A 106391-nucleotide genomic window follows, 5' to 3' on the forward strand; every position below is an offset into this window, starting at 1 on the left:
TAGGGCATCTAAAGATTCCACTAGTTACAACCCGATGAAAAAAGATTTTATACAATTGTATAAAATTATATACAAAAAATGGCCCGATCCAATTGTATATAACTGTATAGAAATTGTATACGATTCTACACAAATTGTATACAAGTCTATATAATTATATACAATTTTATACAAATTATATACAAGTCTATATAATTATATACTTTTCTATATAATTGCAATATATAGAATTGTATAGAATTGTATATAATTATATAGAATTGTATACAATTTTCTATACAAATTGTATACAATTGGATCGGGCCATTTTTTTCTATCCAATTATATATAGTCTACATATAATTATATATAGTCCATATATAATTGATATATAATTCTATACAATTGTATAAAATCTTTTTTCATCGGGAACTGGATAATCCGGAAAAAAAAATTAGTATGCATGATCAGATATAAAAATTGGATAGACCTACCCAGTAAACACATTTACGTAAATTTGACGTCAGTGTGACTTTACGCTAAGTCATCATTTACGTAAGATATAAGTCACGAATGAGTCAGGTGTGACTCATTATTTCCCACTTTTTTACGTAAGATTATGATGTAAAACTAATGACGTATACATGACGTCAATGTGATGTCTGTGTGACATTCTATGACGTCAATATGACATATGGGTGATGTCAAAATTATCAATTCAGAAAAAATATTTTTGAAAAAAAAAAAAAAAAAATGAAATACCGAAATTTTGATCTGATTATTACCGCCCTAATGTATTGTGAATTCAGAAACAAGATTAGATAACGTTAAATAATATAAAAATCCTGGGCGTCTGCTGGGTTCGAACACGGTTCCTCTTGGCTGGTAGTCTTGAACGTTGCTCACCGGTCCACATCACGAGAGTTCAAAGCTTGTGCTTAATTGATGTATTTAGAGTGAAATGCCGGAAAAGACAATGTTCATAAGTTTTCGTGAAAGATTTTTACAAAATTTAAAAAAACTTTATGAACTTATATGAATATTTATAGAAGCAATATTTGTCGACCTCGATGATAATTGTTTAAAATTTCATTAAGTTTCATCCAATTTTTTAATTTTTTGTTGTGATGTGAAATTTGAAAAATCTTATATAAAATTTTGCGAAATATTAAACAATTGCACAAAATCGAATGAAATTTAATCGATTGAAAAATTGCGATACTAAACTTTATAATCTTAATATCAAAAGAGTTTAAACTGTCGTTACATTTTCTTTGTCATCCTAAATGATGATTTCGATATATCATTTAAAAAAATAAAATTAATTTTTTTATGATGCTAATGTTTCAATCTAAAACGTCTGAATAATCTATTATCGAGTTTATCGATTACTTTGGACCCAAAAATCTACGACGTTTAGTTGTTATTTTTACACATTTACAAATTTTTGAAAATTTATTCTATGATTGTTTTATTTTAATAAATAGATGACAAAAACTAAGACTCGGAAATTACATCAGCATTGCGTAAAATAATGACTTGTCACTGATGTAAAGATATGATTTAAGAGTGACATCCATATTAGGTATAACCGTGACTTTGCTACTGACATAAATGTATGATTTTAAAATTACATCATTATGATATACGATAATGACTTTATTACTACGTAATAATGTGATGTAGATTTTATGTCAAACGTACGTAATACATAAGTCATAACTCTGACGTCATACAAGAGTCATGTGTACATCAATATGATGTCACAAGCTTTACATCATATTAAAGTCATGCAGAACGTCAGATTGACATCAAATTTACATCAGATGCCGTGACATTTCTATGACCTACGTATGACGTCAAAATAAGGTCATGTGTTCACTGGGTAATCATGTCTAATTATATATATGGGTTATTCCACTGAATGATATTGTTTTTACAGAGTGACCACCGCTGATTTGGTTCAAATTTGGTGGGAGTGTTCTACATATTTAAATATGTTAATTAACAAAAAAATTCTCTAAAAATGTAGGCCTTTAAAATGCCGTTGGTTCGAATTTATAATTTTAAAAATTTTATTTTTCAACTTTTTCATTAATTATTTTTTTAAATTAAACAATTTTTATTAAAATTAGCGCATTGCAGCTTTTTGTACAAATAAAATCTCTGATTTTTAATAAAAATATTCATTTTCTACAGAAGACCCTTTAACATTCAATTAATATGGAAAAAAATCAAACTGTAATTTACTTGAATAATAATTTTTACTTCCTTAAAATATACTTTTAAAAAATTAATGAAAAAGTTAAAACAAAAAATTTTAAGAAATTTAAAGAATCATAACTTCGAAACGGCTGCATGTTAAGGATCTAAAATTTTAGATTTTTTTTTTTTTAATTTATAAAATACCATCAAAAAGTTTGAACAAAATTGTCGGAAGTCACCTCCCGTCAAAATAATTCCATTTAGTGAAATGACAGATATATACTTCTACATCATCATATATACTTTGTCAAAAAGAATTTGGACCACTCGAAAAAATTATTTTTTTTTTTATTTTCCGTCAAGTTATGACCTCTATAATGTTTTTATTATATTTTAAGTCAATTTGTGATATGTGGGGCAAAATGGACCACTCGAAAAAAAAATTGTAACGAAAAAATATACTTTTTTTTTTAATTTTTCCGTTACAATTGTTTTTTTTTTGAGTGGTCCATTTTACTCCACGTATCACATATTGGCCTAACATATGGTAAAAACATTATCGAGCTTATAACTTGACGGGAAATCAAAAAAAATTTTTTTTTTATAATTTTTTGGGGAGGGGGTCTTCGTGCCCCAGAAAAATTTCTTTTTTCGATTTTTCGCAAAATTTCGATTGATTCTTCCGAAATAGACGGAAAATAACCGAATTTGATGGTTAAAAGCCAAGAAAATAAAAAACCGGCTTAAGGGGGCCTTCGTGCCCCAGGCTCCCCTACATGTAATCATGTGTAGTCATATATAAATTATATCATAGTCAAATATCTATGAAACATATTTTTGAAAAAAATAATAATCTAATTTAATCCTGCACGGTAAAAAATTTAGGTGTAACAATGGACCCGAAGAACTTTACACGCCCGTGTAGTGTGCAATAACGGTGTAAATTTTCCATCCGCGTAATTTTAACACGGTGTAATCTAATTTTTCTACACCATTCCATATTATAATTTTAATTAATGAGCAGCAACTGATGTTGAATTTTCTTACTACTTAATCAATAACTATATTCATTTTATTTAGATAATAATCCTGATTAAAAACTCCGATTGAAAACAATGAATTCCGATTGCAAGTCTACCCTGTGGAAAAGCTCTCATAAATTCTGATAAGATATTGATTATTTTTTAGAAGAATCTATGAGCTTCGAAAATATCTATGAGATTCAAAAAAATTCTCATATGAATTTTTATGAGGATCTATGAATCAAAGCTTTTAATGTTTTCCTATCATGATTTCCGTACTAGATTTTTAAAAGAATGAGTAAGATTTTTTAATTTATGAGATTTTGTGACTGGAATTCCGCCAATGATTATAAGATTGAATAAGTACTCTCACTTCTATAAGATTTTTACAGTTTATTCTAATATATTTCCAATACGAATTGATCGGGCGAATTCCGATGTTATAATACTTACAAAATCTCAATAAGATTATTTTTTTATACGAAATTTTTAGAATTTATAAGTTTTAATAGGAGTTATCCTAGGAGATAATATCTTATTGAATATCATAAAATATTTGTCATATTTTATAAGAAAATATTTAACAAGTATTTTTTCGAAATTTTATGAGACTGAATCAGGAATCACATGGACAAATGCAGACCTTTTTCTCATAAAAATTTTATGAGAATTAGTAAGAAAATCTACAATCGAATTAACTTGTAAAAACTTAAAAGTTTTAATTTTAATTTAAAAGCTATGTGATTTATGAGTTTTTGTAAGTTTTAGTTAGAAGGCTATTACCCAGTAAACACATTGACGTAAATTTGACGTCAGAGTGACGTTACGCTATGTCATCATTTACGTAAGATATAAGTCACGAATAAGTCAGGTGTGACTCATTATTTCACACTTTTTTACGTAAGATTATGATGTAAAACTAATGACGTATACATGATGTAAATGTGATGTCTGTGTGACCTTCTATGACGTCAATATGACATATGGGTGATGTCAAAATTATCAATTCGGAAAAAAAATTTTGAAAAATAAAAAAATAAAATGAAATACCGAATTTTTGATTTGATTATTACCGCGCGAACGCATTGTGAATTCTAAAACAAGATTAGATAACCTTAAATAATGAAAAAATCCTGGGCATCTGCTGGGTTCGAACACGGCTCCTCTTGGCTGGTAGTCTTGAACATTGCTCACTGGTCCACATCACGAGAGTTCAAATCTCGTGCTTAATTGATGTATTTAGAGTGAAATGCCGGAAAAGACAGAGTTAATAAGTTTTCGTGATGGATTTTTACAAAATTTAAAAAACTCCATGAACTTTTATGAAATTTTATAGAAGCAATATTTGTCGGCCTCGATGATAATTGTATGAAATTTCATTAGGTTTCATCAAATTTTTTAATTTTTTTTTGTGATGTGAAATTTAAAAAATCTTATATAAAATTTTGCTAAACATTAAATAATTTCACAAAATCGTATGAAATTTAATCGGTTGAAAAATTGTGATACTAAATTTTAAAATCATAAAAGCAAAAGAGTTCAAACTGTCGTTACATTTCCTTTGTCATCCTAAATGATACTGCACGACTCATGATGCGAAGCATCAGAGAGTGCTTTACGATCGAAAATTTTTTTTCGCCTCACTTTTTTCGATATATCATTTAAAAAAATAAAGTTAATTTTTTATGCTCACGCTAATGTTCTAATCTAAAACGTCTGAATGATCTATTATCGAGCTTATCGATTACTTTGACCCCAAAAATGTTCGACGTTTAGTTGTTATTTTTACACATTTACACATATTTGAAAATTCATTCTATGATTGTTTTATTTCAATAAATAGATGATAAAAAACTACACGGACAAAAATGAACTATATAAATTGAGAATGACAAGTAATATAATGATAAAGTGATCAGTAAATACCATCATTCTAAATAGTAATTTTTTCGTTTATGATTCAAACGTGAATAATTACAGGATAAGTATGAAAATTTAGTGTCTACGTAAGAAAAATTACTATTTGAACTTTAAAAATCGTAACTGATACTTAGAAAATAGACGATACGTATTATAAACTTTACTATTTGAATGTTAAAATTCCCCATATTGACAACCGGGTTCCGGGTTATAATTTCAAATAGTAATTTTTAAAGTTTTTTTTTTCCGTGTATGACTCGGAAATTACATCAGCATTGCGTAAAATACTGACTTGTCACTGATGTAAAGATATGATTTAAGAGTGACATCCACATTACGTATAACCGTGACTTTGCTACTGACATAAATGTATGATTTAAAAATTACGTCATTATGATATACGGATAATGACTTTATTACTACATAACAATGTAATGTAGATTCTATGTCAAACGTACGTAATACATAAGTCATAACTGTGACGTCGTACAAGAGTCATGCTTACATCAATATGATGTCACAAGCTTTACATCATATTAAAGTCATGTAGAACGTCAGATTGACGTCAAATTTACATCAGATGTTGTGACATTGCTATGACCTACGTATGACGTCAAAATAAGGTCATGTGTTCACTGGGATACTTATAAAATATTATGGAGTACTTATGAGATTTTATAAATAATTTCCATTCACATAAAATATTAATATTATCAGATTCATTCAAACATAATTGCTTAACTTTATTTTTTTTTATAAGAATTTACACCAAAAATACTAATATAATCACTTTTTCTTGTACTTTGAATATTCTAAGTGTTCGGAGATGAGTGAAAATATATCCCTGATTAAAAAAGTGAATTGAAAAGTATTGAAAAAGATGAGAAATGAATCCTTTCGAATACTTTCTATACCCCAAGGTTTTCATTTTGACATAAAATGAATACTTTTCAATCCCAAAAAAATAAAAGAATTTCTGAACTTCCGAGGAATTGAAAAAGATTCAAATGAATTGATATTTTTAATCTTTCTGAATCCTTCTCAATACCTAAATAATCCGACATTTCGGATCAAGTGTGGGATTGAAAAAGATTGAAATGAATTGAAATTTTTGGATCTTTCTGAATCCTTCTCAATACCAAAATAATTCCATATTGGAAGGTATTGAAATGATGAAAGATTGAATTCTTTTCAATACTTTCGAATTCCACTTTGGAATTGGAAAGTATTCAAACGATCGAAATTTCAATTCCATTCAATACTTCCCGAAACCGCCGAGGGATTGAAAAGAATTGAAATAATTTTCAATACTTTTCAATTCACTTTTTTAATCAGGGTAAGTTTTTATGTGATTTTTTACAAACCCAGTATTAATTATAATATCTATGTTGACCAATGCGTAATTTCCTAAGTTTAAATGAGAATTTCCTGAATAGAATTGATCTATTTTTTCTTTTGTGGTTTCAAGCTTATAAAAAAATATCCTAAGGTAAATTTTTTTGCTTAAAAACTTTCAATTTTGTGACAAGCTTTAATCTGCCATTTCTTTGACTTGATTATTTTTTGCACTTTTGTTTATTACCTGGACATTTTTTATACACCCCTGGTTAAAAAAAAGAATTAAAAAGGATTGAGCCATGTAACGTGGCCATTTAAGAGAGGATTGGCAGTATTAAAAAGGATTAAAAATATTGAAAAATTAATTCTTTTTAATCCTTTTTAATTCTCTTTTTCAACCAGGGACCATAGCACATTAATGCACATCTAACAAATAGTCCAATTTTTAAATTGTCTTCCCAAAACTTGCATTTGAAACGAAATTCCGCGAATATCTCTCAGTTTTATGAAATTTATCACAATAGATAGTTAGAAATCAGTCTGCGAGTGATTGATAAACCGTAAAAAAAAAAAAAAAAAAATTCGTCTTCACTGAGATCCGAACTCACGTTACTTCCACCATGAGAAAAGATCGATATGGAGAAGGGGGAAGTCACCGATGCTAGGCAACAGCAGCGGGAGTAGTTCGGTGCTCGCCACGAGATCGCGCCTACGATTTTTAGTGTCCCTGGTAAGACATTTATTTCAGAAGTGTTATATTCCAAATTTCAATACGATTTTGTTCGAGTACTCCTCTGTCATTTGACAGAGCGACAAGTACCTTTTTGGATTGTACTATAGTATATCCTGTAATACATCATGACTTTAATATTTAATATTAATGTTTACTTGAGTAATTTTTGATGTATAAATAAACTGACTCAATTTCATAGATTTTTCTGGAATAGATTGCTGAGAATTTTCCGCGTAAATACTTATACAAATATCCCAGGTAGAAAGTCATCAATGGAATTAGCTTGTATTAAGGTAATTTTATCAATTTTAGCCTAAAATTAGCTAACAAACTATGGTTAACAAAAGGTTAGTTGGTAACGCTTTGTATCGCTAACATAAAGCTTGCAGTTTTAGCTTGCATAAACAGTGACAATTTAGCTTACTATAAGGTTAAAAGTATATCTTATTCTTAGCTAGAATAGATTTGGTAATTTAAGCTTGAAAACATGTTTACAGAGAAAAATTTTTTATTATTTTTTTTTTGTAAACGAACATCAGATAGTGGGCATTAAATGTTTAGTGTTATAAATATTTTCCCTAGTGGATTTGACGTCACCGTATTAACATTTATCTGAAAATAATAATAATATTTATTTCAAAACATAAAATAATTAATAATGGTAAACTCATAGGGAGGTGGACAATAATACAAAATCAGAATTTAATTTTGACCATATATTGGACGTTTCGTCCCTTTATTGGGACTTCTTCAGCAACTAAAACAAGTCATTATAAAGATTTACAAAAACTATAAATGCATAAACAATTAATTATACAATCACATGGTACAACATAACCAAATCACAAACATGATCGCATCATACCTTGATCATATAAATTCTATTGTCGACTAGATGTTATTGAGACATACGTCATTATTAACAATTTAAAAATAATTAGCATTATTTAATATTTTATTTACAATAAATAAATAACAAAACAAAACAATGAGATAAAGACAAACTCCAATTCATGTGACACTTAATACATATACTCTCAACTAGTGTATAATAATCTAGGTATAATATATTAATGTTGATAATTATAAATTGTAGTTTTCTTGATTATCTGTTCAAGTTAAATTTGAGAACCTCATTATAGATACAATTTAAATTTTGTGTATCTGATCTCAAATTTATTGTGTTGTTATTTTTTATATGAAGCATTTCACTAATATTTCTTTTGTACCAGTTATCTTCGAAATCTAAAATAGTTGCGTCTTCAAATTTAAAATTATGGCCAGTCTCGAAATGGTGTTCTGCCAAAGCTGTTTTATTATCTTTCAATATACTAGCTGGTTTACAATCGTTTTTATGTTGATTAATTCTTTTTATAAATTTTTGCTTTGTTTGTCCTACGTAGTTTTTTCCACATTCACACTGTATTTTATACACTAAATTTGACTGATCTGTTTTATTGACTTTATCTTTTAATTTTGTATAAATAGAACTAATTTTTAATATATTATAGAACACTAATTTGATATTTGTTTTTTTAAAACATTTGTCTATTTTAAATGATAATGGATTAATGAACGGAAAACGTATAAATTTTTTGATTTGTTTGTTATTTGTGGCATCGATACCTGAATTGTTCTTTAGTTTGAATTTATTAAATACTGTGTGAATGAGACTTGTAGGATTTTTAAAAATTAATATACTCAAGATGCCGAGGGGTTTTTTTGACTACTTAGTAACAAGTTATGATATAATAACCATGAGATATACCAAAGAATGGCTTAATGACTTAATTAAATTAGCACCCCTAAAAAATCGATTGATATTTTTATTACAATGTAGACGTAATAATGTCTACCCTAAACATATTATAAATAACTTAAAATGTGTGTATTCTTTACAATCAGAATCACACCCTTTCATCAAAACACAGATAAATTAATAAAAACACTTAAAAATAAGATCTTAAATTTAGAAATAAAAATAACTGTTTGGAAGGTAAAAACATTGGAGATAAAAATAAACAAAACTTGTGATTACTTGAGGAATATATTGTCACCAAGAGACTTTGATAATTGTAATATATATTATAATAGAAAATTTGAATTCAATTTTAAAAAGATTAAGAATGACAATATTAAAAAGTTTAGTAAATTATTAGATAATTCAAATAGTTTTATTAAAGACAACACACAACATAATAGTGTTTTTAACTTCACGGAAGTGGAACTGCCACAAGCTGTAAAACGTGTACTAAATCTAGAACCGGGTTATGGAATACCACTAAGAGCTAAGAAAGTCCCGGTATGTACATTAGTTAAAGATCTAGAAGATGGAATTAGATATATAGATATTGCAGGTGCTGATGTGAAAACTGTCAAAGAAGAACAGAATAACATCAGATCAAAAGCGGTTAATTTGATAATAAATTATTACAACCCTCGCATTTTTGAATCACGGTGGAAACACGGTGGGTTTGTTCCATTTTACCACTGTGATTACGCGGTGAATCCACCGTGATTCCACGGTGGGTTGCCCACTGTGTATACACGGTGTTCCCACTGTGATTACGCGGTGGATACATCGTGGAACCACGGTGGTGAAATAGCAAAAAACCACCGTGGAATCACGGTGAATGCACCGCGTAATCACAGTGGGAACACCGTGTATACACAGTGGTCAACCCACCGTGGAATCACGGTGGATACACCGCGTTATCACAGCGGATACACTGTGTATACCTGGTGGTGAAATGGAACAAACCCACCGTGTAACCACGGTGGATCCACGGTGTTTACACTTCCACGGTGTTTCCACCGTGATTCAAATCTGCGAGGGAAAAAAAATCAAAAAATAAGTAATAATGATATCACTAATGATTTTTCAACAACGAAACATTTTTTGAAATTAAACCCAGATCTTATAGTAACAAGGTCGGATAAAGGTAACAATACTGTTATTATGAAAAAAGACGAATATCTTAATGAAATGTTAAAATTATTAGATGATAAGAATACTTATTCATTGTTAAAAAAAGACCCAACTAACAAGTTTGAAAGATTAGCTAATGATTTAATATCTAAATTAAAAAAACAACAAATTATTTCTGAAGATTTGGAAAAGAGTTTTAAGTCTTATAGCACCAGATCACTTAAGCTATATGGACTACGGAAAACTCACAAAGCTGGTTGTACCATGAGACCAGTTGTTAGTTCGCTTTGTTCTCCTTGTTACAAACTAGCTAAGTTTTTACATCACATACTATCGACTTCAATTTCGAGCAGGTTTACATTCTCAATTAAAAATTCTTTCGAATTTGTGAAATTCTTAAAAAAAGTGAAAATACCTGAAAATTACATTCTAGTTTCTTTGGATGTAGTTTCACTTTTTACTAACATCCCAAAACAACTAGTGATCGATATAATCAATGAAGACTGGCCAGAACTTTCTACTTTAATTAAAATACCTAAAAATGTCCTATTAGAGTTGATACAGTTTTGTTTTGACTCTAGCTACTTTCAATTTAACGGATCCTTTTACCAACAACTTGATGGATCAAGTATGGGTAATCCAGCAAGCCCAATACTAGCCAACATTGTGATGAATCATGTGTTAATGAAAGTCAAAGATAACTTAACATTCTCCGTTCCATTCCTGAAGGTTTATGTGGATGATACAATCATAGCTATACCAGAAGATAAAGTGAACATAACATTAGAAACTTTCAATAGCATTAATAGTAAGATTCAATTTACAATTGAAGTGGAAAAGAACAAATCAATACCTTTCTTAGACACTCTGGTCATTAGGAAAAATGATGGTTCTATTATAACTGATTGGTATGTTAAGCCCACAAGCTCTGGCAGATGTCTTAACTACTTATCAAATCATCCTATTAATCAAAAGATTGGTATGATCAAAGGTTTTTTGTTTAGAGTATTAACTTTGAGTAGTGAAGAATTTCATCAAAAAAATTTACAAAATATTGAATTGTTGCTAAAAAATAACAACTATCCTACAAGTCTCATTCACACAGTATTTAATAAATTCAAACTAAAGAACAATTCAGGTATCGATGCCACAAATAACAAACAAATCAAAAAATTTATACGTTTTCCGTTCATTAATCCATTATCATTTAAAATAGACAAATGTTTTAAAAAAACAAATATCAAATTAGTGTTCTATAATATATTAAAAATTAGTTCTATTTATACAAAATTAAAAGATAAAGTCAATAAAACAGATCAGTCAAATTTAGTGTATAAAATACAGTGTGAATGTGGAAAAAACTACGTAGGACAAACAAAGCAAAAATTTATAAAAAGAATTAATCAACATAAAAACGATTGTAAACCAGCTAGTATATTGAAAGATAATAAAACAGCTTTGGCAGAACACCATTTCGAGACTGGCCATAATTTTAAATTTGAAGACGCAACTATTTTAGATTTCGAAGATAACTGGTACAAAAGAAATATTAGTGAAATGCTTCATATAAAAAATAACAACACAATAAATTTGAGATCAGATACACAAAATTTAAATTGTATCTATAATGAGGTTCTCAAATTTAACTTGAACAGATAATCAAGAAAACTACAATTTATAATTATCAACATTAATATATTATACCTAGATTATTATACACTAGTTGAGAGTATATGTATTAAGTGTCACATGAATTGGAGTTTGTCTTTATCTCATTGTTTTGTTTTGTTATTTATTTATTGTAAATAAAATATTAAATAATGCTAATTATTTTTAAATTGTTAATAATGACGTATGTCTCAATAACATCTAGTCGACAATAGAATTTATATGATCAAGGTATGATGCGATCATGTTTGTGATTTGGTTATGTTGTACCATGTGATTGTATAATTAATTGTTTATGCATTTATAGTTTTTGTAAATCTTTATAATGACTTGTTTTAGTTGCTGAAGAAGTCCCAATAAAGGGACGAAACGTCCAATATATGGTCAAAATTAAATTCTGATTTTGTATTATTGTCCACCTCCCTATGAGTTTACCATTATTGTATCAAATTGATCTGGACACGATTTTTAAAAATTAATAAAATAATTAATAAGACGATTTGAGGTTACGCATTACCTTAGATGTAAATCAACTACAAATACATTTTGTTTGAATTATTTTAGTCACATTCGATAGAGAAAAATATATAAGTTTTATTAGTATATAAATTATAAATCAACTTTTGTTTGTTAAAATATTTTAAACTTACCTTAATATTAGTGCAATATAAATAATAAACTTTGATTATAACTTGCAATCAACCTCTCTCTAACAAACAAGCTTCCAAGTAGATGGCACTCTTTACTGCCGTGAAGCTAAAGTCCTCCCAGAGAGTAAATCGCCGTCGGGAATTGTCGGAAATTTTCGGTTTGTAATGTTAATGTATAGTAACGGCGTGAGATTAGACTTGTTTTTTCATAGTGGGGGTAAAAACCGACGGCGACTTACTCTCTGGGAGGACTTTAAATTCATTATTAGTCAGTCAATTACTTATTAGTCAGTAAATTTATTCAAAGCTATTGATCTTTCAGTAAATTTTGTAACCACTGAAAAAATCAGTAACATTTTTACTGATTTAACTTAAGAGAGTAAGGACGTTCTAAAAAATTCAAATTTTTTTATTATGAGCATTAAAAACTTGTGATTCAATAAATTAAAAAAAATCAAAACTTACTTGCTTAGTAAATATTTTTTTTTTTTTTATATATGTTGCAAATAAAATTGAACTTATTTATTACTTGTAAACAATAACACAAACTCCTAATTAACCTCAAACTTCAGTTTTCAATGTACGCTTGGAGTAATGTTAGCAGATAAGGTAGTTTTAAGTTTAGAATTCAAGCTTAGAACAAATCTTATCATACGCGTGGAAAAAGAGCTAACAGCAAGGTATATTTGAAGGTTAGTTACACTCTAAAGACTTGTCATAGAATTCATCCTAATAACATCCTAGAATAAAGCTTACAAAACAAGATTTAGAAGTTAAGCTAAAATAAAGCTATTTTGAAGTTTCAAACTTGTCCGACTAAGACAATTTTCTACCTGGGATTCTTGAGTATACATAACAAAAACTTTTTGAATTCATGCTAAAAAATTCAATAATTTAGCATATAAACTATATGGAAAATAACTGTACTCACATTGATTAATCAGTATCAAATCTTGTATGATTACTTCAGAAATCGTCTCATACAATCTTATTCATTTCCAAAATCTACTCAATTGTAAACTTTACATTTTTCGAAAACTTATAAATACTTATAATCACAATATTACAGCTTCTGTTTCTTATAGATTCTGATAATTTATATGAGAATTTTAAGAAAAAAATTTTTTTGATGCACCATCTATGAGAAAATAATTGTATCAGAATTTTTGAGATTTTTCGTGGACAAATACTGATCGTTTTCTCATAGCCAATTTTTTTTATGAGATATTATAAGACCTTTTCCACAGGGTATCGGATTTCAATTGGAACCAATCGGATTCAATCGGAGTTTTCAATCAGGAAAATATACACTGAAAAAAAAATTTCTTGACTGAAGGTAAATATTCTTGATTCAAGAAATCTTTTTTGGAGACCTAAATTTTCTCAGATAAAGTAGAAACCTTCTCCGACCAAGAAGAATTGTTTTTAACCAAGACAAATTCTCTTGGCTCAAGAAAATCTTGATTTGGTTCCCGAAAACGTTTGTCTTCAAAAATATTTTCTTGATTCAAGATAACTTTTTTTTCTGTGTAGTATTTTAAACATTTCAATATTTGTATGATTATTATTCTTAACGCATAATTATCGTAAATTACTCACTACACCTGGTCCAAAATAATATACTATAGCCCACAGAAATTAGTCAGTTTTACCCAGTTTGGCGGTGCCAACTGGAAATTGATTGAAAAATTCTAATTTTTTGAAATTTCGATACCAAGTAGGATAATAAGAAATTCTAACAAGTATCTAATGGCGGTCTCAATTTGTTTATAAATAATAGGCAAACAAAAAAAACGTAAATTAAAAATTAAATATCTCTGAAACTATCAATCTGGCGGGTTAAGTTTTCACATAAAATTTGTAGAGCTTAATAAAATCTACAATTTTCCTTTGGGTAAATCCCCGTCAGACTGATAGTTTATTAGTTATTAACAATCGAAGTTTTATAAACAAATTGAGCTAGCAAGCTGAAAAATCGACCGATTTCATTTTTTCTTTTTTCCACATATTTCTGGTAATAAAAGGAGCATTTTTAACATTTTTTAAAATTTTTATCTCAAAAATTTGATTTTTAAAAATCAAAAAACCGCTATTTCTTTGGAAGCCAATATCTCCGAAACTAAATTTACTACAGCACTCGCACCTATTCTAAAAAATCTAGAATTTAATTGCAAAAAACTTGGCTATTTTGAAAAAAATTAATTTTTGATTGGGGTCAAATAATAGCGAGTTGAACGCGAGCGGATTTTCGATAAAGCGAGCGCGTTCGCTACCCGGACTGATGGTAGACGGGGAACTCAACAGTAGTGCTCAACTGATATTTATTTACAAATAAACCAATAATAAGGTTAGAACAGTTGTACCGTGCTTGGGGAGCCGATATCAGTTGAGCACTTCTGTTGAGTTCCCCCTCTACCATCAGTCCAGGTAGCGAACGCGCTCGCTTTATCGAAAATCCGCTCGCGTTCAACTCGCTATTATTTGACCCCAATCAAAAATTAATTTTTTTCAAAATAGCCAAGTTTTTTGCAATTAAATTCTAGATTTTTTAGAATAGGTGCGAGTGCTGTAGTAAATTTAGTTTCGGAGATATTGGCTTCCAAAGAAATAGCGGTTTTTTGATTTTTAAAAATCAAATTTTTGAGATAAAAATTTTAAAAAATGTTAAAAATGCTCCTTTTATTACCAGAAATATGTGAAAAATAGAAAAAATGAAATCGCTCGATTTTTCAGCTTGCTAGCTCAATTTGTTTATAAAACTTCGATTGTTAATAACTAATAAACTATCCCTGATTAAACAAAAGTATTTGACAGGATTAAAAAAATTTATATCCTTATGAATGCTATCGAATCCTGAAAATATGATTCAGAAGGATTTAACATGATTCAAATTTTTTAATTCTGTTAAATACTATTTAATCCTGAAGACATGATTTAACAGGATTTGAAATGATTTAAACTGTTAAATACTTTTAAATGCTATTTAATCCTAAAAATATGATTTAATAGGATTTGAAATGATTTAAACGGTTAAATACTGTCAAATGCTTGTAAATCCTTAAAATATGATTAATTAGGATTTGAGATAATTGAAAATTTCAAAAACTACCAAATACTTCTAAATCCTAAAAATATGATTTATAATAATATAAGGCGACTCAAAATTTTGAATACTATTCAGTAATTTTTCATTCTAGAAATAAGATGTAAAAAGATTTAAGATAATTGGAAATTCGAAACACTCTATATAGTATATATACCCGGGAAAAAAAATTTAATATATAATTATATAAAATTTTATATAAATGCTTAAATAAAAAGAGATATGAGTTTTGGTTTGATCTAATTTTATATAGTTATATATAATTTTGTATAATTATATATAACTTTATAAAGTAATATATACAATAATTGTCATGACTAAAAAAAAAAATAATTCCACCGACTCATGGTCTTGAACCCGGGACCTGCTAGTCTGAAATCTGAGGTGTTATCCACAGTGCTGTATTACACACTTGACAAGAGGTGTTAATTGTATTAATTTGAATTCAAATGAACTTGAGAAAATTAAAGACATCAATAAATGATTGATTCTGTTATTAGCATTGTAGTAAATTATATTATTGTTGATAGAGTCAACCCTGATTAAAAAAAATGATTAAAAAGTATTTAGAATGATTTGTTTTTTAATCATTTTAAATACTTTTTAATCCTTCAAATCATTTCTAATCCTGTCTCTTATGGACATTTAACGTGTGAAATCATTTTTAATCATTTTTTTTAATCAGGGAAGAGACCATTAGCGGTATACCCACTAATATCAAGGCGATAATGACTTCTTTTGGTAAATTAAAAAAAATCAGAAGTTAAAATTTTTTAAACTTAACTTAAATTTGTTTAATTTTTATATCTCAGTTTTTTATAACTTAATTCTTTGTTGAAACTTCAAAATTTTTTTGCTGTCATCCTGTTTTTGGTCTTGTTAATGTATTTCTAAGAAATTTGAAAAAAGTTTGTATACTTTCTAACATTTCTGAATGCGGTAAATCCAAAAAATTTTTAGACTTTATGAAATTTTATAAATCATCGTAAAATCAGTTATTCCAAATAATATCTTACATTATTCGATCATATATAAATTATTTGAAAAAATGTTATGATTCCACCCGCACAGCTTATTATTCACTCAGAAATTCCCATTAGATAGAATTTCTTAAAACTCAATTACATAAAATTTTATATAATTATATAAAATTATATAAAAAATTTTAGACAGAATGTATAAATATGCATTATTATATATAAAATTATAGAATTATATATATTTATATAAAATTACATATTTAAATATATGATTATAGATACTTTTATATTTATTAAATTAGAAAGATTTATATAAATATATATAGTGTTATCTAAGACTATATATGAATTTATATAATTATATATATTTATATATAATTATTAGGGTGGTCTTTAAAAATTAAATTTTCTCTGGCACTCCATAGAAAGCTTTTTTTTAGTGAAAAAATACGTGAGGAATTTAGTTTTTTCGTTTTAAATGAAAAGGACACCTGATGCCGAAGGACGATCAAAGTCCATTTTTCGATACAATCGCGGTTTTCTTCAAATATCTCATGAAATATGCAGATCAGGGGGAAAAACCACAGAAACAATTTTGTAGGAAATTAAATTCTTGACAAAAAAGTCGTGTTCATTTCTTTAATAAAATGTGTATTTATGAAGATATTTTCAAATAACTTTTTTAGATCTTATAAATTGAGCGTTTTAAGGATTACAAATTTTGAAAATAACATTTTTCCAAGTATATAGAAACTGTAACAAGCATAAATAATTGATATGTTACGAGTTATGAACTTGTCTATATTTAAGAAAAAACGTTCTTATCATCATTCGTTATTCTTAAAATGCCCAATTGATAGGATATAAAAAAGTTGTTTTTAAATATCTTCATAAATACACGTTTTATAAAAAAAATAAATATGACCTTTTTTGTCAAAAATTTAATTTCCTAAAAAATTGTTACTCTGATTTTTGTCTCTAATCTGCATATTTCATGAGATATTTAAAAAAAACCGTGATTGTATCAAAAAATGAACTTTGATCGTCCTAAGGCACGTGTTATTTTTACTTAAAACGAAAAAACCAAATTTCTCAGGTATTTTTTCACTAGAAAGAAGCTTTTATAGGGCACCAGAGAATAAAATTTAATTTTTAACGACCACCCTAATAATTATATATTTCTATATACAATTAAACATAAAATTTTTTAAAAAATTAGATATAATCATATATAATTATACAAATTTATATAAAATTATATAGAGTTTCATATAATTATATATAATTATATCTAATAACATAGAATTTTTTTTCCTGTGCTCAAATACTTTTTTATTTTATAAAATCACGATTTAAAATACTTATTAGAGATGAAAACTTTTTAACTTCCCGCTGAGAAAATTAAAAATTTTCAAAAATCGAGGTTATTGTTTTTACTTCGTTTTTGGAAAATAGAGTTTTCATCAGATCTCGATGTTTTGAGGTCCTAGGAAGCTTCCCTGACTATTCCCACGATGGTGTCTGTCTGTCTGTCTGTGTGTGTGTGTGTGTGTGTGTTTGTTTGTAAGTTATCGTTATCGAAAGAAAGCCGAAAAGTTTTTTTTGGAATTACTCCGAAATTCCTAGCTCGATCAATTCAAACTTGAAAATTCTTTGTGCGGCTTAAAAAACTGCGGTGAATCCCGCCAATCGCGTGAAAATCAGCTCATTCCTTCAAAACTTATGGCGGCTTGAATATTCAAAAAATAGTCTTCTATTAAACTCCTATCAGACCTTCGAGCTCGAAGAGCTCAAAAACGTAATAACTGCAATTTTGAGAGCTTCAGTATGAAATTAGTGGGAAGTTGCAGGTGTGGACTTGAGGATCAATCGTTTTCCTAATTTTCCTTGAACTAAATTCAAAGTTGAATAAATTAAACTTTATAAGTCAAGTGGATAATGTGATAACTAGAGCGAAAAGTGTATTAGGTTGTATAATAAGGCTGCGAAAAGATTTCAAGCAGTTGTAAACCTTACGACAACTGTATATGATGTTAGTTAGACCCATACTGGGATATGGCACGGTGATCTGGTTACCGTATTATGCGGTACACGTTAAAAGACAGGAGGCTGTTTTAATAGCATTAAAAATTTCAAATACTGGTTAAATCCGTTTATATCCTAAAAAGGTTATGAAATAAAAAAATTATTTCAGGATTAAAAAATATTCGGTAGCATTAGAAATTTCAAATGCTAGTTGAATCCTTTTATATCCTAAAAAGATAATGAAATAAAAACACTATTTTAGGATTAAAAAGTATTCGGTAGCATTAAAAATTTTAAATACTGGTTGTATCCTTCTATATCCTAAAAAGGTTATGAAATAAAAATATTATTTCAGGATTAGAAAATATTCGGTAGCATTAGAAATTTCAAACACTGGTTCACTCCTTCTATATCCTAAAAAGATAACGAAATAAAAAAATGATTTCAGGATTAAAAAGTATACGGTAGCATAAGAAATTTTAAACACTGGTTCACTCCTTCTATATCCTAAAAAGATAACGAAATGAAATAATGATTTCAGGATTGAAAAGTATTCGGTAGCATAAGAAATTTTAAATACTGGTTCAATCCTTCTATATCCTAAAAAGGTTATGAAATAAAAATATTATTTCAGGATTAAAAAGTATTCGGTAGCATTAAAAATTTCAAATACTGATTAAATCCGTTTATATCCTTGAAAGGTTATGAAATAAAAAAATGATTTCAGGATTAAAAAGTATTCGGTAGCATAAGAAATTTTAAATACTGGTTCAATCTTTCTATATCCTAAAAAGGTTATGAAATAAAAACATTATTTCAGGATTGAAAAGTATTTGGTAGCATTAGAAATTTCAAACACTGGTTAAATCCTTCTATATCCTAAAAACATAATTAAATAAAAAAATTATTTCAGGATTAAAAAGTATTCGGTAGCATTAAAAATTTCAAATACTGGTTAAATCCGTTTATATCCTAAAAAGGTTATGAAATAAAAAAATTATTTCAGGATTAAAAAGTATTCGGTAGCATAAGAAATTTTAAATACTGGTTCAATCCTTCTATATCCTAAAAAGGTTATGAAATAAAAACATTATTTCAGGATTAAAAAGTATTTGGTAGCATTAGAAATTTCAAACACTGGTTAAATCCTTCTATATCCTAAAAAGATAATTAAATAAAAAAATTATTTCAGGATTAATAAGTATTCGGTAGCATTAGAAATTTCAAATACTGGTTCAATCCTTCTATATCCTAAAAAGGTTATGAAATAAAAAAATTATTTCAGGTTTAAAAAGTATTCAATAGCATTAAAAATTTCAAATACTGGTTAAATCCGATTATATCCTAAAAAGATAACGAAATAAAAACATTATTTCAGGATTAAAAAGTATTCGGTAGCATAAGAAATTTTAAATACTGGTGAAATCCTTCTATATCCTAAAAAGGTTATGAAATAAAAAAATTATTTCAGGATTAAAAAGTATTCGGTAGCATTAGAAATTTCAAATGCTAGTTGAATCCTTTTATATCCCAAAAAGATATTGAAATAAAAACTTTATTTCAGGATTAAAAAGTATTCGATAGCATTGAAAATTTTAAATACTGGTTGAATCCTTTCATATCCTAAAAAGATAACGAAATAAAAACATCATTTCAGGATTGAAAAGTATTCGATAGCATTAAAAATTTTAAATGCTAGTTAAATCCTTTCAAATCCTTCTACTTCTTTCGATTATTTTAGTATTAAAAAGTATTTAATATGATTAATCGTGAATTTTGAAAAAGGATTTACAGTATTTAGCAGGATTTGAAAGTATTAAATTTTTAATCTTTTTTAATCCTGTCAAATACATTTTTTTAATCAGGGATCAGTCTGACGGGGATTTACCCAAAAGCAAAATTGTAAATTTTATTAAGCTCTACAAATTTTATGTGAAAACTTAACCCGCCAGATTGATAGTTTCAGAGATATTTAATTTTTAATTTACGTTTTTTTTGTTTGCCTATTATTTATAAACAAATTGAGACCGCCATTAGATACTTGTTAGAATTTCTTATTATCCTACTTGGTATCGAAATTTCAAAAAATTATAATTTTTCGATCAATTTCCAGTTGGCACCGCCGATTTGGCTAATTTCTGTGGGCTAACTACACACCTAGGGCAGTAAAGTAAGAAATGTGTGATCTGAGACATTTCTTACTTTACTGGCCTGGGTGTGTAATATACTATACTTTTTTCGTACGGAATCGACGGCGAAAAGTTTGAAAAATACCATATTATGTTATTTTTCCCGGATAAATCATAATATAATGAACTAAAATGTGTTCAAAATCGTTCCAACTCTTCGATTTTATAGTCATTCTGGATCACCACATAATGTAGTACAACTAGTTTTTTTTTTTAAATAATATTATCACCAAAAAAATTGGAAACCACTGTTTTTAGCATTTTTCTCGGATATTTTATATTAACAATCTGATGTCTGAGTCAAAACTCGTGTAAAACCTTATTTTGGTCACTTGTTTTTTTTTTCTCCGTATGTATTAATTTCGGCCTGAATACATTTATTTTATTAAACATAATCTGGGTTAAAAATATTGAAAAAAAAAATTGTTCAATTGATTATTAGTAATTCCTTAATTTTCAAACTTAAACACATACTCCAGTCGATGTGCACGAAAAAACGGTGCAAGATCATAGTCGGCGTCGGAACAAACCGATTTTGAAAAATTGTTTTTTCAAAATGCTTGAAAAAATTCAAAACAAAAAGTGGACATAAATTCGGTGTGTGCAAATTTTTTTTTTATAAAAAAGTTGTATGTAAACTTTAATATCTCAGAAACTATTGAGAAGTTATCAAGCCAAATTAGTATCATTATCTTTGAGATTTAATAACGAACGAAATGAATTTTGACCGAAGTCTCTACGACGAATGGTCGCTAAGATAAAAATTATTGGAGCGCGAAAAATGAAAAAGCGCGTCATTTTGTCCGCACGCGTATAAACAAAAAGCTGTAACTCGGCAGCATATCGATATTTAAAATTTTTTTTTTAATCTCTTAGTAAATCATATATTAACCATAAAAAAATTGGTAACTTCCAAAAAAATTTTTTCGAATTTTAAATTTAAAAAAAGTAAAAATCCCTTTTTGTTAAATAAAAAGTAGAAAAAAATGAAAAATAAATTAAGTGACATAATGAATTACTGGATGTACACTGAAAACCAGCTATGAGTATACCACTGGTTGAATTAGTGATACTTAAAGGCAGAGAAATGTTGACTATCCACTAAATTGCAATGAATTTCACTCTATAATTTATTTTTAAAGAGTGTCTTATTTAATATTCCAGATATATAAGATGCTATCAGCGTTCTTCCCTTGCTTGTCCCGCTCAAGGTCAAATAAAGAATGGTCAAGCACAACTAAAGAAAGGTCATAATCATGAAAGTGATCCAAAATTTGAGTTGTATCTTGCCTTTCAAGAGGAATTATATAACGCTACCGTAACACGCCCTTACCGACCTCTACGTGCTATTTATGACTGCTATTGTCCGAAGTAAATATTTTACATAATTTAATCATTTATTAATATATAGCTTATTTTTAATTTGATCGCGTGAATATACACGGAGAAAAAATTTAGTGAAAATTACAATATTATAGTAAAATTTACTAACAGATATGAATAAATACCAAGTAAACACATTGACGTAAATTTGACGTCAGAGTGACGTTACGCTATGTCATCATTTACGTAAGGTATAAGTCACGAATGAGTCAGGTGTGACTCATTATTTCCCACTTTTTTACGTAAGATTATGATGTAAAACTAATGACGTATGCATGATGTAAATGTGATGTCTGTGTGACCTTCTATGACGTCAATATGACATATGGGTGATGTCAAAATTATCAATTCGGAAAAAATATTTTGAAAAAGAAAAAAATAAAATGAAATACCGAATTTTTGATTTGATTATTACCGCGCGAACGCATTGTGAATTCTGAAACAAGATTAGATAACGTTAAATGATGAAAAAATCCTGGGCGTCTGCTGGGTTCGAACACGGCTCCTCTTGGCTGGTAGTCCTGAACGTTGCTCACTGGTCCACATCACGAGAGTTCAAATCTCGTGCTTAATTGATGTATTTAGAGTGAAATGCCGGAAAAGACATAGTTAATAAGTTTTCGTGATGGATTTTTACAAAATTTAAAAAACTCCATGAACTTATATGAAATTTTATAGAAGCAATATTTGTCGACCTCGATGATAATTGTATAAAATTTCATTAAGTTTCATCAAATTTTTAAATTTTTTGTTGTGATGTGAAATTTAAAAAATCTTAAATAAAATTTTGCGAAACATTAAATAATTTCACAAAATCGTATGAAATTCAATCGATTGAAAAATTGTGATACTAAACTTTAAAATCATAATAGCAAAAGAGTTCAAACTGTCGTTACATTTTCTTTGTCATCCTAAATGATATTTTCGATATATCATTTAAAAAAATAAAGTTAATTTTTTTATGCTCACACTAATGTTTTAATCTAAAACGTCTGAATGATCTATTATCGAGTTTATCGATTACTTTGACCCCAAAAATGTTCGACGTTTAGTTGTTATTTTTACACATTTACACAGAAAAAAAGAATTTCTTGGCGCAAGAAATATTTTGTATTATGAATTGAAGACAAAAATTTTTCTTGGCTCAAGAATTTTTTTCTCGCCTAAAGAATTTTTTTCTTGTTCCAAGAAAATTTTTTTTACCCCAAGAAAAGTTTTGTTTACACTTCCCTCGCGGAATTGCCATAACGGTATTTCTACGGTATTTTCCGAGTATTTTTTGGGTATAAGTATTATTACGGTATACCCTAGGTATAAATGCGGTATGTTTGTGAAATTTTATTACCGTATTAATACCGTAAATATATTGTGTTGATACCAAATTTATATAGGGACTGTACCGTATTTATACTGCGTTTATACCGTATTTACGATCTCGCTATACCGTATTTGTACAATGATTATACTCCATTTATATGGTTTTTATGCTGTACTTAAACGTTGGTTATACCGTATTTATACGGTTGCTATACCTCATTTAAACAGTGGTTACACGGTATTCATATAATGTTCGCACCGTATTTAAACGGTATTTATGCGGTATAAATATGGTGGTTATGCCGCATTTATACAGTGATTATGCCGTCTCACTCTTACAGGCTGAAAAATACTTTTCATATCTTTCAGTTTTATTAACAAACAATCTTCAGATTCTATAACAGATACAATATGTTTTACTACTACTTGCATTCTTAAATGGCTCATCTCTTCACTATGTTCTGCTTTCAATTTTTCAATAAAAAAGTACAGCTGTAAAAATGAATTAGTTCATTTTTACTTTCACAAAAAAATTTTTTTCAAAAAAATTTCTCTCATTAACAAATAAAAACTCTTGAAACTAGTAAAAATTTTTCAATTTAAACATAAAAATATGTTTACTTGAGGAAAAAAAATTTTGATTCAAGATTAAAATTTCAAGATAATTATTTACTTGGTGCAAGAAAATTTTACTTTTCCGAATCGTTAAAACAAAATTTCTTGAATCAGGAATTGTTTTCTTGATTCGAGTTAACTGTTTTTTCTATGTAGTAATGATTCGCAAGAACATCAGATAATTTTGAAATACATTTAGGATCAATATTATTAACTAGGATTATTTTATGATTAAAAATTACATTCTTCAATTGAAACATGTCTAAACACTGCAGTGTTTATGTCGTATGGGTATTTTGACATAAAAGTCTTTTTTTAGCTCATAAAGTTCTATATTTGTACATTATAAAAACCTTCACGCGTCTTTTAAATTTTAGTTTCTCTACACAGAAAATACAGTTAACTTGAACTAAGAAAAATATTCTTGATACAAGAAAATTTTTTTTAACAATTCGGAAAATAAAAATTTTTTTACATCAAATAAATAATTATTTTGAAATCTTTACTTTGAATCAAAATTTTTTTTCCTCAAGTTAACATATTTTTATGCTTTAGTCGAAAAATTTTTAATTGTTTTAAAAGTTTTTATTTCTTAAAATAAGAGATATTTTATTGAAGAAAGCCGTGCCAGGTTATTGTAGCAATATTGCATTTTTTTGTTTGAAAAAAATAAAATTTCTTGGAATAATTACTATTTGTTTAACAAAAGAATTTTCGTATGCTCCAACCAAAAAAAAAAAAGTTACTCAAACCGAGAGAAAAATTTCTTGGGAGAAAAGATATATATGGAAGAGAGGAAGGGAAGGAAGGGAAGTCACTGGTGCTAGGCAGCAGCAGCGAGAATAGTTCGGTGCGCGCCACTAGGTAGCGCCTACGATTTGTAGTGTCCCTGGTAAGAAACTTATTTCAGAAGTCTTATATTCCGAAATTGTGACCATTCTGGCGCGGGTACTCCTCCGTTATTTGATAGAGTGATAAGTACCTTTTTTGATGGTAATATAGTACAACCTATATTACATAATGACAAAAATATTTATTATCAATGTTTCCATAAATAATTTATCTCTGAATTTGAACTTGAGCTTTAACAAAAATATTTTAATCAAAAGTCTATAGAATCTCTACTATATGATTAAAAATATACGAGTGACATAATACATTGTAAAGCAATATAAATAATTATATAGAGCCATTTATCATTAATAATTATATATAGTTTTTTTTACCATGTACTGGATAAATTCCGTATAAACACCTCATTAAATCAGTAGAATTGTTGTGTGAACTTGGTAGAAATGCCGTATAAATTCAGTAGAAATGCCGTATTATTACGCTAACAATGTCATATTATTACGGTAGAAATTTCGTATTAATATCATATACATGAAGTATTAATCTTATAGAAATGCCGTATCAATACAGTAGAAGTACCGTATTATTACGGTAGAAATAACGTATTAATACGGTAGAAATGCCGTATAAGCTTCGTATAAACGCAGTATAAGCTCTGTAGGAATACCGTAATTAAATTTCACAAACATACCGTATAAATACGGTAAAACTACTTGTTATCGACTACGTGTATGCTCTTTTAATACAGTGTTCAAACCGTATCATGAAAACCGCGAGGGTTTATAATACAGAAAAATTTCTTGGGTCAAGTAAAAATTTTTTGCGCCAAGAAATCCTTTTTTTCTGTGTACACATGTTTGAAAATTCATTCTATGATTGTTTTATTTCAATAAATAGATGATAAAAAACTATGACTCGGACATTACATCAGCATTGCGTAAAATACTGACTTGTCACTGATGTAAAGATATGATTTAAGAGTGACATCCACATTACGTATAACCGTGACTTTGCTACTGACATAAATGTATGATTTAAAAATTACGTCATTATGATATACGGATAATGACTTTATTACTACATAACAATGTAATGTAGATTCTATGTCAAACGTACGTAATACATAAGTCATAACTGTGACATAGTACAAGAGTCATGCTTACATCAATATGATGTCACAAGCTTTACATCATATTAAAGTCATGTAGAACGTCAGACTGACATCAAATTTACATCAGATGTCGTGACATTGCTATGACCTACGTATGACGTCAAAATAAGGTCATGTGTTCACTGGGTCATCTAATTATAAGACGAAAATCCCTTTCAATCGCATAAATTAATAAAATTGAAAGGAAATTTAGTCTTATAATTAAATCAGAACGTATAATTAAGTAACTACAATCTTCCTATGAGGTTTTATGTGGAAATAGTTGATATCGATATATCATTTCAAGCGATTTTGAATGAATTTATAAGATTACACAGTATTTTCGTCTCATAATTTAATGAGATGGTATGATAAATTAACTGCAATGTTTCTATAAGATTTTAATGGATATACATAATCGATGATTCATCCGTTTTCAGCCAATTATAAGACGAGAATCCTTTTTAATCTTATAAATTCATTCAAAATCTCTGGAAATACTATGTGATAAATACTTCCATATAAACCTCAAACAAAAAACCTCATAGGAACATTGCAGTTAATTTATTATACATTCTCATATAATTATCAAACGAAAATCTCTTTCATTCGCATAAATTCATTCAAAATCACTCGAAATGACATAAAGATTAAGTATTTCCTCATAAGACCTCATAGGAAAATTGCAGTCGATAATCCATACGTCTCATCTAATTATACGACAAAAATCTCTTTCAATCTCATAAATTCATTCAAAACTGCTGGAAAAAATACGATCTACTATTTCCACATAAAAGCTCATAGGAACATTGCAATTCATTTTTTATACGTTCTCATATAATTATAAAACGAAAATCCCTTTCATTCCCATAAATTCATTCAAAATCTAAAATCAAAAACTAAAATTTATTTGGGACAACTAAATTTTATTACGTCAATATAATCTATTTTATCATTTTTAACAAATGATTTAATAGACCCTTTTTGGTTGACATTAATATTTCTCTCTCTAAGATAATAAAATCATTTGGTAAAGTTAAGAAAATATTTATTTAAGGGACAAGTAAAATATTTTATAGTCCCAATAAATCCAAATATTGAAGCAAAGTATTGTTATATTAACTCTAATAAACATTACTTAGATACAAAAAAATATATTCATTTAGAATAAATATATATATTTGTTCGAGGTTAATAAATATCTATTTGAACCTAATGATTATTGATTTAAAAAGTTATAATGTTAGGCAGTAGCAGCGGGAGTAGTTCGGTGCTCGCCACTAGATCGCGCCCACCATTTGTGGTGTCCCTGGTAAGATACTTATTTCAGAATTTTTATATTCGCCAGCTTGAAGCATTCATGGGACGGATTATCCGCTGAAAATTTTTGATTATAGTGGTATCCTGTATTAGACTATGACATTAATGTTTAATATTAATGTTTTTTCTGAACAAATTTGTCATAGTACGAAAAAAATTAAGTGGCAAGGAAATAAATTATTCTTTTGAATATGCATTTATTTAACTGTTAAATAAATATTCTGTCATTCTAAAATAATATTCAATTATTATTAATAACACATTCTCTAAAGATCACTCATATATTTCATTATGACTACTTTATAAACTCTACAGGTAATTAATTTGATTTTATGCTTTCTACTAAACACGTAATTATCTTTACTAAATATTTTATAGTTTCCAATAACTAGTTTTGTTGGTTGATTATAAAATATTTAGTTAAAATAACCAAATATATGATTGGCAATGCGGGCAATCAAATCATTTTCTTGTCATAACTAAAATTTAGTTGTCAGGAGAAAATTATTTTCTCAGTGTACTATTTCCACATAAAACCTTATAGGAAAATCGCAGTCGATTATTAATATTTTCTCATTTAATTATAAGACGAAAATACCTTTCAATCGCATAAGATTATTCAAAATCGCTTGAAATGATAGACTGCTCTGCTAATGATTTCATGTCTCATAAAATATCATAAACATACAAAACATTCTAAATTTCTTATAAAAATTTTATCAGATTTTATGAGAACTGAATAAAAAATAAGAGTTTTGCGTTTTTTCTCATACAATCGTTCTATGAGAAACTATGAGGAATTTCAGTGCCAAATACACTGCCATTTCTCATTAAATTTCTAGGGTAAATATTTTTTTATGGGAATCTATGAGATTGTTTCAACAGGGCTGTTCTACAAAAATGATCATGTTATTATTGCTTAAACAATAATCAACGCTTAGGTTATTTTTAACTTCCCGCTAAGAAAATTGTAAATTTTCAAAAATTCGGGAAGTTATTGGTTCCGGTCCGATTTACGAAAATCGAATTTTCATCAGATGTCGACGTTTTGAGGTCCTAGGAAGCTATTCTGACTAATTTCACGATGATGTCCGAGTGTATGTATGTATATATGTATGTACGTACGTATGTAAATACCTGTATCTTTTGAACGGATAAACCGATTTTGAACTTTAAGGTGTCATTCGACGCGGCTTGTCAACATCTTGAAGCTGTGAGTCAATTGAGCTTGATCGGTAGGGCTGGTTGAGAGATATTCCAAAACTAAAATTTTTTTTAAAATGTTTTTTTTGGATAACTTTTAATGTGCTCGATGGATTGATTCCAAAATGGACTGGGCTCTAGAACTTTATAAGCCGCGTCGAATGCCACCTCAACCATCAAAATCGTTTCATTCGTTAAAGAGAAACCGTTGTCGAAAGAATTAAAAAAAAATTTATTTTTTATTTTTTTTGAAATATCTCAAAAACGACTCGATAAATCGAATTCAAAATTCGATCAGCTTTAGAACTTGATAAAACGCGTCGATTGCCACCTCAACCGTCTCAATCGATTTATTCGTTTGAGAGATATCGTTGGAGAAAAAATGGTAAAAAACTATTTTTTTCGAAAAGAACGGCATACAAAAGAATTTTCGAGCTCGAAGAGCTCGAGAATGTATTCACGACAAAGTTTTCGAGCTCATTGAGCTCGAAAACAGCGGGAAGTTTTAGGGCTGGCCCGCAGGGTCGACCGATAGACAGATTTTTTTTTATGTTATTGAATCTTTTATTAGTTATTTAGTTTTCAGAGTAGCAACCATTGTCATACATTTCATTTTAAACAAGAAATCTTTGTAATTTAAGAATATTTTTGGAATTTAAAATAAAATAGTACGAATATTTAAGAACAGAACAAAAATGGAACAGCACACATTGAAAACAGTAGAGATTAACCACAGAGGTAAATCACTAGATGAGAAATTGTTACGTAACAATACGAAATTAACCATCAATGATCTAGCTAATTTTATATAAATCATATTTAAGTAAATCGCCGTCACGTAAAAAAATAAATTTGTCGGGATATTTTTTTATACTTGTAGGTTGTTGCCAATACTGAAAAATAAAAAGCGCCTAATTTGCGACTTATCGCCCAAACTAAAATTTTGGCGCGTATGCATGAAAAAAATCGCCCAATTTGCGATAAATCGCCCAATCTGGCGACCCTGTGTTCAGGACTATCAGCCAAGAGGAGCCGTGTTCGAACCCAGCAGACACCCAGGATTTTTTCATTATTAAACGTTATCTAATCTTGTTTCTGAATTCACAATGCGTTCGCACGGTAATAATCAAATCAAAAGTTCGGTATTTCATTTTTTTTTTTCTTTTTTTGCAAAAATATTTTTTCCAAATTGATAATTTTGACGTCATCCATATGTCATATTGACGTCATAGAATGTTACACAAACATCACATTTACGTCATGTATACGTCATTAGTTTTACATCATAATCTTACGTAAAAAAGTGTGAAATAATGCATCACACCTGACTCATTCGTGACTTATATCTTACGTAAATGATGACATAGCGTAACGTCACTCTTACGTCAAATTAACGTCAATGTGTTTACTGGGTATTAATCCGATTTATTTAATAATAAAAGAACAGTTTTGAGTGATTTGAAAATATACAGTTGAATTAATTTATAAAATTGTTAATCTACTCTTAACAATAACTTCCAAAGGGCGAGAACGAAGTTGAGTTTTTAATATTGAGCCCGACTGCTCTCGATGATTCTATATTTCAGACTGTCTTCTCTTGATCGAGAAAACCTAGAGTAAGTTTCTTATCAATACGAGGCGCTTGGGCATCAGGCCCGCGCATTGTTCGATATCGAGGGGTGGATCGAGATAATGAATATTCTCGAATGATCCATGCTCTGTTCTCACGCTTTCTCCGTTTTTGTTACTAACAAATGAGTCACTTATCTATGAACAAAAGTTATCTTAGAACAAAATAGGTATTCGTGCAGCTGTACGTCTCGAGAATTTACTCGAGGCGTCAGCGTTTATTTGTACATAACAAATATTAAGAGAAAAATAACTTCATCAATATATTTTAAATATTCTATATAATATTATATTATTTTATATTATTATATTATGTTATATTATTATATTATATTATTATTCTGTATTATTACATTATGTTATTATTCTATATTATAGAGTAACTTATTAATTATGCAACTTTTAATAATTAGTAATTGAAAATAGTCAGAAACATCTGACGAGCAGGCTGGAACGTAACAATTATATATAACTATATATGATCATATATAATCATATATAATGCAATATTTAAACGGAGAAAGTCATATGTAGATCCATATGGAGCATTCCACGCCAAATCGACCACTTTTGAACTCGACCTCTTTAGATTAGGCTGAAAATTTTTTCTCTTTTTCTATCCCATCAAAAATGTTTCTCATAATTTTTTCAAATTTTTTCACCCAACCAAAAAAAAGTTATAAATTTAAAAAAAAAATGGCTTTTTTTATTTTTAATAGCTATAACTTTTTCATAATTTGACTGATTGGGACGTTTTTTTTTTTTCAAAATTTTTTTTTTTTAAATGTGCTTTTCGGAAAAAAAAAAACAAAAAAATTATTGCAACCTATCTTCATTGTTTTTTTTTGTAGATTTTTGGAAAAAATCAAAAATTTTTCGATGTTTACCATTTTTGGTTTTGATTTTTTTTTTCATAAAAAACTTTGACATTTTCTGCAAATCCTCAAATTTTTTCAGAGTGATGTTTTTTCGATTTATATTTTTTATTTTCAATTGAAAAACAAAATTTTTTTTAACTAGCCTTATTTCTCATAACACCATGCTTAAAATTTTTGAGAGTGCTCAGAGAACTTTGAAATTTGGAAAAAAAAAAAAATAAAAACAACAATTTAAATGGTAATTATCGAAATAATTTGAATTTTGTTAGAAAAATCAAGTTAACAAATAGAAGGGCCTTCTGAATAATTTATTTGTATTTTTTTCTGAAAACTACATTCAAAAAGAAAAAAAGGGAGAAAGAAAGTTTTCGTTTGGTCCATTTTTGGACAAATGCCGGGAATTAAAAAAAAAATTCTTTTAACCATCAAAAAATGAGTGTAGCAGAAATTGCAAGCATAGTGTTATGAGAAATAAGGCGAGTTAAAAAAAATTTTGTTTTTCAATTGGGAATAAAAAATATAAATCGAAAAAACAAAACTGAAAAAATTAGAGGATTTGCAGAAAATGTCAAAGTTTTTTATGAAAAAAAAAAAAAAAAATCAAAACCAAAAATGGTAAACATCGAAAAATTTTTGATTTTTTCCAAAAATCTACAAAAAAAACAATGAAGATAGGTTGCAATAATTTTTTTGTATTTTTTTTAAAAAAGTACATTTAAAAAAAAAAAATTTGAAAAAAAAAACGTCCCAATCAGTCGAATTTTGAAAAAGTAATAGCTATTTAAAATAAAAAAAAGCTATTTTTTTCAAAAATTTATAAATTTTTTCTGGTTGAGTGAAAAAATTTGAAAAAATTATGAGAAACGTTTTTAATGGGGTAGAAAAAGAGAAAAAATTTTCAGCCAAAACTAAAGGGGTCGTATTCGAAAGTGGTCGATTTGGCGTGGAATGCCCCATATATATTAGTCACTCGGAAATGACTGAGAGCAAGGTCTATAATTGCTGTCTTAGATCTGAGTGACAATAAGTGGAAATGACCTCGTTTGGGGATGAGGAGAAGTTGCATCTCACCACTAGAATACTGCAACCTGTCGACCAATGCAGATAATTGGTACCATGGGGGACCCATTCTAAGCCCCACTTCGATCAGAGTCTTTTTATTTCCTGAGATGGGAGGAGTGATTGGCCCAAAAATGAGGTTGGACTTGTGGTGGCTGGTGGTGAGGCACCCACATGCACTGTATGCCTCAAGGGTGAGGTTATGCTCACATTTCGCTTTTATAATGGTGAAGGACGGGGTTTAACGCAGCATGTGTATGCCCAAAAGGGTGAAGAAACGCTCGCCGGTCGGCAGAGGTGAACTTAGGTTCCGTTATACATATATATATATATATATATTTACTGAATTGCTTAATAAGGTTTTAAAAAAAAATCTACCGATACACGAAAAAAAACAATATAGTAGTGGCAACTCTCTGGGATAGTACTGAGTACTTTCTGTAAGAAAAAAAAATTTCAGACAGTACTATATACTATTTAGACTGTATCCACTACTGTCCGGGATAGTACTCAGTGCTATCCAGAGAGTATTCAGTACTATCCAGAGAGTAGTGGATACAGTCTAGATAGCATACAGTACTACCTGAAATTTTTTTTGTACAGAAAGTACTCAGTACTATCCTAGAGAGTTGCCACTACTATATTGTTTTTTTCGTGTAGAAAACATTCGAATATTAAAATTTCTCATTTTAAATAATCTTATGAAATTCAATTTTTTATGATCTAACTCTTTTTCTAAGTATGCTCTAATTAATTTAGACTGCATCAGTGTATAGCTAACCCAAATAAAAAAAAGAAAGAACAATTCAATTCCTTAATTCTTATAATAATATTTATATAGCAGGTTAAGCCTTTTGCGGTTGATCATAAAAATTGGTGTCTAATTCGACACTAACATTACTTAATTTCATCGGGTCCTATTCAGTTATTCAACTTGAAAAATTTTATTCATTTGAACAATTAGTTTTTATTGTCATTTAGACAATTCATTACCATAAAAAACCCGATATATACATAAAAATTTTGATAAAATATATAATAATTTTTTGATTATGTTTTTGCGGCGAATAGTAGTTCCCGCTCAATACTAGCGTCGCAGATCATGATGGTGGGGATAAAACGGAAGTTTCTACCGTTGATCAGATATTTGGTCGTCTAAAGAGTCATCAAACTCTCTACTGCGGTAAAATTTTTTTCCTAGGTTAAGAAATTTTTTTTAGCTATTCAATAAAATTCATTAAAGAATTATCTCAGATCTGAAAAATCAACATTATTAAGATCGTTTATTTTCGCTATTTACACAGAATATGTTTTAATCTATGTAAGCGTAATATCTTATAAAATCTTTGGTATTTTTCTACATTCAATAACATAATATGTAAATCGTACTTCAATATTATTGATATCTTTATACTAATGAAAAGTAATATTTATTCTGAAAGCATAGGACATGAAAACGTATGTGTCATCGGACACGTAGATTTTATTTGAAACTTATCGAACGGTCATTGACTTCTCAGATGAGTATCGATTACATAAAATATAATTTAAATATTATTAATACTTAATAATAAATATATAAAACAAAAGAGACAAGAATAATTAAAAACTGGACATCCTGATAGATTTCCACCAATAAAATATCGTCTTTTTGAGAGTGGGGGTTCCGAAAATAACGTCACTGCGTCGTTTTGCTCGATAGAGAGGGAATTCCCTGTGTAGAACTAGCGCAAGGGCTTTAAGAGCTTTACAGTCAGAGAGCCGGTAGCCCTCAATCCTGAATGTGAGCTATTGCCAAGGCTTTCTCTTAAAAAGACGTATTATAAAAGATAAAATATTGACGCGATTTACTTCAATTTTAATTGATTCTTTAAAAAAATTTTCTTGTAATATTAGTCAATATTATTTTTAAATTTTGTATTCATAAATGTGAAAATTATCTTACGGTAAAAGTGATTGTATTCTTAAAAAAAAAAAAAAAAAAAAATAGGATCCATTAATAAATTAAAGAATTTATAATTTGTGGCTAAAAAGCTTCTTTTTGATTTTTTTTCATGAAAAATTGTTGTGTATTTTTTTCTTTAATTTTTGTTGTCCAGAAAAATAAATTCTAGAGGGTAAGTTGAAACAGAATAATGAATTATCATAGTCAATTTTTTTTTATTTTTTCGGTTTCTTTCGAGAAAATTATTGAAAATTTTTTCTCGAAATAAAAAATGCCGTACTTTATTTAGTTATAGATTGTGTACATATAATTATTCACAAAGATACTTTTTAAAATAATTTTAAGTATTGCGTGTGAAGTTTTACTGGGAAGATCAGTTTGTTTGACGTAGGAGGGGTTGTTACTAAGGGCGATATTTCTGTAGGAGTCTATAGTTAAAAAATTGAGTGAGTCATAAAACAAAATGAGTATTATATTACTAAAAGATAGGGTATTCATAAATCATTATCCTTAAAAAAACTATTTTTAATCGCAATTTGTAAAATGAAATATTTATTACGGTAAAAGTCGATATCTCTAAGCCTTAAAAAATCTCAAACTTGACATGATAATTATTTGATCACTTTTGGAATTATTTAAGGGATCCAGTTATTTTTGTTGTTTCAAATAGTTTTTACATACCTATTCAAATCAACTTGGAAATTTTTTCCTTTTATGAAACTCCTAATTACTATTTTTTCGGATAAAAGATGTCATTCCGTAATAGATCATCCATTAAGATGTCGATGAATGTGTTTGACTTTATATATAAGATTATTATATATTTTTACATGTTAGGATGTTAAATAAATGAATATAGAATTTTTGTACTCTTATTTTCTTAATCAATAGTTGTTTGCGTGGGGGAAAATTGTATTTTTTGTTCGAACTTGAAATACTTGTAAAACTTATAATAAATTTTCAAAGATGATCTTGTGAATTTTTCAAAAAATTTTTCAACACTCGGAATATTTTAATTAGACCATCAGTTACCGCTTATTAGAAATAACCCATTTTTTAGTCTGAAAGAAAAATTTATAATAACCAAATTTTTTTTTTACTTTATTTGTATTAATCTGTATAACTTTAACACTCATGAAGAGAATTGTTCATCATGCAACAAATGAAAAATTCAAGACCTACGTAAAACTTCCAGCTTTATTGTTATTATATTTAAATAATAAATATGACATTAGGTTGATTGTGAGATAATAATTTATGATATTAACAGTAATTTACATCATGGATTCCTTCCGGAAAACGTCAGAATGTGAAGAAGAACTATCAATGATAAATCAAACTAGAAACGACATTGCGGCTACGACTGTCGATACGGCAAATATAGTTTCAATGACTCCAGGACCCCATCAACATCCACCACCTTCACCTCTTAGTGGATGTTATCTTCTTGTCGTGCTTCCAGAACCACATGCCGCCCAACATAAACACTTTATTCTCAATAGACTTACCGAAGGTAAAATATTTATTCATTGATTTTGAAACCAAGTTTAAACAATTACTATTTTACAAACATAAAAGCGTTAATTTTAGTCATATTATTTTATGTCATATTTTAATTGTAATTTTTGGATCGGGAAAAAAGTTTAACTAGCTTCACAATAATCGCCAAAACAAGCTACTTTTCTGCCACAGTTATAAGTAGTCAGATAAAGCTAAATTTATCGCGGTATTCGGTCGTTCCCCTTAAGCATCATCATGTGTGCAGTATTTTTCTTTTTATTTTCGTTTACTTAGCTCTTTCGGAATTTTCAGACATTGTTATTTTGAATTAAACTTGGCCGTGAAATATCTTTGATTAATTTTTAGTACAGAACCAAATTTCTTGTCATCAATCTATCATTATTTTATTTTTATTTTTTATCTTAGATTACATATATATTTTTTCTGTACATTTTACACACAGAAATTATATATATTACCAATATTTAATCATAACTAATGTAATATAAGTATAAAAAAATAAATAAATGTGGAAACTAAACTATTTTACTCAGGGCGGTTCCTGTGACGTCATAGTTACCGCACCCCCGTCACGTGGTTCCTTGTGGCTTGAATCGATCGGTGCCGAGACTTTCAATTCAAAGCAAATAAATAAGACTACAAAATGTCTGTGCGAGTATATTTTAAACTTTCATCTAAGAAAATCGAAAATTTTTAAAAAATTGGAAAGTTATCATTTCAAGCCGGATTATTGATAATAGAATTTTCGAAAATGTGTGGGTGTGGTGCGTGTGTATGTAAAGATTACATGTCTCTTCAACGAATTAACCGATTTGTATGGCTCTTGCAGCAATTGAATTTTTCGGAACTTAGATTTTGTACAAATTTGAAATTAATCGGTTGAATCGATCTTGAAATATTTAAAAAACACGAATAGAAATTTTTTTTTTGTTGTTTTCGAATATTCTGAAAAGCACAAAATCAATCCATTCCAAATATAATTAGCTCCAGAGCTCATTACCAGTTTACTATTGCTGTAAAATTTGTCTCAATCAGATATAATCCGTTAGCGAGATTTATTGAATTATTTTTAAATTTCGGAAAAACGTGCGTAAGAAACATATTATATTATCATAGTAATCCTTCTTAATATGTGTAAGAATTATCATAATCTATTATTTAGTTTGCAGATATGGTCATTCTAAAGTTAATAAATTAACCATAATTACTTACTTTTTTTGTTAGCTTTAAAATAATAGCTTTGTATCGAGATCTCTAGAGCTTGGCGTGTGAAAAAAACAGTAACATGAACATGATTTCTATCTTAAAAGTTTATAAACAACAAAAATTCATAATTCAATTAACTGGGTGAACTTATTTTCCAACTTTATCGATTGAAATAAAAAATTATTCGAGCTTGAATAACTTGAAAATCATTTTTTTTTTCGAGCTCATCAACATATAGTAATATCGATATTTCCGATCTCACAGAGCTCGAAAACAGCAGAAAGTTTTGGAGTTTGGCCCACAGAGTCAGCTGTTATCCAGATTATTTAAAATTATTAATACGTTATTTTAGGATTTTTGTCTTGGGATAAAGAGAACTGCCACGTTGATTTAGAAAAAGAATTAGAGGCTTTAGTTACACAATCACCTGAAGGTGAAGAAGCCAAAAATGGTAATAAAATAATGATAAAATAATCAATCATGTTATTAAACGATTAATTATTATTCATAAATAAAACAAAATTATTTTTAAGGTGAACGATTAATTCAGTATGCGACAGAGAATCTTGTTACAGAAATTTTAATTCATCCACAAACTAATACATTACTTCAATGTATTAGAAATCTTTTAGCAAGTTTTACAAAACACCGCCATATAATTCATGCCGGTTATACATTTGGCGAAAATGGTTCCTGGATACTGCAGGTATGTCATAATTCTCTGTATTGTAGAGTCTAAAAAACTAACAATTTATTATTGTCTTAATACCTGATTATGATCATAGCTTACTTTGATTATATAATGGATTATATATTAAATTCACTAGGATGGAACTTTTAGTCTTGCTGATTTTTTGGATGCATTTAATGAGCATGATGTACAGCGAGTACTTCGAGCTTATGAAAATAATGTGACAATAGATATAAACTGTGCTGGAATCGGTGAATGGTCAACGGAACGTTTATCTCAAGAGCCTTGTACCAGGTAAAATTTTAGCAATGAAAAATTATTATTGTGGAACAACTTTTTAATTTTTGACTATACATTCTAAATTAGTATACCGATGACATTGAACAACTTTTCCAATTTTTGTAATTATATTTTCAGGTTGTGTAGAATCCGCTTAAATCCTGATAACATATTAACAACTGGAATACCAGCAATTGTCAACTTTATTAACTACATTGAACAATATTTGGTAGCACAAACATTAGATCAGTTAATGCAACCGTCTGATGTAGTAGGTAATATTCGATTTAGTCATCCGACTCTTTATGTCTTCCCTGGCGGTCAAGGTGATGCAGCTCTTTTTGGTATAAATGGCTTCAATATGTTAGTCGACGGTGGTTTTGCTAGAAAGTCATGCTTTTGGGACTTCACTCGACATTTGGATCGACTAGACGCTGTTCTCTTTACAAGATTAAATAATAGTAATATTGGTGGCATGTCTAGCGTTCTTCGTAAAAAGAAGGAAACTCAAGTTTATCCTCAAATAGGACATTTTTTTGGTAATTTAATAGAACGTAAGCACTCAAATTTCCCTGACGATAACAAAGACCGTGATCCCCTTATTATCAGTCTCATTGATCTTGGGCAAGAAATGGTGAATAATTTAAAACACATTAATCTACGTCCACACCTTTGCTATAGAAATCAAGAGCCTATCAATCTTTATCATAAAGTAGGACATGGTACTTTGGATATGTATATTTTAAGTCCATTAAAGGATAGCACTGAAGTGAAAGAATTTTTATCTAAATGGAATGCTGTTGATCAAAAGCTTTTTGCAGATTCTCATAAAAAAGATTCAAATAATTTTACTTTCCCGATTCAAAATATGGTATCAATATGTGCTCTGTTAATTTGGCAACCTGCAAACCCTGATGACTCTATTACAAGGATTCTTTTTCCTGGAAGCACACCACAGCATAAAATTTTTGAAGGTATTGACCGTTTGAAACATCTTGAATTTTTGAAGTATCCAACGTGTTCCGCCAAAAATTTATCACCTGCTGTGTCATTAGCTACATTAAAAGAAAAATCTACGAAACTTAAAATTAATCAAATAGATAAAGAAACAAAGCGAACAAATGAAATCAAAAACCCTAAACGTGAGTTGTCTGAAGTTAAAGCTTTAAAACTAGACAATCAAGCCCAAAAATACGAGACAAAGGCTAAGAAAACAAGTGATTTGGAAAATAAGAAGATTGATGATACAAAAGAATATTCTAAAACAGTAATTGACATAAAGGAGTCGAAAAAAAATGAAAAAAATATCAAAGACTTAAAGAAAGATTCAAAAAAAGATGTTAATAAAGAAGCTGAAATTATTAAAACAAATGTTGAAGATAAAAATACAATGAATAAGGAGTTGAAAGGAAAGATTGAACGAAAAAAACATGATTCTAAAGATTCCAAAGAATCGAAAATAACACCACAAGTATTAAAAGCTGAAAATAAATCCGATTCTACTAATAAGAAATTAAAAATATCAACTTTAAAGAAGCCATTAAGTGGATTAACAACTAAATCTGAAATTTCAAAATCTCCAGCTCCTAAAACGTCGAACAAACTTACTACAAAGCAAGTATTTCCTCCTGCAAAAAGTGCTAAAGATGCTAATAATCGAAAAGTCTTAGAGCAGAAAAATATAGAAAAGATTAGCTCGAAACAAAAAGCGTCACCAACAGTTGCTCCAGTTGAAAAGAAATCCGTTGTTCGACGCACAAAACTTATTGCTAGCCCAAGTAAATCTCGATTGTCGGGAAGCCCAGTAAAACAATCCAAAATTAGTTCAACGGTCTCAACTAAATCAGATAAAGATGGAGTAGTAAAAAAAATTAAAAATGAAAAGGAAACAACTGACTCATCAACAGTATCAACATCATCAGTTGTTGAAATCGATCCAACGAAATTTATTGATAAATGCTTAACTGAAAAATCTGAAGATATGTCACTCGACTCAATTGAGAACAAAGTTCTTGCTGATCTTAAAGAAGAACGTCAAGTTATAGAAGAAATTGAAGCAGTGCTTCAAAAAGCCGAAAGAATAGAGAATACTCGGGAAAATTTAGTGAAAGAAGGGCATGAAAATTTGGAGATCAAAGAAAAAAAAGAAGATATAACTGAAGATGATGTGACTGCAGAAATAGATGAAATAGCCAGAAAATCAGTTTCTAGAAAAGCCAGCCCGGAACTTACTGAAGAAGACGAATATTTAATTATTGAAAAAGAAGAAATATATACTGAAGATTCTGCTCATAGTGGAGAAACTGAACATAAGCACTTTTTGGATGTTGTTCAATCAGAAAAAAATTTTGTACATGAATCACTTATTAAAGAAGAAGAGGCTGAAAACATAATTTTAAATAAAGAAAATGACAAAGAAGAAAAAGAAGAAGATGATGATGATGATGGTGATGGTGATGGTGATGATGATGATGTCGATGTCGATGACGATGATGGTGATGATGATGATGATGTCGATAATCAGGACTATGGTGATGATGATGAAAATGAACAGGAAAAAGAAGAAGAGGATGGAGAATGTGAAGAGAAACATGGAGTGAAAGAAATTGCAGAAGATTATGAAAGCGTAGAAAAAGAAGTTGCCGTTGAAAAAGGAATTGTTGAAGAGCAAGAAAAAAGTGATATTCCTGAAAAAAAATTGCATGATGATTTTCAAGATAGAGAAAAAGAACACCAAGAAAGCAAAAGTATTTCTATTTCTAAGCATAAAGAAGAATCAGAAGAAAAAAATAAAGAGATTATCACATCATCTACAAAAATGATTCCGAAAAAAGACAGTAAAGATGCCTTAGATAAAAAAGACAGTGAAAACATAACCGAAGCTATCAGGGCAAGTCCAGAAAAAGTAGATTCTTCTGAAAGAAAAGTAATTAACGATACTGATGTCAAACAAGAAATAGGAAAAGATTCTCAAATCAGAGAAAAATTCGAAGAATCTCAAGAAAGAGTATCAACTATGGAATCTGGAGCCACAACAACAGCTCCCACCTTACCTGAGGATGAACGAATTTCTGTTGAAGGTGTAAAACAAGTGCCTACAGATATCATTAAACAAGGAATCGCAGAAGTAAAAAAAATTGAAATTCCTGCCAAATCAAGGATTATTTCTTTAGCTACGATGGAAGTTTCTGAATTAAAGCCTGGTACTAAAGTATTCACCTCTCAGCAAACTATTCCAGCTCTGCCGAGAGATATTGTGAAGACTCCAGATGAAGTTGCTGATCTACCTGTGCATGAGGAAGTAGATCCAAAACTTTACGAAATAGACAATTATGATACCAGTAAAGAAGGAAAAGCTCAATATATTAAAGAATCTGTTATATCATCGAAAGAACCGAAAAACGTTTTAGGTTTCTTTAGTAAAGTCGCAGATAAATTTGAAAAAGGTATTGATAAATTAACTGGAAAGTCTCGAAGAGATTCTGAAAAAGATATTGATGAAAACTCGTTATCGAAATCAGGATCTCCAAGAGAAAGTAATATAGACGAAATTTCCGCAGGAATGAAGATTGAAGAACTTCAACCGAAGCAAGATGGAAAAGATGTTGCAGTAAAGGAAACAATTGAGACTAGCATAGAAAGCAAAGAAATCCATAAAACTGAAGGAATCCCATCAGAAACAGATGAAAAATCAGATACCCCTGATCATCAACAAGCAAATAAACTCGATGAAAATGTAGAAGGCGTCGAAGATGTTGAAGCGTTATTAGAAGAAGCATCAAAAAAATTCAAAACTGTAAAAGATAGTCTGCGAGATTCTTTAGAGTCATTAGAGGAACAGATAGTTCAAGAAGAATTAATAAAGACCGAGCTAGAATGTGATAGTAATGATGAAATTGAAGGAAAATTAAATAAAGTAGTTGAAAAATTGGAAGAAATAAAACCGAATGAAGAAAATATTACAACTGACAAAGAGGTAGAAAAAGTAAAGTTTGGATTATCGAAAAGTGATTATTTTGAAGATAATGAACGAAGCGATGACATGAGTTCTGTTAAAAACATTAAAGAAGCAGTAAAAGATGTTGGTGAAGTACTTGCTGGAACTGCTGGAATAATTATTGAAGATAAACCTAAAGATGTTATCGAAATAGTCAAAAAAGTCGCTGAAGTACTCAAAGAAAATGATTTCCTTCCAGATCAAACTTTGTCTGCAGAAAAATTGACAGCAGAAATAAAGAAAGATTCAAAAACTAAAGAATTATGGCAAGATCATCATGATCAAACACCTGTTGCTTCATCATCAGTAAAAAGTAAAAACGATGATAAATTAGAAGCAAAATTAATGTGTGCCGATTTGTTAAGAGATGATATAGCATTGAACTTGCAAACAAACATAAGTGCTCTTAGTGATACTCAAGATACGGAATTAGATGTTTTAAAAGTTGGAATTGAAAGTGTATGTAAAAAAGTGGATGTAACGCACCAAAAAGATGGTAAGGAATTAGTCAGTGATATAGTGACGTCAGAAATCGCATTTGAACATAAAATAATACCTACAACTGCTGAAGTTGTCTTAGTTACACCAGATTCATTACCAACGTCACCTCAATTTTCTGCTAAACTTCCAGATCAATATGTCGATAAAAGTCAGATTGAAATGAGTTCAATTGAATCTTTTATAACTGAGGACGTTAAAAATATTGTTAATAAGAAAATTGATATTTATAAAATAATTGAAGAATTATTGTTAATCCATAAAATAAAAATTACTATTCAAATATTAGAATTTATTTCCATAGAAAAACAAATTGTCAAACAAAAACTAATTCAAATCATTAACCAAATTGTTTCTCAGCATAATCTTTTACCAAGCAGTGCTATTGAAAATATTACAATTTTTGATACCGAAAAAGAAATATTAAAAGACGTTAAAGAGCAAGAAGTCGAAGATTACATTACTGAACAATATCTTAAAAATAATATTCCAATTACTGTAATGATTTTGAAAGAAATTTCTATAAAACATTCTTATCCAATTTACTCAGTAATTGAAGTAATCAAAAATATAATTATTATTAATAAAGTTCCACCATCTGACATCATGGACATCTCTGAACAAGTTTTAGAAGACTTAGTTCGAGAAAATACTCATATTAAAGGCGTGGAAGTGGATGAAAAGAATCAAATCGACGACAAAGAAAAACATGATATTGAATTTACTGAACCTACTTTGATAACCGACGAAGTTAAATCTCTAATCCAGGATCATTTCACAAACGAATACATTGCAAAGAACAAAAATATTGACATTAATGCTATCAAAAGAATTCATCATCAACACCTCATTTCCAAACGAGCCATCATGGAAATTCTAGATGAATTAATTATAAGTAAAAAGTTACAAAAACAGTCAGTAGTCGATATTGCAGAAGTGGCGTGGAATACCTTTGAGTCAAGCGATGAAATCGAAGACATCTCAAAAAATATTAAAAAAGATAAGATGATTACAAAAATTGAAAGTGATCCTTTGATAGGCTCATCAGATAAAAGTAAATATGCTATATCTTTTGGAGATCTAGACAAATCTGAATCCGATGATTTCGAGGCTGTAGAACAAGAATATAAACTAAATATTAGTATTGATAAGAATAAAATTCAACATGACGAAAAAGAATGTACGAAAAGCAGTATTGATGATGTCATGGAAGCAGACGAAAAAATTAATATGAGTGGTCAAAAACCCGAAAACATAACAGATAAAAAAAGTGATTTAACTTCAGCTACATCATCCATGATAAGTTCAGCATATGGTCAAAAAATCATGGTGGAAAGTGAAAACGATAACGAACAGGAACTCAAATCATCAGCATGTTTAGAGTCAATAGTAATGAGTGATAAGATAACTTTACCTGATGTCGGAAAAGATTTAATGGAAGATGGAAAATCAGTTTTTCCATTAGGTCATACATCCATTGAAAAACAAGATGAAGTACAAACTGATAAAGGCGAAGTACAAGATAGTCGTGACTCAGTACTTTCACTATCTGTTAAATCAAGTCGAAAAACTAGTTTAACAGAACCTGAAGAAAAAGAAAGAAATGATACTGAATCACTCATTACTTCAACAAATATTTCACCGAGACAAGCGGAAAAATCCATAGACCTTGAAAAAGGCCAAATTCAACAACCTTTATCTCCAGCACATTCTGTATCAAGTGATTCAAAAGATTTATTGGAAGATATAAAAGATGAAAGTAAAAATTTTGCATTGACATCTTCTTCAACTGCTATTTCACCAACTCAAAAAAAGAATTTAGAATTTAGTGAAATCTCTGAAGTACAGAATATTGAGTTTCCCATAGCTCCAATAGTATCAACTATAGATAAAAAAATGAATGATCAAATAGATAACCAGGAAGATGATAAAAAACCGGAATCATCAGAAATGTTTGAATTTTCAAAAAGATTCGAAAAAAAAGAAAATTCAAGTCAATCTTCAAATGAGTTCAAATTATCTACGTCTTTAATATCAAGTGAACAACAAAGACCAAGCGATCAAGCAGATGATCACGACAACAATCTAAAATCAGAAACTCTCTTAACATCAAAGTCACTGAGTTCTGCAACTGATATGATTGATGATATTAAAGATAAATTAAAAGATCCGAAAACATCATCAACAGAACAACTGTCAGTAGTAATAGGAAGAATAGAAAGCGTGGATCAGAATATAGAAGATAAAAAAAATATTCATGAAACTATAGCAACATCACAAGATAGTACCCTAATTCGAAGAGAAAGTTTAACGGATGACCAGGTTGAGAAGAAACAATCTGATAGAGAACTTGCACCTCCAAAATCTTCAGTAAATACCAAGGAAGACATTTTGAGTGACGAAACTAAAGATCAAACCATAAAAGAGGAATCAAGAAAACGTTCAATATCTACGTTGCTAATCGATAATATAGATACAGTCGATAATGACCAAAATGGATTAAAGGACAAAAATATATCATCAACGTTTCAATTTACAGAATTGTCTGATAAAAAATTAAGCCTATGTCAGCAAATAATAACTGAAAAAGAAGATATTGAAACTTCAGAACTACTACCATCTTCAACTATAAGTCAGGTAGGAATCTCTTCAGATAAAAAAGTCACAGAACAAAGCGACAACGAATTTACGATACCTGAAAAAGAAGAAAAGATAATTAACGCAGCAGAAGATAGGATCAATAAAGTTGAATTAGGAACTCTTTCATCATCAACGTTACCAAGTAGTAGTGTAGATAAAGCTGATGATTCGCACGATGAATTAAAAGATGTTAAACTACTTCCAAAAATACAATCTCCAATATTGTCGCAAGAAACTACGAGTGTAAGTAAACATACAGAAGATGGTAAAAATTCTACTGAAACTGCAGTGATATCACCAGATACCGTAATTCAGACAGAGAGCTTATCAACTAATGAAGACGAGAAGCAACGATCTGATAATGAGCTTATATCTCCAACATTTTCAGTATGTGGTGAAAAAGACAGTTCACCAGACGATGTGGGTGCAAGTGAAACATCCAAAAAACCTTCATTATCACCGTCACAACAGTCTGATACTGATATAGCTGACAGTAATAAAGATGGGTCAAAAATAATAGAACCATCCCCGGAATCAAAATCTACGGGTCCGTCAGATCAGACAGTAAAAGCAAGTATGCATGCTGAAGAACACACAGATGATACTGAAAGTACAGTGTCACCGAAAGACACCACAAGTCAACACGAAACTTTGAAAGATATGGAAAGTCGACACAGTATGGAGCGTCAATCGTTATTATCATTAGTATCTGATGAAAACGATAGATTAATCAATCAACCTGACAAAATTGATGACACAGAGAAATCAAAAACGATTTCATTATCTCCTTCATCGCGGTCCCCTACAAATATAGCTGACAGTCATGAAGATAAATCAAAAGATGTAAAATTATCCCCGACATTACCATCCTCAGTAGTGTCAGATGGGACAGTAAAAGCAAGTATGGATGCAGAAGACCACAGAGATACCATTGAAAGTACGGTGTCAATACCAGATGCTACAACTCAAGACAAAACTTCAACAGACGACAAAAAAGAGAACGAACAGTACGACGAAAGACGTTCATCTTTATCAACATCAGTACCTAGTCGAAAAGGCAGCTCGACTTACCAAACGGATGATCTTGGGGATATAGAAAAATCAGAAACGCCTTTATTGTCTCCGTCATCACGGTCCCATACAAGTATAGCTGACAGTCATGAAGATAAATCGGAAGATATAAAACTATCCCCGACATTACCATCCTCAGCAGTGTCAGATGGGACAGTAACAGCAAGTATGGATGCAGAAGACCACAGAACCACCATTGAAAGTACGGTATCAATACCAGATACCACAACTCAAGACGAAACTTTAACAGACGACAAAAAAGAGAAAGAACAGAACGACGAAAGGCGTTCATCTTTATCAACATCAGTACCTAGACGAAAAGGCAGCTCGACTTACCAAACGGATGATCTTGGGGATATAGAAAAATCAGAAACGCCTTTATTGTCTCCGTCATCACGGTCCCATACAAGTATAGCTGACAGTCATGAAGATAAATCAGAAGATATAAAATTATCCCCGACATTACCATCCTCAGCAGTGTCAGATGGGACAGTAACAGCAAGTATGGATGCAGAAGACCACAAAACCACCATTGAAAGTACGGTATCAATACCAGATGCCACAACTCAAGACGAAACTTTAACAGACGACAAAAAAGAGAAAGAACAGAACGACGAAAGGCGTTCATCTTTATCAATATCAGTACCTAGACGAAAAGGCAGCTCGACTTACCAAACGGATGATCTTGGGGATATAGAAAAATCAGAAACGCCTTTATTGTCTCCGTCATCCCGGTCCCATATGAGTATAGCTGACAGTCATGAAGATAAATCAGAAGATATAAAATTATCCCCGACATTACCATCTTCAGCAGTGTCAGATGGGACAGTAAAAGCAAGTATGGATTCAGAAGACCTCAGAGATACCATTGAAAGTACGATGTCAATACCAGATGCTACAACTCAAGACAAAACTTCAACAGACGACAAAAAAGAGAAAGAACAGTACGACGAAAGGCGTTCATCTTTATCAACATCAGTACCTAGTCGAAAAGGCAGCTCTACTTACCAAACGGATGATCTTGGGGATATAGAAAAATCAGAAACGCCTTTATTGTCTTCGTCATCACGGTCCCATACAAGTATAGCTGACAGTCATGAAGATAAATCAGAAGATATAAAATTATCCCCGACATTACCATCCTCAGCAATGTCAGATAGGACAGTAAAAGCAAGTATGGATTCAGAAGACCACAGAGATACCATTGAAAGTACGATGTCAATACCAGATGCTACAACTCAAGACAAAACTTCAACAGACGACAAAAAAGAGAAAGAACAGTACGACGAAAGGCGTTCATCTTTATCAACATCAGTACCTAGTCGAAAAGGCAGCTCGACTTACCAAACGGATGATCTTGGGGATATAGAAAAATCAGAAACGCCTTTATTGTCTCCGTCATCCCGGTCCCATATGAGTATAGCTGACAGTCATGAAGATAAATCAGAAGATATAAAATTATCCCCGACATTACCATCTTCAGCAGTGTCAGATGGGACAGTAAAAGCAAGTATGGATTCAGAAGACCACAGAGATACCATTGAAAGTACGATGTCAATACCAGATGCTACAACTCAAGACAAAACTTCAACAGACGACAAAAAAGAGAACGAACAGAACGACGAAAGGCGTTCATCTTTATCAACATCAGTACCTAGTCGAAAAGGCAGCTTGACTTACCAAACGGATGTTCTTGGGGACATAGAAAAATCAGAAACGCCTTTATTGTCTCCGTCATCACGGTCCCATACAAGTATAACTGACAGTCATGAAGATAAATCAACAGATATAAAATTATCCCCAACATTACTATCTTCAACAGTGTCAGGTGAGACTGTAAAAGCAAGTATGCATACAGAAGATCGCAAAGATACCATTGAAAGTACAGTGTCAATATCAGATACAACAATTCAAGACGAACCTTCGACAGACGGCAAAAAACAGAAAGAACAAAACGACGAAAGACGTTCATCTCTTTCAACATTAGTACCTAGTCGAAAAGGCAGCTCAATTTACCAAACGGATGATTGTGGAGGTATAGAAAAATCAGAAATTCCTTTATTATCTCCGTCCTCACGGTCCCATACTAGTATAACCGACAGTCATGAAGATGAATCAAATGACATTAAATTATCCCCAACATTACTATCTTCAGTGGTGTCAGATGAAGTTGTAACGTTAAGTAAGCGTATAGAAGATCATCAAAGTGCTTCGGAAACTTTAGCGTCACTCCAAGATCTAACAACGCAGCACGAAACACGAAAAGATAATACACAAGAGGCAGAACAATTCGATAAGAGGCGTTCATCATTATCAACGTTAGTAGCTAGTCGAAAGAACAGTTTAACAGACCAAACTGACGATCTCGGGGAAGTAGAAAAATCAGAAACACTCCCATCATCTCCGTCAACACGGTATCATACGAGTATAGCTGATAGTAATGACGAAAAATCAAAAAGTGTTGAATTAATCGAGATATTACAAAGTACAGTACCATCAGATGAGATTGTCATGCCGAGTAAGCATGCCGAAGATCGCAATGAGGCAATTAAAATGGTACCGGCCCAAAATACTATGACCCAGCACGAAACTTCAGAAAATGAAAGAAAAGAGGGAGAACAATACAAGGAGCGTAAATCGTCGGAATCTTCGATATCTAGTGACAAAGAAAGTCTCATTAACCAAATAAAAAAAAACGGTGTCAATGACGCTGAGCCAGCGATTCTTTCAAAATCCATTTTATCAATTTCTGATACAGAATCACCTGACAAAAGTAAAGATGGACAGAAAAATATAAAATTATACTCAGCGCTAGAATCACCGGTAGTGTCATCTGAGATAGAAATCCCAATTCAAAAAATAGAAGATTCAAATGATGATAGCAAAACTGTAATAGCTCAACAAGATACTGCATTAGTACAGAAAGAAAGTTCATCAATTAATGAAGACGAAAAAGATCAATGCAATAAAAGAGTTACATCTCCAGCACTTTCAGTATCAAGTGAAACCAAATCTCCAATATTGTCGCAAGAAACTACGAGTGTAAGTAAACATACAGAAGATGGTAAAAATTCTACTGAAACTGCAGTGATATCACCACATACCGTAATTCAGACAGAGAGCTTATCAACTAATGAAGATGAGAAGCAACGATCTGATAATGAGCTTATATCTCCAACATTTTCAGTATGTGGTGAAAAAGACAGTTCACCAGACGATGTGGGTGCAAGTGAAACATCCAAAAAACCTTCATTATCACCGTCACAACAGTCTGATACTGATATAGCTGACAGTAATAAAGATGGGTCAAAAATAATAGAACCATTCCCGGAATCAAAATCTACGGGTCCGTCAGATCAGACAGTAAAAGCAAGTATGCATGCTGAAGAACACACAGATGATACTGAAAGTACAGTGTCACCGAAAGACACCACAAGTCAACACGAAACTTTGAAAGATATGGAAAGTCGACACAGTATGGAGCGTCAATCGTTATTATCATTAGTATCTGATGAAAACGATAGATTAATCAATCAACCTGACAAAATTGATGACACAGAGAAATCAAAAACGATTTCATTATCTCCTTCATCGCGGTCCCCTACAAATATAGCTGACAGTCATGAAGATAAATCAAAAGATGTAAAATTATCCCCGACATTACCATCCTCAGTAGTGTCAGATGGGACAGTAAAAGCAAGTATGGATGCAGAAGACCACAGAGATACCATTGAAAGTACGGTGTCAATACCAGATGCTACAACTCAAGACAAAACTTCAACAGACGACAAAAAAGAGAACGAACAGTACGACGAAAGACGTTCATCTTTATCAACATCAGTACCTAGTCGAAAAGGCAGCTCGACTTACCAAACGGATGATCTTGGGGATATAGAAAAGTCAGAAACTTTTTCAGTATTGACGTTGCACTCTGGAGAGTTGTTAGATGGGACAAAAAGCATCGGTCAAGATATAGAAAGTAAAAAAGATGCTACTGACACTGTCGAGTCTCAAAAAAGTCTTACAATTGAAAAAAAAAGCTTAGCAGATGATAAAAACGAGATTGAAAAATACGAGACGGGACTGACATCTCGATTACCTATATTATCCAGTGATAAAAAAAGTTTAATTGATCAAATAAATGATTCCGGATCAGAAGCTCTTCTAACATCTACGTTACTAAGTAGTAGTACTACTGAAGCTGGTGATCATAGTGATGAATCGAAAGATGTAAAATTATTTTCAAGCTTAGCATCTTCAGTAATTCCGGATAGAACTCAAAACTTAAGTCAGCAAATTGAAGATAAAAAAGATAATTTAACAAATATATCGTCGTCACAAACTACTACTTTAACTGAAAAAGAATTTGCAAAAAGTAATATAGATACTGAGGAACATGATTATAAGAATTTGACAACTCCAACATCTAGTAAAAAAGATATTTCCGACCATAGTGAATCTGGAATTCCTCAAGTCGATATTATGCCAATAAAAAAGCTAAGTTTGATTGATGATGAAGTAAATATACTGCAAAAAAATAAGCCGTTGTCATCTCCAATGTCTTCGGATTTAACTTTAGAAAATAAAATGAAAAATCAAACAAGTGATTTCGCTCAAGATATTCATTTCACTTCCTTGCATAGTGTCAAAACAGGCATTAAAGATGGTGCCGATAACTTATCAGAGCAAAATATGCCTAGACCCTTAGAATTAACTCTATCAAACATAAAAGATACTGTAGTTGATCGAGCGGATAAGAAAGACGACATTATAAAATTAAGTTCTTCTTCAATAGGGACTCCACCAAGTATGAAAATAGAGATCAGTGGTAGTGATAGTGATAAAATTCATGAAACTGAATCGTCGATGACTCAAGAATCTATAAAACTTGATAAAAAAGAAAGTTTAGTCGATGATTTAGAAAATGTCCAGGACAATGTCGAAAGTTTGACTTCAACTACACCGTCATTAGTTCGAAAAGAAAGTTTAATAAATGACGGTATAAATATAATTTCATCTTTTTCAATAGAAGTAGATAGTAAGATTTCTAGTCCTCAAGAAATCGAAACTCTTTCGAAGGTAGGTTTATCAAAAACGACAATTGCAGATGATAATCAGTCTTCAGAACAGCAAAAAAAAAGAGATGAAAAGTCTCTATTAAATCAAGATAAACTTAGAAGTTCACATGATGATGAATATGGAATTACTATGCCTAGTGAAACAAATAATTTGAAAGATATTCATGACAAATCGACAAGTCAAAGTCATCAAAATATCGAGCTTGACAGATCTAATGATGAATCAGAGGCCATGTTGGTAAAGAAAAAAGATATTGAAAAGTATATAATGAATGAGTATGTAGAAAGACGTAAAATAATAGTGAGTGAGGTCCTTGAAGAAATAATGAATCTTTATGATGTGTCAAAGGACATTATCATTGAAATAATTGAAGCAATTTGTTATGAAAAAAATATCGACAAGAAATCTATTTTTGATAATGGTGAGAACATAAAATTTGACATTAGTTATCGAGTAACAAAGAGAGACATCCAATCAAGTACGTTACCTATGGATAAAAAATTGGATATAGAAAATTATATCATAAGAGAATATGTTAAACCACAGAAAAAGATAACCTTGAAAATAATTCAAGAAATATCTACAACAAAAGGAGTATCAAATAATGATATTCTTGCAATAGTTGAGAATCTTATTGCAGAACAAAAATTAGAAAGAGAATTTTTAATTGAGAATGTAGAGAAAGACGAAAGCAGTTATGAGGAAAAACTTTCAGAGCACTTATCTGGTAAGTCAACACCTGAATGTAAGTCTTTTGAATGCTTAACGTCACAAGCCTTAGTCGATGATGATAAATATGAAAGTCAATTCCAAAAATCTTTTCCTCGTGACTTAACAGAAATGCGCACAACTCATATAACTACTTTTATACATAAATCATCTTCTGGTCCAAGCACTCAAATAGATCTTCCTGATTCTTTTTCAAGATCACTAGTAACAGACTTGGACATAAAAAATACTGAAAACTGCTTTATTAGTGGAGGTAAAATAATAGTAGAAACAACGACTATCGAACATAAATCTGAGCCGGTAGAAATGATCTATGACAATAGTTTGAAAGAACAAAATGTAATAGTTAAAGATGAAATTTCTATTATTAAACCGATACCAGAAAATCAAACTACTATTGATACAACAGACGTAAAAAGTGATTCTATTGAACAAGAAAAAAAAGATGGAGAAGAAAAAAAAACTTTTGATTCCAATAAAGAATCTGAGTTAAAAAAAGAAGAAATACATGAAGTTGATGAAATAAAACAAAAAGAATCCAAAGATATAGCGCAAAGTTATAAGCACCATTTAGGTATGCTGATATCTGGAGAGAAATCGGGAAGATCAACTCCTGAAAAAAAAGATGGACTGGAAAATCGTTCTAGAACGTCAACACCGGAAGGTTTTCGTTCTGAGGAAGTTATAAAAACTACTATCACAACTACTCGGACAATTTCTGATGAAGGAGAAATTATAACAACTACCAAAGAAGTAACAGAAACAACAAATGAACACGGTGAGGTTATTGTTTTAGCAGAAAAAGTAGATGTTACTGTAGCAGATCAAGGACCGTCAGTGAATGAATCAGCTTCAGTTGAATCCGCACATTCACTAGATCTTCAAAAATCTAGTACTTCTTGCTCAGATGTAACAAGTCATGATCAAACTGTAACTGATATTTCGCATAAAACTGGAGAAAGACAACTTGACTCTGAAAATAAAACACCTGGTTCTCCAGCGTCAATGACGTCTCAAGTTTATCACTTTGAAATACAGAGTGAACCTGTTGAATTTTCTACTGCTGACATGAGTAGTAGTTTTTATGGGCATTTACCATCCATACCACCATCTAGTCAAGGAGATTCATCGATTAAACTGGTTAGTTCTACTGAAACAGGTGATTTTACATTCAAAAAACTAACTGAATCTGACACTCAAAATGGAAAACCGAATTTAAAGCAAGATACAGATGTTGAAAAATCTGATGATGAGTTCGTTAGAACAGGCGAAATTGATGAAGAGAAAAAGGATCCTTTGAAGGATTGGGGCACACCGATGAAATTGCCACCACCTGAAAGACCAGATAGATTCAATTTCCGAAATAGCGCACTACTACGTGCTGCTAATATTTCATTGAATTCTCCCGAGTTTGACTTATTCCACGATTGGGGTAAACCCATGGAATTACCTTCACCTGCGCCAGTTTGTAACGAATCATCTGATAAAACTTTATCATCGACACCTAAAAAAGATGTTAAACAGCCCAAAAAAATAATTTCAGAAAGCTTGAAAAATAAAAAACGTTCAGAAAGTCCCAGTAAAAGTAACAAAAAATCTAAAGAAGTAAAGAATAAAATTCAACCGGTTTATTTAGATTTGACTTTTGTTCCTCATCATGGAAATTCTTACTACACATCATTGGAATTTTTCAAACGCATAAGGGCCAGATACTACGTTTTCAGTGGAACGGAACCTAGCCGTGAGGTATACGATGCTTTGCTAAACGCTAAGAAAACTTGGGAAAACAAGGATCTCGGTAAATATATTTTTTCATTTACACTGAGAGAAAAAAAATAAAATTCAAGAAATTATTTTTCTTATTTCCATAAATACTCAAAATGAGTAAATTTTTTATAAAATTAAATTGATTGTTCTTGCATCGCTTATGTATTCAATTTCTAGAAGCATGAATTACTTGGCAAGCAAATATTTCGACAATTTAGTTGATCCGTTCTCAAATTTATTACAATTAAAAATTTCAATAACGCAATTATTTGGTTTAATAAAAAATTTAAAAAAAAAATCAAAGAAAGATATCATTAAAAATTAGAAATAAATTCTTGCATTGAGAAAAATTTGTTTTTATAACAAAATAAAATTTCTCATTGGTATTGATAAAAATATAAAATATATATTAATTTTTTCTAGAGCTACTCCTATGATCTATTAAATATTTAAATTTTATTATTTAGTTTTGTAAATTAATATTCAAGATGACAAACATCGATGAATAACTTGAGAGATAAAAAAACAGACTTCCAATAAGCCACCGTGCCCTTATTAAAAGAATCGATTTAAAATGATTAGAAAAAAAAAATTTTGAATACTTTTTAATGCTTTTAAATACTTTTGAATCATCCTTCTTTTGGGCATTTAACATTGCAAATCGTTTTGAATCGTTTCTTTTAATCAAATTTCTTTCTCTCAGTGTACAATAAAATTTAAATTATTAATTACTTTCTTTTCTCATACAGAAGTGACGATAATTCCAACTTACGACACTGATACACTAGGATATTGGGTAGCTGATAATGAAGAAGCACTAGCAGAAAATCATATTGATCTTTCTCCATCTGCTTCACGTTGTACAATAAATCTTCAGGATCACGAAACGAGCTGTAGCGCTTATCGGCTTGAATTTTAGAATTCGACAATATAAAAGGTCATACTAGTCAAGAGTTAAGTTATCATAACTGATATTTTATAAATTTATTCGATATTTTCTATCATAATCGTCATTTATAATTATTTAAAGATTCTTAAATAACTTTTTTTAATAAAAATTATTTTAGCCACTTAAATAACTATTCAACATTATGTTAGGTTTATGTAATGTAAATATCAATATATGTTGTAATAGCATTGAGTGCATAGATCTGTGATCTAGATTTGTGATAAATTCCGAGCAAAATGAAAAAGATGAAATTTAAGAAAAATTATATGAATCGGCATTTATAATCGCAGCTTTACGTGTTATCCAATTTCAATAACAATTATTAACTTATTTATGACTTACCGAAATATTTTGATTTTTAAAAAATTATTCGCTTCTTTTAAGAATAAAAATTATATTAGATTTTCAAATAAAAATCGAGCTTTAATTATTTTACAATATTCACAACTACTCTTATGATAATAAGGTAACCAAAAGAAATAAGACCGACAAGAGAAAGCGATGAGACAAAGCTAAATTTTATAATTTACAGTGTTAGTATTCAAGTATATGGAGCATTCCATACTTAATAAACCAATGTTTTTAATTTATCATTTTGGAATTACACTCAGTTTTTTGTCATATTTTTGTATGTGATGAAAATAGCTTTTAAGTATTTTATTAGAATTTTATTTTCAGTTGTACGTAAATCATAAATTTGAAAATGAATTTTTCAATGCCTAAAAATAAAAATGTGTTACTGGAGAACTCCTCTAGTCTCGACTTAATTAATTTTTAGAAGTACTGCTAACTACATCCCTTAGTTAATTAATTTTTTTCACATCTGCGCTCCTGTGATTTAAATTATTATTCGTAACTTGTTATAACTCCCGATCTCACTCAGTCCAATGGCACCAGACGAGACTAGATGAGCTCTACTACAAGTCAGCAAAAAAATAATAATTTTAAATCTACACTGAAAAAAAAAAAAAAAAATTGCGCCTTCAAGTAAATATATCTACTCGATGGTCATTTTTTTTGATCAAGAAATCATTTTTTCAAAGCAAGTGTATATTTACTTCATTGAAGTAAATATCATCATTGATGCGGTCCAAAGATCTAACAACATCAATTAACTTGAAGCAAGTTCTCCTCACTTAGTTTAGATACACAATTATGTATTTCGACACAGAAAAAAAAAGATTTCTTGCCTGAAACTTAAAATCAAAAATTTTCTTAGGACTAAAAAAAATTTCTTGGCGCGAGAAATTATTTATTGCTAAAAGAAAATTCTTTCTTGTTGCAAGTGAAAATTTTTTGCACCAAGAAATTCTTCTTTTCTGTGCAGTAACTGATTTTCTTGATGTTAAGACTTTAGTTACTTGATACAAAAATATCGTGATACTGCATATATATTTACCAGATTCAATAACTTCAAACACCTGGAAAAATGTATAAATGTACTGAATCCAAACATTTTTTTGCTACGAATATATTTACTTGAACAAAGTAAATATTTATGCACTGATAAAAAAGTTGACTTGATTCAATAGAAAAAAAAGGCCATTTGGCGGCCGAAATGGAAGGTAGATTTGTCACTCAATGGATAGAATAAGTTAATTTCGTACATGAATATCGTGTGATACATGTTAGTGTGTAGTCATGGTATAAAATTAGGCTCGTTTTCTAAGAGTGAGGGTGAAAAAGGACGACTTACTTTCTCGGAGAACTTCAGACAGTTAATTCGATAAAACATCGTATAGATAATATACCAATTTAACCTTTACGCAAATAAAGTACTGCTATATTCATAGTCTACAATGCTTATTTAATTTTTCGATGATGACTATAACCTAACAGTATTACTATTAAGAAAATATTATCTTTCAGTGCAAACAAATTAAAAGATTATTTTATTATCGACAAGAAAAAATTAACGGAAAGAGATTTTAATGTTTAATGCATAAGTTATTAAGACTTAAAACCATTAAGGATGCGCATTTCTATATTAAAATAAATTTTCAATGCTTTAAAAGTATCATAAAACAGTAAAATGACAAGTTTAAGGTACAAAGTTGAAACCTGTTAAGTCATCTTTAAGATGCATTAGGTAAAAATTATCTAAAATATTTAGTTTCAGAGTTATACGAACGTTAATAATTGAAAGATCACAATAAAATATAACTGATAGAATTGGATTATACTGAGAAATGCATAAGTTATCAGGAATAAAAACCACATTTTAAAATTTTTTTTATTCTGTCCAAACATTCAAGGCTATCAAATTATTGGAAAAAAGAGTCAAAACATAACGTTTAAGGTAAAAAATGTCAACTTATTAAACAAACCTTAAGATACTTTCAACAGAAATCGTCTAAGAGTTTTGAATTCGAAGTTATACAACTTTAACAGAGAATAAAAACTGACTTTTTCAAAAAATCGTTAAAATTTCAAACAGCTATAACTTCTGAATTAATCGACCGATTTAGCCAATCTTCGAACTTAATCAAAAAAATTACCCATGGAATATGTGTAGAAAATTTCATAAGGATCTCATAAGATTTCTAACGGCTATTATGATGACAAGACAGTTATAATTATAAGGCGTACAGGTAAGTTTGAAACATCAAAAGTAATGAAAGAAATACTTTTAAAATATAAAATAGCTGTGAAATTTACAGGCTATTTTGTTCATTATAAAAAGCAACTGACGAAATTGGATTATAACGGGAAATTCATAAGTTATGTGGAATGAAAACCATATTTTCAACATTTTTTGATTCTAGTAAAATTTTCAAGGCTATAAAATTATTGGAAGAAATAGTCAAAACATAAAGTTTAAGGTCATAAATTAAAGATTATTAGGGAATCTTTCAGATACTTTTTACGGAAATTGTCTATAGTTATTAGTTTTAAAATTATATATGCTTTAGCAGTGATTAAAAACTGATTTTTATGAAAAATCATGAAAATTTCAAACCGCCATAACTTCAAAACTATTCGAACGATCCAGCCCATTTTCGAACTCGATCAAGGCAATCGCCCATAGAATAAGTGTAGAAAATTTTTATTAAGATCTGATAAGAATTGTAGACGCAATCGTGTCCTCAAATCTGCGTTATATCCCATATATATGAATATATTGAGACAAATTGCTTTTTGTCTTCGCGATTTTTACCAGCAGCCACCAGAATTCGTGGGTTGAACCCTGGCTTAGGCTGGCCTCTAACAAATTTTATTTTATGCTGGACAGAGCAGTGGGCTGAGGTTCTTGCAAAGCAAAGAGCCGCACTTATTCAAACTCGGCAACGTATAAAAAAAGCTTATCAACTTACCTCACGGCTGATAATTTGTATGTTGCTTTCTTACAGCTGACTTACTTATTATTTCTAACTTAATTAATAACTATTTTATCATATTAAATAATCCCACCAGTATATTAAAATATGGATAGAATGAGGTGATGAATAGAATAAGGAATTTATTAGGACAATGTGCAAATTTATTGCCAATTATAATAAGTTCAATTACTTACAATAACGTTTCACGCAGAATACAATATTAATAGTCCTGGCTGGAACGCAGGATACGCTGTGGTAGCCACGTGGAATAAATCCTTATTATACACTGAATTTATTCTTTAACTTAATTTTATCGCCGCGAATATGTCGCCAATAACATATAATAGTTTCAACACAATTAATTTTAAGTATAATTAGTAACCAATAAACAAGAAAAAATACTATTTTGCAAGTTAATTGCCAGGAAGAAATATGCGATTTACAAAATATAAAATACGTGAATATCGCAAGTATAACAATCGATACTAAATGATAAGGACGTCTGAACGTTAACGGATCCAGGATCGAAGTGGTGACCGATAATTTTTTGGGCATAGGGCTAGCCTCCTGACTCTGTCCCCACTTCCTCCGGACAGACATGCGTTGACGTGACGAGCTGTCATGTGACCACGGCACTATGACATCAACGTCAGACGGCAACAAGACGGATCAAAGCGGGAACCGCAAGGCTGAGAGTGACGAAGACAATTCACATTGTCTCAATATATATAGATATATATGAATATGTGAACGTGGCGGCGCGAGTCAACTGTGTCTCTATTGGCAGAGAGCCTAGTATATGGTGCGGACAACTGAAACGATCGCAGCGCTCGCTGTGGATACAATTTCGTTAAATCATGCTCTCTTTGAATATAAATACGTGAAAATTAAGTTTAAAAATAGTTCATAATAGTTATTGTGTCGTTAATGTTTGCCTTTGCTCATCGTTTGAGGTTAAAACAATATTTTATAATTTATTGATTCAAATCCGGTTTGGATAATTATTTTTATCATTGCCTAAAAATTATTTTTTAACCCTTCGTTACTCGCGCTATACGGTGATTCCCTGTACAACACTACTTAAGCTAATAGAGTTGGCGTGAATATGAGTGAGACACTAGAGAAAGCGCGTGGAACGGAAGGTTAAAAAAACATTATGTTTTTTTAGTTACGATTTACAAGCAAATTATCATGAATTAAAATAAAATTATTTTCTTCAATTTTGTTAAAAAACTCAATTGACTATTCTACTATTTTTTAAACCATTATCATTGTAGTTGTCATATATTATTTGTTTTGATTTTATCGGTTAACCTTATTCTATTCTAAAATAATAGTGTTTATTATTTATTAAAATTTTTTATACTTAATTTTTTTATCGAAATATATTCAATTTAATTTTCTCTATCAAAAATACAATTACACTTTTTTATTTATATCATTATAAATTTTGATATTTTGATTTTATAACGAATTTTTATTTTTTACACTGATTTTATATATCTTTTATAATTCTCGAGCATGATTTTTTGTGGCCATCAGATGTCGTTTTCGTCGCGCTCCCTGCCAATACCGATGTCATCCCTGTTTAGAAAATCTCATAGAATCCAATAGATTCTCATAAATTCCTATAAAAATTTTATAAGAATGAATGAGTTCTATGAGAAGTGCTATAGTTAAGTATAGGGCCTTATATATACAGCTATAAGAATCTATCGGATTTTTTAAGCAGGGATATACCTGTTTAACCTCTCTCGTATTCAAATTTATTATAATGATAAATAAATATAAATTATAACCGTGTTATTTACCTATTTGTTTATTAATTAATCATTATTCTCTACCAATTCCATGAGAAATCTTCAAGCTTAATATTTAAGTTTTCATATTGAAGTTTCTAAATATTTGCTTGCGCCGTTTCTGGCAATTTTAATGAATTTATAAATCCCGAATTTTTTATGAATTGTGTTAGTTTCCATCAATGCAAATTTTATTACGTGTGTATATTTTCGTTTCTAAACGTGTTTACTCAAAGTCAGTTTATTGATCCGAGATTTTAGTAGTACGTGATTAACAGTATTGCTCGTACATTTATGTATAAATATATAAGTATGAGGGTGTCCCAAAAAAAAAATGTTTTTTTTTTTTAACGTCTTATGGGCTCAAAAGTTACTTTATATTATTCAAAAAATCCTCACCAAATTTCAACCAGATATCTTTAAAATTGAGCTATCACAGAGGGAGGTCCCCTTTCCCATTTAAAATACCCGCGAAAATTTTTTATGTTAGTTTTTCGTTATTTAGACTATGAAAAAATTTTTTTTTTAATTCCGCCTAGCATAATTTTTTAGAAAATTAAATTCTCTACAAAAAAGTGCTGATGCATTATGTACGTCAAACCAACTGGGAAAAAGTTACGGGGCTTCAAAGATCAACAAAAATTTAGTTTCCTCAGTGTTAAATTTTTTTTTATTATTTTTCATTTTTGTTCTATCAAAAAATATTTTTTTTACTTTTGACGAGCACACTCTGGTAGGAAATTTAATTTCCTACAAAAAGTATCTGATATCATATATACGTCAAATGAATGAGAAAAAAGTTACAGGGCTTTAAATGTCAACGAAAAGTTTAACTTTTTCCCAGTTGGTTTGACGTACATAATGCATCAGCACTTTTTTGTACTCTCTAAACATGAATTAGTGGAAATTTCATTAATTACGTTAGTGAAGTAGTATTCACTTCATAATCAGTGTATTTAAATAACAAATTAGCGAATTCTCACTAATAAATTTAGTACTATAAATTATAGTCTATAATTTTCACTAGCAAATTAGTGATTTTCACTACTGAACTAGCGATATTTTCATAATTTCTACAAGTGAAACTGTTATTCACTTCTTAATTGATGAATTTCACAATTTGACTAGTAACTTTAACTAGCAAATAATTAAATATTTTACTAGATATAAATATAATTAATAATTGTGGTGCTATTTTTAAAAATTTTAATAAAAAACTTTCAAAATAAAAAAAAATAGAAGTACAGAACAATAATATATTTATATGAAGAGTACGTCAATCATAACATCACGGATTTTTTATTTCTTCATCAGTTATTATTTGGTATCATAACGAATATACTATTTACACTTACGCGATCACATGCATAGGTCAGCGCAGTGGATAGCATGAAAGACTTTGAATCGGAAGGATGCAGGTTCGAGCCTAGCAGTCACCGGGATTTTTTCATCAATCAAAATCATGTATACTTCCTCTAAGTAATGATTCTAATTCATTAATCACATTTCGGATCTAATTACCAGTGTCTTATATTTTTTTTCGCAATACAATTTTTTTTTTCACCAATGAAATCAGTGGATTCCCATATTCACTTTTCAATTTAATGGATTCTCATACACGGAGAAAAAAATATCGCCAGATTAAGTATACGTATCGCTATTCTGGCTATACGTTGTATAGTGATCTTACTTAACGATACGCCCTATAGCCAATTCAGCTATACAGAGTATCCTCACAGTGGATCGTCAAAATGACGATCCGTATCCTTATTTTAGGCATTTTATGAATCGCTGACATGACTATTGCGCAGACTCTGTATTTAGGCATCCGGCAACCGAGAACGATGATACGTATAGCCAATTTAGCTATACGGATCCTTACGCTGGCGATACAGATACCTATATCAACGAAACTACATATCGTTACAAAGGCTATTCGTCGTATTTTTAAATTAAATAAACGAAAACTTATCCTAACCCAAATACGTATTTTTATTTTAACGATACTATAGATTATTAAATTAATATGAGAGTATTTCTAAATGAGGTATATGAATCGTTATTCTGACGATACGTCATTTGAGGATACATTGGATAGTCATTCTGGCGATATTTTTCTCTCCGTGTATTCATTCATCAAATCAGAGAATTCTAATATTTACATATTCATTTAGTGAATATTCACTAATTCTGCGTGGTACGATTGTAGCATTGACAATTAGTAAATGTTCACTTGAAATTAGTGAAAAATCACTAATTCATATTTAGAGAGTAAGAGAGTCGCCGTGGCTCGCGGGTAGCCAAAACAGATGACGATGCATGAGACTCGGGCCACGACGATTCTCTCACAGGGAACCTGAGATGCAGCGTCAACATTTTGTCAACTCTGTTGGCTTTATTATATTTTTATAATGACAAAATAGTCAGTCCTTCGAGAGAGCTCATGGAGCTCGAACCTCTGCTCTTCATGAGTAATTAATACATCACAATCAATTCTCAATTAATTAAACCTTATTGTGGGGTGCCGATTGGCACCCCCAATATTTTCACCTGCGCCATGGCCTGTCCATAACACGATTACCACCCGGGGGCGAGCGCTTATCAGCAATTCCACCCTGTTCTATAACCCTGAGCGCTCAATAGCAGTTCAGGTTTCCTACCGATTTTCCTACTATTTACCTGCTATATTAAAAATATAGAGTTGGAACCAGCAACGAAAATAAATTAAATCGCGAAAATTAAATGAATTAATAATTAATCGAATAATTGACGACCAGGGCCCATCGGGAGTCTATAGACACTCTAACGAGGCCAAACCTGGAGCTTGAATAATTAAAATTAATATAAGGAATTTTCCAGTATGCAACAGTACAATCTTTCTATACTCGGTTGTCTTTTTATAAAATTCGAATTTTTTATTATCACAGAATGAAAGATAGTTTTATTGTAAAATGATTTTATTTTAAATTCATAAAAAGGTACTATTACATAATTTTATTTTGATAAATGAAGCTAATGATGGAATTCCTGGTACATGTTATCTATCAATGTGACAGTATTCACAAAAATATTGATGTAATTTACGCAAATGTAAATAGATATTGAAAAAAAAATGCTTACAATAAGATTGGACCTTATTACAATTAATCTATTAGTAATTATAACGTATTAAAAACAAAATAAACGATTAATATAATCAGAACTGAGTCTCTGTAATAAATAGACTGTATTTACATCGCTAAATATCAGTTGAAGCATTTAAATTATTAAATATTTTTTTTATAAAAAAAAGTTTCCATCGGTGCTTTGATTAATTTAAATTCATTGAAAACCTGCATTATTAATACTTTTTTTACAACACATATTTATTTAATTATCATACAAAATAGATATTTTATTTCATTTAGAGTGAAACAGTAATTTACTAAATTTTTCCGTAAAATAAATAAAATGATAAAAATGAAATTTTTTACAATTACTTTAATAGAAAAAAAATATATATTTATTATAAACAGCGAAAATAACTATAAATTTAAATGTCCTACAATTGTGTGAATATCAAAAACAATTTTTTATCAAAATGTTGTTTTTTTTTTTTCATTTTTTAAAATTACCATCGTAAGTTGTATAATTTGGCATGTTTCTAATTTTCGTATTTAAAATTTTTCGAATAGCTTTAGGTGTTGATTCAGACTTTTTTTTTAAATAATGCAATACTTTATAAAAATTAATAGATAATTGATCATACAAACTGCCGAACGCAATTTCTTAAATAACTAAAAAGTTTTAAAATTATTATTAATAGTTTAACGATTCACTATAAGTCCAAGGTATCTTTTAATGGTATTTTAGCAACTTCGAAGAATATCCTGCAAAAAAATTTTCCATTTATTAGAATAATACAGTTAAGGTAGTTGTCGGGTGATGGGCATAGTGTCAGAAAATTCTAAAATTTTTTATACTTATTAAGGGTATTAAGATACAATAACCATTAAAATTTCAAGTCGATTGACCATCTCTAATTCGAAATATTTATAATCAAAGTTCGTATCATTAACATTACGAGCAATGAGAAATATGTGTTTCAAGTCGCGTTCGTGATTCTAATAAAAAAAACTAACAGTCAGAAACTTGTAAAAAACTAACAGAAAATTAGTGAATTTGTCCTGAATTTATTTATAAAAAAAAAATAAATAAGAACGTTTCAAAGAATATTAAAAAAATATTAAGGAAGTACACAAATAATAAATATAGTGAAACTTATTAGTTCAATTCTTATGTATACTTTTAATGTTTTTGGTTTTTTAACTTTTTAATATGCATGTTAATCGCTTGAAGATCTTGACGATTGGTTTCGACTAAGATTTTTTTTTCTAACAGCCTTTTTAATTCTAACTGCTTAATTTTTTCACTATTGGAATCACTATATACTAATTTTTCTTCAAAATAGTATTAAAATCGGATTCGCGCCGTGCCACTTTTTGAACAGTTTTGACAAAAAAAAAATTTATCGGATTTTTCAGTCAAAAAAAAAGGAAAGTCAAAATTTTTCCAGCTTTGTCACGAAGTTCACTGACTTTTCCAGATTTTTCAGAAATGTGGCCACCATGTTATTTTCCAAATTAATTTTTCTTCATACCCGGACGAAAGTACGTACTTTCGGCCTCGAGTTTACGGCAGAAAGTCTAACATTTCTGCTGTGCTGGGATTACTCGCGCGCCATCTATAACAGCGGGCGGAAAGAAAGTAACAGCGGGACGAAAGAGTTTTTCGTGCACACTGGCACCCGGTTATACGTATACTACCGTCACTTCGAGGAGATTTGCTGACACTCTCGCTCATATTTATAATATCAAAACTTGTCTAAAATTAATTTGAAATTTTAAATGTCTGTGTTTTTGGAAAAGTAAAATTTACTAAAGATTAATAAAAACACAAAAAATTATTTTTAATAAATTTAGTAATTAGAAAAAAATTAGAAATTATTTATGATACTGAAGTCAGCCGATGTCTACTAATTTTTTGATTTTTTTTTAAACGATCAATTATAAATTAAAAAATTATTTAAAAAATTATGCCTACAGTTTTTTTAAATTTTCTACTAAGTGCATATTTTTAGTTTTTATTTTTTTGTAATGGATTTAAAAAAAAAAACTAAAATCCGAAAATTGTTAATTGTCTGTTACCGAAAGGATCATAATTATAATTATTTCTTTTAACAATGTGTAATGATCATTTTTTTTGTAGATATATTTGATGCCTGCCCCCCGACCAGCAGCACTCGCTTCGCTCGTGCCGCAAATGTCGGGGCAGGCATCAATACTTGCTAAAACTTTGTTATATAATTTATACATCTTTGATTTGTCAACGTACTTTCGTCCGGGTATAAAGAAAAACAGTATACACTACACGGACAGAAAGTTGGAGAGCCCTGAACTGTGCGTCTGAACTCGGCTTCGCCTCGGGCATCATGACGCACAGTGCAGGAATCTCCAACTTTCTGCCCTTGTAGAGTAATATACTATTTCTCAAAAACTATCAGAGATGAAAACATGGCCTCAACGCCAATCTTTCCAGAATTTTTCGAAGAATATTATAGAATTTTTTTACTTTTTTGCATGATTTCGGACGGTGTAAAAAAAACGAAAATAACTTTGATCTTTTTTTTTTTTTTTTTCAATTTCTAAAATATTTACACCAACCCAAAAAATTATGGATATTCTTCAGAGTATGTACTTTTACCAAAAACAAAGCGGATTAAAATCAAAAAGGCGCTTTTTGAGTAATAAAAAACATACAAATAACGGTTGACCCTGTCGGTTATCCCTGGAACTGTCCGCTATTTTCAAGCTCAAAGTGGCCAAAAATATACCCATTGGTAAGCTCCCCGAGCTAAAAAATATGAGATTTCTTCATTTCTAAGCACTTCAGACTAAAAAAATAATTTTCTAAACTTTTGAAAATTTTCTCAGTGAGAAGTCGATAAAAATCTCTTTTATACTTGTAGCTTAATCTTATTTCTATAAAAATAACTTTTAAAAAAATCAAAAATAAAATAGTGATGATGACGATTGAATAATAAAATGTTATTCTAAATGTCTTGTTTACTATCTAAAATAATTAGTTTTATTATTTCGCGTTACTGATGCCATAAGGGCGTATCCCGAAAAAAATACCCATAAAAAGGCATAAGGGCGTATAAAAAAATTTTTCCGGGAATCGACGTGGTTATGCCTGAAACGGGCAGAAATGCAAAAAAAAATTTTGGTACGCCCTTATGGCACCCAGGGTACCTACCGGGAGCCATAAGGGCGTACAAAAAGAATTTCAAATTTAAAGAAAATTTTTTTTCGTCATTTCTACGCGTTTCAAGTAAAAATACGTTGTTTCCCGAAAAAAATTTTTTTTGTACGCCCTTATGGCTCCCGGTAGGTACCCTGGGTGCCATAAGGGCGTACCAAAATTATTTTTTGCATTTCTGCCCGTTTTAGGCATTACTACGTCGATTCCCGAAAAAATTTGTTGGTACGCCCTTATGGCACCCGGGTGCCATAAAGGTGTATAATAGGCTGATGCTTCCTTATGGCATTTGTAACGCGATTTAGGTAACTAGTAAAAAGAGATTTTTATCAACTTCTCACTGAGAAAATTAAAAATTTTCAAAAGCTCAGGAGGTTATAGTTTTAGTCTGAAGAACTTAAAAATGAAGAAAACTCATATTTTTGAGCTCGGGGAGCTTACTAATGGGTATTTTTTCGACAACTCTGAGCTTGAAATTAGTGGACAGTTCCAGGGATGGCCGACAGGGTCAACCGTTATTCGTATTTTCTTATATTACTCAAAAAGCGCCTTTTTGACTTTAATCCGCTTTGTTTTCGATAATAGTACAAGCGGTAAGGAATATTCATCATTTTTTTGTTGTTGTAAATATATAAGAAATTGAAAAAAAAAAAAAAAAAAAAAAAAAAGAAATCATCAAAATTATTTTCGATTTTTTTAGACCGTCAATAATCATGCAAAAAAGGGAAAAAATTCTATAATATTCTACAAAAAATTCTGGAAAGATTGGTGTTGAGGCTGTTTTTATCCACACGGAAACAATTTGTTGATGAAAATTACTCTGCAATTTCGAGTAATCCTGGGCCATTCCAAAAAATTAGTATTTTTTATTTCAAAACTTTTAATATTTTTCGTTGAAATATTAATATTCCTAGACTATATTTTACTCTACTAGTGAGTAATTTCCTAACAGCAGATAAAGTGGTATAATCCTGTGATTTTATACTCTGTTGGGATCTCATACTTGATCAGTTAATGTGAATATATTATCTGAATCTACTAATTTGTATTTTACGTGTATTAATTTTTACTCCCCAATACAGCATTTCTTTAAACTTATTGATGTTATGATGAAAAATTACTTGTACTTCGAATAAAATTTCGAATCTATTCAAGTATTTTTTACTCTAAACTACAGAGTAATAATTCAGTAGTCTTCGTTAATCTTCGGTTAATATCGGCTTCGATTAAATGTCTTTTATTTTGCTCGCGGGAACTTACGTGTTACGCACACAAACGTATGCTTAGAAAAAAAGACGATCTCTTTATCTCTCTATAACTTAATATTTATTTCAAATTTAAAAAAAACAAATTGTATCTTTTCTTCTTCAACACAATACGAGTAATTTTTTTTTTTCGTTTTCAAAATATTTATTTCAAGTCATATTCTAATGAAATTAGATGGTTTTAGATTGTTTAAAGAAACTTCAACCTATTAATTGTAATGTTTATTTTAATTCAATATAAATTTTATAAAATGAATCATCAACTTTTTATCATAACCTACGAGTAAAAATTGAATTAGAAAGAATTTATTTAGACAGCCGCTAGGGGTAATTTTTACTCGTAATTGTGAGTAAAAATTAATCCGATTGACTTTTACTCACTGAAAGAGTAAAATTTCTTAATTCAAAAGTAAAAAGTTGTAATGGCCCAAGATTACTAGATTTAGAGTAATTTTTAGAATAAACGACATGGCAATATTCATACCAAAATTCTTTCCGTGTATAATAGTTTTTGAGAAAAATTAATTTGAAAAATAATTAGCTTTGCACGCTGTCTCTAAAGTCGTTTGAGAATCCATACAAAAAACGGTATCTGTTATTTTCTGTTATTATTATTACATACTTTTAAAAAGTGGTGGGGCACTGCCGGAGCATGCCCTTGACAAATAAGTTTATGAGTTATTTTTCCTGATAGCCATTTTGATGGCGTTGACAAAATCTACCACCGCAATGAGATGTCAAGTTGACTGGAAAAACTTGATGGTGCAAACAGTGGACGATAACTCGTAGTCAATTTGGAAGTAAAATTTTGCTCATTAAAGTTTTTTCTCACAACTTTTTGTCAGATTGATATGAACTTTCGCTTTTCAAGTTTTTTTTCTCAACTTGAAGGCAACTTTTTGATTCAACTCGCATTCATATTACAGCTATAGATTTATGTCAACTTGTAATTTATTTTGTACTCATGTTACAGTAAAAACTTGAAACAGCAGAACTTGACGTTAACCTGACCGAAAATACTGAACAGCAAGTTTTCGAAAAGAAAGTGTGACTATCAGGGAAAGTGTTTTTGTTAAATGTCAGTGAAAAGAAAAATTGTTTTAAATAAGAATTTCAATTGAACATGCATACACTTACTTATGACTGTATTTATTGCGAACAGTAGCTAAAGCATCCTTGTATTTTCGATGAAGGCCTTGATTTAGTACATTGACTATATTTTTAATATCATCAACTTTATACCCAGTATAATATTCTAAAGTTGGAGTCCATCCACCAAGATCTTTCATTTGAAGAGCAAGGAAAAGAGCAGCAGCGGCTATTTTACTATCACTAAAAGTTATCGTTGCATAATCCATCAATGAATACTCCAAAATGTAACGAGCGAGTGTTAAAGTTGGCATTGATACCTTTATGCACTAAAACAAGACAATTAATTAAATAGTAATAAATATTTATATTTTAGATACGTTAAAAATCTAAGGTTTCAAAACTCCCTTTAAAAAACAGTTATAGCTGTCCACGAGTTTTTAAATTTTACTTTCAATTAATTTATTCTTAACAAGGGTAATAAGAAACATTCGTTTCAAAAGAAAAAAATAAATCAAGCGGACTGATTTTTTAAAGCTTTCAATTAAAAATAATAATAAATACCCTTGCATAACGTCGGAGAAATCGGTAAGACAAGGGGATCCCCAAGTCAAAATCAACGATCTTTAGGACATTCATTTCCATTCTAATGAGCTCACGTTGGCTGTAAGCACCGTCACATATGTATAGAAAATCCTCAACCATCGGAGGAATTCTTTCCTACAAATTGAGTTATAAAAATATATTCAATCATTAAATTAATAATATTAATGGAGGAATTTGTAATGTTGAAGAAAATATATGTAGGGTAGAAGTACTATTTGTGGCCACTGCTCTATTTTTGGACATTTGGTACTTTATTTTAATTAATAAAAAAGTATAAAATAAAATTTTCATTTTATTATTGGAATAAAAGAATCTTTGAAGCCATTTAAAAAATTAATTGTGTCATTGCATCTTTTAGAAATTATTTTATTTAAATTTTTCAGGTGTCTAAAACTGGCCCTAGAGTGGCCAAAAACGGTACCTCTATCCTAATGATGGCATAGGTTTATGATATCAATAAAATGCTTTACTCACGTCAAATTTACTAGCTATAAATAAACTAGCAGCTCCTAAGAGCTGTAGAGTCTCTTTTCCCACAGTGACTTTAGTTAAGTATAAATCGACTAATTTAACAGCTAAATACAAAGTTTCATGATTTAATTCAAATGATTCTTGAACTTCAACCATCCAATCAACTAATAAAGATCTCATCCACCGTGAAAGACATACTTGTTTTTCCATGTAATCATCAATAGAGAACTTATTTTCTCGGCTTTTGAGATACTCAAATATTTCCATTGCATAATGGGATACTTGGTAAGGATCGCGCCAATTTTCAGCATCAAAATCCCATAAAACACCAGCAGGTAATTTTCGAATTGGTGTCTTATCTAAATGTTCAGCAAGTGGTAAAGTTTGAGCATTAATTGAATTTTTTTTAGACTTGACAACTTTTTGAGCTGCTGTGGCTTCTTCTTCTTCGATCTGTAATTACTTTGACTTTAAAAAAATTTTATATTTTACATCTTTGTAGTTAAAATTACCACTTACTTTTTCGTTAATTATTCTGATTTTTTTTCCACTTTCGTGGGATAAGTCCTCAAGTGCGCTAACATAAAGAGAACTTTCATCAGATTTATCTACGTCACTTGGTTTTTGACTGGAACTTTTTTGCGATACGTTTTTCTTTTCTTCAACTTTTTTTGTTATTTTTGTGGCTTTGCCGGCAGGTTTTAATTTTGAACTCGTTACATTATTGGATTTTACTGTCGTTTTTTCGTTATTTCTAAGTGTGTACACAGAAGAGATAGGTTTTACTTGTGATTTCTTTACTACTCTTTTAGTTTCCGGTAATTGAACACCCAATGATTTCCCAATAGCCTAAACATAATACTTTAATTAAAAAAAGTAACTCGATTTAAAATAAATAGTATATTTACATTAGTAATATTGCCTAGAGCTGATCTTTTAGTTATTTTGTCTTTGAGAGGTGATGCATCTGCTTTTCGTTTAACCCTTAAATCTTTAACAGGCATGTGTGGTTTGATGTTGAGCTGATCTGTTGCTTTTTGGTTTCTTGTAGTAATACCTTTTTTTACTTTGATACCCACAGTAACAGGTTTATTTTGATTATTTATCACTTTCGATGGTGCCATTTTTTATCTTCTCTACAATAGAATCAGCACTGAAAATTATTTATTTTAATTTAATAAATAAAAGTTAAAATAAATTCTTACATTAGTGATAAGAAAGAAATTTATTCGTAAAATGATAGCAGGTGACAACTGAATAAATTTCATTATAAAAGTAAAGAAATAAAAAAATAAACACTACCCTGTTTGAGAAAAGTTAAAGTGATTAAAAATTTTTTTTAGTCATTGAAAACTATTTGGAAGTATTCAAAAAAATTGAGTATTTTTGAAATTTTTCGAAATCTCTCCATGAATCGAAACTTCAGTATTTTTAGCGATTGAAAGAAGTTTGAAAGTACCCTAATAGCCACATTAGCTTGAAATTGACAGTAATTTGACATTGAAATTGCCTGAAATTTGCTGCCTGAATTTGCAGACAATTTAACAGACAGTAAAAAAAATACTTTACAATTTTTCAAGTCAAATTAATAATAAATTGATGGAAAAATTTGCCTGGAAATTGACGAAAAATTTTTCCTAGTTAACTTTTGAAGTGAATTTGCATTATAATTCAGGTAGTAAATTTACATAAAATTGTATAGCAAGTTGTATGTAAATTGTCGTCAAAAACGGAAAGGTCCGAAGTTGAAAAATTCAAGAAAACTTTTGTAAGTAAACTTTTGCTAGGGCAAACTGTGCTATTAGGGTATTTGAAAATTGTAATATTTTTTTTTAATTCTTCTGAATCTCCGTATAAAATGGAGTTCAATTATTAAGTGATTAAAAAGTATTTTAAAAAAGTGTATACTGTCGAATCGTCCTAAGTCTTTCAACAATCAGAAAATTCGAGTGTTTAAAACATATAGTGAAGTATATAGAAAATTGAATAGATTAAAATTTTTCCTAATTATTGAATAACAGTGATTTGAAACTTTTCAAAATGATTTAATGTTAAAAAAAATTGGAAGGATTTAATATTTATGGAACAATTCAAAAATATTGAATTTTCTCTTTTTAATTTTTTCAAATCGCTTTTTTCAACCAGGGTATTCAAGTTGACGTAAAAATTTTTTATAAATACAAAGTATGTTTGTGTGAAATACTCAATCAAGAAATTAAAAACAACTGATAAATAATGTAATAAAATATCAAAAGCAATGAATTTATCCTTACTATCAAAATTATATTATAATATACTCAGTGTTAAAATAACCAGAATTTTTTATCCAATTTATGACGGTACACAGCAGCGGCTATGTAGGCATAACTGCAAAGATTGAATTTATGATTATTCGTGAGAACAAGTCGATTATGACTTTTTCCGTACACAGAATAAAAATATTTCGTGGCAGAAGAAATATTTTGTATTAGGAAATGAAGAAAAAATCTTTCTTAGGACTAGAAAAAATATCTTGGCTTAACAAAATTTTTCTTGCCCCGAAAATTTTTTTTTCGCCTCAAGGAAATTTTTTCTTTCAATTCATAATGCAAAAAAATTTTTTGATGCAAGTAAAAAATTTCTCGGGGATAGTAAAACTTTTTTACGTCTGGAAATCCTTTTATTCTGTGTAATCAATTGAGTATTAATATCCACAGCCAGCAAAAATAATTGGAAAAACAAAAATTTCAAGTTAATCGACTGAAAAAAAGAGGTTAGATGCGAGTTACAAAACTGTACTATCAATAAACTGACAAAATTATTTATCATTTAGGTATGTCAATTTTAAAACTTGAATAACGAAGTATTATTCAAAATCGTAGCATTACTTTAAATATTATTGTAAAAAATGCATGAATTAACTTCAATATTATGGAAAAAAATGATTAGAAAAAAAACGCGGGAAAAATAACGTTAAGTTTTTACGTTTCTACTTGATCATGACATCTATTTTAATTATTTAACAAATTTGTTAACAACAATATAAAGAGAAGTGATTCGTTTTTTGACTAAGATAATTATTTAGAGCACAACACTGGAAAAAAATTTCGTATATTGTCGGATTTTCAAGTTATTAGTAATAATTGTTGTACAACTTTAGGAAAGTTTTCGTAACATAACAACATGAAGTATGATTGTCCTTACCTTTATATTTTGAGTATAAAATAAGTGGATATCACAATTTAATGATTAAAAGTTGTTAAGTATTGAATAATTTATGTTATTTAATTGAAAAATTCATTGGTTAATGATGTTGTTGTGGTGTTCTTAAAATTTTTTCGTTTTCTAAATGTAAATGAGCACAAACCCAACCGTCGCCGACTTGGGCACCGCAAGAATGCCCTGACGGCGATTTTAGTAAACGTATGACTGGTAGCGACCCACTCTGACACACCACTGCAAATGTACTTTAAGGTGTACTCACATTTTGTCGTCAAGAGTCAAGTTCGTCACATGACAAGTAATTTTACTCACTTTTGACCGTCACAAAACGGTTTCATGGCCCATGGTTATTACAATAACCCTGATAGCCACTTTAGCTTGAAATTAACAGTAATTTGATGTTGAAATTACCTGAAATCTGCTACTCGAATTAGCCAACGATTTGACAGCAGAAGTTGAAAAGAAAAATATACGGTTAATTTTTCTTCAATTTCCCTGACAGCCACCTTAACCGTAAGTTAACTACAAGCTACTGCCGTATTTGAAAGGTAACTAAAGGAAAGTGTTGGAGAACAAGCAGTTACCTTTAAGTTGACAGTAAATTGTCTGTTAACTTGAATTCAATTTGACTACAAATGTTACTGTTAGACAATGACGTTAAGTTGATTGGAAGTTTCACTTCAAATTGACGGTAAGATGTTCTGTCAAATTACATTCAGATGACGGCAGTTGATTTGCATCAGTTTTCACGCAAGTATTATCCAGCCGAGGCTTGCCAGAAACTTGTCGTTAATTTAGCCGTAAATGTTATACTGCAGAACTTTCTGAGTAATTATATTGAGAGTGGCTATCAGGAGAGTTTCTGATCAGAAAGTTGGTGTACATGAGTTGCGACCAACTTGACGGCAAGTTGTCGACAACTTTCAGCTTGCTTAACTGTTGACTACAAGTTGCTCAGTAACTTGGCGACAATCTACTGCCGCAACCTGTCACCAAGTTTCTGAGCAACTTGTAGACAAGTTGTCGGCAACAGTTACACGAGCTGAAAGTTGTCGACAAATTTCTCGGAAAGTTGCCGTCAACTTATGAAAATGCCAACTTTTGCAGCCAACTTGGCTATCAGGGTAACTTTTTACGATAAAAAAAAGTCGACAATGTTCTTTCTATCATTTCAGAAGGTAAGCAAATTTATACATAAAAATGTCTACAATTTGACGGGAAAAATCCCTAATAGCCACACCTTACTCAGCAAGTTCTGCAGTGAAACATTTTCGGCTAACTTAAAGAGAAAGTTTCTGACAAGTTTGGGTGGATAATACTGTTACGTTCTGGCTTTAATTAAATTTAAATAAAAATTTTTAGAAATTTTTTTTTTGAAGTCTCGAATTATTTATTCGCCACAGTGGGCGAATAAACGGTTTGACACTTCTTATAATCATAATTAATAAATCGTTACTTTTTTGGCGATATTATTTTTATTCACCGCCAACAATGTAACGGAAATCTTTTGCGATAAGAGTCGCCGTGGCTCGCGGATAGTCTAAACAGATGACGATGCATGAGATCCGGGCCACGACGATTCTCTCATAGAAAACCTGAGATGCAACGTTAATATTTTTGAAAATGTATAATACCAAGGAGCGACAGAATCAAGTCAGTCGTTTACAAGGCAGTCGATCACAAGATCTAGTAGAGCTAAGAACTCTATACAAATCCGCTGGCTTGATCCTGTCACTCGGACTTTAAGGCAAAATATATATATCTATCCGTATTTCTTCAAAATACATTTTCCTTTTTAACTTTGGGCGCCGTCACTGGCAGCCCAATATTAATACACACCTCATACTGGGCGCCGTCCCCGGCAGCCCAATATTCTCACCTGCTTTGGGCGCCGACACTGGCAGCCCAAGCACTTCCTTCCTAACTTCCGAAATTCATGCTTCGAGGCCGATGACGCAGGAGGTCAGGATGTGCGGTACAGCTCGGTTGCGAGATTCGAGGTGTCATCGCGGACTTTACTGAAGGTCGTCCGAAAATTAAGTCGCTGGAAGTTATTGTTGAGCTTTCAGGCTCTTGTGTTGTTGAGCTTTCGAGCTCGTGTGTTGTTACGCCGTCGAGCTCGTGTGTTGTTGGGCTTTCAAGCTCTTGTGTTGTTGAGCCTTCGAGCTCTGGTGGTTTGATCGACCAATTAAAATTGCTTTTCCCTACGAAGGAACCGAGTTTCGGGGCTCGTCTTGTTCGCGTTCAACGGAGGCATCAAAGGGATTACTTGAGGCAAATGATGGGGCCCATAATCGTCATCATGGTAAGTCAATAAACTTTTTTTTGCATAAAATAAAAGAAGGTCAACAGCTGACGCACCTGGGGTCTATCGACACCCTAACGACGTCAACCTGGTAAATTTAAAAATATTCTGTCTCATATGTTGAGAAGCCAGAATGTAACAATACTTCCCTTTAAGTTGGCTTCAGAAATACGGCAGTCACTTGAAGTTAACTTGCAGTTCAGGTGGCTATCAGGGTTGAAGTGAAACTTTCAACCAACTTAAGGCTGAGCTGCACCTAACGAAGTCCTGAATTTAAGAATTCTAATTATTTATTAAATAATTATCATAACAGCAATTTTATTAGCTCCCGACTAAAAACCGAAGACGAACTTCCTCGGAAGATTATCATCATCAGAGTCCCATAAATATTCAAAGAGTAATTAGAATTCTTAAATTCAGGACTTCGTTAGGTGCGGCCCAGCCTTAAGGCTGGGCCGTACAAAACGAATTTTTGAATTTTACTTTTCTTTTAATTTATTAATCAATTGTTATTACAGAAATTTTGATAACTTCCGAAAAAATGTGAAAGACAAACTTTTTCGGAAGATTTTCATCATTCGAGTGACGTAATTATTCAAAACATAATTAGAAAAGTAAAATTCGAAAATTCGTTTAGTACTGCCGACCCTTAAGTTGGCTTCAGAATAAGGCAGTAGCTTGAATGTAACTTGACAGAAAGACTTGCCGTCAATTTGGAGTGAAACTTTCAATCAACTTAACATCATTGTCTGACAGTAACACTTGTAGTCAAATTGAATTCAAGTTGACAAATAATTTACTGGCAACTTAAAGGTAACTGCTTGCTCTCCAACACTTTCCTTTAAGTTACCTTAAGAATATAGCAGTAGATTGTAGATATCTTACGGTTAGGGTGGCTATCAGGGATACTTCACAATTTTTCAAGTCAAATTAACAATAAATTGACATAAAATTTGCCTGAAAATTGACGACAACTTTTGTCTAGTCAACTTTTCATGTGAATTTGCATTCTAATTTGGGTAGTAAATTCACGTCAAATTGTAGAGGAAGTTGCATACAAATTGTCGTAAAAAACGGAAAAGTCCGAAGTTGACGGAATTTCGACGAAAAATTCAAGAACACTTTTGTAAAGTAAACTTTTGCTAAAGCAAACTGTGCTATTAGGAAAGAGTCCGTCACAAACTACTGCTATCTTACAATCAGCGGCGGGTATTCATACCGTACCCGGTTACAAGCGTGCCTTTTACTTCTCTACTTTTAGTACTCTACCAACATACAACTCGCTTAAATAGATTTCTATGCGAAAATATCAATACTAAATATATTTATGTTGCAAAATAATTCTATGTAAAATTATCTCTATGTAAACTTATTCTATTAAGTATAAATATATGTGAAAATAATTCATGTCCAAAATATCTCTATATTATATGTCTCTATGAAAATTAAGTCTCTCCAAAATTTACATTTAAAAAACTAAGTTTTACGAATGATTTTGTGTCTTACCACCAGCAATCGCGTGGCGCTACCATAAAATTCCAATAACAATACAATAATAATGATAATGATTTAAGTAATTATAATTTTTTCTTTTTAAATGTCATTAAATTTGAATCCTGACTATGTCAGTATTTTATTATAATTTCAAATTTAATGACATTTAAAAAGAAAAAATTATAATTACTTAAATCTTTATCATTATTATTGTATTGTTGTTGGAATTTTATGGTAGCGCCAGGCGATTGCTGGTGGTAAGACACAAAATCATTCGTAAAACTTAGTTTTTTTTTTTATGAGAGAAATGTTGAAACTGACTTTGGTCAACATAGAAAAATTTTTTCATAGAATTGCTGTGTCATAGAGATATGCAGAATAGAGAAATATTAAGGAGAGTTGTATAGTTATGGAGAAATTCCATAATATAAATATGTTAACACCTAATTCTGTCATATTATAGTAAATTTTGTAGAGACTTAATTTTCATAGAGATATATAATATAGAGATATTTTGGACATGAATTATTTTCACATATATTTATACTTAATAGAATAAGTTTACATAGAGATAATTTTACATAGAATTATTTTGCAACATAAATATATTTAGTATTGATATTTTCGCATAGAAATCTATTTAAGAGAGTTGTATGTTGGTAGAGTACTAAAAGTAGAGAAGTAAAAGGCACGCTTGTAACCGGGTACGGTATGAATACCCGCCGCTGATTGTACAGAGAAAATTTGAATTTAAGGTAAAACGCCATCGAACCTCTTTCTCACACTCAGGAAACAAACGGGACTATCTTTGTTGCACTCGTAGAGTAAATGAGAATTTTAAAACAGTTTTTCTTGGAGACGAACTAATTCATTCAATTCTACCATAGATGACGTGATTACTTTTCAGATACCATTTTATAACGTATTTAAATTGAGGAATAAGACTATGAATAACCTTATAATTCACCCTTCTCAAAATTTAAATATCTCAGACTTGTAATAATTAGATCTATCTAAATTTACATCAATATGCATAGATAATAAATTAAAAATTTTCTACTATTATCGACACTTGCATATTTTTGATATCTATACATTAGTTAAGTTGAAACAATAACATATACTTTGATGTTTATCATACTCCAAATTAACGATCTATTGATATAGATACAATACTAAAAAAAAAAGAATAAAACTTCACTACACAGAAAAACTTTCTCCACAGCCACAAGTTCCTTTAATATTTGGATTATTAAATATAAACTCAGAACTTAATTTTCCTTCTATGTAATCCATTTCTGTTCCTAATAAAGAAAGTTGGGCTTTCCTATCAATAATAACTCTGACTCCATCTTGAACAACTTCTTCATCTAATTTACTCTTTTCAGTTGCATAATCTAGGACATAGCTTAGCCCGTTACAGCCTCTTTGACGAACGCTTATTTTCAAACCAATCTGAAAAGTCAAAATATTAACTTAAATATTTAAACAAAATAATATAATTTTCAATAAAAAAATAAAATACTGCTCTGATTAAAAACAGCGATTTGGAAAGATTAAACAAAAATATTTTTACTACTTTTTGATTTTTCCATAAACTTTGAATTCTAATAACTTTTAAATCCTTTTGAAAAGTTCCAAATTACCCGTTATTCAATAATTTGGGGAGATTTCAAGTTGTTCAATTTTCTGAATACTTCACAATAATTTCTATTCACTAAAAATAGTCGAATTTTCTAGTTATTAAAAGACTTGGGACGATTCGAAAATATAATTTTTTTTAAATAGATTTCAATCACTTAACAATAATTGAATTCGAAAAATTTTTGAATACTTTTGAATAACTTTTAATCACTACCTGATGAAAAATGATTTTATTTGATTATATATGAGTATAAATGATTATATATAATTATCTATGAGTCTATATATAATTAGATCTGATCAGACCTTTATATATAAATAATTGTGGAATTTCGGTCTGTGGAACGATTTAGAATGATTCGAAAGTAAGAAGGGCTCAGTTATTGACACTGTCCCAGTTTCTGGATCTTTCAACTTTATTTTAAATTAAAAAAAAAAAATTGACTCGAATAGATAAAAAAAATTGATTTTGATTTTAAAAAACTCATCTTGTACCTAATTAATAGCAATAACAAAAATAAAATATCTTCACAAAAAAAAATTTTGAAGCCGTAAAATTGAATATGTTATCTTATCACCATGTAACTATAAAACCATAATAAAAATACATGGATAGGTTAACAATTAACTGTAATTTAGTTTAAAATATTAGTGTATCATACTAAATAATATTTTATTATTAATATGTAAGTCCCCACTTGGATGAAGATAGTGTGGTGCAGAGCAAGATATGGGAACATAGGCAGGGCAGGAAAGAAAGGCTATGATGATTGGTCATGCAGGCTATATAAAAATGAAGATGAAACTCTGGAGCACATATTTGAATGCAGAGAACTAGCACAAGTAGTCAAAGATAAGCCAAGAAACTATGTGGAGGCATGGAAAGGACAAGCGGTGGAAGCAGACCTGTACATGCTCTTAACACAAACACTCAGAAATGAACCGGATAAAAAAATATGCTCATATCTGAGAACTTTTGAGAAGCAAGTTAACAAATAGGGCAACTACGTGGAATAACCGAAGTTCTGGTGCCAAGAAAGCAGGAGGGTTGTATTTGTGATTATTAGAGGTGATGAAAATGACATGTAATATTTGATAAACCAAAGTATAAAAGCAGAACATTCAAAATAAAAGTCGTTTAGATTATATAATATAATATAATACAAAGAATTTAATTACCCTAGATTTTAAGCGAAGAAAAAAATGTAATCTATACATTAGAAATAAACGAATAATAATAATATTAAAATGTAAGTGTCAATAACTAGACTCAATTTTATAGGTATGTCGCAGTTATTGACTCTCAAATTCAATCATGATTTTCAATATTGCTGATAATTCATCTGTTTACGTGAATATTTATACAAATATTTTAAAATATAATTTAAATTGTTTATGTCTAAAAAAAAGTTGTGTTGTATTTATATTAAATATCAAATTCCTTTTTTAATTAGTAATTTTAGTTTATTCCAACTCAATATCACATAATTCGAGTTCATCGAGCCAAGACCAGGACTCCGTACGAGTAGACTGTTAAACACAATTAAAACAACCAAAAATTACATTTACCACGGGCCAAGGAACAGGATATCCAACTTGGTCAACGAATTCACACCAAACATCGACTTTTTCGCAAGATCGTTGTCAAGTTTCAATTCTGATGTCACGAGATTTATATTAAATAGCTAGCATTCATGGACGCTCCGTGTTCAATATGTTCAATATGTTTAATAATCTCATTACACATATTATAATCCTTTTTCCGTTATTTTTCTTTTCAAATTTGGTCAACTAAATACTATATCACCAGCAAGTTATATATAGTGCAATATACCATATATATAAGTAATATAATTCTAATGTTGCAATCAAACAAAATTTTTTATAATATAATTTTTATGTACACTGCCGATTGGCGTTCTTTTCTAATAAATAAATAAATAAATAACCTAACAAAAAATATATCTCCAAATAATTATTTTGTGCTTGTGACCTTATCTAAAAATATTCAACTTGTTTATTATGTAAAGTACTATTTATTTAAATTGAATTTTATATTAGTTAAGACCTTTTATGTTACTCGATTCTTTGGAATACTTCCAAATACTTGTCAATATCACTAATACTTTTTAATTTTAAAGAGAATTCAGAAACATTAAAAAACATTCAAACTTTTTTTTTAATCTTTTCTAATCACGTTTTTTAATCGGGGCTGGTACAGGCGCAGAAATTATTTAAAAATTAATATTTATAAAACTATTGATGATCATAGCCATCATAAGACATGGAAGTATGTTAGGTTATTAATAAAAATACTTACACAATCTGTTTTGTTATATAAAATTTTTCTAATTTTTTCAACAGCTTTTTGAGTCTAAAGAAAAACAAAAATTTCAAATTGATTTTGATAAAATTATTTGAACAATTACGTTGTTATCTTAAAAAACTGAAAATTTTGACATAACTATCATTATTGTAAATCTACAAACAAAAACAAGAAAGTCTTACAAGCACGAGAGCTGCACGAGCTGGCAAACTTTTATTTTCTTTAACAGCTCGAACTGTAGCAGAAGCTGTGATGCGTGCCGCCATTGTTACAAATTTTGATTAAACACAACGTTATAACAAAATCATTATTATCTTCATATAAAAATGAAGCGAATTTTAAAAAAATACTTTTCGGAATTAATACTATAGTCCTCCTAGATAATAAGTTGCCGTCGGGATCCGTCGGTAATTTTCGGTTTGTATTGATAATGCGTAGGAACGGCGTATTTCTACTAATAAAAAATAAGAGATATAAGCTCACGAATCTACATTCCTTATATATCCATTCTACGACTTTACTTATTACTCATATTATGTATATTCTATTTTCCTGTATACTTGGGTACAATATCTTTATAGTTATTCTATATTTAATCATTAAATACGATTGACTTTTGTGTTTATTATGAAACACCAGTATAATTATTCTAATGCTGTATTTCTATTGTTGTAGATTTTGTTATTCGCTATCATTATTTTATTTATATATACGAGTCTGCTTTATTTGCAGTTGAACATATTACATTAAAAAAAAATTTGTACTTCATTAAGCTCACAAAGTTTTTTTTTACCAATATCTTATGAACAGTGCGCTTTGACAATATAAGTGCAATGAACAATTTTGCAGCACTTATATTTAGAGTGTGGCTATCAGGGTAATTGCTTAGCAAGTTCTGCAGTGAAACATTTTCGGCTAACTTAATGACAAGTTTCTGGTGAGCCTCGGCTGGATAATACTTGCGTGCAAGTTGATGCAAACCTACGGCCGTCATCTGAGTGTAATTTGACAGAAAAACTAGCCATCAATTTCAAGTGAAACTTTTAATCAACTTAACGTCATTTTCTGACAGTAACACTTGTAGTCAAATTGAATTCAAGTTATAGACAATTTACTGTCAACTTAAAAGTAACTGGTAACTAGTTGCTCTCCAACACTTTACTTCAGTTGTCTTCAGAATACGGCTGTAGCTTGTAGTTAATTTACGGTTAAGGTGGCTATCAGGGCAGTTTCTCGCCAACTTGGCTATTAGGATTATTACTAGAAAAAAAAGTCGGTAATGTTCATTCTTACCATTTCAGAAGGTAAGCAAATTTATACATGAATATGTCTACAATTTGAGGGTAAAAAAATGCTTTACAATTTTTCAAGTCAAATTAACAATAAATTGACATCAAATTTGTCTGAAAATTGACGAAAAATTTTTTCTAGTCAATTTTTGAAGTAATTTGCATTCTAATTCGGGTAGTAAATTTACGTCAAATTGAGTAGCAAGTTATTGTACACAAATTTTCGTTAAAAACGGAAAAGTCCGAAGTTGACGGAAATTTGACGAAAAGTTCAAGGAAACTTTTGTAAGTAAATTTTTGCTAAAGCAAACTGCTATTAGGGTATTTTTAAAGTGTGGCTATCAGGGCAGTGGCAGTCAAAGTGGCTATTGATGTAAGTACTGACATCTGGAGATTGCACTCCGTCTATAAACTACACAATTTAATCTCTTTACAAAAAAATACACTGGTTAACCTAATAGTCGCAGATCGTGGGACTAAATTGTTTACGACCAAATTTACCTTTGACAGAACAAATCGAATTGTTTATATAAATTGTAAAAATGGGCCGGCGATCTATAAATACAACAAAAAGTGGAAAATATATGAATCCTACTGATCAAGCTCGTAAGTTTTTAGTTGATATAATCCATAAAAAATTTTTTCCAATTACTTTGTCTAATCATTTTTAAAATAAAAAATAAATTTTGTTAAATAGGTAAAGAAGCACGAAAAAAAGAGTTGAAGAAGAATAAAAAACAAAGGCAATTAGTCAGAGCTGCTGTGTTGAAAGGAAAAGATCCGACACAAATTATTGAAGAAATGGAAAAAATAGACCAAATGGGTAATGAAAAAATTTGTTAGTATAGAAAGTAGCCGACATCCAATAATTTTATTTTTTACTTTTGATTAAACAAATTCACTATTAATGAAAAAAAAAAAAATGAAGTTGACAACATTACCATATTTGAACTGTTCCATACTTTTTTTTATTTCAACAAAAGTTAATTATTTTGAGAGTTATAATGTCTAAATTATGCTCGAAGTGCTCGAAAAAACCAATGTGTGAACGACTTATTTCGAGCTCGAAAATCTATTCATGATTTTGTTTTCGAGCTCCGTGTGTGTCTGTGTACATGTGGGTGTGCTTTGATTGCCTGCTTTGTAACAGATATAGCACAAGAGCTTTAGAGGAACAGGAGCTCAAAAAAATTGAAACGCTTCGAAATTCTGTGGTTGTTCGAACCAATACAAATTGCTACCGGAAAAAACCCTGTGTGCCTATTTTTATTAACAAAAAACGCGTTTCACTACTGATTTTGAAATGTTTAAAAAAACAAACCTTTTTTATAAAATTTTGGGGGTACCCCATTTTGCCCCCCCCCCTGCCCGTTCCGTCCCTTCCTCCCCTCTATATATTATTCTATAACCAATTATTCTACTTTATTTGTTATTTCATATATTGATTATAGAATACAACGTTCTACAGCCACCTCCATTAAATGAGAAAGTTTTAAAAGATAAACGTAAAAAATTGAAAGAAACTCTAGATCGCGTACTTAAAATGTATGTAAGTATTATATTTGTAATATTCTACGTAATGATAACTTTAGTTTAAAATAAAATATCGACGGTTATTAGAATTACACAATAAATATCTTTCATTACAGGCTAAAGATGACCAAGAAAAGTGGATAGAACTCAAAGAACAATTAATTCAATATGAAAGGCGTCGTGTAGATTTAGTTACTTACTTTGAAGCAGTAAAACATGCACAGCAAGTACAAATTGATGAAATTCCGCTACCTTCAACAAACAGTGACATTCCTCGAAATTTTCCAGGTAGTTAAATTTAATAAATTAATACAGCTCATAAAGTCTTTGTTTTAATATATAAATATTTCAGGATCATTGACGTCGCAAATTCCATTGCCAGATATGCCTCAACCTCCTACTCACATTTATTCTATGCATCCTCATTATTTGCCTCAACACCATCCGTTAATTAACATACCCATACCTCCAAGTATTCTGAAGAAAAGCAGCATTTATTCGAACATTTCAAATGTTCCATCACTAATTGCTAACAAAGATCCACCAGGGGTTCCGCCTTTTCCATCACCAGATCTTTCAATTGAAGACGAAGATTTGTGCGACAAGGTAATATAAAATTATACAATACTATACTTCTACAAAGTAGCAAAGCACACAAATTTATTTACTGATATTTTTTTTAGTCCAAAGATGGTGGACAAAAATCCCGCACGATACGATTTGCAGATGATAAGGAGATTGAGAAACAGGAAAAAGATCATAAGGATAAAAATTATGATAAAGAAAAATATAAAGAAATGCAAAAAGTAAAACCTACGAGTCTTCAACAGAAAATGTTAGCTATGGCAGGACAAGATATCGATCAGTTTATGCGGGAAATGGAGGTCGTACATAAAAAAAGAGAAACAGAGCGAGCCCAAGATTTGAACGCCAGATTAAGTTTACTTGAATCACAATCTGATGTTCAGTTGAAAAATAAAATCATGCAATCTGATGCTAAAAATGTTGAATTTTCCGAATCTACGGATATGCCAGCTACTGCGAATCAACAACATCCTCCCGTTCATTTACAACAACAGCACAGTATACCATCAATGGGAATGCCACCTCCACCTCTTCTCTACAGACCACCGCCACCACCAATGCATCTACGAATGCCACCACCTCCTCCCCCTCGAATTGGTCTTCGATTACCTCCAGGTATGCCAGTATTCGCTTGCTTTGATGGATATTTTGTAATTAATCCTTAAATAAAAAAGGCATGAGATGTATGAAGCCTTTTTTCCGATTACTTGATTGGTCGAAAGCAAAAAAATATATACAAACAACACGAAAATATACATTAAAACAAATATATGAAAAACGACACGCGCGCGCTTGCGCGCAAAATATTACGCTAGTAATTATATAATTTATTTTCGTTGTCGACTCCGATGAGTCTTAGCATTAACCTTTCTAACGTATTCATAAATATTCTTATTCTGCCGCTCCTTCTTATGGGAAAAAAATTTTTTTATTAGTAATAACGCAGTGTAAAAATTCATTTTTATCATTCTTGTTAGTCCCATAAGAGTCGATTTTATTAAAAAAAAAAAAAAAAAAAAAAAAAAAAATCGCCATAATCTCTCGTGGTTTTGACACAACGGTATTATTACGAGATAACATCAGTATATCTACAAGCTATAAACAGTATATTTGTGAATTATTTTAGACGCGTTTATGCTGTGATTATAAACTGCGTTTTTATTATGTTAGTATTATATTTATACCGTCTTTGTACAATATAACTATGGTGACGATTTTCTAGAACTAATATATCTCGTGAAAAAATAATTTCATAAAATTATATTATACTTTATGTAATCTTTTGTAGAACTGTAAATTACTATTTTATTTCAACACAAATCATATAGTTAAATCTTAAGAAATCTATAATGTAATTTTCGAATAAGGTTAAATAATATATTTGACCAAGAATACTTATAATATTCAATCATGACATCGCGGGTTTATAATTTCTTCAGTTTTCCTTTGGTATCTTAATAAACATACTATCTATTTTTACGCGATAATGTACGTGGGTCAGCGCAGTGAATAGTAGCTGAGACTTAGAATTGGTAGGACCCGGGATCGAGTCCAGCAGTCATCAGATTTTTTTCATCAATAAAAAACATTAATCGATCCGCCTAATTGTAAGTGATGCTCCTAATCCATTAGATCACATACAGGATGTAATTGAAGTTTTCTATTTTTGTTTCGCAATCTAATAGTTTGTCAATCATCTAAAATTCGTAGAAACACTGTATACATTTAGTAGGATAACTGTACAAACGTCGTAGGAACACCGCATAAACAATAAAATCACAGTGCAAATACCGTTAATAGAATTCACAAATACGCTGTACAAATACGGTAAATCTACTTACCTTCTACTATATTTATACTTTATTATTACGTAATTCAAACAGTATTGTGAAAACCGCAAGGGATCCAGTTCGCATCTGGACATATTTAGATTAGTTCCGAAATTATGAACATTTGAATTTCCGAAAAAAAAAAAAAAAATTCACTTTTACAGCGCCTTCCTTTCATGTTTTTCTAATGAAATGAGTTAATTAAACTCTGTGAAAAAAAAAAAAAAACATACTTTGAATACATTTTTTTAATTTATAGTTTATTTTAACTTTCATCGTGATTGTGAAGGTTTTGAGTTTTAAAAGTAATTCAAAGCTCTACTCTGATGACTCCATTTATTTATTTGCTAAATCTTTTAGGGCCACCTCCGGGCATGCCTCGAATGTTAAGGTCAGGACTACAAAACTTACCGCGTATGCCACCTCCACCACAAATGCAGCTATCAAATTTATCATGTTTACCGAACTCATCTAATTCTCAAGTACAAGGATCTAATAACATTAATGTACCACAAAAAACACCAAATGTTTTATCAGCAGCACCACAATTAATTAATCGTCAAGATAAAGATGGCAAAAATACAACGACCATTGAAGCAAAACCACAAATAAGAAATTTGGCAGCAGATGTGACAAGATTTCTTCCTACATCATTACGAGTTAAACGCGATGATCGGAGAAAACCAAATAGCATTACAAGATTGCCAGAAAAGAACTTTGAAACTCAGTTCATTAAACCACCTCAACCTAAAACGAAAGATGATGCATACATGCAATTTATGCAAGAAATGGAAGACTTATTATAAACTACGAACAAATAATGTTTATAAATGAAAGAAAAAAATTTTATTTTAAAGACCTTGTCTCGTTGCATATTATTATAGTAATATATTACTGATGATTTACGAACTCGTTCATCCTAATTCTTTATTTAATGGCATACATTTTTACATTAAAAATTCCTTTACAATCCAAAAGCAAAGGATAGCGTATTTAGTTATGAAGTGATAAATAATAAAAATATATGTAAGGTAAGGGGCCCAGATTCTGACCTTTATAAAGTGCCGGTTGGGGTTATACTATAATAATTAATGTAAGATTTAATTTAATGAGAAAAAAAATAATTCTATCGACTAGTTTATAATTTGTCAAATAAAGTCATGCGCTTAAAATAATTATTTGAATTGAATTAATAATTTGAATTGACGTTTCAAAAATTGACATTCAGAGACTTAGTTTTTGACCCTCAGAATTTTTCAGGTCGCAGTTTCTGACCCTCACAGTGGCCTAGTTTCTGATCCTCAAATTACACAAACCGTGATTAGGTTATGAAGTACTCACCAAGTTTCAATAAACTAAAACTAATATTTAGATAAATAAATTAAATATTTATTATAACAAAAACATAATTTTTCAATATATAAAATGGACGGATTTTTGCAATAACGTCTTAACTTATAAGGTTAGTTAAGACGTTATTGCAAAAATCCGTCCAAATATAAATAATGAAAGTCACTTTAGCTAGCGCCTGTTCTCATTATTTTTCATCGTAGCTCGTTGTCTTTTTTTTAAATCTTGAATAAAAAAACAATAAAAAATTAATCTTGTCATAATAAAAATATTATTCAACTAAAAGAGTCATAACAATTTAAATGCTATCGAAATTAGTATTATTTTTGCAATAATTTTATCATTTCAAGAATATGTACTTTCAAAATCTAATTATGACTGTATTATGAATAATAGTAGAAAACTATAAATATTGATTTTTTTACATTTTATAGACATGTAATTAAACAGATAACCTCGCTCGCAGTAAGTTATAATTTTAGGACCAACAACTCCACTATACTTTTAAAATTGAGCCTAGTTATTGACCCTGAAATTTCAACACCAAAACTCATTTTAATATGTCTTATAAATGTATTAAATTAAATTTTCATTGAATATTGATCTATCCATCTACTTTTAGTTGAATTTTTTTACTTACATTATAATTAGTGCATAAATTCAATTGTCGCACCTTCTAACATCAACTGTTTAGACTACACTTAAAAATGGCTTCCTCAGCCACTTATGGCTAAAATATTTGTTTTTATTCGGTTAATATTTTCTATGTTTTTCAAATTGCCGTTAATTAGGCTCAGAATAAATTACAATAAATTAAGTAAATAATGATTTTCTTTTTAAAGTTATAGTTTTTTAAGTAAGTAAGAAAAAAGTTGAAAAGGTCAGAAACTGCGCCAGGGTCAATAACTGTGTTTTTTACTTTATCATTTTTAATCATACTCTGAGAGAAAAAAGTGTATATTTTCCAGAAAAGCTTGATTCAAGTATTTTAGTTACTTGAATAGTGCCGAGCAGTTATTTTCTTCACTCAAGTGAAATTATTGCTTTATTCAAGTATTTCATTTACTTGCTTAATACTTAGAGAAAAATTTGATTTCGTCGAAAAAATATTATTAGACATGCTTTTTTTTTATTTAATGTTGTTTAAAATAGTTTTTTACCATAACAAACATTTTTTTATAAATAAAGAATTTGACCCTACCTAAGATTCAAACCTAGACTGATCACGCGAGACTTATGGCCTACGCTTTAGCACATGCAGCCATGGTAGCTGCTTAAAAATCATGTTATTAATAAACTCTTAAGTTATTCATCAATTTTTGTCATCTTTAATATTAATTTACACAACTAATTAGTAATATTTCAATATTTAACAGTTTATAGAAGTAGCTCTCGAAAAAATTAATATATTTTATATTTTTATCAATATCAATGAGAAATTTCATTTTGTTATAAAAACAAATTTTTTTCTTAGTGCAAGAATTTTTTTCTAATTCTTAATTATGTCTTTCTTCGATGCTTTTTTTTCATGTAACCAAATAATTGGTTTATTGAAATTTTTAATTCTAATAACTTTGAGAACGTATCAACTAAATTGAAGAAATATTTGCTTGCTTTACGTAATTGATGCCTCTAGAAATTTATTACTAAAGTGAAGCAAAAGTTTTCTTAAAATAATATCTATCAATTTAATTTTATAAAAAAATTACTTCTTGGAGTATTTATGGATACAAGAAAAATAATTACTTGAATATAATTTTTTTTTTATCTCAGTGTAATATGAATAGTAAAACTATTGTTGAATTCACATAATTTTAAATTTATGATAATTTATAAATCCAAACTCGATCTATTCCATATCCAATAGTTCTAACAGGTACTAAGTTTGGTAAAGGAAATCGGCAAACGATGATTGTACAATCATTTTTCAATTCCTTAATAAATTTATTTTCGATTTGTTCCATCTGTACGAAATTTAGTAATTAACTTTGAGTACTTTCCCTCGCGGTTTTGGAAATACCGAAATAATACTGGAATTATACGGTATAAATACTGCATAAATATGGTATTATTCAAGTTATTTTGGCCAGTTTTTTTGCCGCATTACTACCAAAAATTTACGAAAAAAATTCAGAATATTTACGGTAATAAAACAGAAAAAATACGGTATTTTAACAGCATTAAAACCGTAATTATACAGCACATTTTCGGCATTTTTGCAGCATTAAACCGTTCTACCCGGAACAAAAATTATATATAATTATATAAAATTTTATTTAATTATATATAATTATATATAACATTATAAAGTTATATGTACAATAACTGTCATGAAAAAAAAAAAAAAAAAAACCCGCCGACTCGTGGGCTCGATCCCGAGTCCTAATGATTTAAAGCCTGATCTATTAACCATTATGCCAAATCGCTTATTCGAAAATTGATACTAATTGTATTCATATCTATACAAACAAACTTGAGAAAATTGAAGACCTCAATTTTCCCGGATTCTTATTTTCACTTACATTCTTTTGTTTCAATAAGAAATGTGTGAACTAATAGAATAAAATATAAAATTTTACACTTTGCACATTTTCGATGATTTTAACCGCAGAAGCAAATATAAAATAAAACCAAATTTTTTACGATTTTTCATTATATCAGGATAAATCTGGCAAAATCGCAGGATATCTACGGTATAATTACCAAAAAAATACGATTTTATTATTAAAAAATTATCGCATTATTGCGGTATTTATATAGCATTTTTTCGGTAAAAGTTCGGCATTTTTATAGTTTTTTTACGGCATTTTTTCGGTAAAAGTTCGGCATTTTTATAGTAATTTTACTATAGTAATCTGGTAACTCTACAGTATAAGTACAGGAAAAAAACTGGCCAATATAACCATATTATTACCAAATTATTACGGTAAATTTACGGCATGTGTATAAATGCCGAAAATTTACGGCATTTTTACGGCATTCGCAAAACCGCGAGGGTTAATATTATTTTAATTGTAAAAAATATAGAAATGAAAGGTATATACCATAGATTCTACTCCAAATAATACAACATTGTCGTATTTACTTAAATCGAATTTCCAAAGATCTTGTCTATAAAATACAGCTTTTGCAGACATTCCTTGAAGACGAGCTACAAGTTTAGAATATGCTACTAACCAGAAATTCAGCTCTACACCATAAGCTCTAAAATTGTTCTTCGCGGCTGCTAAAACCTTTTAAATTGATTAGTTATGATTAAAAACAGTGTATACTTATATAATTTAAGGTTGATTTTATCCAAGTTATACCAAACGACCATCGCCGCTTCCCAAATCAACGACGGATCCTGATTTTCCTCGCAAAGCTTGCAAAACATTTTGCAACTGTTGATTTGTTGCAGGAACGTAAGGCAAACATATTTTTCTTATCGCAGGACTAATAAATGGGACGCATATTACAGTAAGTCCTACGCCGATGCCACCTAAAATAATAGCAATAGTTAAAAAAATGCTTCAGTCAGTTGAACCTACGAGCTAGCTTGAAAATTTCCTGATGTGTTTGGGCTTAACAAGCTCGAAGATTTAGCTTACATACATGCTGATTTTTCAAGCTCGTTATCTCAATTTTTGCACTCAATGTGATACGACTGAATTAAAATTTTTTGCATTAACGCACATTGAGTACGTTCAACTAATTTTTTTAAATTTTTATTTTAATTGTTTTCTAGTGTATAGCCGTAGTAACGGCCTTTTACACTTTTTGCCTTTATATCGCAACTGCTTTACTTTTTTTTTTGCCTTCATTGTGCGGCTGTGGCCCGACTTGTGCTTATACTGTACTGCATCATTACGGTGATGCCTTACAACCTCCCTTGTGCAATGGAGGTGTAGTGACATAGGAAAACCACAGAGAAAACCTAGCCAGTACAGTTTTCGGTTTGGGTGAAGCTCCAGTGATCGATAAAATTCCCATTTTACCGATCACTGGATCTTCATCCCGCGCCTAACGGTCAGAGACCTTCGTTCGAACCCGACGCGTGGCTAAACGGTCATCCAGCCAAGTAGTGGCCATGCTCGATGCTACTTAACTTCGGTGATCGCCCGAGCCGCGCGCGTGCCGAACGGCTGCCTCAACCGCCTCTGAGTACATTCAACTAATTTTTTCTAAATTATTAGAAACCTCAGTTACTTAGAGCTCTATATAGTTTCAGCCTTTTTGTGAAAATATTATTCTTTATGCAATACCCATGAAACAATTTCCATCACAAGTTGCTGGTCAAGGCACTGATTTTAAGAATCTTTTGATACCCATATAGTAGTTTTTTTGCACAAGCCTGCTCTCAAGTTCGATAGTTGCTCGCGTCATCATTCACCTATGGGTCTTGCTCCAGATTTGAATTGCAAGTCTTACGCTAGCCTTACACTTACACAAGAATTATGGTGAAGTTATTATTCAATTCTAGGAGAAAATCGGTGCCAAAACCATGTTGAATCGACCTTGCGCATGGCTTGCCTAAAATTATGGAGGGTAGAGGTACCTCTACCCTCCATACTCAAGATCTACTCAAGTTAAAACTGGTGGGAGAAGGAATAGCATGGGGAGGATCGCGTGTCTTGAGCAGATCTTGAGCAAGCCATGCGTAAGTTTCTTGAGCAAGAAATTCGTCAGAAGCTTTTGGATGTACCATGTTAGAAATATCTTCAATATTCTTGCACAAGGCACATACGCAGAAGGAGAGTACTGTAGTATATTAAGAGGTGTATCATCGCAATTTTTGATTTTCTTTTAATGAGCGGGGTTTTGTCTCATAACTCTCAAACAATCGAGATAAACGAAATTGACGGATACGTTTCTTGAAGGAAATTGAATGTTCTACAAAAAAGATCTGATTGAAATTTTTCGTCAGATAAACCGTTTTCTTATAATCATACCTTGAACATCAGTATGATTTTACAAATTGATTGTTCAACTTTGAAATTTTGTAATTAATGCAAAAATCAGTTCCCGAAAAAAAGCAGATGAATATTCCTAAAGGGAATTAAATGCTCTACAAAAAAAGTCTCTTCACAATTCACTCCTTTAAAAGTTATTCAAGGTTATTGAAGTCGTTTGGACAACTTCAACCTTGAATAACTTTTAAAGGAGTGGATTTAGCCAAAATTGTTAAGAGACTTTTTTTGTAGATCGTTTAATTCCCTTAAAGAATATTCATCTGCTTTTTTTCGGGAACTGATTTTTGCATTAATTACAAAATTTCAAAGTTGAACAATCAATTTGTAAAATCATACTGATGTTCAAGGCATGATTATAAGAAAACGGTTCATCTGACAAAAAATTTCAATCAGACCTTTTTTGTAGAGCATTCAATTTCCTACAAGAAATGTATTCAAGTCTATTTCGTTTATCTCGATTGTTAGAGAGTTATGAGACAAAACCCGCTCATTAAAAGAAAATCAAAAATTGTGATGATACACCTCTTAATATTAATATTAAGGGCTTCAACTTGCACGATAATTTTTTTTGGTCTTCATGATTAATATTTTCACAGTATCGTTAAACAAAAAAAATTGTTGTTTTTTTTGGCCCAGCCTAATATATTTATATCAAAATAAAAAAATTTGTTTGTTATGAATCCTGATAGTCAATGTCAATCCTGATAAGGAAAGATTTAAAAAAAAATGTGAATGTATTTTTTTAATCTTTCTGAATTCTCGATAAGAATTAAAAAATATTTGATGGAATTAAAAAATTTTTGAGTGGTTGAAAACTATTTAGAAGTATTCAAAAAAATTTAGTAGTTTTGAATCGTTCTAAATCTCTCCAGGAATCAAAATTTGACTTTTGTATAGCGATAGGAAAAAAATTTGAGTATTTAAACATATTAATAATTTCAAATTTGCTGTAAAATGAAATTCAACTATGACTTAGTAATTTAAAAGTATTTGGAAGTACTAAAAGAAATTGAGTATTTTCGAATTTCTCTAAATCTTTCCATAAATCGAAATTTCAGTATTATTTTGCTATTAAAAAAAATTGCAAAGTATTTGAAAACTGTAATATTTTTGAATTCTTCTGAATCTCCGTATAAAATGGAATTCGATTATTATTAAGTGACTGAAAAGTATTTTGAAAAATTTTATATTTTTGAATCGTCCCGTCTTTCAACAATTAGAAAATTCGGCTATTATTTTTAGCGACTAAACATTATTGTGTAGTATTTAGAAAATTGAATAACTTGAACTTTTTCAAAATTATTGAATAACGGGTGATTCGTAACTTTCCAAAAGGATCTAATGCTTAGAAATTAGGAAGATTTGAAGTTTATGGAAGATTTAAAAAGTATTAAAAATTTTTTTTTTAAACTTCCTAAATCGCTTTTCTTAATCAGGAAACTATTACATTACGTAATAAATATTTGATGAATATAAGTGTTTTTAAACTATTTATTGGTTGTAGTTAATAACTATCAATTTACATCAAATTTAAAATTTGCTTTTGAAAGTAAAATTGGCAAAATGTTGCGTACAAATTACGGATTATAGTCATTACAATACTTTTAGTACTTCGCATTGATAAATATGAAGTATCCCTATCAAAAAAATCCATATGGGAATCCAGCCTGGATTCCCACATGGCGTTTTCGGATTGATTCCCACATGGTTTCCTATAGGAATATTAATCTATTCTTTTATTCCTATAAGCGTATCAATAGACGATAGACATAGAAATCCAGATACCCCAGATTCTATAGAAATTACTTACATAGAAATCCAGATTCCTATACAAATTTCCAACAAAGAAATTCATACATCCAAATTCTTATGTCAAGTTCCTACATGGGAATCTAAGTACCCACAGTTTCCGAAATGGATTTTATATAAATCCATACACTCCTATATTAATTCCTATGGATTCTTATATAAATCCATACTTTTCTATATCGATTCCTATGGGTTCCCCTGTAATCCCACATGGATTTTTTTGATGGGGTAAAATGATCATAAATGGGGTAGTCACAACTGGTGATTTGACCCTGCATATATAAGGTTTGAGTAAAGAGCATAGATTACATAAATTGCATGCATAATATGATAAGCCTTACCTGTGATAGAAATCAGAACTAAACCTGTTTTTGATATAACTGGAGAAAATTTGTTGGTTGCATTGTTATTAATTTCTAGTAACTCTTCCATAGTAAAAAAAAGACAAACTCAATAAATATTTTGTTCAAATAATTCCGATTTAAAATTTTGATTATATTAAATTATTTTTAATGAAATTCTTGCGTACTTCGCCTAATTTTTAAAGCTATTAATATTGATAAAATAAATTATATATTTCACAAAAAGAAAAAAACGAAAATATTACTTTTATCATAATCGACTATACCGAAGTTAGGTTAGGAATGGTACTGGTATTTCTCACTGGTAGTCAATCTGTTGAAAAGATTGATGTCAAAAGAATTATGTTGGTAATGCATGACCCTGAAATTAGCCGACATTCAACATTTCTGAAATTAAAAATTCCCTAACTTTAAACAAATAAATTTTTTTTGGAATTAAAAAAAATACTCGTGTTTATTTTTCCGAAATTTGGACGAGTATTCTTATAGTTTATTAAAGAAATAGTTATCTTCGTTATAATTCAAAAATTAAATTTTGAATCATTTATTTCTAGACTATAGATTGAGACGAAAATGAAAAGCTTGCTCCGTTTATTTAAAATTTTTCGAAATCTACACGTGTATTTTTTTATTTTTTCGATTTTTAAACTTTCAAAACGAAGTGGTCGATTTGGCATGATCCTGGAGTTAGCAGACAAGTAAAAATTTTCGGGTATTTTTCAACAATTTAATTTGAAAAACAAAAAATATGCATAATCAGAAAATTTGAAAAAGAATAGGTGCAATTTTCTGAAATCTTATCTCTTTTTAAATTTAACGTTTTCGGAAAAGTTAAAAAATTAATGGACGTCGACTAATTTCAGAATCATGATTTGGCGTGGAATTCCCCATATAATGCTTTTTAGTTTTATTTGAAAAAAAAAAGTAATATATTAATGATAGATATAAAATTTGAATAACAAATATAAAGTTCATTCACTTACAGATTATTAATTAAATACGAAGTACAGGAAATTAATTTCAGAAGTAAATTCGTTCTTCAGTAGAAATCAGAAGAAGGAAATAAAAAGTATTCATAAAATTGAGTCCTCTTTAAGATACAGTGTAAACTCTATATAACGTCACTTAAGGGACCGTGCATTTTTCGACGTTATAGAGAGTGGTCGTTAAATGGAAAGAAAGAAAAAAATGCATTATTTTAACGTTCTAACATGTACAAGTGTATTATACAAATAATATTATACAAATAACAACAATACAATACGAATAGCAACGCTTATTGCGTATAGTCGGTTATTTTAGTCTGATATTTTTTGTTGCACCAATATTTTAACTGTAATTTATTATAAATTTTACTCATATCATAAGATACTGTCACATCAACTTCATTGAATAAAAAATATTTTTCCAACAATTTTGCTGCATTAAGTGCTTCGTTGATGCTTGGTGGAGGCTCAGGGTCGTCTTTCTCATCTTCATCTTCATCCACCTGCTGTTCCTCGGTGTTTTTCACAGAATTTAAAATTTCTTCATCTTTCAATGAAACTGTTGTAACCAGACTGTCGTCAACTTCTATGTAGGTTTGTAAATTTTCAGATAAATTTTTAATGCTTTGAAAGCACTTAATCCTAGTTCTTCAGCAAAATGTTCTGCTTTAACTTTCATGATTGGTCCCGAGATAGGAATATTATTTTGACGTTGCCTATGAAACCATGTTATCATTGCTTGATCAAGGTCTTCATATTGAGGTTTCTTCAATTTTTTGGCAGATCGTCCATCTTCTTCGGCATGCAGAATTTTTTCTTTATTTTTCCATATGGTAGACACGGTGGAGCGACTAAATCCAAACCGTCTCCCAACATCACTAATTGTTTCACCAGCTTCTATAGCACGTATTAATGAAACTTTTTCGTCAACACACAAAGATTTTCTTTTACTCGCCATTCTTGTAGTTTGAGGGTTTTTAGGCAACTGAGAGATTATGATAACGTGTAACTAACGAAAGCCGAGTAGTTGAGGTAAACATGTGTAAGTTCATTCACACAACAAACATACGACTGCATTTCTTAGAATTTTCGGTATGTCAGTAAAAGAAAACATACACAACTACATTTCCATTGATTTTGGCAACTTAGTCAGTACTTCCTAGTTATTAGTAATGCCTTATTGTGGTCGTTAATTAGAGTGAGCGTGATGCTATATGGAGTGTATTATTGTATAGACAACAATGTAAACCAACCAAAGTCGAGAAATTTTGACGTTATACGGAGTTTGACGTTAAATGGAGTGTCGTTATATAGAGTTGACACTGTAGTTTATTACGAGTGGATTATTATAAATTTAGTTAATAATGAAATTTACAATAATAGGTTAAATTATGAGAACATTGATTTTTAGTTGCTATACAAACATACTATAAAAATAATTTTTGTCTGTTTTGTTTGTATGAGTTGAAATTTAAAACATATCTCAGGCGTCTCAGGCGTTGTAAGCGTGATTAAAACGTTTTTTGGAATAACTTTTAAGCGGCCTTACCGATCGATTCCAAAAACTCATCAACTCTTCCCTTGTGGAAAAATTTCTCTGTAGGAACTGAAAATAATTATTTATAAGTTTGAATAACAGTTCTGAAATTTTTACTTTTTCTTAAAAAGTTTGAAAAAGTCTTATAAACTCGGAATAACTTTTAATTTGACGTATAAAGTCAGGGTAATTCCAAGATTTCGGACTCTTCCAGAAGAGTTATTCTGAGTTAATAGAACTCTCAGTAGAAAATTTGTGCAGCTGTCAAAAGAGTAATTTAGAATTTTTTAGAAAAATAATTGATTTCCTTAACACGTATTTTTTTTTGTACTTTGACAAAAATTGTTCAAGAAAACATTAATGTCATAGTGTAATACAAGATACCCCTATATTACTATCAAAAATGGATTATCATCTCTCTGCTAACATTCAGCAAGTAACGCATTCCATGAATGCTTCAAGATCAGAATTTATAACTTCTGAAATAAGTATCTTACCAAGGACACTACAAAAAGTGGGCGCGATCTAGTGGTGAGCACTGAACTACTCCCGCTGCTGCTGCCTAGCATCATAACTTTTTAAATCAATAATCATTAGGATTAAATATATATTTATTAGGGTGATTCAAAAAACAAACAAATTTTTTTTTTCTTCCAAACAGGTTCAAAAGTTTCGTTTAGATAAAAAAAGACGCCTGTGAAAATTAGAGCTCTTAATATATTAATATTAACATTGTCCGCATTTCACTTTTCTATTTCCCATAAGAATAACATGGAAAAAATTTTTTTTACGTCTTCTGATTTTTATAAGTAGCTAACGATGCGTCATAGAAATAATTGGCAGGTATAGTTTTGTAGGAAATTGATTGCTCTACAAAAAACGATTCTTATCATTTTTTGAGGAATCTATTTGTTGAAAAGTTATTTGAGGTTGAAGTCGAATTCATAATAAATTTTGAGATTTTCTTACTTTTTCGGCGAAACTATCAGACCTATTACGAAATGTCATTAGACCTTTTTTGTAGACAATTTTATTCCCTAGAAGTTATTTTAAATAAAGTTTTTTCGAATTCCGCATTGTTTTATAGTTATTTTTATTTTAATGTCATGCTCATAAAAAAAATAGTCTTCTGATAGATTTTAAGAGCTTGACATTAAAATAAAAATAACTAGAAAACAATGCGGAATTCGAAAAAACTTTATTTAAAATAACTTCTAGGGAATAAAATTGTCTACAAAAAAGGTCCAATGACATTTCGTAATAGGTCTGATAGTTTCGCCGAAAAAGTAAGAAAATCTCAAAATTTATTATGAATTCGACTTCAACCTCAAATAACTTTTCAACAAATAGATTCCTCAAAAAATGATAAGAATCGTTTTTTGTAGAGCATTCAATTTCCTACAAAAATATACCTGCCAATTATTCCTATGACGCATCGTTAGCTACTTATAAAAATCAGAAGACGTAAAAAAAATTTTTTCCATGTTATTCTTATGGGAAATAGAAAAGTGCAATGCGGACAATGTTAATATTAATATATTAAGAGCTCTAATTTTCACAGGCGTCTTTTTTTATCTAAACGAAACTTTTGAACCTGTTTGGAAGAAAAAAAAAATTTGTTTGTTTTTTGAATCACCCTAATATTTATTAATCTCGAACAAATATATATATAAATATTAGGGTGCTTCAAGAAAAAACTTTAATTTTTTTTTTGCTCTTACCCCCTAAAACGTTAGTGGTTGCCAAGAAAAAAATCCTCTCAAAAGATGGGCTCTCTAGCTCAACTCTAAGAGGTCGCTATTTTAATTTTAATTTCCCATCTGATTAACATATAAAAATTTATTTTTTTATCCAAAGTGTAATTACTCATAAGCGGCTCAATATTTTTCAAATTTATACATAAATCTTCAAAGTTGATTTCTCAAGCTTTCCAAAACCCTATGACAAGGCATAATTATCCCCAATTGAAGCTAGCAAAAAAAAAAAATCGAAAATTAGCAATTTCATTTTGAAATACAAAATCGATACTTTTCAGATAGCTTCAATTGACATTTGAATAATGGTAATTATGACTTGTCATAGGGTTTTGGAAAGCTTGAAGACTCAGCTTTAAAGATCCATGTATAAATTTGAAAAATATTGAACAGCGTACGAGTAATTACACTTTGAATGAAAAAATAAATTTTTACATGTTAATCAGATGGGAATTCCCGGGAAAAAATGATCAGACCTGATCAGACATGAACAGGCATGAGTCTTCAGGCCTGATCAGACATGAAAAATGACCATGCCTGGCCAGGCCTGATCAGGCATGTTCAGGTCTGATCAGGTATGTTCATGTCTGTTCATGCCCATCCGGGTAAAAAAATTATATATAAAAAGTGGCCCTATATAATTATATATAATTATGTATAACTAAATTCAATTATACATGTATATAATTATTGCTATAAAAATAAAAAAAATAAAAAATCCGGGCGTGTGCAGGATTTGAACCGTGGACCTTGCGCTCGAAAGTGTAACTCGCTACCCACTGACCTAAGAGATTTAGGTGAAAAGTAAGTTTCGTATGAACTTCAAGTAATAAAAATCTTATACGTGATAGATTCTTGGTCAACAAAATTTTAGATCTATGAGCAGACATGAACAGCCATGAACAGACATGAACATATATGACCAGGCATGAACAGGCATGGACAGGTATGATCAGGCCTGAGCGTATTTAACGCTTCAGACATGAACAGGCATGAACAGGTATGAACAGGCATGATCAGACCTGACTGTATTTAACGCTTCAGACATGAACAGGCATGGACAGGTATGAACAGGCATGATCAGACCTGACTGTATTTAACGCTTCAGACATGAACAGGCATGAACAGGCCTGAGTGTATTCAACGCTTCAGACATGAACAGACATGAACAGGCATGGACAGGTATGATCAGGCCTGATCATGTCTAATTTCAGGCCTAATCATACATGAACAGGCATGATCAGGTCTAATTTCAGGCCCGATCATACATGAACAGGCATGGTCAGGTCTGATCATTTTTTCCCGGGAAATTAAAATTAAAATAGTGACCTCTTAGAGTTTAGCTAGAGAGCCCATCTTTTGGGAGGATTTTTTTCTCGGCAACCACTAACGTTGTAGGGGGTAAGCGCGAAAAAAAAAATTAAAGTTTTTTTTTGAAGCACCCTAATATATATTGTAACGGGTTTTTCACCACCGGGGATCTACCGGAGTGAAGTCCGAATACACTTACGATTTTTGGCAACCTTGTTCAAAATTATTAGTTGGGCGCCAGGTTATGTAACAATCACCAAATAAACAATTATCAAAAATGTCGACTCAGGGTGGCGGATCGGGGAAAGGTCAGGCACTTAAGATTACGATAAATAATTGATCAGAATTAAACAAATAATCAGTCGTATTTTAATTAAACAAAATCGTTGATCAGTATCACAAATAAAGTTATCGGTTACAAAAAAAATATAAATGCCGTTGTCGGCTTGACTCGATATAAACAAAATTATCAAAAAAAAAAATCGTAGTTGATCGAAACCACAATTAGCTCATTGCTCGGAGAAACACAGTCGGTTTACGAAATAAAAAAAAAATAATTTTATTGTCCGGAGACACACACAGCGGAAGTATTAAAGAAATACTTGACGAGTTACGTCAGAGTATTCTTACACGGCGAGGCGACAAGACTGCTGTTGCGAATGAGACACAGATAATCCGTAATTCTCAGAATTGCTCGATTGAAATGAAATAAAATATAAAATAATATTTTATTTCGGTAACACGTTAAATTACACGATCAAATAATTATAATTATTACGCGTAATTAATTACTTAATTATTAATTATTAAACGAACGTGGTTCACTTGTTCAATACTAAATTCACTAGTACACTTTGTTCAAATCGCGCCGATGCTTCGGCTTGTTCACTTGTTCACAAAAACTCGAAGATTTGTTCACAAAATTATCGTATTATTATTCACGTAATAATCATTACTCGCGATTTAATTGTTCTTTCCGTAATCGAAGTTTTTCTTTTTAGTCGCGAATCGAATTGATCAAAACGTGGCCGTTCAGTTCGAAGTCTCCAACAAATCTCTCGTGACAATCAATGCGTCGAGTCGATTGCTTGGTCAAAGTCGGAATTTTTGATCATAAGTGTCACCAGAATTGGCTCACCGGATAACTATTTATTTTATTCAAATAATTTCAAACCTCGGGTCGATGTCGAATTTTCCTCATGTTACAATATATATATATATATATATATTAGGGTGATCCAAACAATAACAAATTTTTTTTTTTTTCTTCCAAACAGGTTCAAAAGTTTCATTTCGATAAAAAAAGACGCCTGTAAAAATTAGAGCTCTTAATATTAACATTAAGAGGTTCCTCATCGCACTTTTCTATTTTCCATAAGAATAACATGGGAAAAATTTTTTTTACGTCTTCTGATTTTTATAAGTAGCTAACGATGCGTCATAGGAATAAATGGCAGGCATATTTTTGTAGGGAATTGAATGCTCTACAAAAAAAGATTCTTATCATTTTTTGAGGAATCTATTTGTTCAAAAGTTATTTGAGGTTGAAGTCGAATTCATATTAAATTTTGAGATTTTCTACTTTTCCGGCGAAACTATCAGACTTATTACAAAATATCATCAGACTTTTTTTGTAGACAATTTTATTCCCTAAAAGTTATTTCTCATAAAGTTTTTTCGAATTCCGCATTGTTTTCTAGTTATTTTTATTTTAATGTCATGCTCATAAAAAAATAGTCTTCTGATCGATTTTAAGAGCTTGACATTAAAATAAAAATAACTAGAATCTTTTTTTGTAGAGCATTCAATTCCCTACAAAAATATGCCTGCCATTTATCCCTATGACGCATCGTTAGCTACTTATAAAAATCAGAAGACGTAAAAAAAATTTTTCCCATGTTATTCTTATGGGAAATAGAAAAATGCGATGAGGAACCTCTTAATGTTAATATTAAGAGCTCTAATTTTCACAGGCGTCTTTTTTTATCGAAATGAAACTTTTGAACCTGTTTTGAAGAAAAAAAAAAAAGTTTGTTATTTTTTGGATCACCCTAATATATACATATATATTTATATATATATATATATATATATATATATATATATATATATATATATTTATTCTAAATGGATATATTTTTTTGTGTCTAAGTAATATTTATTAGAGTTGATATAATAATATGTTGCTTTGATATTTGGGGTTGTTGGCACTGTAAAATAATTTAGTTGTCTATTAAATAAATATTTTCTTAACTTAACCAAATGATTTTATTATCTTAGAGAGAGAATTATTAATGTCAACCAAATAGAGTTTATTAAATCATTTATTAAAAATGAGAAAATAGATCATGTTAACATAATAAAATTTAGTTGTCCCAAATAAATTTTAGTTTAATAGAATTTAATAAAACCAATTTAATTGCCGAAGGGGAATTTTTTTTGTGTATTAAAACTTCCTGTAGAAAATTTATGCAGCTGTGAAAAGTGTTATTTGGAGTTTTTTATGTTTATTAAAATTTTTGGCGGATTACGTTGTCACGTGCAAAATAATTTGTTGCTAGAAACTTAAGTGTCAAGAGACGAATTTATAATGCCGACGATAATTGATACTTCAATTACTTGTTACGGCTGGTAATTATTTATACATATATTAAAATATAAATATAATTGTGGCTTAAACATGTTAGGTAATAAACCATCTGAGTGTAATCTAAAGAAGTAATTGAAAACATGTTTTTTTTTTATCAAATTTATAAAATTTTTTTGATGATTCCACTCATGTGTTTAAATACTCATACTATTTTTAAATTTTTTTAAATTTTTAAATCATAAATAATCAACAGTTAAAAAAAAATAACATGAATATTTTTTCCAAATTTTAATAAATATAAAAACTCCAAATAACACTTTTCACAGCTGCACAAATTTTCTACAGGAAGTTTTAATACACAAAAACAATTCCTCTTCGGCAATTAAATTGGTTTTGTTAAATTCTATTAAACTAAATTGATTTGGGACAACTAAATTTTATTACGTTAACATGATCTATTTTCTCATTTTTAATAAATGATTTAATAGACTCTATTTGGTTGACATTAATAATTCTCTCTTTAAGATAATAAAATCATTTGGTTAAGTTAAGAAAATATTTATTTAATAGACAACTAAATTATTTTACAGTGCCAACAACCCCAAATATTAAAGCAACATATTATTACATCAACTCTAATAAATATTACTTAGACACAAAAAAATATATTCATTTAGAATAAATATTAGGGTGGCGCAAAAAAACCAACTATTTTTTTTTTTTTTGTGACAGACTCTTGAAATCTACGACATTTAGCGCCTATAGCCGGCAGCTAAAAATATGAGATAAGATACAGCTGGTAAAAAAGATACCTAATCGTTCTAATAGTGACGTCATCATCGGATCAAAAAATATTTTTTGGTTACATGTGCGATAGCAAACGACCAAAAAATATCGAAGTAACTTAACGAGCCATCTTGTGACAAAATTTATCATCATTCTAATTCGTCCACTTACCGACTTCTCTCTAATTTTCAACATATAATCAAAACAATCTTACCAAATCAATAAACGTGGATTTATAATCTGTCATTTATAGGCACTAAATGTAGTAAATTTCAAATATCTGTCACAAAAACTAATGTATTTATCTAGTACAATCGAGTCTAAGACGCTCGAGTGTTGGTACCCTCGCCTTCGGCTCGGGCACCAATCTTCACACTCACGTCTTAAACACGATCGCACTCGATAGATAAACTACTATTTCGATCTCGCATAAAAATTCGTTGGTTTACAATGTTTTAAGAAGCCTTTAAAAAATTCAGCTCGATAAAAAATTTTTAAGAGGTCGCTCACGAATATTGAAAATATCAAAAACAATCGAAATTCGGATTTTTATTTCTAAATTTTTTTCTTTCTCGTGGCAGCAATAGTTTATATTTGTGAAATTATGACTACGCCGAGAATTTCAGCCCAAAATTTAAATATTTAAACCTCGCTCAAGAATTTAGAACATTAACTGATAATATGTAACTAATAATTTGAATTAGTTTTTATAACTAAATTATTGTCATTTCACTTAAATATAACTTTTGCATAACCAAAAATATACAGGACAGTCTTCAACAATAAAATTTGGTAAGTTTTGAATAAGCGAAAAAACCTACAAATTGAATTAAAAAATAAAAAAGTATGTAAAAAACTTGATATTTCTACTTCTCGGGTTATAATTACATTCATTGTCATGCAAATTAATGGTGAAAAAATCTAGAAGCTTTATTATTAATATCCCTGTGGAAAAGGTCTTATAAAATCTCATAAAAAAAAATTGGCTATGAGAAAACGATCAGTATTTGTCCACGAAAAATCTCAAAAATTCTGATACAATTATTTTCTCATAGATGGTGCATCAAAAAAATTTTTTTCTTAAAATTCTCATATAAATTATCAGAATCTATAAGAAACAGAAGCTGTAATATTGTAATTATAAGTATTTATAAGTTTTCGAAAAATGTAAAGTTTACAATTGAGTAGATTTTGGAAATGAATAAGATTGTATGAGACGATTTCTAAAGTAATCATACAAGATTTGATACTGATTAATCAATGTGAGTACAGTTATTTTCCATATAGTTTATATGCTAAATTATTGAATTTTTTAGCATGAATTCAAAAAGTTTCTATTATGTATACTCAAGAATATTTGTATGAGTATTTACGCGGAAAATCTTTAGCAATCTATTCACGAAAAATCTATGAAATTGAGTCCGTTTATTTATTCATCAAATTTACTCAAGTAAACATTAATATTAAATATTAAAGTCATGATGTATTATGGGATATACCATAGTACAACCCAAACAGGTACTTGTTGGTCTGTCAAATGACAGGAGTACTCGAATAAAATCGTATTGAAATTTGGAATATAACACTTCTGAAATAAATGTCTTACCAGGGACACTACAAATCGTAGGCGCGATCTCGTGGCGAGCACCGAACTACTCCCGCTGCTGCTGCCTAGCACCGGTGACTTTCCCCTTCTCCATATCGATCTTTTCTCCCGAGAAATTTTTTCTCTTGGCTTAAACAACTTTTGTTATTTTGGTCGGAGAATACAAAAAAACTTGCGTGAAAAGAATAGTACTTGTTCCGAGAAATTTTATTCTGTTGAACCAAAAAAATGCAATATCACTACAAAAAAATAATGTATCTTGCACCAAAAAAAAAAAAAAATGGGGCAAGATACATTACTGGGTTTGTAAAAAATCACATAAAAACTTATATTTTCACTCATCTCAGAACAGTTAAAATACTTAAAGTACAAGAAATAGTGATAATATTAGTATTTTGGGTGTAAATTCTTATAAAACAAAAATGAAGTTAAGCAATTATTTTTGAATGAATCTGATAAAATTAATATTTTATGTGAATGGAAATTATTTATAAAATCTCATAAGTACTCCATAATATTTTATAAGTAATAGCCTTCTAACTAAAACTTACAAAAACTCATAAATCACATAGCTTTTAAATTAAAATTAAATCTTTTAAGTTTTTACAAGTTAATTCGATTATAGATTTTCTTACTAATTCTCATAAAATTTTTATGAGAAAAAGGTCTGCATTTGTCCATGTGATTCCTGATTCAATCTCATAAAATTTCGAAGAAATACATGTTAAATATTTTCTCATAAAATATGACAAATATTTTATGATATTCAATAAGATATTATCTCCTAGGATAACTCTTACTAAAACTTATAAATTCTGAAAATTTCGTATAAAAAAATAATCTTATTGAGATTTTGTAAGTATTATAACATCGGAATTCGCCTGATCAATTCTTATTGAAAATACATTAGAATAAACTGTAACAATCTTATAGAAATGAAAGTACTTATTGAATCTCATAATCGTTGGCGGAATTCGAGTCACAAAATCTCATAAATTAAAAAATCTTACTCATTCTTTTAAAAATCTAGTACGGAAATCATGATAGGAAAACATCAAAAGCTTTGACTCATAGATTCTCATAAAAATTCATATGAGAATTTTTTTAAATCTCATAGATATTTTCGAAGCTCATAGATTCTCATAAAAAATATTCAATATTTTATCAGAATTTATGAGAGCTTTTCCACAGGGATTTAAGGGTCGCTCAAAAAAGTCCAAAAGACAGCACTCAGAAACATTCAAAATTCTTGAGCGAGGTTTAAATATTTTAACTTTGGGCTGAACTTCTCTGCGTAGTCATGATTTCACAAATATAAACTATTGCTGCCACGAGAAAGAAAAAAATTTAGAAATAAAAATCCGAATTTCGATTATTTTTGATATTTTCAAAATTCGTGAGCGACCTCTTGAAAATTTTTTATCGAGCCAATTTTTGGAGAGGCTTCTCAAAACATCGTAAACCAACAAATTTTCATACGAGATCGAAAAAAAAAAATAGTCGGTTTTTTTGCGCCACCATAATAAATATATGTCGGAGATGAAAGAATAAAATGGGGTTTTCCAATGGGACGGGAAATTCCTAACAGTCGAGACTAGTTTTTACAGTAACAATTAAATAAAATTTAAGCTCTAGTTGTTTACAACTTTCCCTTGCGACCTTCAACCCACTCTGGAAACACTCTGGGATCATAGTCAGAATGTAAACATTATAAATCCAGTATGTTTCCAGAGTGGTTTTGTGCCCTTTTTCCATAGTGAAACCAAAGTGGTT

The 106391-nt window shown here is 29.9% G+C and overlaps 5 protein-coding genes across 9 annotated transcripts; 2 read left to right on the forward strand and 3 right to left on the reverse strand.

The window, feature by feature from the left end:
• The first annotated feature begins 33902 nt into the window (after nt 1-33902).
• LOC130678286 (microtubule-associated protein futsch) lies at nt 33903-55266 on the forward strand. Its single transcript, XM_057485430.1, has 7 exons — nt 33903-34264; nt 35363-35605; nt 37172-37270; nt 37353-37525; nt 37647-37804; nt 37928-53601; nt 54320-55266. Exons 2-7 carry the CDS (start codon nt 35374-35376, stop codon nt 54487-54489), a joined length of 16506 nt encoding a protein of 5501 aa, XP_057341413.1. The 5' UTR covers nt 33903-34264; nt 35363-35373; the 3' UTR covers nt 54490-55266.
• Nucleotides 55267-63143: 7877 nt separating this feature from the next.
• Nucleotides 63144-73059, reverse strand: LOC130678335 (G2/mitotic-specific cyclin-B3). 4 transcript variants are annotated; one of them, XM_057485523.1, is made up of 8 exons: nt 72553-73059; nt 71683-71736; nt 70278-70522; nt 69889-70218; nt 69373-69822; nt 68857-69012; nt 68341-68621; nt 67926-68254 (listed from the first exon to the last, which is right to left on the reverse strand). In XM_057485523.1, exons 3-8 carry the CDS (start codon nt 70491-70493, stop codon nt 68155-68157), a joined length of 1533 nt encoding a protein of 510 aa, XP_057341506.1. In that variant the 5' UTR covers nt 70494-70522; nt 71683-71736; nt 72553-73059; the 3' UTR covers nt 67926-68154. The 4 variants fall into 4 exon arrangements, with proteins under 4 accessions (XP_057341507.1, XP_057341506.1, XP_057341505.1 ...); XM_057485522.1 differs by having other exon boundaries at nt 71643-71736; XM_057485524.1 differs by lacking the exons at nt 67926-68254; nt 71683-71736 and adding an exon at nt 63144-63507 and having other exon boundaries at nt 72553-73037.
• A 4362-nt stretch (nt 73060-77421) lies between these two features.
• Nucleotides 77422-80966, reverse strand: LOC130678339 (iron-sulfur cluster assembly 1 homolog, mitochondrial). 2 transcript variants are annotated; one of them, XM_057485528.1, is made up of 3 exons: nt 80522-80884; nt 80334-80387; nt 77422-77824 (listed from the first exon to the last, which is right to left on the reverse strand). In XM_057485528.1, exons 1-3 carry the CDS (start codon nt 80603-80605, stop codon nt 77570-77572), a joined length of 393 nt encoding a protein of 130 aa, XP_057341511.1. In that variant the 5' UTR covers nt 80606-80884; the 3' UTR covers nt 77422-77569. The 2 variants fall into 2 exon arrangements, with proteins under 2 accessions (XP_057341511.1, XP_057341512.1); XM_057485529.1 differs by lacking the exon at nt 80334-80387 and having other exon boundaries at nt 80522-80966.
• Nucleotides 80967-82020: 1054 nt separating this feature from the next.
• LOC130678337 (WW domain-binding protein 11-like) lies at nt 82021-86484 on the forward strand. Its single transcript, XM_057485525.1, has 7 exons — nt 82021-82234; nt 82326-82451; nt 83080-83177; nt 83278-83449; nt 83514-83767; nt 83845-84361; nt 85936-86484. The coding sequence occupies exons 1-7, from the start codon at nt 82171-82173 to the stop codon at nt 86379-86381; spliced, it is 1677 nt and encodes a 558-aa protein (XP_057341508.1). The 5' UTR covers nt 82021-82170; the 3' UTR covers nt 86382-86484.
• Nucleotides 86485-88032: 1548 nt separating this feature from the next.
• LOC130678338 (ATP synthase subunit C lysine N-methyltransferase) lies at nt 88033-94342 on the reverse strand. Its single transcript, XM_057485526.1, has 4 exons — nt 94028-94342; nt 90234-90406; nt 89970-90158; nt 88033-88889 (listed from the first exon to the last, which is right to left on the reverse strand). The coding sequence occupies exons 1-4, from the start codon at nt 94116-94118 to the stop codon at nt 88746-88748; spliced, it is 597 nt and encodes a 198-aa protein (XP_057341509.1). The 5' UTR covers nt 94119-94342; the 3' UTR covers nt 88033-88745.
• Nucleotides 94343-106391: the final 12049 nt, after the last annotated feature.

The sequence above is a fragment of the Microplitis mediator genome, chromosome 1, assembly GCF_029852145.1.
Source record: "Microplitis mediator isolate UGA2020A chromosome 1, iyMicMedi2.1, whole genome shotgun sequence".
NCBI lineage: Eukaryota > Metazoa > Arthropoda > Insecta > Hymenoptera > Braconidae > Microplitis > Microplitis mediator.

What these genes read in the sequence shown, in the direction of transcription:
- LOC130678286 (XM_057485430.1), top strand. Translation starts at nt 35,374, where the DNA reads ATGGATTCCTTCCGGAAAACGTCAGAATGTGAAGAAGAACTATCAATG. An exon ending in ATGGTTCCTGGATACTGCAG is followed by an intron (nt 37,526 to 37,646) that starts GTATGTCATAAT and finishes TAAATTCACTAG; the next exon opens with GATGGAACTTTTAGTCTTGC. An exon ending in TTGGGAAAACAAGGATCTCG is followed by an intron (nt 53,602 to 54,319) that starts GTAAATATATTT and finishes TTTCTCATACAG; the next exon opens with AAGTGACGATAATTCCAACT.
- LOC130678335 (XM_057485523.1), bottom strand. Translation starts at nt 70,493, where the DNA reads ATGGCACCATCGAAAGTGATAAATAATCAAAATAAACCTGTTACTGTG. An exon ending in CTCTAGGCAATATTACTAAT is followed by an intron (nt 70,219 to 70,277) that starts GTAAATATACTA and finishes TATTATGTTTAG; the next exon opens with GCTATTGGGAAATCATTGGG. An exon ending in TTATAGCTAGTAAATTTGAC is followed by an intron (nt 69,013 to 69,372) that starts GTGAGTAAAGCA and finishes CTCAATTTGTAG; the next exon opens with GAAAGAATTCCTCCGATGGT.
- LOC130678339 (XM_057485528.1), bottom strand. Translation starts at nt 80,605, where the DNA reads ATGGCGGCACGCATCACAGCTTCTGCTACAGTTCGAGCTGTTAAAGAA. An exon ending in CTCGTGCAGCTCTCGTGCTT is followed by an intron (nt 80,388 to 80,521) that starts GTAAGACTTTCT and finishes GTTTTTCTTTAG; the next exon opens with ACTCAAAAAGCTGTTGAAAA. An exon ending in TATATAACAAAACAGATTGT is followed by an intron (nt 77,825 to 80,333) that starts GTAAGTATTTTT and finishes TTGACTTTTCAG; the next exon opens with ATTGGTTTGAAAATAAGCGT.
- LOC130678337 (XM_057485525.1), top strand. Translation starts at nt 82,171, where the DNA reads ATGGGCCGGCGATCTATAAATACAACAAAAAGTGGAAAATATATGAAT. An exon ending in ATCGCGTACTTAAAATGTAT is followed by an intron (nt 83,178 to 83,277) that starts GTAAGTATTATA and finishes CTTTCATTACAG; the next exon opens with GCTAAAGATGACCAAGAAAA. An exon ending in TGGTCTTCGATTACCTCCAG is followed by an intron (nt 84,362 to 85,935) that starts GTATGCCAGTAT and finishes TAAATCTTTTAG; the next exon opens with GGCCACCTCCGGGCATGCCT.
- LOC130678338 (XM_057485526.1), bottom strand. Translation starts at nt 94,118, where the DNA reads ATGGAAGAGTTACTAGAAATTAATAACAATGCAACCAACAAATTTTCT. An exon ending in GAAGCGGCGATGGTCGTTTG is followed by an intron (nt 90,159 to 90,233) that starts GTATAACTTGGA and finishes TCAATTTAAAAG; the next exon opens with GTTTTAGCAGCCGCGAAGAA. An exon ending in TATTTGGAGTAGAATCTATG is followed by an intron (nt 88,890 to 89,969) that starts GTATATACCTTT and finishes AATTTCGTACAG; the next exon opens with ATGGAACAAATCGAAAATAA.